This window comes from Staurois parvus, unplaced genomic scaffold (assembly GCF_062004578.1).
Source record: "Staurois parvus isolate SC_StPar_1 unplaced genomic scaffold, SC_StPar_1.0 ptg000498l, whole genome shotgun sequence".
Lineage (NCBI taxonomy): Eukaryota > Metazoa > Chordata > Amphibia > Anura > Ranidae > Staurois > Staurois parvus.
In genome coordinates, this window is record NW_028318294.1 from 7,683,129 (window position 1) to 7,827,307 (window position 144,179).

Genomic DNA, 144,179 nt, shown 5'->3' on the forward strand with positions numbered 1-144,179 from the left:
TCCTTAGACCTTGTGTTTTTAAATTAGTTAACTTTCATTAATTCAACTGACAATTCTTAAGAATAAATTGAATTTATATTTAAAGCTGAGGCACCAAGGCTTTAGACAGCAAGATTAAATTAATGTTTTAATGAGATTGCCCTAGTGATTATGAGCTATTAGTTATAATCACTGGTAGAGATTTACATACCAGTACCACATTTTCTATAGAAAAAAAGGCATCACACTAAAGTGAGCATTATAGACAATATGATGTGGCTTTGGTAGAGGTTTAACCTTTCATTTATGAACTACCCAGGGTCTGCATCATATAGTATCAGGCTTGCCTGCAGTCAGCTATCAGCACAGAATAACATTGTTTACTGACTTCAGAAATCATTAGCATAAGTTATAATTGGATTTCTTGCTACATTTTTCAACATGGAAAGGATCATATCTTGAACTGTTATGATAAGTTAAAATAATAGCATTGTTTCCACAAAAGAATACACATTTGTATTTATAACATTTTATTAAGTAATATAGGTATATCATTCAAGTAGTTTCAGTTAGACAAACATAATTCTGTAATAAAAAAATGTACTCTCCATGGATACAGCTTCAAAAATCTCAGCCACAGTGTAGTACGTTTTTCTGTTTTTTTAGGTTATATAAATGTAGAACACTCCTAGTATAGAGCAGATTGCTAGGTAAATTTAGCTTACCTCCTCTATAATCAGTGAAACAGGAGTTCATTGCTTAGGGCTGCTTAGTGTTTCACAGCCTGTTGTCCTGTTACTTGCCTATTTCTTCTAGAAGCTTCTAGAAGTATAGTAGGATGGAGAGCAGAACAGGCAGCCTGAATGAGAAACCAGAAAATCCCTGGGAATGTATGCCCAGAAGGTGGTGTGACAGTAGGCAGGTGAAATCACCTGGTTGCGTCCTGGATGGACGATATATTTGTCCGAGGTTCAGGCTTTATGGGGATTTGTCCCACTAGAGCAGTGTTTCTCAACTCCAGTCCTCATGGACCCCCAACAGGTCATGTTTTCAGGATTTTCATTATTTTGCACAGGTGATTTGATCTGTTTCACTGCCTTAGTAATTACCACAGCTGTTTCATCTGAGGGAAATCCTGAAAACATGACCTGTTGGGGGTCCATGAGGACTGGAGTTGAGAAACACTGCACTAGAGGGAAGTGCTGAGTCCTTCAGCACTGAGGTAATGAGCCCAGCTGAAGGTAGTGGGCTCATTAACACCTGTATAAAACTTCCCAGAGTGCTTAGGGAGTTGCTCCAACCTGGAACCAGATCTGTGCCTGAACTGTCTGGGGAACTGACCTCTTATCTGTGTGCAGAGAGATCAAAGCCTGTGTGGCTAGTCTCCAAGTACTAGCAACTAGGTATAGCAGCAGGCTGTACCTAGTGGGTAGCTAGGGAAAGCTGTTGTTGCAGTAAGTAGCCAAGTTGGCCAGGATTTATTTTGATGCTTCTTTTTGGTTTGCCATTTTTTTGTAAATATTGTAAATAAATTGCACCTGTTTGTTTTCACCTCCACCGTTGTTGTGCTGTGCCTGTCTTTTTGTGTTGTGCACCCATCCAGGGGGTGCTGAGCTAACCCCGTTACAGTGGGGACAGAGCTCATAAATAGCATGAGGCCTAGGCAGCAGTATGCATTGTTCCTGGGTCCAGTCTTGCAAGAGGAGACCCTTGTGCAGGTGCTCTGTTCCCTGGTACAGGATACTTGAGAAAGCTTTGACAGAGACATTGAGGTCTCAGCAAGGCTTAGCTGGGGCATCTACTCCTAGATTTGTGTCCAGGAATCAAGTTGGGTTAGGAGAAAAGTCACTGGAGAGAGTCAGAAGAAAGTTGATGGGAAAGAGTCCAACTCTCCTGTGGTGGTGTGAGTCTACATCTCCATCACTGGACAAGGCTTGGTGGATATTGGCAGGAGGCAACCGGTGATCCTGTGGCTAAGTGAGTAGATGATTCCCAATGCTAAATGGAAGTGACTGTGAGTTGCTTTTTTTTTTGAGGGAGTTTATGTCAACAGCAGCATTAGGAATCCTGTGGGACATTCAGTTTATGAAGTGCAGCCAGCAGTTGTGAAGTGCAGCCAGAAACTGAGGATTCCTCAGTTTGTTCATTTTGCAGTTTAACAAGGTGTTCCATGCTCCGTACCCCTAGCTACATTCATTGTTCCCAAAAACACCCTAAAAATAACCTCTAGACTGTTTTCTAAACCAGTGGAAGAATGAAGGAAATGCTGTGTGCATGGCTGTGTGTGCTCTGAATGGGGAAATAAGGCCAAATTCACCAGTGGCTCCTTGGGGGTGCTCTACACAAGTATTATAGCGTACCTAAACCCAAGAACAAAAATGAATATTTTGCAGCTTACCAGGCGTTGGATATGGTGGCTGTAATCTCTAATAGTTATGCAAAGGTCAATTTGTCTTGATGGGTGCATGTCAGTCTGGAGGACTTTGTGCTCCTAGACAGAAAACATTACATCTAAATACCACCCTACCCATACCCTTTGCTCCTCACAGGACCTCCTTCTATCTTGCTCCCTGGTCTCCTCCTCCCACGCACGACTGCAAGACTTCTCCAGGTCCTCCCCCATCCTCTGGAACTCACTATCCCAATCCATCAGACTGTCAGCTTCCCTCCTCACCTTCAGGCGCTCCCTCAAAACCCACCTCTTCAGGGAAGCCTACCCCACCCTCACCTAACAGCCGTTCCCCTTCATTCCTCCCACCACTCCATCCCCCACAGCCACTTCCTCTTGTACCACTACCCCCTCCCTCCTAGATTGTAAGCTCGAAAGAGTAGGGCCCTCTAACCCCTCGTGTGCTGTTTGTTGTTGCTGTACTGTTTCATGTATTGCCCCCCCTATTGTACAGCGCTGAGCAAACCCTTTGGCACTATATAAACTCGAGGTAATAATAATAATACATGCAAACTGCTCTAGGTATTAGCAGATGTGATGCAAAGCCTCCATTATTGAGAGAACTGAAATCCAATGAATGAAAGGGGTGGGCCAGAGACAGTTCAGCTGGGGAAGAAAAGGCTAGGTGATATCCATCAACCAGGAAAAGATATAGGCTCTATCTGACTTGCTGTCGCTTCTAATGCACATTGAAAGAAACTCAGTCTGCAGTGGAGTCAGAGTCAGTCTAGGTTCACACCTATGTGTTTTCCACTGTGTTTTGCAGAAATGCACAGCAGTCCATTTAACATGATTTCCTATGGGACAGGTTCGCATCTCCATGTTTTCACATGGTGCGTTTTTTGAAAAGGGTCAGGGACTTTTTTAAATGCAAAACATTGCGTCTTTGCATCTATAGACTTCAATGGAGACACTGCAGAAAAGCATGTAGTGTATTTTTGATTTTTTTTTACGTGTTTTGGATGCTTTTTGTGTTTTATTCTGCCCAGCAACAAGTTGAAAAAAAATGCATCAAAAATGCGTAAAAAACTAATGTGCAAAACCGCAAAATGCACCTCAAATAGCACTACAGAAACGGATCAAAAGCAAACTGCATAGGTGTGAACCTAGCCTAAGAGAGTAAGCACAAGTCCTTTCCCTGTGGCTCCTATCCCCTCCCCCCCATGGTTTAGCAGTCTTATGTGGTGGATGGTTCCTGATGTCATCAAGACATAGACCTGCTCTGGAAATGATGATGACAGGAACAGTCCACGGCTGGATCGTGGGGGAGCGCTGTTTGAAGCTGCAGTGGAGGATAGGGTTAGTATAAGCTTTCAGGTCGCCCTTGGACAAAACGAGCAGTTAACCAATGCAGCATGGGCACAGCCACACTGCATAGGAAAACTTTTTTTTGCCCAGAGTTAGGCTTTAAATAGTTTTTTCCCGAAATTCGGCTTTATTCATCATGATTTGTGCATGACTTGTTGGTATGGTAATACATCATGCTTCCCAAACCCAAACTAATATCCTGTCCTACCTGTTAACAACCTTTCACAACATGCTGAACGATTTATTTTGTACGAGACAATAAAATACTACAATCTTTGTACGTTAGTTGTATCTGTAAAACTCTCCATAAATATTCTTTACTGTAGATCATCCCAGCCTTTTCTGTGATGGTAAATAAATGTTACCTTAGTAAATAATTAACCAAGCCATCTATTTCACAGGCTTATCACTTCTATTAAAACCATAAATTAGTAATCTGCCAACCGCTGTAGTTAAAACAACTCTTGTGCCTAATTGCTGGCTCTTCGTATGCAAAGTCATGAGTCGCTTGTACTGTTTGCTGCAGGCTTCTCTTTATACTGGTGAAAAATCTCATAAATAACCATAGTCTTAAACATCAGAGAGGTGCTGAAAATTTTAACATCAATTATTGCCACTTCAGGACCCTTTGATAAATCCCTCCCAATAATAATGATAAATCTGTACTGTCTCATGGAACTAACTATAGAAAAAGGCCTTGTTTGTCTAAGGGTTCTATTTGCATGAATAATCTAGAAGAGTAATACGGTTTACATGATGGAAGTGGGATTTGATTGGCTGCTTGCAGAATAAAGGACTTGGTTTAGATTTTAGTAATTAAACAGCCAATAACCCTAACATAAAAAGACATAAAAGACATTGTAATACTGGCAAATACATATGTAAATGCATTCCTATGACAGAACATTGTTAAAAATTGCCATTGTTGTGTAAATGAATTTAGGCGTAAATTGTCTTAGTTTACCATAATATTGCAGGAGCACATCATAACAACCAACATTAATTGTAGGGTTATTATAAAGATTTTCATTTCAGTTACTTTGCTGATCTCTCCAGGACTAAGGAGGAGAATAAGTAAAGAACAAAAGAAAGTAAAGAACATCAGCATACTGGTGTGGTTTCAGAATAATTGTTTGTTGTGTTCAATAAAAAATTTCAATGCATTTCGAGGGTTAATGATGCCCCCTTGATCAGGGCTACAAAGATGGAAAACAATGATTACCTATCATACAAATACGGTCAACATCCAACTCTGTGCCACCATCCCCTCCCTCCTAGATTGTAAACTCGAAAGAGCAGGGCCCTCGATCCCCTCATGTTTTGCATTGTATTGTTATTGTTCTGTCCCCCATTGTAATGTACAGCTTTGAGCAAACTATTGGCGCTTTATAAATACTGTATAATAATAACTAACAATCTCAGGATGCTGACCAGGGGCGGACTGACAACTCATGGGGCCCCCGGGCAATAGGGGATCATGGGGCCCCTGTGTCCTTGCCCAAACTCAAAAAAGCCTATGAAAAAGGTACCAGGGGCATCTCATGGGGCCCCCTACTGACCTTGGGCCCTCGGGCAGTGCCCAAATTTCCAAATGGTCAGTCCGCCCCTGATGCTGACTCACTGTGACCAAAACTAAACCAGTAATGTCCTCAACGATTAAGACCACTGTGGGGGTGAAATGCGTCTGAGGGACCCCTCCTCTGGGTGCAGAGCAGAGCTGAAGACATCTTCCATTACTGGTTTAGTTTTTGTCACAGTGAGATGGCATCCTGTGTGCAGTTGGGTGCCGTTTTTTGTAGCATATTGTAGCCTGACAAGCTGTTTTATGAAATCTGCACAAGTTCATTACATGTTATGTTCACTGATATCTGTAATAGGATCGTTATAAGGCCCCACGTACACGGGGCACTTCTGAACGATGGAAACTGACTGCTAGAAAACGTAGGTTAAAAAACGGATGTTTAGCCGTGTTTGCATAATGCTTTTATGCCCGTTTATGTGCATTTGTGTTTAGAAGCGTTTTTTAAAGATAAGCACAGGATAATCTCCCAAATGCCCAGAATGCACTGAAAAGTGGTAAATTATTAATTATTTCAGACTGTATCAGAGTAATACAGAGAGTAGAAGCAGAGACAGCAATATGTGTTGACTTAATTAGGTGTGAGTTGCTAATTAACATTTCTTTTGTTTCCAAAGGTGGGAAAGGTGTCTGCTGGAATGAGTCATTAAGGTCACCTGGCAGGGGGTCTTCATGAGGAATTTGAGGTGTGAATGGTCATTAACATATCTTTTGTTTCCAAGGGTGGGAGAGGTCTGAGGTGTGAATTGGTCATTACAATGTGTGACAAGCTTGTGTTCAGTGTTTTGTCCATCTGAGTACCTTGAAAATGCTTTGCATGCATTTTTCATGATGAAAAAAGGCTCTGGACAGCATCGGGACCTGGAAGAGTTAATAAAAAATTTCAAACGCAAATGCATATAAACACGATTTGCCGTATTTACAAGCGTGTACAAGCGCTTTGCATTTGAAACGCTGATAAAATCGACTGCTGAATGCAAGTTTGGTGCGTTCAAAAAAATTACTGTACACTCAATTGCCTGTAAATGACTGTAAACGAAGATGTGTACATGGACACATAGGAAAACATTAGGGTGAGTTCAGGAGCTGCTGAAAAAAAACGCTGAACAGCTCCTAAACGTGAGTTTATCAGCTGCAGTGTACATGAGTCCTAATGATACTTTTTTTTTAACATAACAATCTTAATAAGTTTTATATTATTGAAGCTAAATTACAGGTATAGATATTTTTGCATAGTTACATTGTTCAAGCTTGGACCAATTTAAATATGCATGACCCATACCTTGTCCTGCGGAAGTTGGGAATCACCAAAGTAGACAATGTGATGGCGGCTAGATTCCACGATGGGCAGCTGCTCTGCTGATTAGTGAAAACTGGAGGTTGTTTGATCAGCAAACGTGCTATTCAGAGAACATCTTGCATTTTTCCAATGAATGCAAAGAGTTTTCTGATTGGATGAGGTATACTACAGTGATTTCCAGCTTCCACTAAGGGAACAGCCAGGTATGAATCATGCATACTTACATTGATCCAAGCCAGACCAATGTAACTATGGTAGACTATCCATACCTGGAATTCAACTTTAATTGTTCTTGACATAAGGAGTACCCAAGTAGTTCAATAATACATAAATAAGACATGGAAATTCGATTGTAAAACGTTTGATAAGAATGTAAGTTATTAAATGAAAAATATCATGATATATATGAAATGTTTTATTTAAAGAGATGGTTGAATTGTAGATTTCATATATGTTATTATATTTTTTTTATTCAATCATTTGTACCAGACATTTTACACACTCAAGCACAAATTATATGATCTGAGAACTTGAGAAATCAAAGGGTGATTCAACTTTTTAGTATCTACAAAAATGGAAATATCTTTTCTGTTAACCACTTCAATACCGGGCACTTTTACCCCCTTCCTGCCCAGGCCAATTTTCAGGTTTCAGCGCTCTCACACTTTGAATGACAATTCATGCAAGATTGTACCCAAACTAAAATGTTATCATTTTCTTCACACAACTAGAGCTTTCTTTTGGTGGTATTTAATCACCACTGGGGTTTTTATCTTTTGCTAAATTAACAAAAAAAGACAATTTGGAAGAAAAAACAAGTTTTTCTTTGTTTCTGTTACTAAAGTTTGCAAATAAATAATTGTTCTTCATAAATTTAGGCCAAGATGTATTCTGCTACATTTCTTTGGTGAAAATAACCCACATTAGTATTTATTATTTCGTCTGTAGGAAAGTTATAGAGTTTACAAACTATGGGATATATCTGAAAATTGATCAATTCTGAAGTACTGACAGCCAATCTAATTTCTTGAGGCCCAAAAATGTCAGAACAGTACAGATATCCCCCAAATGACCCCTTTTTGCAAAGTAGACAGTTCGATGTATTTCATAAGAGACATGGCGAGTTTTTTGAAGTTGTAATTTTTTTGTCATAATTTTTCAGAAAAAGAAGAAATTTAAAAAAAATGTTCCCAATTTTTTTTTACATTCTGTAAAACCAGTGCAGTACCAGTGCAGTACAGCATCAGCATATAACTGTTGTGGTAGTGATCAGGGACACTGACTGATGACAGAACGAAAAAAAAAAGATAATTTTCTTTCAATTTATAAACTTTTTTTTATTATTTTTAAATTTTTAAATTTAAATTTTTTTCTTTTTTAAATATTTTTTTCATATGACCAAAGTAGTACAATGTTACCATAGTAACATTGTACTACTTTGGGTAAGTGATCAGTTTTTTTTTTACACAATTTGATTGCTTATAGCAAAGAATTTCTTTGCTATAAGCAAGCATTCAACTGAATGAAATCGATTCATCAGCAGAATATTGCAGTCTTGTAACTTCTATCAGTGTACAAATGAGTGTCTGTTAATGTTTGTAGGAGGAGTTTTTGGAGGTGGCGACAGAATATACAAGGGCACGAAGTAGCACAGGTACCTTGTAGGAGATCCTGGCCAGAAGAACCTTGCAGCAGGCGGACTGATGAGCTGACCGATGCAAAGACACATAAGCAGGTGCAGAACCACGGGCAACAAGCAGGCAGGTGTAGGATACTTTGGCAGATGAGGAGGCATTGTAGCAGGCACAGAGCAGCAGGCAGCAAGCAGGCTGGCCAGCAGATGGATGCAGGATCTCGGGTGGTTAGACAAGCAAGAGTCAGTATCATCCAGGCAGCAGAGGTATAAAATAAGGACCAAAACAGAGTCAGAGCCAGGGCAGGATCACTATCAGGCAAGCATGGAAGGCACCAAAACAGCAGGCAGAAGGCAGGATCAGGTCACAAGCCAGAATCAGCAACAGGGTATCCGGGACAAGTAAGGTTCTACAGGATCAGGTCACAAATGATAGAAGCTGATAACCACTCAGCAATCCTTTGGTCACTAGCGTCTCTTTAAATAAGCAAGTAAACGCTAAGTTTTCATGCTTTCTCATGCTAACGCACATTCACATGTGCAAGGGCATGCACGTGAGTTAGGGCATGTCTAGATGTCACTCTAGAGTTTGTTATGAGCATGCACACATCTTCATGCATGACTGTGCATATGATTTTCCTGACACACCCGATGTCATTCAACCCTCTTCCTGTGAGACCAAAATGTCAAAACTCTGACGAATGCCTTGAATTAACAGGAGAATGCTGCAGGGTGTGGGGCCAAGCAATTCCGTGATAAAGCTCTCTACAGAGTTTAAAAAAAAATGTATAGTCCATAGAGCGCTCCTGCTGGATCCAGACCTCTGTAGCCACTAGGGGGGTACCAGAACGGAGACCAAGGATAGGGAAGCCAAACAGACACTGAGGAAGCTCTTCATAGACTTGGAAGGAAAGTTCTAGTGCACAAAGACATGGAAAAAAGGCGCCTCTACGTGTAGTATTGGCAGTTTATTAACATACAAAGATAATATTCCACTTAGGAAGTCAAAACATGACAGGCTCATCATAGTAAATTCGACCAATGTTCCTGGCGGTATGAGTTAAGGGCCGTCTGGCCATCCAGCGGCAGCGTGACCCATGGAATGCAGGGATGTCATAACTAAGATGGCTGTAGAACCTTGGGAGGAGTCATGGAACGCATATGTCGGAAGTGACGTAAGGTGGAGATGGTAATGTGTTTCGGAGCATGGTCAAAGGGCTCCTTTATTAGACCTAAGCCCCGAAGACTCACTGGCAGTTTTATGTCAGCAAAGAGGTCAGGAGAATGGGAGGGATGGGGCGGGTGGACAAGTAGGTTGCTCCTCGGTCCTAAAAACCTGTTACTGTTAACGCTATTTTGGAGCCCTTTGAGCATGCTCCGAAATGTGTCACCACCCCCACCTTACGTCACTTCCCACTTAAGTGTTCCACTACTCCTCCCGAGGTATTACAGCCATCATAGTTTTGACATCCCTCCGTTCCGCAGGTCACTCTGCCGTTGGACGGCCAAACTGCCCTTAACCCACACCACCAGGAAGAAACATCAGTCGAATTTACTATGATGAGCCTGTCATGTTTTGACTTCCTGCAAGTTGTATTTTATCTTTCTATGTTAATAAACTACCAATACTACACTTAGAGGCACCTTCTTTACATGTCTCTACAGAGTGGGAGTCTCTGACACCCCCACTCCCCCAAACTGTGTACCTATAACTGGCATTATAACAAAACCCCCCAAATAGTGCACTAATCAACAACACTGCTTAGGTAGAGAAAGTGCTGTTTATTGGTTCATTGTTGGGGTCATGGAGAGGTGTCAGACCTCAAAAGAGCTCAGGGTGCTGCTTTGTGTAAGAGACCAATTTTTCACATTTCTGCCATACAGACTGTTTAAACCCTTAATACAGCATTTATCAGTTAAATAAAGAATAAAAGAAGATCAGATTTATTTTGTTAAGTCTGGATGCATTACAATAATAAATCATGAGGGTTCAACTGGGCTTTAAATAATCTTAAATATATTGGAGCTTGGCACACTATTTATTGTAAGTTGTATCGGATATTTTACTGCCTTCAGATGCAACAAAAGTAATCTCTGTATCTGAAGCAATTGTTAAGAAAAGAAGGAAGGATCCGAGAGAAGAAAGGGAGGAAGGAAGGGAGGGAGGGAGGAAGGAAGGAAGGAAGGGAGGGAGGGAGGAAGGAAGGAAGGAAGGAAGGGAGGGAGGAAGGAAGGGAGAAAGGGAGGAAGGAAAGAAGGAAAGAAGGGAGGAAGGGAGGAAGGAAGGGAGGAAGGAAGGAAGGAAGGGAGGGAGGAAGGGATGGAGGAAGGCAGGAAGGAAGGAAGGAAGGAAGGAAGGGAGAAAGGGAGGGAGGGAGGAAGGAAGGAAGGGTGGAAGAGAGGAAGGAAGGGTGGAAGGAAGGAAGGAAGGAAGGAAGGGAGGGAGGAAGGAAGGAAGGAAGGAAGGAAGGGTGGAAGAGAGGAAGGAAGGAAGGAAGGAAGGAAGGGAGAAAGGGAGGAAGGAAGGAAGGAAGGAAGGGTGGGAGAGAGGAAGGAAGGAAGGAAGGAAAGAAGGAAGGAAGAGAGGAAGGAAGGAAGGGAGAAATGGAGGAAGGAAGGAAGGAAGGGAGGGAGGGAGGGAGGAAGGAAGGGATGAAAGAATAAAAGAAGGAAGGAAGGGAGGGAGAAAGGGAGAAAGGAAGGAAGGAAGGAGGGTAGGGATGAAGGAATGAAAGAAGGAAGGGAGGGAGACAGGAAGGAAGGAAGGAAGGAAGGAAGGAAGGAAGGAAAGAAGCTATATATTAAGGCTGGTGTAAAAGAGACGTGTTACAGTAATGTGAGCATTTTTAATATCAGATAACACACTACAACACATGTACCACCATGCATTTTGAACGGAATTCCAAAGCACTAAACAAACACACCTTCAACACACCTGCATTGCAGCACACTACAGTAAACAGTAATGCAATATCATGACTTGTTTCTAAATCACCTACAAAAGTGTAGATGCGTTTTTAGGTCTGGTGCGGTAGGTTGGTATCCCATTCAAATGAATGGGCTGCCTCAATGCACTACGTGTTAAAATAATACTAACCAAACCATTTAATTTAAGGATTCATTACCCCTTCTCTTCATGTATATTGTACGGATGATGCCACCTCATTTATTTTAATAAAAAAAAATATAAGTACCTCTTTCCATAATCAATATACAGCTGTCATGTGACCCAGCTCTTTCCCAACCCATCTGCAGGGAAAGATTGGCAGGAGGAACTTCTAGTCCTCTGCTGCTGGTTGCATGTTCAAAAAAAAAACAGACATCAAAATACAAAGCAAAAATACATAATTACCATCAAATAAATGTTTTAAATCATCATACAAATATGTATTTGAATGCAAATCTTTTATTTTTGTGCAAAAATTGGTGTGGGCTGTCTAGGGGAAGGCTCTGCTAATCACAGCCTGCTTCACGTTACTGCATCATGTGTCTAATTTTTGTATGTGCTTAGAAGTACAGGAAGGTGACGCCTCCATCAATCAACATGTAATATCCTACCCCACAGTGTTCAGCTGTTTAATAGGCATGCAGTAAGAGGGAAGGAGTGGCCTGTCATTTATCCATAGTGTATATGCCGACATGTATAACTGTATAGTCACATGAGATGCACAGATAAGAAAAATGAGAAAATTAACAGTTTAGAAGGGAGATGAAACTGGAGCATGCTCAGTAGATGTGGCACAAAATTTGGCTGTAGTGGGGACACAGATAAAGAGGGAGGGACAGTGAACAGCAGGCTCAACCAGTTTTTTAGTGACTGAGTATGAACAGCAAGTAATACAGCATGTACTGACAGTTATTAAAGATTTTAATTATCTAATTATACTTTAAAGTATATAATGCACTGCCTTGGACCACACAAGTACAAATGTACCCTAAAAGAAAAATTATTCTATTTGACACTGCTATCTAGGCGTGCTTTATTTACTATAAGTATACAAATAACCTTAGACAGAATATATACTGTATTGTAAGAATTGGGGATTTATGAACCTAAAGATTATCTGTTATATTTTTTTTCGTGTTTTGCTATCTCTTTAAAAGACATAGCAATTTAATCTTTTCATCCTGAAAACTCCACTCCAGCTACAAGCAAAGATCTGTCTGTTTCAGTGTCTAGTACAAACATAATATTACTCAGCGTTATCCTTTTATTTTTTTATTTATTTTTTTTTATGAAATGAGATGGATTAGTCAAGTCATCCATCTTCTGTCTTGTTCCTATAAATCAATTGCATTTCCTGAAAACGTGCTCTATTGTAATAAATGCCCTTCAAAACAGCAGAATGTCAGCAGCTGCCAGGCAGATAAAGATTGTTCTCTGCCAAATCCATGCAGTGACAAAAAACCTTTATGGCTGGGTGTAAACATGCTATAATTTAATATGTAATGTTTTATTTGATCAGTAGCTTTTCTATTGCAGCTGGGAGTCAGTGATATGGAGCTATGGAACAATGGCGAGCATCAGTTGCAGAAGACATCCTAAAGCATTGTTTGTGCTCTATCTATCTATCTATCTATCTATCTATCTATCTATCTGTCCATCCGTCCATCCGTCCATCCGTCTATCCGTCTATCTGTCTATCTGTCTATCTGTCTATCAGTCTATCAGTCTATCTGTCTATCTATCTATCTATCTATCTATCTATCTATCTATCTATCTATCTATCTATCTATCTGACCTTCCCATCAGTAGAATCTATCCATTGCAATGGTTGCTTTGGAGGTTATAATATGGTGAGAATATAATACATTTCTTACCATATAATAATGTAATAAGGTATGCAGAATCTTAAAGAAGAGGCAAAAGTAACTGTGAGATATTTAGTTTGCTTAAGTTAAATTTGTAATAAATTACTAGTTCTCTCCCTTTGTCATCCCTTGTTGCATCTCACTGCAGCGGACCTCCTGCAGGTTCTTTGCAGCTACGTATTTCTTGCTTACTACTATTCATGTGATCACTGATTGGCCAATCAGTGATCACATGGTCGGGACCTCACACAGAGGTCCTGTATAGCAATCGGTGTTCCGGTGCCGCGTGCTTCCAGGGAGCGCGCAAAGGCTAAAATGGTGGGCGCCGTTTATGAACGGCAACCCACTCCTGTACTGCTCCCATCCAGCCGTGTATATACACTGCAGGAGACCTCCTGCAGGTTCTTTGCAGCTACGTATTTCTTGCTTACTACTATTCATGTGATCACTGATTGGCCAATCAGTGATCACATGATAGGGACCTCACACAGAGGTCCCGTATAGCAATCGGTGTTCCGGTGCTGCCTGCTCCCAGGGAGCATGCAAAGGCTAAAATGGTGGGTTTATGAACGGCACCCCACTCCTGCACTGCTCCCATCCGGCCGTGTATATACATGGGCTAGACGGGAAGTGCTTAAGCCTTTAGAACCACTTTAAAAGTCAATTTTTAAAAAATACTAAGCTCTGGCTTTAGAGAGCAGATCCTACATGGTAAAGTATAAGGATAATTATTCAAAGAAGCAGATATTAGTCTCTCCTCTCCTCTCTTTTCTCTCCTCTCTTTTCTTTTCTTTTTTTCTTTTCTTTTCTCTTCTCTTTTCTTTTTTCTCTTCTCTCCACTTTCATTAAAAAATGGCATCCCCTAATACTTTAAAACTTTCAGTACAGAAGACAAACACTTCAGATATTGCACAGAACGTGATGATCTAGGTTATGGAACATGCCAACGTTTTATTTTAGAAGTGTTATTTCTGTTTTATCTTATAGGCTGCTAACTCGAATAGCTCTGTCAGCCAAGAGTGAAATACATGAGTAATACATTTGCAGTGTCTAGCTATTAAACTTGTTAGATTGTGGCTTAGTAGGAGGCAATGGCCACTGTGATCAGCTCCTGGGTTCTAAATCTTGGATAGGATCATTAGAGAAAATTGATGAAAACATTAGATTCATAGCGACTTTGGATAGGAAAGATTTCTATGCAGGCTCTCCATCTATTCACAGTATATTCTTTTGAAACGGAATCAGCCATGCTAGGACTTTTTTTACCCTGTCTCGTTTTTTTTATTTTATACTGTTTCCAAAACAATTAAATTATTGTAGTAATAATTGATACAGACATGTAATTAAAAAAATGAAAAAAAATATAAAGCTTTTTGAGATGATCATAAGCTGCATACCCCACCTGAAGGTGTCCCATCAGGTGTCCCAAGGGTGAAAGTTTTATCTTGAGAGGCACCCTCTAAGTGTGGCATGGGAAAAAAAATCTTACCTCTATTTTAATTCCTTCAGCTACTATAGCTTGCATGTGCAGCTTGTGTGTACAAAACCTGTGCATCTATGGTTTGAAAGGGCATGGCCTAATACAGGGTAGACAGGACGTTTCACCTTGAGTGGAAAACAGGGCTTGTCACCTTGAGTGGAAGGCAGATTTTGTCATCCTCAGTGGAAAGCAGGGCTTGTCACCATGAGTGGAAGGCAGAGCTTGTCATCTTCAGTGGAAAGCAGGGCTTGTCACCTTGAGTGAAAGGCAGGGTTTGGCACCTTGAGTGGAAAGACGGGCAAGTGACCTTGAGTGGAAAGCAGGGCATGTCACCTTGAGTGGAAGGCAGTTCATGACACCTTGAGTAGAAAGCAGTTCTTGACACCTTGGGTGGAAGGCATGGCTTGTCACCTTGAGTGGAAAGTAGGGCTTTTCACATTAAGTAGAAGGCAGTCCTTGTCACCTTGAATGGAAGGCAGTTCTTGTCACCCTGAGTGAAATGCAGGGCTTGACTTGAGTGGAAAGACTGGCAAGTCACCTTGAGTGGAAAGACTGGCATGTCACCTTGAGTGGAAAGCAGGGCTTGTCACCTTGAGTGGAAGGCAGTTCATGTCACCTTGAGTAGAAAGCAGGGCTTGTCACCTTAAGTGGAAGGCAGTTTATGACACCTTGAATAGAAGGCAGTTCTTGTCAGATTGAGTGGAAGGCAGGGATATTCACCTTGAGTGAAAAGCAGGGCTTGTCACTTTGACTGGAAGGTAGTACTTGTCACCTTGAGTGGAAAGTGATGTATTGTTGCAAGTAGGAGTAAGCTTAAGATTGATTCTAGAGCTGTGCCAGAGCTGTCAGGGAGGAGAACTGTTTACTAACAGTCCCCCCCCCCATCGGAGATCCTCGGCAATCCCTGGGCACCGGCGAGTGATCACCGGCCGGGACCAGAAGATTGACAGCCGTGGCCGTAAACGGAAATTATGTATACGTGATGGAAATTATGAATACATTATTACAATACAAATTATGTATACGTGATACGTGCGTGCCCCCTACCCAGGAATGCAAAATCACGTGTGTATATACGTGATTTTGCGCACAGCTGCCGCCCTGTAGCAGTATTTCTGCTATGGGGTGGAACCAGGGGCGTACTGACAACTCATGGGGCCTCTGGGCAATAGGGGATCATGGGACCCCTGTGTCCTTGCCCAAACTCAAAAAAGCCTATGAAAAAGGTACCAGGGGCATCTCATGGGGCCCCCTTCTGACCCCGGACCCTCGGGCAGTGCCCGAGTTTCCAAATGGTCAGTCCACCCCTGGGTGGAACTGAAGCAGTTAAGGTGGTAATTAAACTCACATAATGCCTTATCTGCATTAAGTTATCCCCAGAACCTGTGTAATTAATATGTGTTTGGGTTTAAAGGGATGAGGTGGCAACCCTAGTTCTAATACTTCTTTTTGCAGGGTGTCTGGTCTTGTCTCCACCCCTTCCTGTAGTTATTTGCAGGCATCCTGTAGTTGGTGGAGCTGTTGGCTCCCTTCCATAGCTCTGCTCTTGCTCTCTGCAAAGGCTAGGTGCAGCACAATGATGATATCAGAAACACACACAGATCAATAGAGCTATTCAAGATTGGCCTCTACTGCACATGGACACCCTGGATGCCAGCCATCACAATCCATCTCCACTCTTCCTAACAATATAATCTGTGTGCATAAAAAGGCCTTTACAAATCTGGACATTATCTTGTAAAAGTAGTAGTGACATCATCACTGTAAATAGGTAAAAATATCGGCCTCACTCCAATTAGCTCTTTTTAAATGATAGGGGAAGTCAAACCTTGTAAGCAAGCCAGGAATGGTAAAAAGCATCAAGGACGGTTTGTTTTGGGTTGGAGACATTACTATACGTCGTCAATTAGCTGTTAGTAAAAATAATGCTAATTGGAGTGCAGTTGATATTTTTTTACTATTTACAGTGATGATGTCACTACTACTTTTACAAGATAATATCCAGATTTGTAAAGGCTTTTGATGCATACAGATTAGATTTTTACTTTTTGGCTATTGAGCAATATATTTCTATAAACTTGTCTAAATCGGCCTGTCTCCTGCCTAAATTGTCCCTAGTATGTGAATGTATGAATGTGAGTTAGGGACCTTAGATTGTACACCCCTTGAGGGTTAGGGACTGATATGAATGTACAATATATATATATGTGTAAAGCGCTGCGTAAAATGACAGCGCTATATAAGTACCTGAAATAAATAATAAATAAATAATAAACTTATTGTGCCCAGAGTTCAGCTTACATACATATAGAAATTCTAAACCTTCTCTGTTCTATTCAAAACTGAAGAAAATGATATACCTGGAGTTGGACGAAGATAGTCCAAAAATGTCAATTTTCTTAACGTGACCCTGTCACTATAAAAAAATCTTAAAGCAAGCCATCCTGCAAAGATGGCATACTCATCTTTCCTCCTGTCCTTGCCATTGAACAACTCTCCTATCCACTGCTCTGAGAAATCCTCTAAAATCCAAAGGGAAGCTAAAACATTTGGAAATGTCAGTCTTCTGGTCCCAAGGAGAAAATGAGTATATTCTGTCTTTTTTTACAGACTTAATCCAAAGCTTTTTGTACATCATTAGGGCAAACTAAGACACCCCAAGTGTTTGCAGCCTCACAATTTTTAAACCTTATATAAAGTAAATACCTGACCGAATTATCTACGTGCTGGAATTTCAATGCCTGGTTTGTTTGTTCATTGAAAATTACCATAAGAAAAAAAAAAAAAGAAATGCGGTAAGGTAATGAAAGTGGGCAAGGAATTGTCCCCTGAAATTCTGGCTCGTGTTGCCTTTCCACACATCTGGCTCTGTGGACACCAGGTTAATTCAGAACCAGCAAGACTATAGAGAATTCATCATTAAGCAACAATATGAATGCATAAGTAGCAACACATAAAAAAAGACATACCTTTTTACGACTGCCTTCCAAGCAAAATTCAAACAATAGCTTAAAAATTTACTGCCAGCCTCAGAACATTGTCTGTTTTCAATGTATTTATTTTGAGAAAGGACTTTTAAATTTGAGTCTTGCGGTTTTGGTCTCTCTCAAAGGCTTTAGTAAACATAATTAAAATGTTTTGGCTGTCTCTCAGCTCAAGGCAATTGTAAAACTTTCAATCCCTTTATACGTTACCAATGAATTTATTTTGGGAAGCCAAGAATAAAATGCATTCTTGTCAGGAGCAAATGCTCTATTCAAGACCAATCAATCAAAGACAGGTAAATTAAAAAAGTGACAAATTATATAAAAAAGACTTTCTCGTAAATGTTCTTTGGTAATATTATTAGAGATGAGCGAATCGAACTAGGCGAACCGGAATTCGAGTCGAATTTCAGGAAATATTCGATTCGTGTCGAAACCGAAATTTTGCCTACTTCGGGTGCGCGAATCGAACATTTCCCGATCAGCCGGCAAAAGTGTCCCTGCAGTGAGCTCCGCTATTTCTGACAGTTCTCTGACAGAAGGAACACATGTTTAGCGGTTGAAACATTGTATCTATTAGTTTACATTTAGGATACAGATGTTTCAACCACTGTACATGTGAAGAAGTTGTGAGAGAACTGTCAGAAATAGAGGAACTCTGCACATACACTTTTTGCCGGCTTGGAATTATTCTTCTTTTCATCCTACTTCTTCTTCTTCTTCATCCTCAGAAGAAGAGGATGAGGATGAGGATGAAGAAGAAGAAGAAGAAGAAGAAGAAGAAGAAGAAGTAGGATGAAAAGAAGAATAATTCCAAGCCGGCAAAAAGTGTATGTGCAGAGTTCCTCTATTTCTGACAGTTCTCTCACAGCTTCTTCACATGTACAGCGGTTGAAACATCTGTATCCTAAATGGAAACTAATAGATACAATTTGTATCTATTAGTTTCCATTTAGGATACAGATATTTCAACCGCTGTACATGTGAAGAAGCTGTGAGAGAACTGTCAGAAATAGAGGAACTCTGCACATACACTTTTTGCCGGCTTGGAATTATTCTTCTTTTCATTCTTCTTCTTCTTCCTCATCCTCATCCTCATCCTCATCCTCTTCTTCTGAGGATGAGGATGAAGAAGAAGAAGAAGAAGAAGTAGGATGAAAAGAAGAATAATTCCAAGCCGGCAAAAAGTGTATGTGCAGAGTTCCTCTATTCTGCAGATACACTTAGAGGAGCTCTGCAGATACACTTAGAGGAGCTCTGCACATACACTTTTTGCCGGCTTGGAATTAATCTTATTTTCATCCTACTTCTTCTTCTTCTTCTTCTTCTTCTTCATCCTCATCCTCAGAAGAAGAAGAGGATGAGGATGAGGATGAAGAAGAAGAAGAAGAAGTAGGATGAAAATAAGAATAATTCCAAACCGGAAAAAAGTGTATGTGCAGAGCTCCTCTAAGTGTATCTGCAGAGCTCCTCTAAGTGTATCTGCAGAATAGAGGAACTCTGCACATACACTTTTTGCCGGAAACCGCTGTATGGAGTGAATGTCCCAAAACTGTCAGAAATAGACTATTTATGACAGTTCTGGGACATTCACTGCATACAGCTGTTTTAACCGCTGTATGGAGGGAATGTCATGGAACTGTCAGAAATAGACTATTAATGACAGTTCTGGGACTGTCCTTCAATGCAGCGGTTGAAACATTGTATGTATTTGTTTCCATAAATGGATCCATTTATGGAAACAAATACATACAATGTTTCAACCGCTGTATGGAAGGACAGTCCCACAACTGTCATTAATAGTCTATTTCTGACAGTTCCATGACATTCCCTCCATACAGCGGTTAAAACAGCTGTATGGAGTGAATGTCCCAGATCTATCAGAAATAGACTATTTATGACAGTTCTGGGACATTCACTGCATACAGCTGTTTTAACCGCTGTATGGAGGGAATGTCATGGAACTGTCAGAAATAGACTATTAATGACAGTTCTGGGACTGTCCTTCAATGCAGCGGTTGAAACATTGTATGTATTTGTTTCCATAAATGAATCCATTTATGGAAACAAATACATACAATGTTTCAACCGCTGCATGGAAGGACAGTCCCAGAACTGTCATTAATAGTCTATTTCTGACAGTTCCATGACATTCCCTCCATACAGCGGTTAAAACAGCTGTATGGAGTGAATGTCCCAGATCTATCAGAAATAGACTATTTATGACAGTTCTGGGACATTCACTGCATACAGCTGTTTTAACCGCTGTATGGAGGGAATGTCATGGAACTGTCAGAAATAGACTATTAATGACAGTTCTGGGACTGTCCTTCAATGCAGCGGTTGAAACATTGTATGTATTTGTTTCCATAAATGCATCCATTTATGGAAACAAATACATACAATGTTTCAACCGCTGCATGGAAGGACAGTCCCAGAACTGTCATTAATAGTCTATTTCTGACAGTTCCATGACATTCCCTCCATACAGCGGTTAAAACAGCTGTATGGAGTGAATGTCCCAGATCTATCAGAAATAGACTATTTATGACAGTTCTGGGACATTCACTGCATACAGCTGTTTTAACCGCTGTATGGAGGGAATGTCATGGAACTGTCAGAAATAGACTATTAATGACAGTTCTGGGACTGTCCTTCCATGCAGCGGTTGAAACATTGTATGTATTTGTTTCCATAAATGGATCCATTTATGGAAACAAATACATACAATGTTTCAACCGCTGTATGGAAGGACAGTCCCACAACTGTCATTAATAGTCTATTTCTGACAGTTCCATGACATTCCCTCCATACAGCGGTTAAAACAGCTGTATGGAGTGAATGTCCCAGATCTATCAGAAATAGACTATTTATGACAGTTCTGGGACATTCACTGCATACAGCTGTTTTAACCGCTGTATGGAGGGAATGTCATGGAACTGTCAGAAATAGACTATTAATGACAGTTCTGGGACTGTCCTTCAATGCAGCGGTTGAAACATTGTATGTATTTGTTTCCATAAATGGATCCATTTATGGAAACAAATACATACAATGTTTCAACCGCTGCATGGAAGGACAGTCCCAGAACTGTCATTAATAGTCTATTTCTGACAGTTCCATGACATTCCCTCCATACAGCGGTTAAAACAGCTGTATGGAGTGAATGTCCCAGATCTATCAGAAATAGACTATTTATGACAGTTCTGGGACATTCACTGCATACAGCTGTTTTAACCGCTGTATGGAGGGAATGTCATGGAACTGTCAGAAATAGACTATTAATGACAGTTCTGGGACTGTCCTTCAATGCAGCGGTTGAAACATTGTATGTATTTGTTTCCATAAATGCATCCATTTATGGAAACAAATACATACAATGTTTCAACCGCTGCATGGAAGGACAGTCCCAGAACTGTCATTAATAGTCTATTTCTGACAGTTCCATGACATTCCCTCCATACAGCGGTTAAAACAGCTGTATGGAGTGAATGTCCCAGATCTATCAGAAATAGACTATTTATGACAGTTCTGGGACATTCACTGCATACAGCTGTTTTAACCGCTGTATGGAGGGAATGTCATGGAACTGTCAGAAATAGACTATTAATGACAGTTCTGGGACTGTCCTTCCATGCAGCGGTTGAAACATTGTATGTATTTGTTTCCATAAATGGATCCATTTATGGAAACAAATACATACAATGTTTCAACCGCTGTATGGAAGGACAGTCCCACAACTGTCATTAATAGTCTATTTCTGACAGTTCCATGACATTCCCTCCATACAGCGGTTAAAACAGCTGTATGGAGTGAATGTCCCAGATCTATCAGAAATAGACTATTTATGACAGTTCTGGGACATTCACTGCATACAGCTGTTTTAACCGCTGTATGGAGGGAATGTCATGGAACTGTCAGAAATAGACTATTAATGACAGTTCTGGGACTGTCCTTCAATGCAGCGGTTGAAACATTGTATGTATTTGTTTCCATAAATGGATCCATTTATGGAAACAAATACATACAATGTTTCAACCGCTGCATGGAAGGACAGTCCCAGAACTGTCATTAATAGTCTATTTCTGACAGTTCCATGACATTCCCTCCATACAGCGGTTAAAACAGCTGTATGGAGTGAATGTCCCAGATCTATCAGAAATAGACTATTTATGACAGTTCTGGGACATTCACTGCATACAGCTGTTTTAACCGCTGTATGGAGGGAATGTCATGGAACTGTCAGAAATAGACTATTAATGACAGTTCTGGGACTGTCCTTCAATGCAGCGGTTGAAACATTGTATGTATTTGTTTCCATAAATGGATCCATTTATGGAAACAAATACATACAATGTTTCAACCGCTGCATGGAAGGACAGTCCCAGAACTGTCATTAATAGTCTATTTCTGACAGTTCTATGACATTCCCTCCATACAGCGGTTGAAACCGCTGTATGGAGTGAATGTCCCAGAACTGTCAGAAATAGACAGAAACTGTCACAGAACTGTCCTTCTTCTCATCCTTCTCCTTCTTCTCATCCTTCTTCTCATCCTTCTTCTCATCCTTCTCCTTCTTCTCATCCTTCTCCTTCTTCTCATCCTTCTCCTTCTGCTCATCCTTCTTCTCATCCTTCTCCTTCTTCTCATCCTTCTCCTTCTCCTTCTTCTCATCCTTCTCCTTCTCCTTCTTCTCATCCTTCTCCTTCTCATCCTTCTCCTTCTCCTTCTCATCCTTCTCCTTCTTCTCATCCTTCTCCTTCTTCTCATCCTTCTCCTTCTCCTTCTTCTCATCCTTCTCCTTCTCCTTCTCATCCTTCTCCTTCTTCTCATCCTTCTCCTTCTCCTCATCCTTTTTCTTCTCATCCTTCTCCTTCTCCTTCTTCTCATCCTTCTCCTTCTTCTCATCCTTCTCCTTCTTCTCATCCTTCTCCTTCTTCTCATCCTTCTCCTTCTTCTCCTTCTTCTCATCATTCTCCTTCTTCTCATCCTTCTCCTTCTTCTCATCCTTCTCATCCTTCTTCTCATCCTTCTTCTTCTCATCCTTCTCCTTCTTCTCATCCTTCTCCTTCTCCTTCTTCTCATCCTTCTCCTTCTTCTCATCCTTCTCCTTCTTCTCATCCTTCTCCTTCTCATCATTCTCCTTCTCCTTCTTCTCTTCCTTCTCCTTCTTCTCATCCTTCTCCTTCTTCTCATCCTTCTTCTTCTCATCCTTCTCCTCCTTCTTCTCATCCTTCTTCTCATCCTTCTTCTTCTCATCCTTCTCCTTCTTCTCATCCTTCTCCTTCTCCTTCTTCTCATCCTTCTCCTTCTTCTCATCCTTCTCCTTCTTCTCATCCTTCTCCTTCTTCTCATCCTTCTCCTTCTTCTCATCCTTCTCCTTCTCCTTCTTCTCTTCCTTCTCCTTCTTATCATCCTTCTCCTTCTTCTCATCATTCTCCTTCTTCTCATCCTTCTCCTTCTTCTCATCCTTCTTCTTCTCATCCTTTTCCTTCTTCTCATCCTTCTTCTTCTCATCCTTCTTCTTCTCATCCTTCTCCTTCTCATCCTTCTCTTTCTTCTCATCCTTCTCCTTCTCCTTCTTCTCATCCTTCTCCTTCTCATCCTTCTCTTTCTTCTCATCCTTCTCCTTCTCCTTCTTCTCATCCTTCTCCTTCTTCTCATCCTTCTCCTTCTCCTTCTTCTCATCCTTCTCCTTATTCTCAGCCTTCTTCTTCTCATCCTTCTCCTTCTCATCCTTCTCCTTCTCATCCTTCTCCTTCTTCTCATCCTTCGCCTTCTTCTCATCCTTCTCCTTCTTCTCATCCTTCTCCTTCTTCTCATCCTTCTCCTTCTCCTTCTTCTCATCCTTCTCCTTCTCCTCATCCTTTTTCTTCTCATCCTTCTCCTTCTCCTTCTTCTCATCCTTCTCCTTCTTCTCATCCTTCTCCTTCTTCTCATCCTTCTCCTTCTTCTCCTTCTTCTCATCATTCTCCTTCTTCTCATCCTTCTCCTTCTTCTCATCCTTCTCATCCTTCTTCTCATCCTTCTTCTTCTCATCCTTCTCCTTCTTCTCATCCTTCTCCTTCTCCTTCTTCTCATCCTTCTCCTTCTTCTCATCCTTCTCCTTCTTCTCATCCTTCTCCTTCTCATCCTTCTCCTTCTTCTCTTCCTTCTCCTTCTTCTCATCCTTCTCCTTCTTCTCATCCTTCTTCTTCTCATCCTTCTCCTCCTTCTTCTCATCCTTCTTCTCATCCTTCTTCTTCTCATCCTTCTCCTTCTTCTCATCCTTCTCCTTCTCCTTCTTCTCATCCTTCTCCTTCTTCTCATCCTTCTCCTTCTTCTCATCCTTCTCCTTCTTCTCATCCTTCTCCTTCTTCTCATCCTTCTCCTTCTCCTTCTTCTCTTCCTTCTCCTGCTTATCATCCTTCTCCTTCTTCTCATCATTCTCCTTCTTCTCATCCTTCTCCTTCTTCTCATCCTTCTTCTTCTCATCCTTTTCCTTCTTCTCATCCTTCTTCTTCTCATCCTTCTTCTTCTCATCCTTCTCCTTCTCATCCTTCTCTTTCTTCTCATCCTTCTCCTTCTCCTTCTTCTCATCCTTCTCCTTCTTCTCATCCTTCTCCTTCTCCTTCTTCTCATCCTTCTCCTTATTCTCAGCCTTCTTCTTCTCATCCTTCTCCTTCTCATCCTTCTCCTTCTCATCCTTCTCCTTCTTCTCATCCTTCTCCTTCTTCTCATCCTTCTCCTTCTCCTTCTTCTCATCCTTCTCCTTCTCCTTCTTCTCATCCTTCTCCTTCTCCTTCTTCTCATCCTTCTCCTTCTTCTCATCCTTCTCCTTCTTCTCATCCTTCTCCTTCTCCTTCTTCTCATCCTTCTCCTTCTCCTTCTTCTCATCCTTCTCCTTCTCCTTCTCCTTCCTCATCTCCAAGGGCATTTAAATTAAAGGTACAGTGTTCTGCACTAATTTAAAGGCTCTCTGAAGCCTAGAAACCCTTTAAATAAGTCATCTTCGTAGCGGAGAAATTCGCATCGAATCGAATTTCACACTGGAATTCGCCGAATCAGCCGAATCGAATTTTTCATTTCTTCGCTCATCTCTAAATATTATCATAGGTGAATCCACTAATAAAAAGGATTTTAATTATGATAGAAGTAAAAAGAACGATATGGCATTCATGGGTTGTTCACTAAGAAAATTGACTTTCCTAATCAATATTTATAGTAAAGGGGCAGCCCTATGAAAAGTGACATTTGGTGATTGGTTGGTCTACCTTAACTCAACTGGAGGCCCTGTTTGGGATTATAACTGGATTTATATCTGCCTACCGGTAGCCCAAAGGACATTACTTAAAAGAATTGACATCTTCAACAGAGCCATCCATATCAGACATTAAAAAGGGCTAAACAATCCTCCTTTACCGGGAAAAGCTAGAACTGGATCTCCATCAAACATTTCATCTCTAGATGGCAAGTATTTTTGGAACATACCCTACCCTTGCTGACCTCCTTATATTTCTCTGAAAGGTCCAACCTACTCAATGTTTCTAATGCAACAGTTGATCCAGTTTTTCCCTCCTTCCAGGTTTTATTGTCAAAGCTTACCTGAACAAGCTGAAGTTAGAAGCTGATTGGTTACCATGCACAGCTGCACCAGATTCTGAGTGCACCGGTATTTGTAAAGCTACCCCACAGTTACTATGTATAGTATTATGTTGTTTGTCAAGGTCACTTTACTTTGATGCTTCATCTTGTTAGACCTCTGTTTCCACATCACTGCTATGATGGTAAAAATAATACCTTTTGTGAAAACTCATAAAAAGTATTAAAAAAGTGATGTTTCAATTACATATGGAGTCTTGTGGGCTGAGTAACATTACATAACATTTTGCACATTATGGGGACACTGGTGAGATCTTGCTGCCATGATTTCTCTATTGGTTCCTTTTTACCTTGGGGTGCTCCCACTTTTATGTTTGTGCATTATGCATTTTCGGTAATATAAATGTAAAATATATAGAGAAGACTGAGAATCCCCTAATCCAACAGGAAAATGAGACCCTCCAATTCCAGTGAAAAGAGGGAGACTCTCTTAATTCCTTGGAAAAAAATGAGACCTTCTTAATATAATGGAAAAAATTCTGTATATTGCTGTATATGGTTTGCAAACCTGAGCACTCAAGTGACTCCGAGAACCAAAGATCTCATCAGAGACCCTTAGATAATTTAGAAACCATTTGGTACGTTCACTCATCAACATCTACCAAAAACTGATGTTTTGAGTGGACTGGCTCTTTTTAATGTGAAACAATTGGTAACTTTATAAATGTGTGTGAATATACTGTATTTCTGATATGTCAAAATACACTTAAAAAAAGTGCTACTTTTATCATAAAAATGCAGTCCATGAGCTTCAGCCAAGTGACTGTGCCTAGGCTGACAGTTCCAATCTTGAAAAATTAGAATATTGGTCTGCTGCAGACAGGAAGAAGCACTTCCTTAATCTCCACTTCCTCAGTGATCACAGTGACTGTAATTTATTAGTAAACTGAAAACAAGCATTAGGAGCTGAGCTGTGTATGGCAACATATAGTGTATACACACAGCCCAGAACAAAAAGACTAATGGACAGAGACCAAGGCACAACCAAGGTATTATGTTATCTAGGGGCCAGCTTCTTAATCCGGAAGGCAGTTGCCAATGCCCTGCATGGGCAAACAGATGTTCCCCTTAAAACATAACTAAACCTAAAACAAAATTTAAATGTAACACACTTTAGTGTACATAGTTTTTTTTGTATAGTTATAGGCTTGCTAGAAGCCTGGGTGTGAGTCAGCATGGAAGTGAGCTAGTGGGTTACTTCCAGATAAGGCTGTAGAGCTCTGCAGGTCAGTTCTCTGATGCCTCCCCCGGCTCTACAAAATTGGGGAGGTTTCTAGAAGCCAGTAGACAGGGGTAAGGAGGGGCTGATCTGTATACTTAGGGGAATCTGGCCAATCCCCAGGCAAGAGGCCTGGCATGGTGGCTAGGTCAGCCCTTAAAGATGGGAGAGCCTGATCAGCTGGGGAGTCGGGTGGAAATGGAGTAAGGAAGGTGTTGCTGGTGTGGTGCCTGTGAGGGGGCCCCAGAGGAGGGGGGTCTGCTTACAGGTTGGAAGCTGGAAAGAAGGACCTCCACTGTCCCACAGTCTTCTGGGGAAAGACAGACTGTTAGCAGGGAAGGAGCTAGCCCAGTCTAAGGCCTGAAAGCAGCTCCAACCTTTAAAGTTACAGGAATAGGACAGTGTGAGTACTTCTATACCCCCTGAGCCAAAAAAAGGAGAGAACAGTCAGGTGCAATACCCAACTAGTTCTCCCTTGGAATTCATTGCTGATGTGTTTCAGAATCCCTTGCTCTTTGATATTCTCAAGATAGCCAGGTGGATGAGGAGATTTTCATCTGGGGTCTAAGGGGGTTAATTTAAGGGGACCAAGTGCTCCTTGCAAAGGCTGTATGCTGATTCTTCAGAAGATAAGAGCCACTCCTGAAGGAGTAAAGAGCCTATAATCTGTTACTTTTTGTGCCTTTGCTGGATTTTTGTTCTATTTTGTGCCTAAGAAGCTGATCTCCAAGTTGTTTCAGTTCCATTGGGCATCCCACATACCCTTTGACCCTATCCAAGTTGTTAACCCCTAATAAAACAACAAAAACCAAGCTCATGAACTGTTTACTGACTGTGGATGAAAGTGTGGAAAAATTCATACCTGGCTGTGCAGCTCTTAGGGGGACCCAAAAACTCAGTGGTCCTCAAAAGAGTACCGCTACATAAATACATTGCAGAATACCAGTCCTTAAAATATGTCACTGCAGTAGTTTTAATTTGCAGTATTTTTTCATTATTTTCACCAGGTTATCCTGCAAATAACATACTTCCTGTCCTTGAGTGGCTGCACTCACTAACTCAACTGTGTCTGTAGAGGACGACATGGTTGCAACTCTAGATTTCAAAAAGATTGATGGTGGAACATGCTTTGACTCTTTTTCTCTTCATCAATTTTGTTGTGTCCTCAATAAAAACTGATGCTCATTATGGGGTACTGGCTTTTTCTATTTTTTGGATTTTTAAACAGGTCTTCCTGTTCGCATCTCCCTTACATTGAAGGTGATAGGATTAGTAGTTTACAGAAGGAAGATAACATTATTTGTTTGCTCAGCTCACAGAAAGTGACAGGGACACTACAGTTCTGGCAAGATCAACGGGTATTTTCTGTATTTATTGAAAATATTCTTGCCTTGAAAAAAAAAAAAATAATAATTCAGCCACCACATTCAAGGACTGGAAAGCCGCAATATATGAATTTCTTGTTCTTGGCTTTAGATGTCTTTTAAGTTTCTTCATTTCTTGACTATCTTTTCTAATAGGTCAACTATAGATGTGAACAGTGTACACTAGAAAAAAGTAACAAAATAGTGGAGTATTGATTTTTGGGACTCTTTCTAAATAGGCACTTTATATAGCTTTCAAAAACAAATTTGACCACTAAAAGATACTTATCACAACTGGTACTATCATATTTGTTAACAATGCTATCTTCTAAGTGTACATGTCTATGTTATTTGTTCAAACCCCTGGCTCTGTTTTGATTTTGGAGAATCAATAGGTTGTCAATGAAAAGATTCCAGCTATGTTGCCTTGACACAGTTCTGCCTGTGGTGTCTACAGAAACAAAAAGTGTGCCATAGACATCCCTTTCTAAATCCCCTATTGTCTATAGTAGATCAGTTCTTTTTGTATTATATAGTACACAAAGATTGTTGGTGGAGCATGCTTTAACTCTTTTTCTCTCCATCAATTTTGTTGTGTCCTCAATAAAAACTGATGCTCATTATGGGGTGCTGGCTTTTTCTATTTTTTGGATTTAAAACGGGTCTTCCTGTTTGCAGCTCCCTTACATTGAAGGTGATAGGATTAGTAGTTTACAGAAGAAAGATAACATTATTTGTTTGCTCGGCTCACAGAAAGTGACAGGGACACTACAGTTCTGGCAAGATCAACGGGTATTTTCTGTATTTATTGAAAATATTCCTATCTTGAAAAAAAAATTATAATAATTCACCACATTCAAGGATTGGAAAGCCGCAATATATGAATTTCTTGTTCTTGGCTTTAGATATCTTTTAAGTTTCTTCTTTTCTTGACTATCTTTTCTAATAGGTCAACTATGGATGTGAACAGTGTACACTAGAAAAAAGTAACAAAATAGTGGAGTATTGATTTTTGGGACTCTTTTTAAATAGGTACTTTATATAGCTTTCAAAAACAAATTTGACCACTAAAAGATACTTATCACAACTGGTACTATCATATTTGTTAACAATGCTATCTTCTAAGTGTACATGTCTATGTTATTTGTTAAAACCCCTGGCTCTGTTTTGATCTTGGAGAATCAATAGGTTGTCAATGAAAAGATTCCAGCTATGTTGCCTTGAAACAGTTCTGCCTGTGGTGTCTCCAGAAGCAAAAAGTGTGCCATAGGCATCCCTTTCTAAATCCCCTATTGTCTAGAATCATAGTAGATCAGTTCTTTTTGTATTATATAGTACAACAAATAAAACACATCATTCTCAGTAACCAAGGGAATAGCTGACCCTCAATAAGTGATCTGCAAAGCTTGTAACGAGACAAGCCTGAAAAGGATGTCTTGAATTATCTCCAGATTCTATGTACTGTACTTGTTTGCTTTTTTTTGATAGCATGGGGAAAGGCTGGAACCCACTAACATATTTTAATTAATGTTTCTGTAGCTACTGAGGAGATTCCCCCTTACTTTCAGTGTGGTCACCGTGTCAAGAAGTCAAATATCTCCAACATTGTCACAGACAGTAATAAGACATTATTTAGTATGCAAACCTTTTCTCCCCAAGGGAAATCTCTTCACTTCCTGTGTGCTTACAGGATGTGATGTGACATCTCCCAAAAACCCTTTAGTGAAGTTCAACATTTATGGGAGATCCAAGTCCACAGCACAACCTAAGGTTCTTATATCGGAGTTACAGTTTATTGGGGCTAACCATAGCTTTCTGATCTCTGTCCATTTGTTGTAAAAGTACAGGGTGGACCAGGACAACACTGGTTTAAGCTGGGTAGCATAGTAACATTTGATGATATCATGAAAGACTAAACCTCCTTGGGATTTAAGAGGTAGCAGGACAGTCCTTCGCTACACTGTGTCACTTCTTGTCTCCCCAAGTGAATTGAAGTAAATGTTGTTGGAATTTCTTAAAGAATAAGTTCACCTTTTGACCAGAAATAATAATTACACATTTTTCTGCAGGTAAAAAAATGTGTATTTATTATTTTTTTGTTGCAGGAGCTTGTAAAGCATTGCATCAGTGATCAGCAGATCGCTGGTGCCATGCAGGTCCCCTGCAGACTTGTCAGTATATATGCTGAACAAGATGTACGGGCAAGCAGATATACTGACAGGAAGATTCAATGAACTACCGCGGCGCTTCACAGAGCCAAGGTATTTCATTGAGAACTATAAGCCAATAGCCATTAAGGTTGTCGAGACTTGTAGTTCATTCGTTCACAGAACACTATGAATGAATGACGCAGCCATGTGCTCAGATCCCCGCACTGCCGCACTGTTTTGAAAAAGTGATAGCTAGTACGGGGAACTTCTCCCCATACTTCTGTCAAGGGGGGACGGTCGGGGCAGTGGGAAGTGGCTGCAGCTTCAGGAAAATGTTACGTTTCACACAAAAACGGGTGGATAATTTTAATTTTAATAATAATAAAGTAGTTTTGGCAAAATGGTAATTTTAACTAAAGCAATTTTACCCAAGCAGGAAATATGGAACAAAGACCAGTTGTCTAAAAGCTGTCCAAGCCTGTGAAAAAGATAAGGACAATTAGCTGTATAAAGAGTGCATGATGAGACCATTAAATTGATGCAAAAGTAATGAATATGGTCAGATTTTCAAGAGACACTATATGCAGAGCATAGGGACTCTATGGTTTGTGAAGTTAGCTTTATGGGTAGGGCTTCAAGTTTAGAGTCATTGACTTTATAGCCAGTGAAAGCCCCAAATTCAGCAATACAAGCCTGCATGGTCGAGAGAGTAGTTAGAGGCTGTGTGAGAGTTAGGTGTACTGTCAGTAGTCTGCGAAGAGTGACAATTTAAAGAATAAAAAAGCACTGTGAACAGTGGTGGTAAGTAGTTCAAAGTAGAAAAAAAATAACGGGAGACGGGGCTGCTCAGCCTTCCAAATTTCAAACAAAGAAGATGGAGCGTGGGGAAGTTTCACAGATACAGAATGTGCGGTATAAAGGGCTTGAGTAGCCTGTAGGAAGAGACCTATAATACCAATATACTAAAGCATCACAAAGAAGAAGGACCAGCCTAGGTGGTCAAATGCCTTTTGTGCCTCATGGCTAGGTACCACACCCTCCTCACCCCATCTATGGAGTATTTTAATCAAATCTAAAGTTCTAAGAGTATTGTCATCCACCTGCTGGAAGGGAAGGAAGCCTACCTGATCCTTATGGATCAGAGTTTGGGGGATGACTTTTTTTTAAAGGGCATGGAGTAACAAGGAAGAAAGTATTTAGGGTGAGTGAATGTTGGCTTTAAAGTGAAACTAAGCCCTTTTATTCTTTAGAGCCAAGGAAGCTGCTGTCTTAGCCTGTTTGTCAGGGTGCTGCACATGTGATCAGCTTTGACACCTGCTATTTGATAACTTGACAATTTGGTTGAGTGCACTAGCAGGGGTGGACTGACCATTTGGAAACTCGGGAACTGCCAGAGGGCCCGGGGTCAGTAAGGGACACCATGAGATGCCCCTGGTACATTTTTTATAGGCTTTTTTGAGTTTGGGCAAGGACACATGGGCCCCATGATCCCCTATTGCCCGGGGGCCCCATGAGTTGTCAGTCCACCCCTGAGCACTAGTATAATCTAGTTTGAATTTGACTGGAGCTCCAGGAAATGTTTTAGTACTGGCACTTTGATACATCAAACTTTCTGCAACGTACAAATGACAAGGAGACTACAGTAGGCATGGCTGGGAACACCTCATCTACATTACACATAGGTAATAGGTATAGGTAAGTCAATAAGGTCCCAAAGATACTAACAAAAAAAAGTGAGGTAAGTTGATTACAGCAATGTCTAGATGTAAGAAGCTGTGTTCCTTGTATGCATTTCAAAGACAAATCTTTAATTAGTTTCTGAAGTCTACCTTTAGCCAACTTACATATCCTTTTAAATCACTTTAGATGACCTACAATACAGTATGCTGCTAACATGAAACAATATTACACAGAAGTCAGAGGTAGCACAAATAAAACGAGCTTGAGAGTAGGCCACTTACAGTGAAGTTTAATTAAATTATACAATGACTTTAAGTAAATTACAGCCCGATATATAATAGAATCCATTCGGACGTACCCTTTGAGTGTTACATAAAGCTAATTTAATCTAATTCACATGCATCCCTTTTAAATCTTTATTGGTTTCACTAAGTATCAAAAACAACTTGCCTAGCATTGATAGTGTGGCAATGTAGCCCCATTAAAGGAATTAAAGACCTATTTAAGGTTAAACACATTGCATTAGAGTAGATACTGTTCTTGGGTTAAAGAAGCATTCTGAGGAAGCTGGTTATTAACTAATTTCCATTTGGTCCGGTTAAATGTAAAATTAACACACAGTCATTGTAAATGTCTCCTCGACAGTCACATGCGCTAATCAATTAGACACAATCTATTTTGGAATCTGTCATTTTAGCCTTTCGGCATTTCATTAAAAGGCAAAATTTGAATGTACACTCGATTCATATGAAACTTCAACCTCCCTAGAATTAATTATTAGTAAATTAGTAAAATAAACAAAGATTTTGTTTCAAAAAAATGTTTAAGGTGAGTGCTTTCTTGGCATGGCATTCAAAACATACATCTGGTGCTTACTCCAAAAATTGTCACTGTCTGAAAGTTGACACATTATCCTTCCATAAAGTTGAACTCCAGACTAATATAAACTACACAAATGAACGAAGCTCTGTATTCATTAATATGTAACACCTTTGCTGTACTGTCAGCTGCCGGATGTTACAACCAACACAAGATGGCAGTGTCCTGTAAATTTGGTGGCAATCTGCAGAGCAGCCCCATAGACCCTGTATGCTGAATCGCAGGACTTTGCTGGGCAGCAGTGTATTACCCAGAAGTGCTGACATGTGGGTGGGGGCAGATATATACAGAAGCCTGGGAGACTGGACAGGAAGTCAGAGGGGAGAGAGCTGGAGAGAGGAAGTAGAGAGAAAGTGGTGCTGACCGGACCAGGTTGCAGAGCTAGGGAGAAGAGAGGAAGGAGGAGCAGTGACCAGATGGAATGCTGCATGTGAGGCTGGAGAACCCATGGTGGCCCCCCATCTGCCGAGAAAGAGAGACCGCCAGGCCTTGCTGGAAGCCACCGATAGGGTGAGAGAGTCCCATACACCAGTTAAGCAAGAGAACACTGACATTCTCACATGCACACAGTTGTGGACATTGCATTCAGTTAACATGTGTTGCGGTTTAGTTCCCATGGCCTCTACTGTTGAACACATTTACAGTACAGTTTAATAATCAGAGCTGACCATAGTGCAAGCCTCCTGCAGGCCAGACCACATCAATGCTTCTTGAACTATAGACCTATCCTCCTAAAGGAACTCCCACCATTGCCATTGTTCACCACTTTCCAGAGTGGAGATGCCCTTTTGCCAACAAGTCCATATGCCAGTTTAACACTTTAATTTGCCTAAAAGCTACTCTTTTCCCAGTGCATCAAAGAAGACAACATGTAAGTCAAGTGTCATTTAAAGGGAAAGTCCTTGTTCTTTCTTCAACTTCCCCTTTGTGTAAATCCTGTCAGGAACTATCATCTACAGTCCTGCTTATTTGTGCACCAACTGGGCCCCAGCGAGCACGCAAAAGAGTCCTCACTGAACTTAAGGGACATTGACTACCTTGATCAAAGAGCTCTTCCTCAGTTTCAAACCTTGCTGTTAAACTCTGATGGCCCAAAATGAGCCAGTCTCATTGTTGCTAGTTCTTATTTCTCACTGGGGTTGCTACCTCCTCAGGTCAGAGGCATTGGTTTAATTCCTGCTAACATTGATTGAGCTTCTGCTACATGTGTTACCTCTTTGCTTAGAATTTCTAAGAGTAATTATTGCCATTCCAAGTATCAATACCAGTCTATACTGTTCAACCAAGTTTACATTGAAGTTTAATATAAACCTCATATCAGATTACTGTGTGTGAGTTTATTTTCTGGTGTTAATTTAATCTGGTCATAGGAACCTTGTGGTGTCAGAATGACAGGGAGCCTGAAAATAACCCAGTGACTCCTAAGGAAGTAGTGCTACGAATCCATACTTGTGTGTGGTTTACTTTGTGATAAGACTGGTGAAAGGGAGAAGCACCAATCAGTTGTGCTCCAGTAAAAATGCATGCTGATAGCAGTAAAGAGCGGAGTAACCAAGAGATGACTGCATCAATGTGCTGCTCCTCTCAATGTCCAGTCACAGGCTGGGAGAGGCATTAGACTTAAAAGTGTTATGTAACTGCATCTGGCAAAAATCAGGTTTTCTGCTCTGTCAGGTAGGACAGTGTTTTGCGGCAGAGCTGTGTAGACCTCAGGGCCATATGGACAGGAATACAAATCCTTTTGCAGGTAAAAAAGTTCTTATAAATGTATTTCATCTTTGTTTTTAGCTATTTACCTGGGGTTCAGCTTTAACTATATGTGTATTTTAAACTTAGACCTGGATAGGATAGTACATTCTTATTAAGTCAATGATGTCATATAGGGGATGCCCCTACTGTTTATTGGTCTGCATCTCCTGTCACCATTTTCATGTAGTACAGCCGTAGGTTTTACTACAATGGCACCTATCCAGTTTCTAACCCATGGCAATTTCAGAATGCTTAAAAAAAACTACACAGTGTGGGGTTGATTTACTAAGGCAAACAGGCTGTCCACTTTGCAAAAGAAGTTGCAAATTCCCTTTGCAAGGGAATTTTCCTCTGAGCTTAGTGAATGTGGTGAAATTTCACTATGCAGTGAATCCCTAATTATAAGCCCATACTAGGAAAATAATAAAAAAAAACCCTATTTGTCGCACATGATTGGATGATGGAAGTTTGGTTCATTCACTAACTTTTAGGGAAATTGCCTTGCAAAGTGCGCAGTCTAATTAGTCTCAATACTAAATCAACCCCTCCAAATTCACACAGCACACATTCCCTGTCATCCTGTACATGTCAAGATTGTCTCCAGATTTTACCTAGATTCCACCTGCACGCTCTAGCCAAAATTTGGTTGCCATCTTGAAATGCATCAAGGCCACTAAATAATGCATTTCTGGATCACTTGTTGCCATGCTGGTGTCAATACAGCCTGTTGATTTTACCGCAGTTGTATTTGCTTAATTCATATAGCCTCTGGCCTCCATCTTGAAATGTACCACGTTAAATGAGACTTAACATGCTTTACTGTATGTGCAGCTTGTGCTTGCTGTTACCAGGTAAAAAGCATTGTGCGTGGCGTTAATTTGGGAAGGGATATTTGCAACTCTCTATTTCTTTTTTCTGATTTATACAGATTAATTCAACTACGCAGTCTGTTTCTCCCTCATCTCTGTTGTTCCATCCTTCCTTTGTTCAAATACTCCAGTGAAGACACAGGAACTGCCATCATCTGCTCATTATTATATTTATATATATGAATGTATAGTTAAAAAGTTAAAGTCCATTCTTTGTCTTCTGCTGGTTTAATGTTTACTATCTCTAAGAAAACTGCCGTTTCAGCTTTTGATGGCAGCAGATCACAGGACTAATGTCAGGGCAGGGGCGGACTGACAACTCATGGGGCCCCCCGGGCAATAGGGGATCATGGGGCCCCTGTGTCCTTGCCCAAACTCAAAAAAGCCTATGAAAAAGGTACCAGGGGCATCTCATGGGGCCCCCTACTGACCTCGGGCCCTCGGGCAGTGCCCGAGTTTCCAAATGGTCAGTCCACCCCTGTGTCAGGGCATTGGTCACATGGTCACTGCCCATGGAGAACTCCAGCATTTAGGCAGAACTACTGAATGTCCATCTTTTCCAGAATTCCACAGTCCTATGTCTCCTTAGAAGAGAACACTTGACTAATGCTGATTTCAGCTGTCATAGATGGATCTTTTTTTCTTCATTCAGCCAGTGTTCTAAACAATAAAACAAAGTAGATTTTTCCATTCAGATAATCAAAGTGGATAGAAAAATCCTCTGGGGACTCTCTATCAGAATACACTGATCAGCTGCTGCAGCCCATTGGCCGCAGCTGCTCATAAGGAAAATTTCTCCAACAAGCCTGTTCAGCAGAAATTGATCTCTAGACTTCTGTTGAGCAGGAGCAGCCACACATGGATTTAAAATCGACCAGTCCCTACTTGTGAGTGGCGCTACCCGTTTCATCCACTACTCACTCTATGGGGCAAACCCAGCAAACAGAGCTCACACAGGTTGACTCAATGACCATGAGTACCAATGAGGGCCTTTGTAGGGCCCTTACATGCCTGCCTAACATGGGACCAAACTACAGAACCCATTCACCATGCTTCCGGTCTTCCTTGACAACCAAATGTCTCTGTCCAGGGGATACCAGATACTTCAGGCCTGAAAATTTCTTGGGGCTCCAGGATAGCGCCACTGTTTGTCTATCCACCACTCACCCCTAGCTAGACCAAGTTTGTGTTATTGTTGGTTAGACTGGGATTCTTCTTTACCAAGTGGGAGATGCTAAGGGATACTCTAGGCCTGAAGCTTAGCCTAGCAGGGTGCTATCTCAACATGCAGCAGCGAGGTTACTGGAATCCACTTCTGACACATGAAGCAGCTAGAGGCTCAGTCCAAAGAAGTTTTATTGTATCAGTCGCAGTTCCAATAAAGCATCAAACATTCTCCCAAGTCTCAATGCATCAATAGATCCTTCATCCAAATATACAGTATATATAGCAAGTCTGCGTGAATATGATGGTGTACCTCTGTGTCCAGCTCCAAGGGAAACTCTCCAAAAGGATTCAGCAAAGATCAATCTCTAGATAGTGCTCTCTCCATAGTTCCTCTCTTTCCCACAGCCACCAAATACCTTGAGGTAAACCCTACCCCAGGTATTTAAGGGATCCTGCCCGAAAGAAAATGAAGTTATTCTCCTTCCTGGAAGGATTCTTAAAAGAGAAATATACTTAAGTGGGCCACCAATTGGATATGCTGAACCAGCCTAATTTCAGTTTGTCTATGGCCAGCTTTATTATGAGAAGAAGTTCGTTACAAAGGTCTTGAGAACGCCCGATGGGAGGGGCGAAACGCGTTGACGCATTTCCGATTCATTTGCCTTACGTCTGACGTCACTTCCAGTGAGTGGAACGCACGCCGAGCGGTGCGTTCCAGCGGCCATTTTGCGGGATTTATGCTGGTTCTCTGTTGTTCCTCTGCTCCATCTGGCTACATTGGTGTGGGAACCCTGGAGTATGTTGGCTGGTTTTGATCATCAGGCTGTCATGGGTTTAATAAATGTGCCTTTTACAAGCTATTGAAATGTGAGTGGCCTGGATTCTGTTCGTTATGGTATAAGATTGATCTGGCAATATTACACTATGTAAGTTTTTTTCTCTTTGATGATACGGTGGAGCAAACTAGGGAGCCACGGTGAGGACCTGAAAGAGAATCTTATCTTGGAGAGGCTATCACTGAGCTGATGAAAAGAGCGTATAGGATTCCCCATAAAATCCTAAAGGCTTTTCATTCACCAAAATCTGGTGAGTGCATTTGATTTTGGTGTGCACGGGTGAAAAGTGGAAGGCTAGAAAAATTATTTGGAGTTCGTATTTCTCACCACAAGGGACTTTTTATGGTGTCCTTTTCTTGAAAATTTTTTCTGATACAGATATGCACATATTGATATGGGACATTTATATTTTGTGATTTATTAATACTTGATTTTATGTCTATTTTGCGCTGTTTATTTATATATATGCTGAACCAGCCTAATTTCAGTTTGTCTATGGCCAGCTTTATTATGAGAAGAAGTTTGTTACAAAGGCAATGCCTAAAAATCATTAGGAAAGGAGAAATGTGAGGTTAAAGGTATGTTTTAGTAATACACTTCTAGATTTTCTGAATTAAAGTACATATCATTAATACACGGTGACTTCAAAAACCTGAAAGCCTATCAATTAACAGAGCAAACTTTATTTATTTGACCCATTATTACAACACCAACCCCACTCCCTCTTAAATCTCACTATCCATCAAACAGAGAAAATACTACCATCAACACTAAATCCTCTTTTTAAGTTTTCATTGATCCTCGCCTCAGAACAAGATTATCAAAATGGTCTTACATTGAGATAATGCCAGGGGGATTTGGATTAATCCCAACTATTCATTTTAGATTACATCTAAAGGTTTTTTGGGGGTCTTATATCAAGAGATATTGATAACATCATAAAAAACTAATGTCATTCTTTAATTAAAAAAGTAATCACTTTTGTTATTGCTTAGAGGTAAAACAGAAAAACAATCACAGGTTTAATTCCAGTAGCTGAAATGTGTCAAGTAAAGCATAACTTTAATTCCCTATTCACTGTTATCCTGTTAAAGATATTACATTTCATTTAGTCATAGTCATATTTATTGTCAGATTTGTACAAAACACTCAACCCATCTGCAATGGATGGATGAATCACTATCAATATGTGAAAATATACAATCACAAATATAGAAGCGCTGCCCTGTGCAAACCTCTATTATATACAAATCAAAATAAAACATATAATAATATCTCAGAAAAGTCCTTTGTGACTAGTGCAAAAAATCATAATATTATCTTCCAGATTGTGCACGTATGTTATCCATAAAAATCATGCAATTCATGCCCTGTGCTCCCCGCCAGTGGTCCCCCACACTCGCCGACTTCTGGGGACTCTTATAATTAAACACGAGTCTAAATCTCTTAGGTAGAACAGATCCCTGATTCAGCTGAGTCTTGTAGTCCTCCTTCGTCCGGCTGTACTTGTCGCCAGATATTATTTCTATGCGACAATTAGCAACGTGGGATGCTCATATAACGAATGAAGAAAGGGGGCCACATAGTGTAATTCCATTTACTTTAACCACTTCTGCTACAGGGCAGCACGGTTGCACAAAATCACATACATTCGCGGCCTCGGCTGTCAATCACCGGGCCCCAGACGGTGATTCCCCGCCTGCACCCGGCGATCTCCAAGTATCACCGATGAGGGAGAGACCTGTATGTAAACAATACAGATTTCTCCCATGTCAGCTCCTGCACACTGGTTTGTATGGCTTTGCATAGCAGAGCCATACAAAGCAGTGTGCTTACAGTGTACGGCTCACACAGCCCACATAGTAAAACAGCACACAGTTAACCCATTGATCGCCCCAGATAGTAACCCCTTCCTGCCCAATGTCATTAGTACAGTGACAGTGCTTTTTATTAGCACTGATCACTGTATTGATGTCACTGTGGATGTCAGTGACAGCTAGTCAATTCCCCCTCAGTGTCAGAATGCCCGCCGCAGTCCCGCTATAAGTCGCCGATTGCCCCCATTACCATTTTTTAAAAAAATTCCAGTATATATACCGTCATTTGTAGACGTTATAACTTTCACATAAACCAATCAATTTACACGTATTGGGATTTTTTTAGCAAAGACATGTAGCAGAATACATTCTGGCCTAAATTTATGATGACATTTTATTTTTTATTTTTTTTTACTCGACATGTTTAATAGCAACAAGTCAAAAATAGTGTTTTATTTACCACCGAATGGAAGCTCTATTTGTGGGAAAAAAGGGACTTAAATTTCATTTGGGTGCAGAGTTGCATGACCGCACAATTGTAAGTTAAATTAATGCAGCGCCGTATCGCAAAAAAAATGGCCTGGTCAGGAAGGGGGGTAAATCCTCTGGAGGTCAAGTGGTTAAAACCGAAATGAAAAGAAATGTATTGCACTCACATTAACCCAATGTAAGCAAGCATAAAAACGCAGAAACAGGATGTAACACACTGGCGGGGAGCACAGCGCATGAATTGCATGATTTTTATGGATAGCACAATCTGGAAGATAATATTTTGATTTTTTGCACTAGTCACAAAGGACTTTTTTGAGATATCATTGTATGTTTTTAATTTGATTTTTATATAATAGAGGTTTGCACATACGCTCATACGTTTGTGATTACATACTGGTGAGCGTCAGTACCCCTAATAGGAGCTGCAGCCAATTTATGACTTATTTGTGATTTATTGGATTTTTTTTGTAGTTAACACGGGTGTAAGATCACAGAAAAAGGTATAATGTTTAGCGCAGGGTAAAGCAATCCTAATTAATATGTGTAAATAGCCGTGGATGAACAAAATGGCTGCGCTAAAGATATTGGCAAAGAATTCTGAAAAATGTTCATTGGTGGCATATTGAAAGATGATGGATTGGCATCGCCTGTGTTAAATGTGTTTCAAACCTAATAGGGTAAAGGGTATACACAAGTACTTTGTCATTATTTTGTTTACCTCTTAGCTTCTATGATACCAGAGCTTATTCTAAAATACGAAGAGCAAAGTGCAGTACAAATAGAAGCCAATCAACATTTATCTTTTTGAGATCTGATTTTGGTAAAACAACCCTAAATTGGTTGTTATGGATTACTGCACTTTTCACTTTACGCTGTGTTATTTAAAGCTGAACTCTAGATGTAATGCACAAACGAAATATAGTACATATATGGGAGTTGTTTGCTTGCCAAAGAGTTTCTATATCTGTCCATCCAGTCCAGAGAATTACACAGCTCCTCTTTAAAGTACAACGAGGTGGATGGCATTACTTATAGGTAAATGACAAACCCACACCCCCTGAGTGCAGCCTACCTGGTAAAAGACACTACTACACTATTTATATAATTATTTTTTTTTTAGGGATGCAGGGTTCACTTAATGGGGAAGTGGGGCAACACAAGGGGAAGCAAAGCCCAGAGTTTGGTTTTAAAGTGTATGTATAGCCGAAACATTTTTTGACAAGTGGCAAAATTATTTTTTTTTCTGCCTATTTACACTTGGGGAGTTTTACCTACACTTCCTGGATGCCTTACAGGAAGCAAGGAGATGTCTCGGGGGTTCTAATTTTTCATTCTTCTATCCAAAACCCCCAAAACATTTGGCATACACTTTATAATTGTTGCATTTTTAAATTGTACAGGACTCCAGCTTTAATTAGCTAGTTCATATTCAGAAAACATGATAACTATTTTTTTTTTCAAACTGAAGAAATAAATACATTTCTTCAATTCTTCAAAAACCCATTGCATTACTAGGTAAACTTTTTTGTAGGCTGCCTCTTTTTTGTCTATTATTTTTCTAACATTCTTAGAAGTGAGATGCAGGATAATGCCTGGTAAATTTTATGTTCTGAGCTTATTGATCACACTCTATCATTTCTAAAAAGCTGAAAATTTTACCTTTTCAGAATGGACTGATGCTGAATTCAAGCCAGTACTCCTCCTGTGTCCACTAAAAAGACTCCAATTACCCACTGTGCTAATTACCTGGCACGGGAAATTGCAGATAATATAGCAAATAACAAGCCCCTGATCAGTAATCAGCATGGACTACAATGTATCATGCAACATATTGTGCGGGATGTTCGGCACTCAACATTCTATGAGTATTTTATTGTAGAATATAAACGCGAAAAAATGTTGAATTCTCTGATTATGCTTGTGTCCATTTGTATATGTACCATACATAAGTATTATGTATTAAAAATGTAGTAATTCCAGCTTACTATTCCTTAGATGTGATGACCGTGTGTGTTCTTTTTTCCTTTTTTTTGTGCTAGAGTGACAATGCTTACACACATGGAGTATCTATACTCAGTGTCGATTGGTATTAAAGCTTACACAGGGCTGTTGACTCTCATGTGACAGTATCATGCCTGGCAATTGGCCGTTTAGGTCAAGCTGTACAACATGGGAGGAGGTCGCATGTTCCTCATACTCAGAAGTACTGGGTATTTGTTCTTTGTTCTTCCAGACTTTACCTGGGGAGGAGGCAGTGCTGAAAAGCTTCGCCTCCCAGTTCTGCTGCTTAGGGAGGCCCTGTGCTGAAAGAGGAACCTGATCCTAGGGTCTAGAGAATTTATGCTGTCTTGTTGGAGGGTACATCCAGAAGGTGAGAAGCAGCAAGATGGCTGTCTGTGAGGAGCATTTTGGCAAGAGGCACCACTACTGAAGAGTGTCCTGGAGACCTTTGTACAACCTGCTGCAGGAAGCTCTGACTGATCATCCTTTCTATCAATAATGATTGACAGTCTTGGCTTAAAGGTCCATAGCCTGTATTGACTGTTTCTACTAAAGGAGTCTGGATCTTTTTTGCCTATTTTTGGGTATCCTGTTCCTTAATCCTCTCTCCTGCATTTATTGTGCCCTAATAAACTCTCTGAAATGTACTAAATTCAGTTTGCCACACAATTTTTCAAAGATTCCATCCTGAGGTTTGAAATGCAAGACCACCAAGCCACATGGAGGTCCTCTTCACCTAGCCAAGTCAACCTTCTAATGTTCCATTGATGCTCACAAATTGACTAGACACTTCCTCTCTTTCCATGTGGCAATGCTAGAGTCTGATGATCTGATTTGATTTTTAAAGGTTCACCTTCCCTGACTTCTGGCCTAAAGTTGACTATAGATGGAGCAAGTCGAATGAACATTCTCTGGTTAACTGGCCAAGATTCGATCTATGTATGAGCAAGCTGGTTTTACTGAAGTCGATCCTTCGACTGACTTCAGTAGAACTAGCCTGTCAGATTTTTTGCATGCTATTACGGCTTGTTTGCTTAGTTTTCTGGTTCATTTAGCTGATATGTGAAGAAAACTTTAACAAAAAGTGCACAAAACCTTCAAATTTACTTTTATCAAAGGAAAACACTCAGTGACGCCAGCTGATTCTAAATGATTGTTTGGTTAGCCATTTAAAAAGTTACTTCACCTTTACAGAAAACTGCATATGCAGGTAACGGGCATTTGTAGATAGAAAAAAACTGTACAACTCTGACTAAAGATGAAAAATGGCCTATGCCATTTCCATGGGTTTTGGGAGGATTGAAGCTCAGAACTACGCTGCTTGCTGTTTGGAGGTCTGGTGAGTACCTTGTGTTTATGATGGCAATTAACATTGCTAATGACTCGGCTTAGGAAGTACTGATCCTTTATCTGTGGCTGCATGAAAGACCTTGGTTATGATTAGAGATGAGCGAATTATTCAAAAATTCAATTCGGCTGATTCGCCGAATTTGCGGGAGAAATTCGATTTGATGCGAATTTATTCGCTGCGAATTTAACTAATTAAAAGGGTTTCTAGGCTTCAGAGAGCCTTTATATTAGTGCAGAACACTGTACCTTTAATTTAAATGCCCTTGGAGTCTGCTGGGGAAGAGAAATAATACTGACAGTCAGTATGACATGCAGATGAGTGCCGTCGATCTTAGAATCACCGCACACTTCACTCATTTGGGCAGTCACGGGGCACGACGAAGAAGAAGAAGAAGAAGAAGAAGAATGAAAAGAAGAAGAAGAAGAATGAAAAGAAGAAGAAGAAGAATGAAAAGAAGAATGAAAAGAAGAAGAAGAAGAATGAAAAGAAGAAGAAGAATGAAAAGAAGAATGAAAAGAAGAAGAAGAATGAAAAGAAGAATGAAAAAAAAAATGAGAAGAATGAAAAGAAGAAGAAGAATGAAAAGAAGAATGAAAAGAAGAAGAAGAATGAAAAGAAGAAAGAGAAGAATGAAAAGAAGAATGAAAAGAAGAAGAAGAATGAAAAGAAGAATGAGAAGAAGAATGAGAAGAATGAGAAGAAGAATGAGAAGAATGAGAAGAAGAATGAGAAGAATGAAAAGAAGAATGAGAAGAATGAAAAGAAGAATGAAAAGAAGAAGAAGAAGAAGAATGAAAAGAAGAAGAATGAAAAGAAGAATGAAAAGAAGAAGAAGAAGAATGAAAAGAAGAAGAAGAAGAATGAAAAGAAGAATGAAAAGAAGAAGAAGAATGAAAAGAAGAAGAAGAAGAATGAAAAGAAGAATGAAAAGAAGAATGAACTATATTACTATATCAGTCTCTAATGGATGCTGGAGAGTTAAACCCCCTAACACCTGCTGTGCCCATTATGAGGGGTTCCCACCATCCCTGTGCTGAGGTTCTTGGTATGCACACCTGCTGTGCCCATTATGAGGGGTTCCCACCATCCCTGTGCTGAGGTTCCAGGTCTGCACACCTGCTGCACCCATTATGAGAAGTTCCCACCATCCCTGTGCTGAGTTCCTGGGTCTGTACACCTGCTCTGCCCATTAGGAGGAGTTCCCACCATCCCTGTGCTAAATTCCTGGGTCTGTACACCTGCTGTTCCCATTATGAGGGGTTTCTACCATCCCTGTGCTGAGGTCCCAGGTCTGCACACCTGCTGCGCCCATTATGAGGGGTTCCCACCATCCCTGTGCTGAGGTTCTGGGTATGCACACCTGCTGTGCCCATTATGAGGGGTTCCCACCATCCCTGTGCTGAGGTTCCAGGTCTGCACACCTGCTGCGCCCATTATGAGAAGTTCCCACCATCCCTGTGCTGAGTTTCTGGGTCTGTACACCTGCTCTGCCCATTAGGAGGAGTTCCCACCACCCCTGTGCTAAATTCCTGGGTCTGTACACCTGCTGTTCCCATTATGAGGGGTTTCTACCATCCCTGTGCTGAGGTCCCAGGTCTGCACACCTGCTGCGCCCATTACTAGGGGTTCCCACCATCCCTGTGCTGAGGTTCTGGGTATGCACACCTGCTGTGCCCATTATGAGGGGTTCCTACCATCCATGTGCTGAGATTCCGGGTCTGCCCACCTGCTTTACCCATTATTAGGGGTTCCCACTGTCCCTGTGTTGAATTCCTGGGTCTGTATGTACACCTGCTGTGTCCATTGTGAGGGATTCCCACCATTCCTGCACTGAGTACCTGAGTCTGTACACCTGCCAAAAGAAAGTTTCAGGATTTTGAAGGAGCAAAATACAGTAATACTGGAACAAAAATGAGCTGCGTGGTGGAGTTGCCAGAAGAAGAAGAAAAGAAGAAGAAGAAGAATGAAAAGAAGAATGAAAAGAAGAAGAATGAAAAGAAGAAGAAGAAGAATGAAAAGAAGAATGAAAAGAAGAAGAAGAAGAATGAAAAGAAGAAGAAGAAGAATGAAAAGAAGAATGAAAAGAAGAAGAAGAATGAAAAGAAGAAGAATGAAAAGAAGAATGAGAAGAATGAAAAGAAGAATGAAACAAAGAAGAAGAATGAAAAGAAGAATGAGAAGAAGAATGAAAAGAAGAATGAGAAGAAGAATGAGAAGAATGAAAAGAAGAATGAGAAGAATGAAAAGAAGAATGAAAAGAAGAAGAATGAAAAGAAGCAGAAGAATGAAAAGAAGAATGAAAAGAAGAAGAAGAAGAATGAAAAGAAGAAGAAGAATGAAAAGAAGAATGAAAAGAAGAATGAGAAGAATGAAAAGAAGAAGAAGAAGAATGAAAAGAAGAAGAAGAAGAATGAAAAGAAGAATGAGAAGAATGAAAAGAAGAAGAAGAAGAATGAAAAGAAGAAGAAGAATGAAAAGAAGAAGAATGAAAAGAAGAATAAGAAGAATGAAAATAAGAATGAAAAGAAGAAGAAGAATGAAAAGAAGAATGAGAAGAAGAATGAAAAGAAGAATGAGAAGAAGAAGTAGAAGAATGAAAAGAAGAAGAAGAATGAAAAGAAGAAGAAGAATGAAAAGAAGAATGAAAAGAAGAAGAAGAATGAAAAGAAGAATGAAAAGAAGAATGAGAAGAATGAAAAAAAGAAGAAGAAGGAGAAGGATGAGAAGAAGAAGAAGGATGAGAAGAAGAAGAAGGATGAGAAGAAGGAGAAGGATGAGAAGAAGAAGAAGAATGAAAAGAAGAATGAAAAGAAGAAGAAGAAGAATGAAAAGAAGAAGAAGAAGAAGAATGAAAAGAAGAATGAAAAGAAGAAGAAGAAGAATGAAAAGAAGAAGAAGAAGAATGAAAAGAAGAATGAGAAGAATGAAAAGAAGAAGAAGAAGAATGAAAAGAAGAATGAAAAGAAGAAGAAGAATGAAAAGAAGAAGAATGAAAAGAAGAATGAGAAGAATGAAAAGAAGAATGAAACGAAGAAGAAGAATGAAAAGAAGAATGAGAAGAAGAATGAAAAAAAGAATGAGAAGAAGAATGAGAAGAATGAAAAGAAGAATGAAAAGAAGAAGAAGAAGAATGAAAAGAAGAAGAAGAATGAAAAGAAGAATGAAAAGAAGAAGAAGAAGAATGAAAAGAAGAAGAAGAAGAAGAAGAATGAAAAGAAGAATGAAAAGAAGAATGAGAAGAATGAAAAGAAGAAGAAGAAGAATGAAAAGAAGAATGAAAAGAAGAAGAATGAAAAGAAGAAGAAGAAGAATGAAAAGAAGAATGAGAAGAATGAAAAGAAGAAGAAAAAGAATGAAAAGAAGAAGAAGAATGAAAAGAAGAAGAAGAAGAATGAAAAGAAGAATGAGAAGAATGAAAATAAGAATAAAAAGAAGAAGAAGAATGAAAAGAAGAATGAGAAGAAGAAGAATGAAAAGAAGAAGAAGAATGAAAAGAAGAATGAAAAGAAGAAGAATGAAAAGAAGAAGAAGAAGAATGAAAAGAAGAATGAAAAGAAGAATGAGAAGAATGAAAAGAAGAAGAAGAAGAATGAAAAGAAGAAGAAGAAGAATGAAAAGAAGAATGAGAAGAATGAAAAGAAGAAGAAGAAGAATGAAAAGAAGAATGAAAAGAAGAAGAAGAATGAAAAGAAGAAGAAGAAAAAGAATGAAAAGAAGAATGAGAAGAATGAAAAGAAGAATGAAAAGAAGAAGAAGAATGAAAAGAAGAATGAGAAGAATGAAAAGAAGAATGAAAAGAAGAAGAAGAATGAAAAGAAGAATGAAAAGAAGAAGAATGAAAAGAAGAAGAAGAAGAATGAAAAGAAGAATGAGAAGAATGAAAAGAAGAAGAAGAAGAATGAAAAGAAGAATGAAAAGAAGAAGAAGAAGAATGAAAAGAAGAATGAAAAGAAGAAGAAGAAGGAAAAGAAGAATGAAAAGAAGAAGAAAAATGAAAAGAAGAATGAAAAGAAGAATGAGAAGAATGAAAAGAAGAAGAAGAATGAAAAGAAGAATGAGAAGAAGAATGAGAAGAATGAAAAGAAGAATGAGAAGAATGAAAAGAAGAATGAAAAGAAGAAGAAGAATGAAAAGAAGAAGAAGAATGAAAAGAAGAATGAAAAGAAGAAGAAGAAGAATGAAAAGAAGAAGAAGAATGAAAAGAAGAATGAAAAGAAGAAGAAGAAGAATGAAAAGAAGAAGAAGAAGAATGAAAAGAATAATGAAAAGAAGAATGAGAAGAATGAAAAGAAGAAGAAGAAGAATGAAAAGAAGAATGAAAAGAAGAAGAAGAAGAATGAAAAGAAGAAGAAGAAGAATGAAAAGAAGAAGAAGAAAAATGAAAAGAAGAAGAAGAAAAATGAAAAGAAGAATGAAAAGAAGAAGAGGAAGAATGAAAAGAAGAATGAAAAGAAGAAGAAGAAGAATGAAAAGAAGAAGAATGAAGAATGAAAAGAAGAATGAAAAGAAGAAGAAGAATGAAAAGAAGAAGAAGAAGAATGAAAAGAAGAAGAAGAAGAAGAATGAAAAGAAGAATGAAAAGAAGAAGAATGAAAAGAAGAATGAGAAGAAGAATGAAAAGAAGAATGAAAAGAAGAAGAGGAAGAATGAAAAGAAGAAGAAGAAGAATGAAAAGAAGAATGAGAAGAATGAAAAGAAGAAGAAGAATGAAAAAAAGAATGAAAAGAAGAAGAAGAATGAAAAGAAGAATGAAAAGAAGAAGAAGAATGAAAAGAAGAAGAAGAATGAAAAGAAGAATGAAAAGAAGAAGAAGAATGAAAAGAAGAATGAAAAGAAGAAGAAGAAGAATGAAAAGAAGAAGAAGAAGAATGAAAAGAAGAATGAAAAGAAAAAGAATGAAAAGAAGAAGAAGAAGAATGAAAAGAAGAATGAAAAGAAGAAGAAGAATGAAAAGAAGAAGAAGGAGAATGAAAAGAAGAATGAAAAGAAGAAGAAGAAGAATGAAAAGAAGAAGAATGAAAAGAAGAATGAGAAGAATGAAAAGAAGAATGAAACGAAGAAGAAGAATGAAAAGAAGAATGAGAAGAAGAATGAAAAGAAGAATGAGAAGAAGAATGAGAAGAATGAAAAGAAGAATGAGAAGAATGAAAAGAAGAATGAAAAGAAGAAAAAGAAGAATGAAAAGAAGAAGAAGAATGAAAAGAAGAATGAAAAGAAGAAGAAGAAGAAGAATGAAAAGAAGAATGAAAAGAAGAATGAGAAGAATGAAAAGAAGAAGAAGAATTTTGAAAAGAAGAATGAAAAGAAGAAGAAGAAGAATGAAAAGAAGAAGAAGAAGAAGAAGAATGAAAAGAAGAATGAGAAGAATGAAAAGAAGAAGAAGAAGAATGAAAAGAAGAATGAAAAGAAGAAGAAGAATGAAAAGAAGAAGAAGAAGAATGAAAAGAAGAATGAGAAAAATGAAAATAAGAATGAAAAGAAGAAGAAGAATGAAAAGAAGAATGAGAAGAAGAATGAGAAGAATGAGAAGAAGAATGAGAAGAATGAGAAGAAGAATGAGAAGAATGAAAAGAAGAATGAAAAGAAGAAGTAGAAGAATGAAAAGAAGAAGAAGAATGAAAAGAAGAATGAAAAGAAGAAGAAGAAGAAGAAGAATGAAAAGAAGAAGAAGAATGAAAAGAAGAATGAAAAGAAGAATGAGAAGAATGAAAAGAAGAATGAAGAAGAAGAATGAAAAGAAGAATGAAAAGAAGAATGAAAAGAAGAAGAAGAAGAAGAATGAAAAGAAGAAGAAGAAGAATGAAAAGAAGAATGAAAAGAAGAAGAAGAATGAAAAGAAGAAGAATGAAAAGAAGAATGAGAAGAAGAATGAGAAGAAGAATGAGAAGAATGAGAAGAAGAATGAGAAGAATGAAAAGAAGAATGAAAAGAAGAAGTAGAAGAATGAAAAGAAGCAGAAGAATGAAAAGAAGAATGACAAGAAGAAGAAGAAGAATGAAAAGAAGAAGAAGAAGAATGAAAAGAAGAAGAAGAAGAATGAAAAGAAGAATGAAAAGAAGAATAAGAAGAATGAAAAGAAGAAGAAGAAGAATGAAAAGAAGAATGAAAAGAAGAAGAAGAAGAATGAAAAGAAGAATGAGAAGAATGAAAAGAAGAAGAAGAAGAATGAAAAGAAGAATGAAAAGAAGAAGAAGAATGAAAAGAAGAAGAAGAAAAAGAATGAAAAGAAGAATGAGAAGAATGAAAAGAAGAATGAAGAGAAGAAGATGAATGAAAAGAAGAATGAAAAGAAGAATGAGAAGAAGAATGAGAAGAATGAAAAGAAGAATGAGATGAATGAAAAGAAGAAGAAGAAGAATGAAAAGAAGAAGAAGAATGAAAAGAAGAATTAAAAGAAGAAGAATGAAAAGAAGAAGAAGAAGAATGAAAAGAAGAATGAAAAGAAGAATGAAAAGAAGAAGAATGAAAAGAAGAATGAAAAGAAGAAGAAGAAGAATGAAAAGAAGAAGAAGAAGAATGAAAAGAAGAATGAGAAGAATGAAAAGAAGAAGAAGAATGAAAAGAAGAATGAAAAGAAGAAGAAGAATGAAAAGAAGAATGAAAAGAAGAATGAGAAGAATGAAAAGAAGAATGAAAAGAAGAAGAATGAAAAGAAGAATGAGAAGAAGAATGAAAAGAAGAATGAGAAGAAGAATGAGAAGAATAAAAAGAAGAATGAAAAGAAGAAGAAGAAGAATGAAAAGAAGAAGAAGAATGAAAAGAAGAATGAAAAGAAGAAGAAGAAGAATGAAAAGAAGAAGAAGAATGAAAAGAAGAATGAAAAGAAGAAGAAGAAGAAGAAGAATGAAAAGAAGAAAAAGAAGAATGAAAAGAAGAATGAAAAGAAGAATGAGAAGAATGAAAAGAAGAAGAATGAAAAGAAGAATGAAAAGAAGAAGAAGAAGAATGAAAAGAAGAAGAAGAAGAATGAAAAGAAGAATAGGAAGAATGAAAAGAAGAATGAAAAGAAGAAGAAGAAGAATGAAAAGAAGAAGAAGAAGAATGAAAAGAAGAATGAAAAGAAGAAGAAGAATGAAAAGAAGAAGAAGAAGAATGAAAAGAAGAATGAGAAGAATGAAAAGAAGAATGAAAAGAAGAAGAATGAGAAGAAGAATGAAAAGAAGAATGAAAAGAAGAAGAAGAAGAATGAAAAGAAGAAGCAGAAGAATGAAAAGAAGAAGAAGAATGAAAAGAAGAATGAAAAGAAGAAGAAGAAGAATGAAAAGAAGAAGAAGAAGAATGAAAAGAAGAAGAAGAAGAATGAAAAGAAGAATGAAAAGAAGAAGAAGAAGAATGAAAAGAAGAAGAAGAAAATGAAAAGAAGAATGAAAAGAAGAAGAAGAATGGAAAGAAGAAGAAGAAGAATGAAAAGAAGAAGAAGAAGAATGAAAAGAAGAATGAGAAGAATGAAAAGAAGAAGAAGAATGAAAAGAAGAAGAAGAAGAATGAAAAGAAGAATGAGATGAATGAAAAGAAGAATGAAAAGAAGAAGAAGAAGAATGAAAAGAAGAAGAAGAAGAATGAAAAGAAGAAGAATGAGAAGAAGAATGGGAAGAAGAATGAAAAGAAGAATGAAAAGAAGAATGAGAAGAATGAAAAGAAGAAGTATTCCAGTACAGCAAAAAGTGTATCTGCAGAGAGCTCCGCTATTTCTGACAGTTCTCTGACAGTTCCTTCACATTTACAGTGGTTGAAACATTGTATCTGTTTCCGAATAAAAACATCTGTATCCTAAATGGAAACAAATAGATACAATGTTTCAACCGCTGTAAATGTGAAGGAACTGTCAGAGAACTGTCAGAAATAGCGGAGCTCTCTGCAGGGACACTTTTTGCCGGCTGATCGGGAAAAATCCGATTCGCGCACCCGAAGTTGGCTAATATTCGGATTCGGCACGAATTGAATTTTTCCTGAAATTCGAAACGAATTCCACTTAGCCTGGTTCGATTCGCTCATCTCTAGTTATGATATTTAGGTTTTCATTCTAGCAGTATACTCTATAGGCACTCCTTCCAAATTGTGTATACTATTGTCTGAGTTGTATCATCTGTTTGGTATATACACTTAAGAATCAGAACTAGAATAATATATTCAGATGTGGCACATTTTTCGATTGGATGTATATTTAGTTTTATACATGACATTTTAACAAATTTTCTGTAATATAAAATTGTTGGATTTTATCATATATTTGTACGTCTGTATCTCCTAGTCAGTCCCACTGAATTTTCTTTGTCTTTGATATGTGGTAATTGGGATGGTGCCCATTTGGAGGTAATATGTAATAGCTCACTTCATACATTTAATTTAATGTACAAATTTAAGTTGAATAATGTCCTTGCTATAGGCATAGGCCATTTACGTACATCATGAAGCCTGACTGGAATACTCATAGAACATTGCTAGGATGCTGCTAAGTGAACCCTAGCTATTGCTGCTCCCTTCCACCATCACAAGAGTGAGCTTTTTTCCCCTTATTCAATAATATCTAATTATATATATATATATATATATATATATATATAAATATATATGCCATTTGTCCCGTTGTGGAGAAATTCCTTTCACTTTCTGTCCCAAAAACACAACAGAAAGTCAGAGGAAAGACTCACCAAACTAAGGATAAATCTACTGTAAGACTGTTGTCTTGAGAACAGGTGTCTGCATTGGCAGATTTCTCCTCACTTCCTGTTCCAGTGACAACAGTAACATTTTGGATGTCCCTATCACCGGCTGGAGTCAGGCTCAGAGGCCTGTAGCTATAGCAGTAGTGCAGCACCCACCAACTGGCTGGATAAGTACAGAAGCAGGTCACCTTGGTGGATGACACAGGCTCAACTGAGGTGCGGAGCTTAAGCACTAACCAGTGTTCACCAGAACACCCGATGGTGGAAGTGGGTTTTTCTGTGTGTTAATACCAGGTTGTGGTCCCCAGGATTGCCCCACCAGGAGCTGAGCAAGCCGGAGACCAGTGTGACACTGGTAGGGATAAGCAGATGTGTAGTCAGTAAACAAGCCAAAGGTCAGTAACAAGCTGTCAGGGATCGCCGCGGCGCTGGACCCGGCGCAAGCGCAGTGCACCATCTCGTACGGGGATGCAGGCGCTGGGTCCTGGCCGGCCGTGCCAATGGAGCTCGCGCATGCGCACTAGGGTCCACGGGTGCGCGCCTGGCACCAATGAAAGCGCAGGGTGCGGTATTTAAATCCCCCCGAGCTGTCACTGGTTGCCATTTGGTCTCTCTGTGTTCCTGAACCTGTGTACTCGTGATTCTGATAGTTGCTGACCCAGATTGTCCCTGACTGTGCTGTATTCTCCTGCTCTGACCCCTGCCTTGTCTGACCTCTCTTCTGGATGCCCCCTATAGGATCTGCTCTGCTGTTGCTGACCTGGCGTGTGACCCGACCATTCTCTGCCTGCTGCTTTGTACCGCACCGACCCCACGGCTCCCGACTCGGCTTGTTTGACCCTGCACTCGCTCATCCATCCATCCCATTGGGGTCTCCCGGCCTCCTCACATCAGGCTCTCACCCTGCGGGAGCCTCTGGTAGACTCCTCTACCACTGGTGGGTGTACCCAGTAGCTGCGACCTGGTCCCGGGACGCTCCAAGTCCATCCCCACCATCAGGGGCTCTGGTGAACAAGTGACCCGGGACTTAGACTCCGCGCTCTGGGGAAACCTGACCAGTGGATTGCTAGAGGTGCCGCCAGGTGGTCCCTCACACAAGCAGTTGCAGGTTGGGATTAAGCAGAAGTGTAGTCAAGGAAGAAGCCAAGGGTCGGTAACGAGTGGTAGCAAAGATGTGGATGGCAGCAGGAGTGAAAAGAGTGAAATATTGGCTGCTGGAGAGAGCACAATAATCTGACAAATAGGAAGTGCAAAGGTATGACTTAAATAGGAAGTTCATGGGAGGAGCAAGGCGTTCAAAGTTCAACAGAAACAAGGCACGATGCAGGATTGTCCGATGGATCAGATAGGGTGCTGAAGAGCATCTCAGGTAGTTCAGCAAGAAGAAACATCACCAGACACAGCAGAGGTCCTGAGTTCAGATCCAGGTCCTAAAAACCCCAATGCTTTCATTCATGGATACAGTAGCCTGCAGGATAGCAATAAAAATCTTTGAGCTTCCCCATACTCTTTCTAGAACTTAAAAAAAGTTGTTTTGTCTTTAGATACACTTTAAATGGAATTAAAATATTGTATTCTATTACTTTTTTTTTTTTTTTTTTGCTGATAGGGAGCAGATAAACAATCAAAGGGCTTTAGACATCGGGCGTTATTTTAATGAAAGCAGCCTCTCATTGTGCATAATAACGTTTCAGTTCATAAAATGTTAACTTAGTTTGCTCACTATTTGACTGCTTATTTAACCGACTGCCGATGTTAAGTGGGAGTTCTGGTAATCAGAAGGTCAAACACTTTCACCTTTGGAAATTAAATGAACACAGAGCAATATTAATCAGTGCTGAAGTCATTGTGTTAGGAAAAACTCGATGTACTTCAAGCATTTTAACAATATTTGAAGTAAAAAAATAACAGAAAGGTTAATCAAATTCTGTCTGTGAGTGGAAATCCAACACAGCCCTCTTATCACTTATATGCTGAAATGCCTGTTATATCCTATGAAAAAGACAACGGTTGTGAACTTTAAAAAATGGTTAAAAGACAAAATTATTTTAAAGTAATTGGAATTAATTTATATATATATATATATATATATATATATATATATAAGTTAGGGCCATATATATTTGGACACAGGAACAATAATAGTTTTCTTCATGTATTTACCAAAACATATTGAAGCTATAGTTATATAATGGATATGGGCTGAAAGTGCACACTCTCTGGTTTAATTTGAGGGTATGTACATCCAAATTGGTTGAAGGGTTTAAGAATTACAGATCTTAAGAGTAGACATCCCCCCTTTTTCAAGGGATCAAAAGTAACTGGACAATTGAATATAATCATAAATAAAATGTTAATTTTTAATATTTTGTTGAGAATCCTTTACTGGCAATGACTGCCTGAAGTATGGAACCCGTGGATATTACCAAAGACTGGGTTTCCTCCTTTCTGATGCTTTGCCAGGCTCTAACTGCAGCTGTCTTCAGTTGTTCTTTGTTTGTGGGTCTTTCTGCCTTTAGTTTTTTCTTCAGCAAGTGAAATGCATGCTCAGTTGGGTTGAGATTAGGTGCTTGACTCGGCCATTGCAGAATATTCCACCTTTTTTCCTTTAAAAGCTGTATATGGACCTAAAAAAAAGTATTAAGTATTTGTTGCCAAAAGTATTGGGACACCCCTCCAAATCAATGGATTCAGGTGTTTCAATCACCTCCATGGCCATGAAAAATCAAGCACCTAGGCATGCAGGCTGCTTCTACAAACATTTGCAAAAGAATGGGTCACTCTCAGGAGCTCAGTGAATTCAAGCCTGGTACTGGCTACCCGTGCAATAAGTAAATTTGTGAAATTTCCTTGCTACTAAATATTCCATGGTCAACTGTCAGTGGTATTATAACAAAGTGGAAGCAACTGGGAACAACATCAACTAAGCCACAAAGTGGTAGGCCACATAAAATGACAGAGCAGGGTCAGCGCATACTGAAGTGCACAATGCTCAGAAGTCGCCACAGTCAGTAGCTAAAGACCTCCAAATTTCATGTGGCCTTCAGATTAGCACAACAACAGCGCGTAGAGAGCTTCATGAAATGGGTTTCCATGGCCGAGCAGCTGCATCCAAGCCTTATTTCACCAAGTGCAATGCAAAGTGTCGGATGCAGTGGTGTAAAGCACTCTAGAGCAGTGGAGAAGTGTTCTCTGGTGTGATGAATCACGCTTCTCTGTCTTACAATCTGATGGAAACGTCTGGGTTTGGCAGTTGCCAGGATTACGGTACTTGCCTGACTGCATTGTGCCAAGTGTAAAGTTTGGTGGAAGGGGGATTATGCTGTGAGGTTGTTTTTCAGGGGTTGGGCTTGGTCCCTTAGTTCCAGTGAAGGAAGCTGTTAAGGCATCAGCATACCAAGAAGGCGTTTTGGGCAGTTTCATGCTCCCGAATTTGTGGGAACAGTTTGGGGATGGTCCAATTCCGACATGACTACGCACCAGTGCATCAAGCAAGGTCCATAAAAACATGGATACGAGAGTTTGGGGTGAAAGAACTTAACTGGACTGCATAGAGTCCTGACCTCAACCCGATAGAACATCTTTGGGATGAATTAGAGAGGAAACTGCGAGCCAGGTCTTCTCATCCGACATCAGTGCCTGACCTCATAAATGTGCTTCTGGAAGAATTGTCAAACATTGCCATAGACACATTACTAAACCTTGTGGACAGCCTTCCCAGAAGAGTTGAAACTGTTATAGCTGCAAAGGGTGGGCCAACTCAATATTGAACCCTACGGACTAAGACAGGGATGCCATTAAAGTTCATGTGTGTGTAAAGACAGGCATCCCAATACTTTTTGCAATATAGTGTATATATATATATATATATATATATATATATATATGCATACTGTTTGCTGTGTGCTTATTTTTACACAGTGATATTTAGAGATCAGTATTGAGTTATTAAAGGCAAATAGGTTGCTTTGTAATAAGGTGAAGCTCTGCTGACTTCCATCATCTAAGCATGTGCAAGCAAAAATATGGTTTTAAGGCCGATGATGAAGAGGTGAGGGAAGGAGAGTGGAGGGTCGTCCCTCCTTACCCTGCACTCCTCCACACCCACTCTTGACCCTCCTTCTCTTTCCTTACTCCTCCCTTCACAGACACCCAATCCCTCCCCTTCCTTCTTCACTCCCTTTTTTTTTCTTTCTCTCTTTTCCTCTTGGAGAGTTGCTGGAAAGTGCTGAGCTGGAACAGTAACATGTTTCAAAGCAACCCTTGCAAGGTTGCTTTTAAACATGTTTCTGTTCTAGCTCCATCACTCTCCCGGGACACAAGGTGGTATCTAAACCTGAGCTTTGACTTCCGCCATTAGCTTCAGCTTCCCAGTGACAGCAGCTTCCAGTTCATACTCCTTCTCTGCTCCCTTGCTGGTGGCCAGGGCAAGGCTTCCTGGTTGCCTTTCCATCCATTCTAACCCTAGAGGCATCCTGACTGTCATGCTTAACCTTAATTTTAATCATGTGATAGCATTTTACATGTTTTATATAAAATTGCTTTAACATGCTACATTATTGCAGTTGCGCTTCTCCTCTTATCCCCCTTACTTTTTTGTAATAAAGAGATTTATATTGCAATTTACCCCTAGTGTATTTTGCTTGAATTTATTTTTGCTGGTTTAAGCAACACGGGGAGAGATTAAATGCTATCTTCTCTGGGGCCTTTCCTAGGGAATTTCTTTCTACAACTAGAATTGTAGCCCAACTCCACCCAGAACTTTATTTTGGACTGAGCAAGAAAGGAATAGAGATTGTGTTGGGTATGCAATGCCCTATCTGTTTATTTTAGAGAGATTTCTACAGTTAAGGCACATACTAAAATAAAAAGAAGGGTAAGAACTTCTGACAATCTTTTTATTGCTGTCTATGCCTTCCTGTCCTAAAGACACTCCTCATTCTCCGCAATGAGATTTACAGACAGAAAAAAAAACAATCATTTTAACTATTCATCATTCGATTCAAAATGAAAGGCTGTAGATGTATATATTTTGTGCACCATGAAGTAAAAACTTTTATAAGCCAGCTTCATTTTTTTTCTGTCAGAAATGCCTCAAGCAATCATTGCTACATTGCTCATGTAAGTTGATGGTGCCAACTCAAAATTTTGGCCCATTAATTCTTCTCAATACCAATCCAAAAATACAGTACATGCAGAGTTAGTTGCCTCTGACTCCTATATTTTAAGCCTGAATCAATTCAAAACAATCAAGCCCCTGATGCAACCAGACTAATCCTTAACTTTATGCTGAAACACATATAATGCCTTCTCTGCTTCTGGCCGTAGACTCAGAGAAGGCATTTAATAGAATTCATTGGTGTTATCTTTACCAAGTTTTACAGAAATCTGGATTCTCTGGCAACATCCTCTCAGTTATATTGCCTCTGTATTTGTAGTACTATCCCCGGGGAGCTGCTTGGTAATTTGGGGTCTCTCTGTTCTTTTCCTCGACTCTGTGAACAACCTCAGCCCCATTGACACACCAGGTTAAACAAGTAGAATTGGTAATACTGCTTAGAGCACAAACATAAATTATCTGCACACAACTACATTTCAGTATCAGGAAGTAGATATCAGACTGACTAGCAGAAACACGGGTTAAGGTAAATGACAGTATGCTCATAAATGAGCAAATGGAAAACTCAGTCAATGACAATTCACTAGACAATAATGATCATTAGCTTATAAGAGTTTGGCGTAGAGTTCTATAGAGTAGAATTGATCTAAAACTGGTAACCTATAAATCTGCATAAAGCATAGATAACATTAACTGCCATGGTAAATTGTGCTATGACCCAGGTCTGACTGCAGACGTACCCCTTTCTATGGGCAGCAAGTGAAATCCTAATAGAGAAGCTGTCTAAAGAGACAGTCTGTGGCCATAGTTCTTCAGCAAGTAAGCATTGGGGCCCAATCCGTACAGTGGTGCACATAAGTACAGTCCCAGTAAAGTCTGCATGCAGTGGTAAAGGCAAGTGTCCAGTCCCTATGTGCTCAATCTCTACTAGCAGCAACAGGTCAGTGACAGCAATTCCCTCTCACCAGTCCCAGTGATACAGGTACAATGGTCCCATTTTCAGACATCCTCTGAATTTACCTAAAGTGGCCCTGACCTTCAGCCCACAAGTCTACAGTAATCCAGTCTTTCTGCAGCAGAAGACTGGATCCCACCAGTAGCTTAGTCCTCAGCCTTTGTTCACTCAGATTTACTTTCTCTGATCCCCAGCACACAGGACCCAATCTCTGGTGCAGGCTGTTAGCTTGTGTCAGGTGGACGCACATACAGATAGGCAGATGTGCTCACTCCAGTCTTCTTGCAGACAGGAGAATGTTCCAGCCCAGGAAATACAGCTCTTTCTCCTACTTATCACTGTCTCCTTTCGGGAATTGTAGTCCAATGGTCCATAGGATTCCACAGCATAGCTCCCATTCTGAACCTCAATTCCCACAGTCCAATGCAGCCAGCATACAAGTTTCTGAGCTCCTCTGGCTTGTCTGTTCAACCTACTGGTGGCAGGCAGACAGTGTTACTAGATTCAGCATGAACAGTTCATTGAGGGCATTGAGAGCAGCTGCAGCATAGTGTCCTAACTTGCTGTCTCTAGCCAAGTATCTGGCTACATAATAATTCCCTTCAGTGTTGGTACACACTTTTAATATATTATCTAAACCCACCCAGGATGTTCTCTTTTCCCCTTAATCTTTGATCCTATGATGAAGCCCCTCACAGAGATCATAAGCAACAATCCCCAGAAAAAGCTTTTCTAATTAAATTACAGACCCTATAAGATTGATTTATTAGCAGATGATGTACTGCTAATTCTCACTGATCCAGCCGATACCCTGGCGTATATAATGTACTGAAATTGTTTAGTTCTATTTCATATACAAAACTAATGATACAAAATCCTGTATTTAGCAGACCAAAAACCAAATAAAACCGATAACGCTCAAATGTCCCAATCTGTTATTCCAGCCGACTGACCGCAACGTGCAACAAAATGGCACTACGGCCACACACTGTTTCAGCACATAGCAAACTTATCTTAGTAAAAAATGTCTTCAGCTTGGTCTCCTACCCATTGGGGATACCCACTCTAACATGTTTTGCCCAGTAGGGGCTTAATCGTAGCCAGAAAACCTTGAGTTAAAAAGCATTATAAACCATAAAGAGCAAGTGTCCAGAATTTTCTGGCAACCTTAAAAGATGGTTTGTATTATAGCACCACCTATCTAGGAGAGATTGAACATGCAGCCTAAGACAAACTAACCAAATTAAAGTTGTGTTAAATCCCAAAAATGTAATATATTGCTGCTTAGGTTTTTTTTAGGCTTTTTTTAACCTCTGTTTTAACTTAATGATCTGGCCGGTAACACAACTCCCGTATTAGACTGCCCCCATTCTGGATGACTGAGCATAGAGGGCACCTTTGGTCACCAGCATTGTCAGTCTGGGGAACCGTTAGATGTACTATCAGATTTAGAAACACTAACAAATTAACACTAAATTCCTGCTTACACTTTATAATCTGTTACAGCAAATGGTTGTGTTCCTTTTAGGATAAAGGTTTTACATAAATAAATAAATGCTGATTATTGTAAGCACCCGTCATTGGTAAACAATTTCTCTCATCCCTGTAAACTGATAGATCTGGAAGACAGCTTGTTCTGTTTTAATGTTTTTATTGAAAATTAACATGCGAATAGGCAACTACACAGCTAAAGGCTCTTGATGGCCATGCAAACAGATCTCGCAGCACAGGCTAGACACAGAAATTACATAAAAGTATTATACATTAGCAACATGTAAAGTAGGTGTAGCAAGTCCAAATATCCCAATCCACCCCTGAACTGGAAGTACTAGGATAGGTCAACAGCAGGAACAAAGGGATTTTAAGTGCTGATTCTGTGGGAGCAGTCCATATGCGCCAGAGCCCAAGGTCTGCTCACCTATATATCAGGTATAAGAACAGGGTGCTACACAATGTGTCTTTAAATCATAATATGACATCAAGCCATCAAAGGGCGAACTGAGGAAAAAAAGATAGAAGAGTAGAAGAAATACTGTTGTTACTGTTGCTAAGACATAGTCTGTAGGTAACTAATCCATGGGTTCTAGACTCGCTCAAACCTAATAGAGGTATCACATAGGATGCTGGCCATTTTCTTGTTGATCATGATCCACGAAAGTGTACATTTTATCAATGCCAAGTCCACCACCGAAGTCTTCCAGGCAGTTGCGATTGCAATTTTGGCTGCCAGGAACATGAAACAGAGGCTAAGAGGATCTGGAAACTCCAGTTATGGGTTCATTAAGCAGCACGATTCTGGGGTGTTTAATCGTGGTCACTGTAAAGATGAGGGAATGAACTCATATCAGTCCCACTTGCTAACATCTTTGGAAACAAAGTGATGAGGAACCAGGGTACATTCTTGACAATCTGTCTGGGACCAAATACCAATGAGAAAGGACCTTATAGCCTGCATCTATGGGGAAGACATTCATAATGCCTTTATGTATTCTAAGAGTCCAGTATCTTCAGTCCTCCTCTCCTACCTCCTTGTTTATGTCCCTTTTCCAGCAAGCATATACGGTAGTTTACTTGAAGTGGAAACAACAATTTATATAGACTTGATATGCCCCCCTTCTGAACCTTGCCACAGAAAAATCTGCTTTCAAAAGCTGTCCGTGTGGTAATGTCAACAGTATTCCATTGTAAGGAGTGAATAAAATGGAGAATTTGCTCCAGGCAGTAAAGTTCAGTGTCGGGCAACCAAAACTGTTGTGAAAAATATGTATTGGGGTGTATCCCCCTATGATCCAGAAAATGCCCCACTCGATATAGGTCTTTATTTATCCACCAATGGAATTTCCATCAGCAAAGACCTGGGGGAAACTCTAGGTTGCCAAATAATGGCGCTACAGGGGAGTGGGTGGAGTGAAATGCAGCCAGTTTGTGGGAAGAATCCCTTAGATGTGGTGAGTGGGAATCCCACATTAAAAGATCGATAGGGAGAGGCACACAAGCCTGTGCCTCCAAGGCACTCTGGTCGATAAGAAGTGGCTTATATTTTGGACAATTGGGTTATCTGAGCCTACCTATAATATTTCCTGAGGTCCAGGACCCTCAGCCCACAGGAGTCTCGTAAAGTATATAGTGTAAGACATATGTTTAGTTTGAGACATGTGGCTTCTATTTTCTTCTGAAGATAGATTTGCGGGTTCTGTTTATGTTAGCTTGTTCTTTTTGAAAAACAACAAACTTACTGGCCAGATAAAAATAAAGCAAAAAATGCCTAAAAAAGAAAGCTAATGCAGCCCTCACGTCTAATGTTGTACTCTGTATGATGTTGTACTCTGTGACTCCTAGTGCCCCAAATAAAGTGCAGTAATTTGTTCGGGAACCTATAAAGGTTAGTGGCCGGAACTGCTATGGGTAGGGTATGAAAAAATAGAGGAATTTGGATAGCAATATCATTTTAACTGTAGCAATCCTACCCATTCAGGACAGGGAAGCAAAAGATGACCACAGTTCAACATCCCACAGTAAATGTGCAAAAAGGTGTGGGTAATTTGCCTTAAAAAGTATTGCTATGGAGGTCAGCTTATTCCTAGGTAATGCAAGGAACTTGTCTGCCAAATAAATCTATATTGGTCTTTAAGATTCTGAAAAGTGTCCCCACGTAAGTTGATGTTGAGGGCCTCAGACTTCTCCCAGTTCATGGCCAAACCAGAAATATTCTGAAATAGAGCCAAAAGATCAATGAGAGATGGGAGAGAGATGTTTGGTGAAGTAAGAAAGAGTAGTAAATCGTTGGCAAGCAGAGCGCATTTATGTTGTTTATACCCACTGGCTACACCTAAGATGTCAGGGTGGATCTGGATGGCTACAGCCAGAGTCTCAAAGGTGATAATAAATAAAAGAGGAGATAGAGGGCCAACTTGACGGGTGCAGGATGCTATAAAGATAGGATTGGAGAGGTATCCCCTCAGCCAAATTTGCCTCAAAGGATTACTACATAGTGTGTAGAGGAAAGTTAGGAATTTGGGGCCGAAGCGCCACCTTGAAAGAATCCGAAATAAGTACTCCCATGAGATGCTGTCAAATGCTTTCTGGATGTCCAATGGGAGCAGCATGCCTCTTCGTGAGCTGCCTCAATCCCAGGAAGACTGTAAAGTAGAGATGGGATCAACAGTTCTCATTATATGATCCGAAGCTTGCCTATCAGTCACAAACCCAACCTAATCCTTGTGGATATAAGTTGCGACAAAGCTATTTAGCCGGGTAGCGTAACTTTTTGGCAAGTCTGTGTTTATCAAAGATATGGGCCTGTAATTAGATGCATTACTGAGGTCTTTGTTAGGTTTGTGAATGAGGCTGATAAAGGCTCTATTGGAATCTACTTCCATTGGATCACTCTTTTGGAGAATGTTAAAGTAAGTCACTAAGTATGGAACAAGGAGAGAAGCAAATTTCTTATAGTACAGAGATGTGAAGCCATCAGGTCAAGGTGTCTTATCCAGCTCCAACTTCAAATTTCACTGTCCGGGGCCTCCCTATGTGAGTCTGATAGGGTTGGTAATGAAAGATGAGCTACAAAATTGTCAAAATCCTCTTGAGTAGCAGTGTGCATGTTGGTGTATAGATTCTGATAACAGGTGTGTCATTCTTTAAGCACAGTTATGGGATTCTGATTCAGTGAGCTGTCCATTGTTCTAAGTTTAGGGATTGAGGTCAATGGTCAGTAGTAGTCTGGGAGTCAGTTTTCATGCCAACAGTTTTCTTGGTCGGTCGGAATATTGATAAAATTTGGCATAAGATCACCCAAAGTGTTTCTCTGATTTGGTAGTAAGACATATGTTTAGTTTGAGACATGTGGCTTCTATTTTCTTTTGAAGATAGATTTGCGGGTTCTGTTTATTTTAGCTTGTTCTTTTTGAAAAACAACAAACTTACTGGCCAGATAAAAATAAAGCAAAAAATGCTTAAAAAAGAAAGCTAATGCAGCCCTCACATCTAAGAATTTGTAAGCGGCAATCAGGGGCGGACTGAAAACTCATGGGGCCCTCGGGCAATAGGGGATCATAGGGCCCCTGTGTCCTTGCCCAAATTCAAAAAAGCCTATGAAAAAGGTACCAGGGGCATCTGATGGGGCCCCCTACTGACCCCGGGCCCTCGGGCAGTGCCCGAGTTTCCAAATGGTCAGTCCGCCCCTGGCGGCAATATAATTAATGCTTGCTTTTGGGATTAATACTGTTTTAAAAGAAGAACGATCTACAAAATGCTGGGGACCAATCCACTGCTAATACAAGTACTAGCATATAGAGGCACACTGTAAGCCATGGAACGGTTACCCATTTTTTAGTTTGGCAAATGTAATGTAGTATGTAAGATACAGCATTCAATTCAATTTGCCAGGGAAATTAGTCTCTTTTAAGATACAAATCTTACCGAAAGCCCTTTATCTTTTTCTGCACTCATTATATATGTATTCATTCTTCTTTTTTTACTATGTTTAACACTATGCTTCAGTCCTATATATGGCACCACTGGAAAGCCAGATGTTCCTGATCCTACTTGATTTGACTCAGATGTGCTGGGGTTATAAAATAAGTTGACCTAAAAGACTATTACTAAGAAGTGTTGCTAGAGCAATTACAAAATTGGGTTAAACCATCTCAGTGGAAAGTATGATGTGAAATCGATATAGACTTGTACAGAATGGCATAGACTGGACAGTGGATTGTTATGCTGAATCTAAACTTAAACCATTTTTTCCTTTGACACTACTTAATCTACCTTACCAGGAATATTTTTGTTACCTGCAGATATGCCACTGTCTTTAACACTATGACCAACTGTCTATAACAATACATTGGAAGGCAATTTTTTCAGCGCCCCTGTAATCCAAAGGAATCCCAATCTTTTATAATTTTTTCAAAACAAGCTAGTTTTTGGTAAAACTGCCCCCTTTGTACAAGGAGAGGAATACTGTATCTTGGAATTACATATACTACTTCTCAATAGATTAGTGCCCTCAAGGCAAATTATGCAATTGCCTACGGGGGGTTCTTTACTGAAACTGCATGGTACAAAATTGGGTGCAGCTCTGCATAGAAACCAATCAGCTTCCAGATTTTATTGTCAAAGCTTAACCGAACAAGCTAAAGTTAGAAGTTGATAGGCTACCATGCACAGCTGCACTAGATTTTGAGTGCTATAGTTTTAGTAAATCTCTTCAGATGTGTCATTTTCTGGGAATCATCACAAAAAGTTCCATTACAATGGCATTTGACATCTCACTGTTTATTTAAAATTTCCTCTTCCTACTCTTCCCTATGTTTTATGCTGATCAGAATGCAGGCAAGTAGATAACTTGTTTAACATCTTATGGTCCTGTAAAGGTTTCAGAAGCTTTTAGAGATCTATTTTTCAAACTATCTCAGCAATAATGTTTTTTCTATATCTTGATCCAGGTCTAGCTTTGTTGAGTGTGTGTATACATTCTATATCCCAACCATTTTGTATTATACTCATCTACATTTTACTAGCCAATAGATTTATTATAGGTAGACATTGGAAAAATCCAAATACCCCTCGTGTCTGAGATGGTTTGAACTTTACAAATCCACTATGAGAGAACACTAGCTCTCATTGACGGAAAACTTACCCTATCTGATCAGTCCTGAAGTATTGGACCTCCTGGTCATGAAATATTGCCTTGACTTGATTTGTGGTTCTAGTATTTGTATCCTCTCATGGCCTCACTGTTTGTTTAACCTTACTATTTACCTTTACCTATTTCCTTTGGCACTCTACACCTGAACTCTTTTTCTTGTTCTGGTTTATAAAGTATGCTTCAAACTTTTCTCTCAAATGGCTGAATTTTTAATGCTGCATTTGACACTGTATGAGAATGACTGACCTCTGTACCTAACTCACTCAGACTGATTGTAACCTCATGTACTGTGCTGTACAACTGCTATTAATGTGTCTCCATGTCCTTGTTCTGTTCTGTAAAATTGCAAACTGCTATATATTTTTTTTTTAAAAGACCTTTATATGCCAGCTTGTAAACATCAGATTTGAAACTTTGTGATGTATGTATATTGAAAAACATTTTGAAAAATTATAATATAGATTTAGGTAAAAGCTAAACTATTACTCTTTTGAAATGGCTATGCTGGGTATAATGCAAATTAGGTTGACTGTAGAAATAAAATAGCTTGCAAGACAAAATGGAAAGGCCTACTTTCATAGAAGTTTAAAAGCAAATAAAATTTTCCTTTAAATACTTACATGAGCATAGGCATTATATTTGTATTCTGTTCCATTTGTGTAGAGCTTTGTTCAATGCTTTGCCAGTAGAATTAGCTACTATTGTACTCAATGAATCAAAATCAGGCCCACTGTCTACAAAAAACTCAAAGGATAAATATGCAAATTCCAGGATAAGGTCAGAGTTGGTTGGCTCTCTTAAGCTGGCCATACCTGGATCGAAATTCGGCCAGTTCAGCAGGGAATGAACAAATTTTGATCTATGGATGCACAGGCCAGTTGTGCACAAGTCAATGAATAGCCTTTTGGAAATGTGTCTCTTAATCAGCTCCAGAGAGTACACCTGGGTTTGAACTTTTTGGCTGATCAATAAAGATGAGAGGACAAGGCAAGTTAGTGCTACCAGTGATCAAAAATGGGCCCAATTATTAGTATTGGTAAATTGGTAACAAGTGGTCAAGAAGATGATTTACCCATGCACTGTTTATTAAGAAATATGCATAGCGGTCTCATCCTCAATCGTAATGTGCGAGGGCCTCCCAAGTTCCTAGTTGATGTCTTCAGGGAACATGTTGGGAACCTTTGAGGAATCAGATTCTAAGGCTGCATAGAGTTATGAGGTGAGTTCATTATTTCTTTCTTGAGCTCCAGTTAATGAGAGATTCTCACCTCATAACCTTCTACAGTTTAAAAACTGAGATCCCCAAGGGGGGGAGGGGGCTGCCAAAAATAAATAAGTGTATTCCAGCCTTAACTTGTGTGAGTTTATGCCCATAGATGTGTAGACTGGTGGCTCTATGAACAGTCATGTAGTGCTGGGCCCTACTCTAGTCCTCAGGGACTGACCTATCAGAGGCAAGTATTGCAACAAAAGAGGGCCTTTGGGGGGGGCAAGGTAATGTATTTGTAGTGGTACCCCCAAAAGAGCAGCTGACTGATGATGATTGAATGTAGTAAAAACACAGTTACTGCACATTTCCTAATAACAGCAGCACAAATGATGATAACCAAGGTTCTGTTCCTGACTATCCAAATGAAACAAACACCAGCGCTCTAATCTTCATGCTTCACATATAAAACGGTAACTGTCACTTGGTGAGGTGCAGCCCTCTAAAGATGGGGGAGTCTTGATACTAGCAAAAGAAAAACACAAAAGGGCGCACTCTCTGTGTGCATTACCGTAGTTACAAATGAATTTATTAAAACAATGACAAATGGATACTCACAAAATGATGTAAAAAAACAAACATGAAGCCAAATGGGTCAATGTTACACAACTGGAGTCCTGTGATGATGATGCCCGGTGGGAAAAGCTGACACGTTTCGGAAGTTGAACTCCCTTTTTCAAATCTAAGATGATAGAGAATGCCCAAGCCACATATATAGGGAGAATAACTGACTGAAATCATCACCACACCCCCTCCATGGAAAATAGCCCCACTGCTGGGTCCTAAAGCTATTTGCTGCATGTGTCACTTCCATGAAATAAATGAATGGAAATAAATGATGCTTGAATGAAGCATTAAACATCACCCGGATAAGCGAACAGTCTTTTACTCATGAGGCTACCGAAAAGCTGCCCAGACTTAGCTTCCTGTTACCTTCTAGTAAAGTGTTAATAGACTGGATCCCCAAAAGGGAAGTCTCAGGGGTGTCTCTGAAGTTGCAGGTATACTCTCCCCTGATCAGCATCCAAGCCTTAAGAGACAGGTGGTGAATCTCCTAGGCCAAGTGTGTAGGGTAGTTCACCCATGCTTCGTGGCCCAGAAGCATAGGCAGTCCAGCAGCAACTCCTTAAGCCTCAGCCTGAGGCAAGGAGCAAGCACATGGCCTCCCCAAATATTTATATCCTCCCCCATCATGCCCCAGTGGCCTGAACCTCCTACTGGAATGGCTGGGGGAAATATGAATATTCAAAAATCAATATGGTGGGAAAACCTCATGCTATAGCCAGTGCTGCTAGTGACACCTGCTGACAGCACTAAGAAACTTCAACCTCACTGAGCTTAGGGAGAAACCAAGTGAACAACTATACAAATCAAAAACTGGGCTGACTACCACCCAACCAAAAACTAAAATTTCCTATCACTACATATTAATTGCTAATTCATAGTTTGTTAGGTCTGTCTTCGTTCATTAAGAAGCAATATGGTGGTGGTTTTTTTGTTCCACTTCAAAAATCAGTGAATTATGGTGGTATAAATTTTTTATGTAAGGCTTTCTCACTTTTGTTGGTGATTTTAAAATTTACAATTAACATTTAAAAAATGTCTTGGATACCAATTTATAATCAAAAATGATTACCTGTTGTATCAAACGCAACACTACTAACTTTATCTCAACTCCAAAAACAGACGCCACTCTATCCATTAAGCATAACACAGCTGCATAGATGGTTCGCTAAGTGTTTATTTGTTGAACATATTGATCATTTCAGGCCATATCTAGGCTCATTGTTCTTCGCCTTACACAATACAGCAGCTTGTCTTTCTGAAAACATTCAGGCTATTGAAGATTTGAACTACAATCCTATCCTTTGAAGGCTATCATAATGTGGGCAGCTTGGCATCCATCAGGAAGAGAGGCAGAGAGTTAAAAAAAAAAAAAAAACAGATCATACTATCAAAATGGGAGCTTATTGAATTTGCTACGAAGATCTTTAGAAAAGGAATTTTATTTTGTTCTGCACGTTTCATGCTCTAATACCTAATCACATGTGCTGTCTTATTTTACACAATGAAAAGGCTTTTTAGAAAGGATAATTCGACTAAATCCATTTCTAGGTGACAAAAATCAGGCGCTCTCCTTTTGAAAGCTGTTTTGCATATATAATGTGGTGATTTAAGTATAGTTTATTGCTGTCATGGAGGTGCCGACTAGATCTTTGCTGCAAGTCGCTGATAAAACGCTATTTTGAAGTCGGCCTGTCACAATGGTACTTATATCCGTCTTAATATACCTGAGGGATGCAAATCCAAATTAACCTATTACCTCAATTTTTCAACAATAATAAGGTGAAAATGAATATGCAGCAGTTGTAAGAGATAAAACATGATACAAAAGAATAGACGGGAAAAAAATCACACAGAAAGTTGAGTGGATACAATGATTAAAGGATTTCTCACTTGGCAGTCTATTGCAAGTTGAATGGAGAGAGTTTGAAATTATTTCTTTTTTTTCACTGTCTGCAGCGTAATTTAGCAAAAAGTAGAAAGAACATGTTACGACTATAAATTGTGTTCTTGAAGGCAGAATATTTGACAATAATTTAAGGGATCGCTCCTTCTTTCTGGTAAAGTTGGTGTTATTATAGTGTTACTTTATGTCTTTTTAGGTCCTAAAATGACCTTCTGTACTCCATGGGATATGTTTGAGTAGGAGCATGCACTACCATACAGATAATAAACACTGCTTAGTAAGTTAAAAATACATTAAAAATAAAAAAAAACCTTAGAGCATAGAGTAGCATAGAGTGGCTTCTGGGTCTTGGAGCTCCTGGCGCCCAGGGGCGGACTGACCATTTGGAAACTCGGGCACTGCCCGAGGGCCCGGGGTCAGTAGGGGGGTCCCATGAGATGCCCCTGGTAAATTTTTCATAGGCTTTTTTGAGTTTGGGCATGGACACAGGGGCCCGATGATCCCTTATTGCCCAGGGGCCCCATGAGTTGTCAGTCCCCTGCTAGCACCTATTTGGTCTGTGAAGCTTCCCTGTTGCTTGGGGTCTATTCCCCCTCTTTCCTTCCATTCTCTCCACTTCCCCTTTATGATTCTTCCATGCAGCACCACTCCACACATATATGGTGTGAACCATGGCTTTTCAATTTGACACATTTTTGGGGCTGACTTACTTAAAGTGGAGAGTGCACAATCTGGTGCATCTGTGCAAAGAAACTATAACTTCTAGTTTTTATTTCAAAGATTAATTGAACAAGCTGAATTTAGAAGCTGGTTGGCTACCATGCACAGCTGCACCAGATTTTGCACTCTCCAATTGTGGTAAATTAACCTCAATGTGGTTGATGTCAATGGCTTGAAGTAGAACTATAGGCAAGAGGTTTTTTTTACATTTTGGATAGAGTAGGGGGGGTTATAACACCTATCGGTTTATTGTTTGCCACCTGTGGGTGGGGAGATTTACCTTCACTTTCTGTCCCATAGCCAAAACAGGAAGTGAAAGAAAATCATCGCAAATTAAGAGAATTCCTTGGGGATCTCCAGATCGCCAGAACTAGTGTCCCCGTTAGACAATTTCCCCTCTTACTTTTCTGGGGACAACCCAAAATCAGGGGTTTTCTTTACTTTCACTTTCAATAATAATTGTAAACAGAACAAATAGAGAGGATGAATCTTCCTAATCGAGGCACAGACAACAGTAAAAAAAATAACAGGTGTTGTAATCAATCTCCACTGTGTCCAAAACTAAAAAAAAAAGGTTTGCTTTAGTTATAATTTGATTTGAATGTTTTTATTCTTAGAACCCTGTTCTGCTGAAGAAGCTCCTCTGTACGAAATGCATTGAAAAGATAGATGCCCACCCACCAATGAGCAATCTGTATTTTAGAAGATTTTGTCACATGTGAGATGTATTTTTATTGCATACTATTATGCTCTGGGTGTTGGCAGGTTATATGCAGGGTAGTTCTTATATACAGTATGTGTGGCTGTGCAGTGTAATGACTTTGCACAATAAATGGATTGATTTTTAAAGAATTGGTTTACTTTTTTTTCCATAAAAGTGAGTAGCACCTGTGAAGTCCCATATCTTTTTATCACTGATTTTTGGCACTAGGCAGCACAGTGGCTAAATAGTTAGCACTTCCACCTAGCAGTACTAGGGTCCTTGGTTTGAATCCCAACCACAGTGCCTGGAGTTTGCATGTTCTCCCTATGCCTGCGTGGGTTTCCTCCGGGTACTCTGGTTTCCTTCCACACTCCAAAGACATGCTGGTAGGTAAATTGGTTCCTGTCTAAATTGGCCCTAGTATGGGTATATATGAATGTGAGTTAGGAACCTTAGATTGTACGCCCCTTGACGGTTAGGGACTGATGTGAATGTACAATATATATGTAAAGTGCTGTGTAAATTGATGGCGCTATCTGAATTGACGGCATACCTTAAAAAAATAATAACTAAACAGATAGAAAAGAGATACAGTAGGAGCTCCGAATGTAATAATATATCATTAAATTTAATCTTCAAATGCAAGCAGTATAGGTAGACAAGTTTGACCTGGTATTAGCCACTTGCAATCCCTGTACAGCAGAGATCAGATTTGAGTAGAAGAAGCAGCACGAGGAGCTAATCAGATGTGCTACAGTGCTCATGTGCTAACAAGAAACATGCTGATAGGAAGAGAGAGATGAGCTCAACAGTATGCTGATTCAATACAACTTAATTACAGCAGAAAAAAAGGTCATCTGTCCTACCAGACAGGGCAGTGTTGTGTGGCGAAGTTGTGTAAATAACAGGACTGGATGGACAGAAGTTAGAAGTTCTAATGGGGCCCTTCTAGGTGCCTGCTCAGCAACTATGGGTTGATTTGCTTTGTGCCAGCTACCAAAGGTTTGCTTTAAAGAAAACGTGTATGGTTTGTACACAAACCTGGTCATTGGAAAGATTATTTTTTACCTTGATTTATTTCAGAAATAAGGGCAAAAAAAAGTCATGAGTACTAGAGATGAGCGAATTATTCAAAAATTCGATTCGGCTGATTCGCCGAATTTGCGGAAAAAATTTGCTTCGAGGCGAATATATTCGCTGCGAATTTAACTTATAAAAAGGGTGTTTCTAGGCTTCAGAGAGCCTTTATATTAGTGCAGAACACTGTACCTTTAATTTAAATGCCCTTGGAGTCTGCTGGGGAAGAGAACTAATACTGTCAGTCAGTATGACATGCAGATGAGTGCCGTCGATCTTAGAATCACTGCACACTTCACTCATTTGGGCAGTCACGGAGCCACAGTGTGGCGGTGGAGGCAGCAGCAATGGGAGGCCATACAGCACCCTATGACAAAATGGAACCCACCAGCAGTGTGAGGAGACCTGAAAGTGGCACATGGCAGAGTGTGGCGATGGAGACAGCAGCAATGGGAGGCCGTACAGGGACCCATGACACACTCTGGACCTGGAAGCAGCATGAGGAGGCGGTACAGGGGCCCATGACAGATTACGGGCCTGGCAGCAGCAGTGGGCGGGCGGTGGATGCAGCAGTATTCGGAAGCCATACACAGGCCTCGGTTAAAAAGCGGAAGCCGTCAGCAGCGTGAGCAGACGACAGAGACACATGGCGCAGGGTGGCGGTGGATGCAGCAGTATTCGGAAGCCAAACACAGGCCTCGGTTAAAAAGCGGAAGCCATCAGCAGCGTGAGCAGACGACAGAGGCACATGGCGCAGGGTGGCGGTGGAGGCAGCAGCAATGGAAGGCCATACAGCACCCTATCACAAAATGGAACCCACCAACAGTGTAAGGAGACCTGAAAGTGGCACATGGCGCAGGGTGGCGGTGGAGGCAGCAGTATTCGGAAGCCATACACAGGCCTAGGTTAAAAAGCGGAAGCCGTCAGCAGCGTGAGCAGACGACAGAGACACATGGCGCAGGGTGGCGGTGGAGGGAGCAGTATTCGGAAGCCATACACGGGCCTAGGTTAAAAAGCGGAAGCCATCAGCAGCGTGAGCAGACGACAGAGACACATGGCGCAGAGTGGCGGTGGATGCAGCAGTATTCGGAAGCCAAACGCAGGCCTCGGTTAAAAAGCGGAAGCCGTCAGCAGCGTGAGCAGACGACAGAGGCACATGGCGCAGGGTGGCGGTGGAGACAACAGAATTCGGAAGCCATACATAGGCCTAGGTTAAAAAGCGGAAGCCGTCAGCAGCGTGAGCAGACGACAGAGACACATGGCGCAGGGTGGCGGTGGATGCAGCAGTATTCGGAAGCCAAACACAGTCCTCGGTTAAAAAGCGGAAGCCGTCAGCAGCGTGAGCAGACGACAGAGGCACATGGCGCAGGGTGGCGGTGGAGGCAGCAGCAATGGAAGGTCATACAGCACCCTATCACAAAATAGTCGTCGACTATCAAGAGTCCAATGGCAGAGTGGCGGAGCAGAAGCAGCTTCAATTGAAGGCCATACACAGGCCTAGGTTTAAAAGTCCCTCACAGTTAATTCCAATAACGAACTCTACTCCTCCGTGCAATCTACTTACGAGACCCTGGGCAGGTCTGGGTCCAATTTGTGGTAGAGACTGGTTTTGTTCAGCCATGCTTGAGCGAGTAATAACAGGTCTGTGCTGCCCTTTGGTGTCTGGCTTAATGCGCACAACACTGAACGTCCCAGCGTTTGTCAACGATTTGCCGTTAAGTGATGCAAACCCGCTGAACCACGTTCATGAGGAGCCGGTACAGGGGGCCATGAATCAGTATGGACCTGGCAGCAGCGTGAGCAGACGACAGGGGCACATGGCGCAGGGTGGCGGTGTAGGCAGCATTATTCTGAAGCCATACAAAGGCCTAAGTTAAAAAGCGGAAGCCGTCAGCAGCGTGAGCAGACGACAGAGACACATGGCGCAGGGTGGCGGTGGATGCAGCAGTATTCGGAAGCCAAACACAGTCCTCGGTTAAAAAGCGGAAGCCGTCAGCAGCGTGAGCAGACGACAGAGGCACATGGCGCAGGGTGGCGGTGGAGGCAGCAGCAATGGAAGGCCATACAGCACCCTATCACAAAATGGAACCCACCAACAGTGTAAGGAGACCTGAAAGTGGCACATGGCAGAGTCTGGCGATGAAGTCAGCAGCAATGGGAGGCCGTACAGGGACCCATGACACACTCTGGGCCTGGCAGCAGCAAGAGGAGGCGGTACAGGGGCCCATGGCAGAGTGGCAAAGCGTAAGCAGCTTAAATTGAAGGCCATACAGAGGCCTATGTTAAAAATAATAACATGTTTGGGGCATGATTCATGGCGGATTTAGTCAGTTGTGTCAGGAACTGGTGGTTTGAAATCCAGACTAATCCACGCCTGATTCATTTTCACAAACGTGAGTCTCTCCACACTTTGGGTGGACAGTCGTGTCCTCCGCAGAGTTACAATACCTCCTGCCACACTAAACACGCGCTCCGATGCCACGCTACTGGCCGGGCATGACAGCCTTTCAAGGGCAAATTCAGCTAGTTGGGGCCAAAGGTCAAGTTTCGTTGCCCAGTAGTCAAGGGGATTGTCTACCTCGGTTGGCAGGGTGCTGTCCAAGTAGGCCCGAGCCTGTTGTTTGAGGTCCTGCTCCAGGTCCACCTGATGCTGCTGCTGCTGCGGCTGGTTAGTAGTTTCCTCACTGCGCTGGTGAAGAAAGCTACTCATCATCGACTGCAGACTGAGGCAGTCGCTGCTGGTGGAGCTGCCACTGCTCCTACCACCCCACCCCTCCCCTGCTGCCATGGCAGCGGAACGCGAGCGCACAGGGCCCACAGTGTCTGAGGATGGACGTTGGCGCAGAAAGGCAGAGACCAACTGACTACATAGGTGGTTTTTATAGTACTTTATTTTGGCCTCCCTCTCAGCAGGTGTGAAAAAGGCCACCATTTTTGAACGGTAGCGAGGGTCCAACAAGGTGGACAGCCAAAAGTCATCCCTCTGTCTGATGGTTATTATTCGGCTGTCGCTACGCAAGCAACCGAGCATGCTATGGGCCATTTGTGCCAAGGAATGCGAGGGACTCCCTGCCTCTATCTCCAGAGCATACTGCCACGGTGCGTCTGGGTCCTCTGTCTCCTCCTCCGCCTCTACCAGATGCTCCTGCTCCTCCACTCCTGTCCGCTGAGTGGAAAAACCACCCATTTCACTCAATAATTCCTGAGCACCAATGTCCTCCTCTACCTCCTCCTCTTCTTCCTGTCCTGCCCCCACAGGGGTCATGTGGCGTTGAGATCTGTGCGCCACGTCTACCGCACCCTGACCAGCCATTGTTAACAGCATTTGTTCCAGGACGTGCAACAGAGGAATGACGTCGTTCATCCCATAGTCCTGCCGACTCACGAATAGCGTGGCCTCCTCAAAGGGCCTGAGCAAGCGGCAGGTGTCACGCATGAGCTGCCAATGGCTGACATCTAAGTTACACAGGGGAGTACCTTTATCCGCTTGTAACATCAGGAAATCGGTGATGGCCTTTCGCTGTTCGTAAAGGCGGTCTAACATATGTAGGGTTGAATTACACCTTGTTGCACCGTCGCAGATCAGGCGATGCTGTGGAATTCCGTTCTGCCGCTGCAGCTCAAGGAGGGTGTGCTTTGCGGTGTAGGAATGGCTGAAATGCATGCAAAGTTTACGTGACATTTTAAGGATGTCTTGCAGTGGGATGGTGGATTTTAGGAACCGCTTGACAACCAGATTGAACACGTGAGCCATGCATGGCGCATGGCACAACCTTCCTTGACGCAGAGCAGACACCATGTTCTTTCCATTGTCGGTCAACATGGTTCCGATTTTCAGTTTGCGCAGAGACAGCCATCTGTCAATTTCTCTGTTCATTACACTCAGAAGTTCCTCCCCTGTGTGACTACGTTCGCCAAGGCATACCAGGTGCAGCACAGCGTGACACCGTTGCGCCCTGCACATGTGATATGCCGGTCGGGTAATGGGACTTGGCACGGGGGTGGCGGCTGAGGACACGGCGGAAGAAGAGGTGGTAGAGGCGGACATCTTTGCTGGACCAAGGACGTGCAAACGTGGAGGCAAAAGTGGCGTGACCTGTCCAAGTTGCTGGTGCGGCTGTGCCGGCACCACGTTCACCCAGTGGGCCGTAAATGACATGTAGGCCCTGATTCACTAAGATGTGAGTGTAATAGCAGAGACTGACCATTCAGGCAGACTCCGGTCAATCAATCAGTGGTCTGACCAGCGTCTAGCAAGCTCATTAACGAGCGTCTACTGACTACTTTGCCATTAGTGAATGAGGTATCCTGTCTGGCACATTTTTAGGTGCAATACCGGATATATTCGCTAGATGGCGCACAAGCGCGGGCTTTATTAACATTGGCGTCTTTCTGATAGAAAATTCTAATACAGCTGTACTATTACATTCTGAAAATTCTCTTTTGCTATTTTTTTTTGGCTGTTTCTCCAAATGATCAGGAAAGTATTGCATTTACTAATGAATGTCATACATTTTATTTTCAAATTTTTCACACTTATATCTCAAATAATTTATATACTTCTAATTTCCCAATATAGTTATATATCTTCATTCTCTTTAATCACATAACTATTCTATGTTAAAGACAAGTGCAGCGCTATAAATGCATGTGATCAATAATGAACGCATGTAAAAACCAAAAAGTGCAAAGAATTGCAATAATGATGTAAACTGGTAAATCGTGCTAAAATAAGTTCATAGAATCATTCCTGAATAATGGAATGTCCTTCGTGTGAGAGTACCAACTCAGAGAGTGCCTATGAATGGCACGTGTGGTCTCTCCGTGACGGACAGTAGTGCATGAACTCGTGAAAGGTAAACCACCCTTGGGACTGGTCTACACTCACCAGAAAAAAAGTATTAATGTGCATGGGTTATACACATCGCACATCTGGGGGTGCAGCGGTATGCTGGCAGCTATGGGTTAGTCATCCAGCTCCATCCATCCATCCATCAGGGTGGGTGCCCAAATGGTCCTGGGGAGGAATTAGCTCAGCCACAGGAGCCAGAAAGGTGCTCAATAGTGTAGTAGACTGTCACAGGGGTGGATGACCTTTCACGAGTTCATGCACTACTGTTCGTGGTTATATTTATCTTGTGTAATACCATTTTACTAGTCTATATCATTTGACCAGCGCTCGCTTTATCATTTTTAAACAATGTAACTATTCTACATTATAGCTCAAACTGTGTTTCCCACAGTGGTTTAGTGGTTAGAGCTCAGAACTTACAGCACTTGGGTCATGGGTTCTAATCCCAGTCTTGGCAACATCCCAAAAAAATGGAGATCAATTTTCTGGGTTGTGGCAGGAATATTGATCAATCAATTATGATTTTGCCTAGTGACTAGAAAGTGGATGAATGTTACTTGCGTACTGTTCTTCTGCCAATTAGGTCATGTGCAAGGTTCATGCCGTGTATATTTCATTGCAACTTTTTTCTCTTTTAAATCTGTCTCCTTATACAACTTGACCCCCTCCCCCACCCCATCATCACCTGTCCCATATGCAAATCTATGGATCACCGCCCCACTCTTTAACTATCTATTTACTGATCAAGTGAATGTGTCTCATTTTCTATCAGCTACAGTTCAGATCTCACATTATTATACAATTGCTGATTGTATCTCACCACTAGTCTGATTGAATTCACAATTCCTGGTCAGTCCTGTTCCCTGACCTCTAATAACCTTTAGGGCCAGTTCACACTACATGTGTTTCAGTTGCTTTTTCAGCATCACAAACGCACAGAAAGAAGGTTATATGGTTGTCAATGTCATAGTTCACATCAGCGCTTGCATTTTCAATGCATTGCAGGTGCTGTAAACAAAGTTGACCACGCTGCATTGTTTCTGCACAGAACTGTACTGGAACACATTGAAACGTCCTTGAATGTACTAAAACGCACATGTCCCTAACTACATTGAATACAAAGAAAATAGAAAAAAATAAGTGGAAGGGATACAAAAATGCAATGTAAACATGTCCAAAACGCATCCAAAATGTACTGGAACACACTAAACATGCATGCCAAAAGGGCATGAAAAAAACCCATCAGGAACACATCTAGACTGTTTCTATAGTGTGAACCAGCCCTTAGGACTTGTTCACACCATTGGTGGTGCAGAAACGCATGCAAGAACACACATTTTCCAGCACAGCAAAGAAATGCAATGCCCTATGTAGATGTGCGCAGGTACCATGATGAAAACGTTGTTGCACCTACACACGTCTATTAAAAACAGCCCCATTCACAGCCACAAATACGCATGGCACCACACTACTGTGCGGTTAGGTGCGACACACTTGGAAAATAACATAAAAATAAGCCAACATGGCTAAAACATATCTTGAAAATATGGGGACTCTGATATCCGGCGACAGTCCGTTCACGAACGAGAAGCAATTCTGCACCCTAAAACCAACATAGAGGAAAGGGATGGTCAAATTGCTGTGCTGCTTCCAAACCACCTCTGGCATGCCAGGGTCATTATGCAGGTCCTCGATGCCAGTTCTTGCCTGCGGCCACAAAATATCCACTGGCCACAAGTGAAGGTGAGTGGAGGACGTGAAGGTGGATTTCTACCAGCTTCAACCGCAAGCAGTACCACTCCTGAAAAATGAGAGCAAATAATCATTGACACGTCATCATGACAGTCAATTCTCAGTGCAGGCTATCTAGAGTGTCTTTCCTTTTTAACCATTTCAAGAGTTTAAGGAAACATTCTTGGAGCATCTACTGTGTTTGGAAAGGCCAAAGGTCCCCCCCTCCCCCAGGCACACTAATGCTTATGCAGGCCATAGACGGGGAGAAAAACAGCCGATTTTTCTTTTAAAAAATGAAAAATCGGTTGTTCAAGCGGCCGACGTTACCAGCAATGGTAAAAAAAAAATCGGCCGATTTTCATCCCGTCTACAGCCGGCAAAAAGTGTCCCTGCAGAGAGCTCCGCTATTTCTTTGACAGTTCTTTGACATTTATAGCGGTTGCAACAATGTATTTGTATCCATTTCGGATACAGATGTTTTTATTCGGAAACAAATAGATACAATGTTGCAACCGCTGTAAATGTCAAGGAACTGTCAAAGAAATAGCGGAGCTCTCTGCAGGGACACTTTTTGCCATACTGGAATTCCTCTCATTTTTCATCCTTCTTCTTCCTCTTCTTCTTCCTCTTCTTCTTCATCATCATCCTCTTCTTCCTCTTCATCATCTTCTTCTTCTTCTTCATCATCATCCTCTTCTTCATCATCATCATCCTCTTCTTCTTTTTCTTCTTTTTGTCTTCCTCTTGCAGGTCACTGCTCATGTGCAGATTTTTTATCAGTAAAAAAATCGGCCGATTTGCCCATCATTGCCGCGAAAATCGGCCGATCGGCAAATTCGGCCGTTTTTTTCCAACTTTACCGAAAAAAAAAAATCTGCCAAAATACCGAAAAACGGCCGAACAAATAGCCCACTAACGATCCGAAAATCGGCCGATTTTATTTTCGGCCGAAAAATCGGCCGATTTTCGACCCATCTATGGCCTGCATAAGATATGGTGTGGCCCTAGGGTCAATGTGTGTTTAGAATACTTCCAAAATGCACATACAAAAACACTACATCCAAATGCATGTTGCATTTCTATAGCATGTTAAACAGAAGAAAAATGCACTTACATAATGTTAACATGCGCAAGTAAAAATAGACAAAATCCACATCCTTTTATTCTGGCTTCACATACATGCATTGTGGTCTAACACCGCACTCCTGGGCAAATCACATGCAATTTGTGTGCGTTGCAATTAGAGACAAACATTTTGCACACCTCAAATTGCACCGCATCCGGGCCAAAAATGTGCAGGACCCTTTTTCAGGGTATGCACATGGGTGTGAATAGGCATGCCATTCAATTTGGCAAATCGCAATACGCTTTGTGTACCAATATTGGTGTGTTGGTAACTTCACCTAGAAAGCCGCAGCAGGTGGCATGAAGGGGTTGCGGTTGTGATGCGGTGCAGCGCTTGCACAGAAAACACTGCAAATTTCACATCGCATCTGTGTGACACCAGAATGTGCCAATATGTGGCTTGACAAAGCACAGTGGTCAGTGCAGATTATTTTCAATCCATGTTTTTTTACACTTTTCATTCACTGGTTTAACTCAGGTGATCGTTAATCACAATTATCTCCGGAGATCACATGCAGCCCCTCAACCATCTACACATATCTCTGGAAATCTATACAGATCTCCTTGAAAAAATGTCTCCTCTCCTCTTCGGAAAACAATTGTCCTCCACCTCATAAACAGGGGGACAGAGAAGACTTCTCCTTGATAACTAAAATCAGATGAATTATCTGTGCTTAATAAACATACACCAATACTGCAAATGCATTGTACTGTCCAAGGCATTGCACACGAACGCATTGCACACTAGAAATGTCAAATGCGTTAGTGTGTACAGTGCATGAGTGTAAAATGCTTTAGTGCACACTGCAGTGTACAACGCATTGCACACTGTAATACACTGTACAATGTAATACCGTGTACACCCACACATTGTAGACTGTAATGCACTGTACTCTGTCATGCAGGATGGAGCAACGCATTGCACACTGTGATACCGTGTACACCCACACATTGTAGACTGTAATGCACTGTACACTGTCATGCAGGCTGGAGCTACGCATTGCACACTGTGATACGCTGTCCACTGTCATGCAGAATCCAGCAACGCATTGCACACTGTAATACCATGTACACCAACACATTGTAGAATGTAATGCATTATACGCAGTATACATGTCCAGATATTCAAAGATTAGCCATGAAGGCCTAGCTGGTTACCTATTTGGCGACCGCAGATAGCCGAATAACGCTACACTGCATCCAGGCAGCTCTGGGAGGGTGTCATATGACATCCTGCCAGAACGCGCTCTCCGTGATTGCTGTGTCCTAAGGACACAGCTGATCACGTGATGTGGTAAAGACCAATCACAGCGGCTTTTTACCATGTGATCAGCCATGTCCAATGACACGCTGATCACCGGGAAATGCATTTGCCGGGTCTTGGCTGCACTTTCATCACGCTGTCAGAATGTGTGGAAAGTACTGCCGAGAACCAGCAGTTATCAAAGCAGGGGTCGGCCCCGATGATCAGTGCCCACCAGTGCCACCCAACAGTTCCGCCCACCTGTGGCCAGCAGTGCCGCCTCATCAACGCACATCAGTGTTGCTAAATTACCAGTTTACCAAATGTTATAATATAAACAGCCTTTTATTCATTATGAGCTATTTTGTGGTTTATCGAGCAAAAAGTAAAACTCACAGCAGCAAGTCAATACCACCCAAAGAAAGCTCTATTTGTCTGAAAAAACTGATACAAATTTAAGATGGGTACAATGTGGCATGACCGCACAATTGTCATTCAAAGGGTAACAGTGCAGAAAGATGAAAATTGGCCAGGACAGGAAGGGGGTAGGAGTACCCAGTAGGCAAGTGGTTAATATAATTGACCCATCAATACCCAGGAGCTAATGTACAGATAAGTAGCATGTGCACCAAGTGAGATTCTGCTAGGCCCCACCCACAAAATTACAATTACTTGTCCCTCACATGTTATAAACATATTTGCAATGGCCACAGTTACTTTACATATAAGGATCATCTCCTCAGTTGAGAACTGTGCTCTCGCCATGTCCAAATGCCAATAAAGTTATCAAAATTTTCAACCAACACAAAACCTCCAACCACTTGTCATCCACTTACACTCCCCACAACCACTTCCGGGTGCGTGCGCACGTGATGACGGACTTCCAGGAGGATAGCTGCTCGTGCGCCATGGGGGACACCTGTTTGGCGTTTATTTGTGCACGATCGCGCATATCTATGCACGATCGCTCATTTCTATGCACGGCTATGATAGCTTTCGCGAATGTGTGTTTTAGTGATTTTTTTTCTTTTTAAACCTTGGCTAATATATCTTTGTTGCCAAAGGCCAAAAATCAACATACAGTGGGGACTATTTTATTACTGTAAATCAAATTGTAGAAAACCTGGAGCTGGCTGCACAGTGAATGTGACATATTCATTAGTACATAATATTGTGGTGCAAGCAGGTTTTTTATTTTTTTGTTTGGTTTGGAAAAAGCCAGTTTGCACCCACTTGCATATTCACGCTCTTACAAGCCACATTTGAGCAGATTATATAAGTATACAAAGTAACTATTAAGGTTGTTCATATATTGAACATAAAATAAACACAAAAACATCGGTGAAACATTTATTGATCAAATATATCTTCATTTATTTGGTCAGCAGGAACAAGTAGGTACAGTCAATATCTTGGTGAGTCACAAAAATAGGATTGATGTGGCAAAAATAAAACACTCCTGCTCATAAGAGCTTACAATCTAAAGATACTTCTAATGAACTGTGTGTGCTCAGGTTATAGCAGGAAACAAAGGGGAAGATGAATCAAGTAACATTTTCGTGCACATAAGGTTTACTTACACAATCATTTAGTATAAAGATCCATTCACAAAAAAAGTCTACACATCAAAATATAAAGAAAACAAGACATATGTGAAAAACCCCTCCCACCTCTACAAACCCCCTACACATACATTTGTCAGCAGGTTTGTAAGAAAAATGCATTTGAGTCTAAATAAGCAAGCAAAATTAAAACAAGAGCAGATTTTAAACAAAACGATTGACATGTGTGAGGCTTTCAATGCAAAGAGAAAAAACACAATCATTGTGCAATAACACACAAACACACTTTACAAGGCCAAAAATATGCAAACATTTCCAGCCCACTTCCAAACACAGCCTGAGTGGTGTCTGGGGCAATTCAGCACAAAATCTCTTCCTCCCCCAAACCACTACAAGCAAGGACTTAGTCACAAACCACCCGGCCTAGTAACAGGCCAAATCACTCCCTACTGCACATCTTTATATAAACTAGGTTGTATTTGGAGCGTGCCAAACAAGGCCCCACACCCAATGAAGCCACACCCACCACTGACCTTAGTTTGGTCAGTGAAAGTGTTTTCACCTGATGAATCCGCTTCCTACCTGCATTAACCCTTGGTATACAGGCCCCACAAATCAGAAAGATATATACAGTGAAATGTACGTGTGCAGCATACAACAGAACATTGAGCAGGGATGTGAAAGGGAACCCCAATTGGAACCTTTATTGCTACTATGGTCACAATTCCCTCCAGATTCTCGCATGAGTTAAGACAGTCACATGACCACATCTTGTATGCAATACTGAAAATGACAAATCGATTTGACTAGTATGGTGAATTTCCCATCAATTGGTAAAACACTCCAGAAATCAAACATCACCAAACATTACACTCTGGGCAAAGCTGATTTACAAATCATGCAACTTACAGTAAAGTTGACCATTTCAATGCAATTTTCAAGACATCTGACACAGATCTCTATGCAAATTGCCACTAAAGTAGTACATGTACTACTATAGAAATCAGTGTTTGAAACGCACCCATGTGGTCGCTCTAATAGCAGACAATAGGGTGCGACTTTGCAGACGATTTACAGCTTGCATGTTGTGCAAATCACATGCCAAGTCCCACTCAATGAGCACGCTATTGGAGCGTTCATATTGTTGTGGTTCAAACTTGGTAGGAGCCGCAAGTAATAATAGAGTAATGAATACACTACTTTTCATGCAATTTGCTGAGAGATCGATGTCGAATGTCTTGCAAATTGCACTTGAAATCACCATGTACCCCGACTTTGAAATCATGCAACTTCTATGCAAGTCACATGATGTGACTGTGGTGTCAATAACACCACTTAGAAATCTGCTTTAATGTGACCGGGTAGCCCCCAGTAACATTGTTTGCGATTGCCATGCAATTGGCATGACAGGCGACTTGCAAATCGTAGACCAAGTCGCATCCTATTGGCCACTGTAGGCTCTGTTCACATCCAATTGGATTGTGAACTCGTGCAACTTCACTGTAAGTTGGACAATTGCCGCATCGGATTAGATGTGACAGTGGTGTTGGCCCCCAGTAACATTGGGTGCAATTTGCCATGCAAAGAGCAAGCTGCTGGCCATGCCAATCACATGACAAGTCACATCCAGGGTGTGCATTTTCAGGTGCGATTTGTGCATTGACATCGTACCTGATATTGGATATAATGAATGTGAGTGTATTAACATACACCATTTGTTGCAGCGAGAGTTCAAAGGTATTTGAGAATTGTGGCCATTTATTAGCAATTTAACATCTAGACTCAAATAGAAATCGCAATGCTACACACAATTGAAAACACAACTAGTTAGTAATTCTCTAGAAAACACATTAAAATTGGCAACTTAAAGAGTAATTTTCAATTGCATATAGTGTGAGCGAAGCAGGAAAATCAACAAAGGAAATAAATCTTTGAAGGCGTGCGGTACCTGCCTGCTGGGATAAGGGTCTGCTATGCATTTGGGGGAAAAATGCACGCCAGGATTTGTGACAAGTTTGATGTGTGGATTCACCAACCAAGTCTTTTCTCTCTCTTTATCACTCTTCTGAATGTCTCTCTTTATCACTCTTCAGTATGTATCTCTTGCTCACTCTTCTTTGTCTCACTGGCTCGCTCTTCTCTCTCGCTCACTCTTCTGAATGTCTCTCTTTATCACTCTTCATATGTATCTCTCGCTCACTCTTCTTCGTCTCACTCTTCTCTCTCTCTGTCAGCTCTTTGCTTGCCAAATCCTTCACAAAAGTGGGTGGAGTGTAAACCATCATTATCAAATCTATTAGTGATTCAGGCCCTTATCTTATCCCATTGTATGACATTCACATAAGGTGCAGCTTTGAAGGTGTTTCAACAGACAAGGCCTCATTCTAATTCACATTTTAGGGATCATTTAGACAGAAAGCAAAGATGTTGCCAGAATATGTATGTGAAGACAGCCACACACGGAGATCATGCTACTACCTCGCCGGGGTTGGGATTCAAACCGACAACCCTAGAGTTATGAGGCAGTAGTGCTAACCACTAATCCACGGAGCTACATTGCTAACCCAGCCTGTATTTCTGTGCTGTGAATCAATCCTAGGTCCCTGGGCATGGTCAGTATAACTAGCCAGATATCTCCAATGTGACACAAATGTTGTGCTATGTTGCCAATTCAGATGTATGTTGGTTCTATGTATCCCAATACAAAGGATTGCAATACTAATACAGGCGTACCTCGGTTTACCAACGCCTCAGGGAACGTCATATTTGGGGTACAAATGTCAAACCATTTCAGTTAATTGGTCTGTTTACAAATGTTTGAATAATTTGGTATGGGCATGTGGCCTGGTATGGTTCAGGAGGGGGGGAGGCACTCGCTCGTCGTCGTCCCCCCCTTTCCTGACCTGCCGGGCTGCATGCTCGGATAAGTATGTGTTATGGATTTAGGGGGGTACCCCATGCTGTTTTTTATTTAATTTCAGCGTGGAGTTACCCCTTAACATCCATACGAGACCCGAAGGGCTTAGTATGGATGGGAGGGGGGACCCCACGCCAGTTATTTAAAGAACTGTTTATAAATCACTGCAATACTTTGACATTCAACTGTCAGTGGGGAAATCCGCCGACAGCTGAAACATGAGCGCTGCATTGGTTTTCATTACTAAAATGCTGCATGAGTTGATAACATAACTCATGCGGGATTGTAGGAGCGACAGCCATGAGTTAATGTTTCATCTGTCAGCGGGGTTCCCCACTGACAGCTGAATGTAAAATAATTCCCTTTATTGCATAAATAATTAAAAAAAAAGCGTGGGGTCCCCCCTCCCATCTGTACCAAGCCCTTCGGATCTGGTATGGATATTAAGGGGGAACTCCACGCTGGAATTAAAAAAAAAAGCCAGCGTGGGTCCCCCTCAATATCCATACCAGACCCTTATCCGAGCATGCAGCCCGGCAGGTCAGGAAAGGGGGGGGGCGAGCGAGCGCCCCCCCCCCTCCTGAACCATACCAGGCCACATGCCCTCAACATGGGGGGGGTGCTTTGGGGCAGGGGGGCTCCCCCCCCCCCAAAGCACCTTGTCCCCATGTTGATGAGGACAAGGGCCTCTTCCCCACAACCCTGGCCGGTGGTTGTGGGGGTCTGCGGGCGGGGGGCTTATCAGAATCTGGAAGCCCCCTTTAACAAGGGGGCCCCCAGATCCCGGTCCCCCCCCCTACGTGAATGATTCCGCGGTACACGGTCCGCAGACTCATTCACAAAAAAACTAAGTGTGGTGTAAAAAAAACACAGTACAGGGTCTTTGACAAGTCCTTTATTAAAACAATGTCCCCCGAAGTAGATCCAACGTCAATCGCGGCGGCGGCGACCCGAAAAAAGGAAAAAAAAAAAAAAGGTTCCGCTCCCGTCCAAGGCTTCCAGCCTAGTGAAGAAAAGCCTAGCTGACAGTTCTTATATAGGTATGGGCGGGGCCAGCCGGGGACATCATCCCAGTGACCCGCCCCATGTCACATGCTTGCTGTTCCCGGCTGGCCCCGCCCCATACCTATATAAGAACTGTCAGCTAGGCTTTTCTTCACTAGGCTGGAAGCCTCGGACGGGAGCGGAACCTTTTTTTTTTTTTTCCTTTTTTCGGGTCGCCGCCGGCGCCGCGATTGACGTTGGATCTACTTCGGGGGACATTGTTTTAATAAAGGACTTGTCAAAGACCCTGTACTGTGTTTTTTTTACACCACACTTTTTTTTTTTGTGAAGGAGTCTGCGGGAGCATCTACCGCAGACTCCTTCACGTAGGGGGGGGGGCCGGGATCTGGGGGCCCCCTTGTTAAAGGGGGCTTCCAGATTCTGATAAGCCCCCCGCCCGCAGACCCCCACAACCACCGGCCAGGGTTGTGGGGAAGAGGCCCTTGTCCTCATCAACATGGGGACAAGGTGCTTTGGGGGGGGGAGCCCCTCTGCCCCAAAGCACCCCCCCATGTTGAGGGCATGTGGCCTGGTATGGTTCAGGAGGGGGGGGGGGTGCTCGCTCGTCCCCCCCCCCCTTCCCTGACCTGCCGGGCTGCATGCTCGGATAAGGGTCTGGTATGGATATTGAGGGGGACCCACGCTGTTTTTTTTTTTAATTTTCGACGTGGAGTTCCCCCTTAATATCCATACCAGATCCGAAGGGCTTGGTACAGATGGGAGGGAAGACCCCACGCTGTTTTTTATTATTATTTATGCTATAAAGGGAATTATTTTACATTCAGCTGTCAGTGGGGAACCCCGCTGACAGCTGAAACATTAACACATGGCTGTCGCTTCTAAAATCCCGCATGAGTTATGTTATCAACTCATGCGGCGTTTTAGTAGTGAAAACCAATGCAGCGCTCATGTTTCAGCTGTCGGCGGAGTTCCCCACTGACAGTTGAATGTCAAAGTATTGCGGGGAATTAGAAACTGTTTTTTAAATAACTGGCGTGGGGTCCCCCCTCCCATCTGTACCAAGCCCTTCGGATCTGGTATGGATATTAAGGGGGAACTCCACGCTGGAATTAAAAAAAAAACCAGCGTGGGTCCCCCTCAATATCCATACCAGACCCTTATCCGAGCATGCAGCCCGGCAGGTCAGGAAAGGGGGGGGACGAGCGAGCGCCCCCCCCCTCCTGAACCATACCAGGTCACATGCCCTCAACATGGGGGGGGTGCTTTGGGGCAGGGGGGCTCCCCCCCCCCAAAGCACCTTGTCCCCATGTTGATGAGGACAAGGGCCTCTTCCCCACAACCCTGGCCGGTGGTTGTGGGGGTCTGCGGGCGGGGGGCTTATCAGAATCTGGAAGCCCCCTTTAACAAGGGGGCCCCCAGATCCCGGCCCCCCCCCTACGTGAAGGAGTCTGCGGTAGATGCTCCCGCAGACTCCTTCACAAAAAAAAAGTGTGGTGTAAAAAAAACACAGTACAGGGTCTTTGACAAGTCCTTTATTAAAACAATGTCCCCCGAAGTAGATCCAACGTCAATCGCGGCGCCGGCGGCGACCCGAAAAAAGGAAAAAAAAAAAAAGGTTCCGCTCCCGTCCAAGGCTTCCAGCCTAGTGAAGAAAAGCCTAGCTGACAGTTCTTATATAGGTATGGGGCGGGGCCAGCCGGGAACAGCAAGCATGTGACATGGGGCGGGTCACTGGGATGATGTCCCCGGCTGGCCCCGCCCATACCTATATAAGAACTGTCAGCTAGGCTTTTCTTCACTAGGCTGGAAGCCTTGGACGGGAGCGGAACCTTTTTTTTTTTTTTCCTTTTTTCGGGTCGCCGCCGCCGCGATTGACGTTGGATCTACTTCGGGGGACATTGTTTTAATAAAGGACTTGTCAAAGACCCTGTACTGTGTTTTTTTTACACCACACTTAGTTTTTTTGTGAATGAGTCTGCGGACCGTGTACCGCGGAATCATTCACGTAGGGGGGGGGGGACCGGGATCTGGGGGCCCCCTTGTTAAAGGGGGCTTCCAGATTCTGATAAGCCCCCCGCCCGCAGACCCCCACAACCACCGGCCAGGGTTGTGGGGAAGAGGCCCTTGTCCTCATCAACATGGGGACAAGGTGCTTTGGGGGGGGGGAGCCCCCCTGCCCCAAAGCACCCCCCCATGTTGAGGGCATGTGGCCTGGTATGGTTCAGGAGGGGGGGGTGCTCGCTCGTCCCCCCCCTTTCCTGACCTGCCGGGCTGCATGCTCGGATAAGGGTCTGGTATGGATATTGAGGGGGACCCACGCTGGTTTTTTTTTTAAATTTCAGCATGGAGTTCCCCCTTAATATCCATACCAGACCTGAAGGGCTTGGTATGGATGAGAGGGGGGACCCACGCTGTTTTTTTTTTTTTTTTTTTATTGCGGACCTTTATTTTTACATTCAGCTTTCAAAAAAAATAATATCTAGACCTTCAAAATAAGTAAAATCATAACAGAAATAATTATAAAGGATAAGAAACAAAAATATAATCACTAAAACGAAGGAAATCTAATTAGATTACATGAAGATATGCTTAGTGCTGTTTATTAAACACAGTAGTCGCGACCGAGTGCCGGCTGTCAGAGGAATCCACAATCAGATTCACTATTAGTCAGTGGCTAAAAAGCAAACGCCCATGGCAGAGGACTAAAAGGTGTTCTGCACATGCTCAGTTCTATCTGCCAAAGACACTGCACGGGCATCTAGATTTTTACTGTGTCGATTTCCTTGAAAAAAACGATTTTTAACACATTCTTAATTTTTTTGGAAATAGCAGATATTGTTTAAAGTGAAGTCCTGATATTTGGCAAAGCAAATTTCTAAGTGAACATGTCTCTACAGTGATTTTTCATGGTGTTAGACGTGCTTCTTAGCAAGTCTGCTTTTGTGAGTCTGATTCCGGGCGTGTGTCTTTTTGTGAATTAGATTGGGCGTCTGCTTATGGGCTCTGCTCAATAGTGAATTAGGTTGCAGGGTAAAAAATGGACGGACGCCCATGAAAATTGGGCTTAAGCCCATAAATATGCGCCCACGCCCAATAGTGAATCAGGGCCGTACTGTCCCTGACCGTAGTTACAGCTCCACACGTCGGCGCTGCCGTGCACTTTGGCAGAGACCGACATGCTCAAAGACTGGCCCACCATCTCTTCTACATGTGAATGCAGGGCTGGCACTGCCTTTTTGGCGAAGAAATGCCGGCTTGGCACTCTCCACCGCGGCTCGGCACAAGCCATCATTTCTCGGAAAGGTGCTGAGTCCACCACTTGGAAAGGGAGGGACTGCAGCACCAGCAACTTGGACAGGAGGACGTTCAGCTTCTGCACCGTCGGGTGCATGCTCGCAAATTGTTGTCTCTTGGAAACGGATTCCAAGAAAGACTGCTGACGGAATCCGTGAAGAGGAGTAGCAGGAGAAGGAGCATCTGAATGAGCGGAAGATGCCAACGAGCGACAACTCCCCTCAGCAGAGGTGTTGGAGCCTTGACTGGCTGATAGAGGGCGATTGACGTCGGGTGACGGAGCAAGTAACGGAGCGGGTGATGGAGCGGGGGCTGGGGCAGGCAGAACCGCCGTATCTTTATCACGGTTTTCCCAGGCCACCGAATGGCGACGCTGCATATGCTGACGCAACGCTGTAGTCCCAACATGGGCCCCCTGGCCACGCTTGACTTTCTGGCCACATAGTCGACATACGGCTACGTTTACTTCCTCGGGCGGCTTGACAAAAAATTGCCACACCGCCGAGTAGGAAACTTTGCCCCCGCTACTCCTCACTGGCTGACTGCTACTTCCTCCGTGCACACCAGCACCACTACTGGCCGTGGTGGTAGGCTGCAGTGGAGCTGGTGCTCTACTCCATGGCCGTTTGCCTCCACTGACACTGCTGCGACCCTGCTGCCTCCTGGGCAACCCACCGACTGTTTTGCTCGCTGCCAAGCTGCCACCCTCTTCTCCTGATGATGCGGAAGCAATAGCCTGATGACGACGAGGCTGCCAAGTGCGATCAGCCTCATCATCATCAATTAGGGTCTCCGCCTCACTACTAGCCCCCTCGGCTGCGTGTGGGTCAGGAGACAGACCTGTCTCTAGACCGGCTACCGAGCCACTCTCCTCGCCAGTACTTCTTCGCCTGGCTGCTGAAGAGGCGGATGTCTCCCCCCGTTCCTGACCGCCCTCTGTTAGCTCTTCCTCACTGTACAGTGGGGCTGAGCCCACAGCATGCGATACTTCGCTTGGTGAGGGAACACCAAAGGACAGGGGCAGGTAGAGGAGACGTGATTTCAGTGGGCTTGCTCCCGGGCCATGCCAACTAACGGTTGTGTCTGACGTACCCACCGACCGTTGGCTGTAGGTGTCAGAGGTGACCTGGGAAGAGGAAGACGACCGAGTCAACCAATCGATGACGGCAGGGTTGTCGGTGGAGACACGACCGCTGGATGACACCGGGAGCACTGGCCTCTGGCTGCGACTAGTGCTGCCTCGACCCCTTCCTCTGCTGCCACGTCTGCTCGCTTATGAAACATTGCCTCCTCTGCCACTCCTCTGCGTGTTGTCTGACATACTCTTTAATTCAATAAGCACCCCAAACATAAAACAGGATTTAACTCTTTGAACGTACAATAGTGGTTGTGAAGCAGAAAGTAACGATTCTGTGTCCCTGAGTAACAATTCTGTGTTCCTGAGTAATGATTCTGTGTCCCTGAGTAACAATTCTGTGTCCCTGAGTAACGATTCTGTGTCCCTCAGTAATGATTCTGTGTCCCTGAGTAACAATTCTGTGTCCCTGAGTAACGATTCTGTGTCCCTGAGTAACGATTCTGTGTCCCTGAGTAACGATTCTGTGTCCCTGAGTAACAATTCTGTGTCTGTCCCTGAGTAACGATTCTGTGTCCCTGAGCAACGATTCTGTGTCCCTGAGTAACAATTCTGTGTCCCTGAGTAACGATTCTGTGTCTGTCCCTGAGTAACGATTCTGTGTCCCTGAGTAACAATTCTGTGTCCCTGAGTAACGATTCTGTGTCCCTGAGTAACAATTCTGTGTCCCTGAGTAACGATTCTGTGTCCCTGAGTAACGATTCTGTGTCCCTGAGTAACGATTCTGTGTCCCTGAGTAAAAATTCTGTGTCCCTGAGTAACGATTCTGTGTCCCTGAGTAACAATTCTGTGTCCCTGAGTAATGATTCTGTGTCCCTGAGTAACAATTCTGTGTCCCTGAGTAACAATTCTGTGTCTGTCCCTGAGTAACGATTCTGTGTCCCTGAGTAACAATTCTGTGTCCCTGAGTAACAATTCTGTGTCCCTGAGTAACGATTCTGTGTCCCTGAGTAACGATTCTGTGTCCCTGAGTAACGATTCTGTGGCCCTAAAGTCTAAGATGGCCGCGATTTATAACTCCACCATTACACAGTGCTGGCTGGCTGGCTGCTGATTGGCTAATGCGATCACATGTCATGAATGAATGCATTATGGGTCAGCGCGCCTTGTCTGCGCGCCTTCCCAGAGATCCCCGCTCCGTCGCAACACATGTCGCCGCCATTTTTGGGAAAATTCGATTCAAATCGAATTTTTCCTAATCTTCGAAACGAATTCCACTTCGTCATGTTCGATTCGCTCATCTCTAATGAGTACCTTTGATTCTTGAATTTTTTTGCAAAGAAAAGCAGGCAGGCACTTGAATGCTCACGTAGGAATTGAATTACTAAAGGCAAATAGACTGTTCATTTTGCAACGGAAGTTGCACTCTGCAAGAGAATTTTCACCAGAACGTAGTGAACAGGGGCGGACTGACAACTCATGGGGCCCCTGGGCAATAGGGGATGATGGGGCCCCTGTGTCCTTGCCCAAACTCAAAAAAGCCTATGAAAAAGGTACCAGGGGCATCTCATGGGGCCCCCTACTGACCCCAGGCCCTCGGGCAGTGCCCGAGTTTCGAAATGGTCAGTCCGCCCCTGGTAGTGAATGTGGTGAAGCTCTGCTGACATCCAAAATCCAGTCAACAGCATGCAAAAAAAATCTTTTTTTTTCCTTGCATGTGATTGACAATTCTTTGCAAAGTTAAATTCCACCTCATTTATTGAGCTCAGGATAACATTGCTTTACAAAGTGCAACTTCCCTTTGCTCAGCGAACAGTCTATTTACCATTAGTAAATTAACTTGTTACTTTATTTACAGATTGCCCCTTTTCCCTGAAAATCCAAATTTGTGATCCAGATCCTAATTATGCTGTGGCTCACTCTTTGCTGCTTTCCTCAGTTCCCTATTGGCAAATGAGGCTGCCCATCACGCACTGCTAATAGGCTGCCAATAAGAGCAAGATGGGATAGACATCTGCTTGATTGTGAAATTCCTGGTCACAGTTTGCTTAGTAAACTATTTTTCATGGACACTTAAAATAAAAATGTAAACTCTGACATTTAAATTCTCTTATTTGCTTCATTTTGGTCTGTTAAATATATTAATGAAAGCATTTTGTTACATCTCTTTAAAAAATGTAAACAGTTTCTAATGATTTTGCCAGAAATTGTGTCAGCTGATAAATCCCCATTCTCTCTTCTTGTGCTGCATTTTAAATCCCATTTCCAGGCAAAAAAAAGTTTTCCTATGCAGTGGAGCTGTGCTCGTTTTTGTCTAGGGGAGAGGAGAAAGGAATTTACTTACTTATCCTCCAAGCATAAGACTGGTTAGGCACCCCTATGCTCTAGCGGTCTTGAGTTGTGGACTGTTCCTGATGTCATGAAGCCCAGAGCAGGCTCATTAGACCAGGAACAGTCCACTCCTGGACCGTGGGGGAGCGCCATTTTCCAGTGGAACAAAGGATCGGTTGAGTATAAACTTTCTCCTTACTCCAAGACAAAAAGAGCAGTTGACCTGTGCAGTGTGGGCACAGCCCAACTGCATGGTAAAACTTTTTTTTTTTTTGGCTGGAGATGGGCTTTAAGGCTTTATGCACATTTGGGGCTTTTGTAAACACTTTTCTCCTAGCCGCAGAAAAGCAGCTTCAAAAATGTACTTAAGCTGCATTTTTGTTTTTAGATGTGCCAAGTACTTGGGCATTTGTTCATTTCATTGGCCAGAATATTACGTTATTATGGCCATTGAATTGAACTAACAATGCTCAAGAGCTAAACTCCCCCGGTGCTTAGGCTTGTTTAGACACTTTACACGCATTTAGATGCTTTGGGTATTTTTTATACCCAAAAATTCCTCGCCTAAATGCAAAATTGGGTGCCTTGAGATTCTGCCCCAAAATGTCCCTGCTTCTAAATTCCTATATATGCCTATATGTGCATGGACACATAGGCTAACACAGAGGGGCAATTGAGGGCAGTAAAAAAAAAAAGTCAAATGCCTGTAAAAAAGGCCTTTGACGGCTGCAGTGTGCATGAGACCTATCAGTTATATTGTTCTGAAAACTGTAGGATGTTGATGCTATGTACAAGAGGACAGGGGGAGTTTCAAGTAGTCCTGTCCTGTGTCTGTTGTCCTAATGCAGTATAGTGAGTGTTGTCAACCTAGTACAGGGAGTGTATTACTGGCAGGATCACAAGATGAGAATAAAAAAAAAAAACAGAAAAAGAAAACTAAATAAGCCACCACATCTACGGACTGGTATGTTGCAATATATTGTAAATGTGTTTTTGTGTTAGATACGGTTTGAGGTAACTGTATGCCGGTGCATACAGTGTGAACAAAAACTCCTATGTAAGCAAGTCAAACCAATATAAGCAACGCACCAACAAAGACAATAGCTCTGTCAGGAATTATCTGCTTCCTTGGTAATACAGGTACGCATTCTTTCATTAACCTTAAATACTCAAAAAGGTGAGGAAACAGCAACCGCTCCAGTAGAGGATCTATGAACCTGAAATAAAGGGCCTATGTGAATTACATGGAAGCACAATTATTGTACATCATTAGCAATGCATATTATTTCTGTTTGGTGACAGTTTAATTGTACTGGGTAATAAACTTGTGATTAAATGAATCTGATTAATAACCCATAAAAACCCCAGTGACTAAGCACACTTGCTGGGGTAATACTTTGTACAACATTTCCAAAGGCGTCAAATTCCGCCACAATTAGTAAATCCCATTTCTGAGTACAAATGATAATGTTTTATATATTATATGGTAACTAGTTTTAATGACATAGAACATATGTTGCATTTTCATTGAAAGGTTCAACCCAATAGAGCATATGTAGCATATTTTGCAGTTGGACTAGTTCAAGGAATATGGCGTAGTAGCGCATATTTTCATACTGGCATCCATCTTGTGCATCTGATTGATAAAGGCTAGAGGAAAAGATTAAATTAGCAGTCAGCCTGACTACTGCCTGAATTCTGTTAGCTGCCTAAACACAGCACAGTATACAGAAATAGCACCGTTCACTCCATTGCACTCAGTGAAGGAAAGTGGAAAAATAGGGCTAGACCCGTAAGGTTATCTCACTGGTGTTGCTATCTTAACATATTAATGGCGATGTAAGTGAACTGGTTCATGGGTAGGTAGCTTCTACATCCCAGAGGATCTCCACGGTCTCTATCTCCACGATCTCTTTGGCTTGTAGTATAATGTAACAAGAATGGAAATAAAAGCACCACACCACTACTAAGATGCCCAGACACAACTTTATTCCAATAAAGTCAGCAGTACAATCCAAAAAGTATCCAATGCACTTTGAGAGTTCAAGAAAACTTCTTTCATCAGGGCTTGATTGAAACGAAGTGAACGGACTAGAAGTGAACTGGACCTTGTTAATTTTCGAGTGTGATTGCAAGCACAGGCCTTGTCAGCAGCTGGTTTGGTGACCAAAGGATGCTCTTTGACCCCTAAAACACTTTGAATACTTTTTGGATGGTCCAAAACGTATCCAATGCATTTTGGGGGTTCAAGAAAACTTCTTTCATCAGGGCTTGCTTGAAACGAAGTAAACGGACTAGAAGTGAACTGGATCTTGTTGATTTTCAAGTGTGATTGCAAGCACAGGCCTTGTCAACAGCTGGTTTGGTGATCAAAGGATGCTCTTTGACCCCTAAAACACTTTGAATACTTTTTGGATGGTCCCTCTGACTTTTATTGGAATAAAGTTGTATTTGGATATCCTACCAGTGGTGTGGCGCTTCATATTTCATTTTTTTTTACATTACATATTGCACTGAGGACAAACATCCATCACTTCTCATACAATCTCAGAGCTCCCAGATCTGCACATCCTGGCCAACAGTCTTCATTTTCCCTCATCTATGATAAGAAGCTTCACCCAATCCTTGTACGTCATTTCCCTGTTTCACTTATTAGTGGCTTTGTTCACACTAACCTCTGTAATGAGAAAGGATGTGAGTGAGGCTACTTCTCACCTCCAGATTTTCTCCTTAAATATAGGTATGGGACAGTTAAATAGGACTTTAGAGAATTTGCTTCCCTGTCAGTCCTGCTTTTTTAAAGAGAACATTGAAGAGATAGATCTGGTGTTTGACATTGCTGTTTTCTCCTTCTGAAAATTCTAGCTGCCTTGCTGTCATGGCAATCTATTAAATACAAAACTTTTAAACCTCTGTATCACATACCTGGTGATGACGGGAATGTTGTGGAGGCCTCACTTGCACCTCCTGCCCAACACTCCTGAAGGTGGAGACAGAGAGTGAAAGGGCACGGAGTGGCACAAGTGCTAGAGTAGCTGACTGGCAAAGTTAGGTGGATGAAGCTGAGAGCCGCAGTCCTCAGGATAAGATGCTGAAGCAGTTTTGCACCAGAGCAGGAGAGGGTAGCAGAGCCGATATGCAGGCAGAGACCAGATACAGCTGGGTAAGAGACAGCAGACAGAGCAAGTTCAGAAAGCAGGCCAAAGTTGGTAACAGCCTGGCAACACAATACACAATCTGAAAACAAAGAGAAGTCCAGTAAACAGGCCGAGGTCAGAGTGATCTGAGGTTAAGGTTGGAGGAAAGGTGAAGTCCAGGGGAAAGCCGTGTGATACACAGGTAAGCAGGTTTTGTTGATCAGGTCTCAGGAATAAAGGTACAAGCTGAAAAACATTCAGCAACTGCAAATAACAACAGACCAGTTTAAATAGGCCAATGGGTGCCAAGTGCGTACACTAATTGTATGCGCGCTTGTGTGTACATGCACAAATGTAAGCATGACTAACTGGAATAGTACATCTAGCATTGCTTCTTAGAAGTATGAACATGTGTCCAATTCACAAATATGAGCATAAGCCACACTGGTTTTCTGTTGTTGGGAATTCGGCTTGCCTTACGCTCTGAAATGGAACATGTATGCAGATCAGAAGTCCTGATTGCATGCTTGCTCATTGAACCTGAGAACCATCAGGATGGTAGACCAGAATTAAGAAGGAGATCAACAAAGGCAGTCTCTGTAATCCTGACAGCTCAGGTTTCCTTAGGTAATGAAAGACATTCTGTGAAGAACCATTCACATGTCTAAAATCCTAGGCCTTGGTCTTCTGATCGTTGCTGCTGGGGAGGATCAGAGTTCAGCAGGCCAATTAGCTGATCCTCCTCTTCATTTGAGATGCCATGATCAAGGTCTAGGTTTATGAACCTACAGAAGCTGATGGGAGTACCAGTAGGTGGTAAACCTGATTGCACCTCTTGCACTTAGCCATATGATGAAGAAGTTGTATCAAAACTCTATACCCTGAAGCCAAATGCAGTTTCAATATTGTAAAATAAGCCCTGAGCTAAAAAATGGACAAGCCAATAAAGAAAGTAACAAGCATAACAAAGGGCTATTATAATACAGACTGCACTGTAATGCTAAATTCAATTTATATGCGTTTTGTCTATAAATAGTATGTAAAGGTGCAGAATAATTATAACCCTGCATTCAAAATGTTAACCATGACAGGATATTTGTCATGGTGACCACGCAAAGCAATGTGTACTTTGGCCTAGTTTGAACAGTCTTTATTGTTATATTTTTGACAGCTGTGGCAAACTCATCATTAAGCAATAAGCAGGCAATGCATAGAAATGGAATATTTTAGAGATAGTTTTGCTGGCATAATTTGCATAAGTGAATTCTCAACACTTGTTTTCATTTTTAAAAATGATTTACATATGTATGTACTATGCAAATAAGCATATGCATACAGGGACAATGATCAATAATTAATCTACACTTTTTTAAATAATCTATTAACATCCATAGCACTCAATAGTAAGTTTTTGGACCACATGGAGAGTTAGAGCTCAACAGAATGGCTATAGATATCACCTATAGGCATAGGCCTAATTATAAATATATATACTGTTAAAAAAAAAAAAAAAAAATATATATATATATATATATATATATATATATTTAATCTCACAGAAGTGAGTACACCCCTCACATTTTTGTAAATATTTTAACATTTTTGTTCATGTGACAACACTGAAGAAATGGCACTTTGCTACAATAAAACTAGTGAGTGTACAGCTTGTATAACATGTAAATTTGCTGTCCCCTCAAAATAACTCAACATACAGCCATTAATGTCTAAACCGCTGGCAACAAAAGTGAGTACACCCCTAAGTGAAAATTTCCTAATTGGGCCCAAAGTGTCATTATCTTGTGTGGCCACCATTATTTTCCAACACTGCCTTAACCCTCTTGGGCATGGAGTTCACCAGAGCTTCACAGGTTGCTACTGTAGTCCTCTTCCACTCCTCCATGACGACATCACGGAGCTGGTGGATGTTAGAGACATTGTGCTCCTCCACCTTCCATTTGAGGATGCCCCACAGATGTTCAATAGAGTTTAGGTCTGGAGACATGCTTGGCCAGTCCATCACCTTTAACCTCAGCTTCTTTAGCAAGGTAGTGGTCGTCTTGGAGGTGCATTTGGGGTCATTATCATGTTGGAATACTGCCCTGCGGCCCAGTTTCCGAAGGGAGGGGATCATGTTCTGCTTCAGTATGTCACAGCACATTTTGGCATTCATGGTTCCCTCAATGAAGTGCCGGCAGCACTCATGCAGCCCCAGGCCATGACATTCCCACCACCATGCTTGACTGTAGGCAAGACACACCTGTCTTTGTACTCCTCACCTGGTTGCTGCCGCACATGCTTGACACCATCTGAACCAAATAAGTTAATCTTGGTCTCATCAGACCACAGGATATGGTTCCAGTAATCCATAACCCTAGTCTGCTTGTCTTCATCAAACTGTTTGCGGGCTTTCTTGTGCATCATCTTTAGAAGAGGCTTCCTTCTGGGATGACAGCCAAGCAGACCAATTTGATGCAGTGTGCAGCATATGGTCAGAGTGCTGACAGGCTGACCCCCACCCCCACCCCTTCAACCTCTGCAGCAATGCTGGCAGCACTCATATGTCTATTTCTCAAAGAAAACCTCTGGATATTATGCTGAGCACGTGCACTCAATTTCTTTGGTCAACGATGCCGAGGTCTGTTGTGAGTTGAACCTGTCCTGTTAAACCGCTGTATGTTCTTGGCCACCATGCTGCAGCTCAGTTTCAGGGTCTTGGCAATCTTCCTATAGCCTAGGCCATCTTTATGTAGAGCAACAATTCTTTTTTTCAGATCCTCAGAGAGTTTTTTGTCATGAGGTGCCATGTTGAACTTCCAGTGACCAGTATGAGAGAGTGAGAGCGATATCACCAAATTTAACACACCTGCTCCCTATTCACACCTGAGACCTTGTAACACTAATGAGTCACATGACACTGGCGAGGGAAAATGGCTAATTGGACCCATTTTCACTTAGGGGTGAACTCACTTTTTTTGCCAGTGGTTTAGACATTAATGGCTGTGTGTTGAGTTATTTTGAGGGGACAGCACATTTACACTGTTATACAAGCTGTACACTCACTAGTTTACATTGCAGCAAAGTGCCATTTCTTCAGTGTTGTCACATGAAAAAAAAAGATAAAATATTTACAAAAATGTGAGGGGTGTACTCACTTCTGTGAGATACTGTAATTTAATATATATACACACAGTATATACAGTACTATGCAAATGTTTTAGGCAGGTGTGTGAAAATCTCCAGCGCAAAAAGTACCTTAGTCATCACAGTAATCGCAAGGTAGAGAACCGCTCAGATTGACTCTGTACACTTTTTCTGTGAACGGAGCTGTCTGATCATGGCTTGTTTCACAGCCATTACCAGGTTATCGGCCCACCCAAGGGTTGTTTCTTCTCTGCCATTCAAAAAGCATCTCCAATTCAAGTACCAGAATAAGGGGTAGAATCAGGCTGTTTATTGTTTACTTGAGTGTCATTGTTTACAGAGATCACATCTAAAACAATCCTGGCTGTATGTGGGCATCTTTACCTGTAGACTAATGGACCCGATCTTGATGTTTTTGCTAATTGAAAGATAAATGTTCCATTGTCAAAAAGTCTTCAGCTATAGTTTAGTACAACTAAAGCTGACCATTGGTTTTACAGGGCAGCTGATCTCTAGAATCTAGGACTCTAAATATCTAGACAAACTTGGTTAATCTTAATATTTGAATATATAGGGGAAGGATTAGAGCCCCGTTGATCCCTCTTAGTTTGATATTATTATTATTATACAGGATTTATATAGAGCCAACAGTTTGCTCAGTGCTTTACAATATAACGGGAGACATTACAGCAACAATACAGTTCAATACAAGAGAGATAGGAGGGCCCTGCTCCTTGGAGCTTACAATCTAAGAGATATATTATTTGTTTACTTTGTTTAGAGCAAACTGTGGTCTATATGGTCTTTTTTGTAGAAGCTGCCTAGACTCTTCTAAAGTGCTTTTTTTGTGGAAACCCCCAAAAAACTTATTGGCACCCTCTCCTCCTCTCCTGGGCTTGTAAACCCCCTTGGAATAGCAATAACATTAATTAACAATAAATCTAAATAAGCACAAAATAATAAAATACTATTAAAATAAGAATAACTCTACGGCTACCCTTAATAGTTTACTTTAAGTTGAGGACCTGTAAAGGTTTTTGATGCATTGCCTCTGGATCATATTGGGTATCATAGTTTGTTGCCTTGTCATGGGCACACGCAGTTTTGAGTCTTGACATATTTGGTGTCCATTTACTCGACTCTGCCTTATCCTTTATATTTTACAGAAAATTTGGGGATTTTATAGTTTCTTAAAAAATTATCACAAATATGTAACAAAAAAAAATTCCAATTGCCTCCATTGTACTTTACTGTATTTAAAAAATATAAAGTGTTTTGGATGTTTAGGTGATCTGCAGGCTTAAATGTGCTTTTAAACTTATATGAAAAAATAAATAAATATATATATATATATATATATATATATATATATATATATATATCCAACAGTGATCAAGTGATTCTGTAACCTGTGAAATAATATATACTCATATGCAGATAATTAATTAATTAATATATGAAATATATTTTTTCCGACCCATCCAGTCGTCATCTCAAGTGTTAGAATTTGTCTAGTGATAATTGTTATGTTTCAAAGCACACTGAGAATGTCATACAAATTCATTCAGCTGGTCTGACAATTTGTATCCCTTTATGGAGAGGACAAGGGAGATAAAATTAGCTACATGCCTGTCTAATTTCAAAAGGTCCATCAAACATAAATACATGAAGCCATTAATATACAAGGAATGGTTTGCAGTGTACTCTTTTAAATGAAAGCACATCAGTTCATCTTATCTCAGTCTCTGATATTTTCAACACATTTATTCTATTTATTACAGATATTTATATAGTGAAATAAATCATTCAAAAAATGATGATAGTATAGGAGTTAATATAATTTTTTGTGCCTGTGTGAACGCTTACGACATCCACACTGTAATATTTTTATATAGACCCCAAGTGTATTTTTAAAAGCAACTAGTATATGTATTTGAACCTGACTGACTTGGTATTTGCCTCTTGCAATTCCCTGTACAAAAGAACTCAGACTGGGAGAGGGAGAAGTAGCACAGGGATCCTATCAGTTTGCTTTAACTGCTTCCACGCCGCCCTATTACAGAAACACTAGGGGAAACCCTACCCGTGCTGCCATTCATGGCCTCGGCTGTCAATCATTGGGTCCCGGGCGGCGATTCCCCGCTGGCATCCGGCGATCACCGAGTATTACAGTTGGGGTAGAGACCTGTGTATAAACAACACAGATCTCTCATTGCTTACTGCGTTGTACAGAGCAGTGTGCTTACAGTGTAAAGCACACACACTGCACCCAGTAAAAAAAAAAAAAAAAAAGCACACAGTTAACCCTTTGATCGCCCCACGTTAACCCTTTCCTGCCCAGTGCCATTAATACAGTGTCAGTGCTTTTTATTAGCACTGATCACTGTATTGGTGTCACTGGGCATGTCAGTGACACCAAGTCAGTTCCCCCCAGTGTCAAAATGACCGGCACAGTGCTGCTATAAGTCACTGATTGCCGCCATTACTAGTAAAAAAACAAACAAACAAAAACATTCCAGTATCTATTTCGCCATTTTGTAAATGCTATAACTTTCTCATAAACCAATTAATTTACACGTATTGTGATTTTTTTAAGCAAAGAGATGGAGCAGAATACATTTTGGCCTAAATTTATAACAATATCAGATTTTTATAAAATGTTTCCTGGACATGTTTAATAGAAAAAAGTCAAAAATATAATTTTTTTTTTCAAAATTGCTGGTCTTTTTTTTACACACAGGTGATCAAATACCACTGAAGGAAAGCTCTATTTATAGGAAAAAAGGCCTTAAATTTAATTTGGGTGCAGAGCTGCATGACCGCGCAAGTAACACAGTGCCTTTCACAGTAGCACTCCTCCTGGCTCTCTCCTGCACACTCCTGGCACTGTACCACTCCTCCTGACTCTCTCCTTCACACTCCTGTCACAGTAGCACTCTTCCTCCCGGCTCTCTCCTTCACACTCCTGTCACTATAGCACTTCTCCTGACTCTCTCCTGCACACTCCTGTCTCTGTAGCACTCCTCCTCCTGGCTCTCTCCTGCACACTCCTGTCACTGTAGCATTCCTCCTCCAGACTCTCTCCTGCACACTCCTGTCACTGTAGCATTCCTCCTCCCGGCTCTCTCCTGCATACTCCTGTCACTGTAGCACTCCTCCTGACTCTCTCCTGCACACTCCTGTCACTGTAGCATTCCTCCTCCCGGCTCTCTCCTGCACACTCCTGTCACTGTAGCACTCCTCCTGACTCTCTCCTGCACACTCCTGTCACTGTAGCATTCCTCCTCCTGGCTCTCTCCTGCACACTCCTGTCACTGTAGCACTCCTCCAGACTCTCTCCTGCACACTCCTGTCACTGTAGCATTCCTCCTCCCGGCTCTCTCCTGCACACTCCTGTCACTGTAGCACTCCTCCTGACTCTCTCCTGCACACTCCTGTCACTGTAGCATTCCTCCTTCTGGCTCTCTCCTGCACACTCCTGTCACTGTAGCACTCCTCCTCCTGGCTCTCTCCTGCACACTGCTGTCACTGTAGCACTCCTCCTCCTGGCTCTCTCCTGCACACTGCTGTCACTGTAGCACTCCTCCTCTTGGCTCTCTCCTGCACACTGCTGTCACTGTAGCACTCCTCCTCCTGGCTCTCTCCTGCACACTCCTGTCACAGTAGCATTCCTCCTCCTGGCTCTCTCCTTCACGCTGCTATCACTGTAGCATTCCTCCTCCTGGCTCTCTCCTGCACACTCCTGTCACAGTAGCATTCCTTCTCCTGGCTCTCTCCTTCACACTCCTATCAGTGTAGCATTCCTCCTCCTGACTCTCTCCTGCACACTCCTGTCACTGTAGCACTCCTCCTGACTCTCTCCTGCACACTCCTGGCACTGTAGCACTCCTAACTCTCTCCTGCACACTCCTGTCACTGTAGCACTCCTCCTCTTGGCTCTTTCCTGCACACTCCTGTCACTGTAGCACTCCTCCTCTTGGCTCTCTCCTGCACACTCCTGGCACTGTAGCACTCCTCCTCTTGGCTCTCTCCTGCACACTCCTGTCACTGTAGCACTCCTCCTCTTGGCTCTCTCCTGCACACTCCTGTCACTGTAGCACTCCTCCTCTTAGCTCTCTCCTGCACACTCCTGTCACTGTAGCACTCCTCCTCTTGGCTCTCTCCTGCACACTCCTGTCACTGTAGCACTCCTCCTCTTGGCTCTCTCCTGCACACTCCTGTCACTGTAGCACTCCTCCTCCTGGCTCTCTCCTTCACACTCCTGCCACTGTAGCACTCCTCCTCCCGACTCTCTCCTGCACACTCCTGTCACAGTAGTACTCCTCCTCCTGGCTCAGTATATTAGTATTGTTAGGTGGTTTGAGCAGAAATGAGCACACAGAAGGTAGGATCTGCTAGACAGTGTAATCACTATGCCAAAGTAACTTAGATTAGAGTCCTGTGCCACTAGACTGGAATCAACTCATAAATCAGTAAAGTCAGCAATAGGCTGTGCTATAAACATTAAAGCGATACTAAAGTTTTGTTTTTTTTTTTCTTAAATAACAAACATGTTATACTTACCTTCTCTGTGGAGTGATTTTGAGCAGAGCAGCCCGGATCCTCTTTTTCTCGGGTCGCCTGCCGACGCTCCTGGCCCCTCCCTCTTGTTGAGTGCCCCCATAGCAAGCAGCTTGCATGGGGGCACTCGAGCAGGCATGCTCCCGACCTGCGGCTCTGCATGTCCATTCACACACAGAGCTGTGGCTTGGCCCCACCCCTTTGCTCTCCTGATTGGCTCACTGGCTGTGATTGACAGTAGCGAGAGCCAATGGCTCCCACTACTGCCTCAGCCAATCAGGAGAAAGTGGACATTGCTGGATCAAGATGGGGCTCAGGTAAGTGTTAGGGGGTTGGGGTGATTGCTACACACAGACATTTTTTCACCTTCATACATAGAATGCATGAAGGTAAAAACCTTGAGCTTTTAGAACCAATTGAACTGTAGTGTGGATAAGAATATTGTAACTGGTTTGAAGTGCACTCTAAGAGAATGGCTAGTATATGAACCAGTGTCTCCTGAGAGGTACACTATATTGCCAAAAGTATTGGGAGGTCTGCCTTTACAAGCACATGTACTTTAATGGCATCCCAGTCTAAGTCTGTAGGGTTCAATACTGAGTTGGCCCACCCTTTGCAGCTATAACAGCTTCAACTCTTTTGGGAAGGCTGTTCACAAGGTTTAGGAGTGTGTCTATGGGAATGTTTGACCATTCTTCCAGAAGTGCATTTGTAAGGTCAAGCACTGATGTCGGACGAGAAGGCCTGGCTCTCAGTCTCTGCTCTAATTCATCCCAAAGGTGTTCTATCGTTTTCAGGTCAGGACCAGGCAAGTTCCTCCACCCCAAACTCGATCATCCATGTCTTTATGGACCTTGCTTTGTGCACTGGGGCGCTGTCATGTTGGAACAGGAAGGGACCATCCCCAAACTGTTCCCACAAAGTTGCGAGCATGAAATTGTCCAAAATGTCTTGTTATGCTGATGTCTTAAGAGTTCCCTTCACTGGAACTAAGGAGCCAAACCCAAACATTGTAAAACAACCCCACACCATAATCCCCCCTTCACCAAACTTTACACTTGGAACAATGCAGTCAGGCAAGTACCATTCTCCTGGCAACAGCCAAACCCAGACATGTCCATCTGATTGCCAGACAGATAAGCGTGATTCATCACTCCAGACAACATGTCTCCACTGCTCTAGAGTCCAGTGGTCACGTGCTTTAAACCACTGCATCCAAAGCTTTACATTTCACTTGATGCTGTAAGGCTTGGATGCAGCTGCTTGGCCATGGAAACCCATTCCACTAATCTCTCTATGTACTGTTGTGCTAATCTGAAGGCCACACAAAGTTTGGAGGTCTTTAGCTATTGACTCTGCATACAGTTGACGACTTCTGCGCACTGTGTGCTTCAGCATGCACTGACCCTGCTCAGTCATTTTACGTGACCTACCACATCGTGGCTGAGCTGCTGTTGTTCCAGTTGCTTCCACTTTGTTATAATACCACTAACAGTTGTCTGTGGGATATTTAGTAGCAAGGAAATTTCACATATGAACTTATTCTACAGGTGGCAAACTATCACGGTACCACTGAGCTCTTGAGCGTGACCAATTCTTTCACAAATGTTAGTAGAAGCAGTCTGCATGCCTAGGTGTTTGATTTTATATACCTGTGGCCATGGAGGTGATTGAAACATCTGAATCAAATGATTTGGAGGGATGTCCCAATAATTTGGCAATATAGTGTAATTCCTAGCATATGTAATAGTTAAAGGTCTCTGTGTAGCATAACTCTTCAACTGTCTAGTGTTGGGGCTCCGTTGTACTGTTGGTGCACGTGAAAATAGTCCCATCAAGCCTGCAGGCAGCAATAAAGCTACTAGATGGCTGTGTGGTAAGTTCCAAAAGGGCTCAGTCTCTCTAGCAGCAGATAGTAAATACCCATAGCAACATCTCACCAGTTCCAGCAATATTGGAGCTCACTATCTGGTCACACACAGAGATTAGTCCATTCTCTGCTTAGCACCCAGGTGACTCTGGCTGTCAGCACACCTGAATTTAGTACTCCAGACCCTGCTTGGGACCGCTGATATGCAGCAGTGATGGTGCACATTTGGCAGTGATGTCCTTTCTCTGGCCTACCACATAGCAAGAGAAGCTATGTCCTGTGCAGCCCTGGAAAATGCAGCTCGTTCCCCTCCTTCTGTCAAGCTCCTCTCAGGGGAACGTAGTTCAAAAACTTTTGATTACACAGTAGAGTCTTTCCTTGGGACTACAGTTTCCAAAGTGCAGTGCTTCCTAACTCTTCCTGCTCAGCAGCTCCCTCCTCTTGCTGATATATCCATTAACCGGTTCTGCACCACAGGACAGAAGATACAGAGAGCAGCTACAGCCAGTGTTTCACTCTCATTCTTAGTCAAGCACCTGGCTACAGTATAGGAAATTAAAAGATAACAATAAAAGAAGTTCATATATACTTATATACCAGCAATGACTGCTATAATAATATTAGGTTGGCTACCTATGGGATTTTAAAAGGAGACTGGGAAATATATAGAAACATTTAAAACTGAATATCTCATTTTAACAATTTACATTTAAAATTTAATGTAAATGTAATGTCCCCAGGGGCGGACTGACAACGCATGGGGCCCCCGGGCAATAGGGGATCATGGGGCCCCTGTGTCCTTGCCCAAACTCAAAAAAGCCTATGAAAAAGGTACCAGGGGCATCTCATGGGGCTCCCTACTGACCCCGGGCCCTAGGGCAGTGCCCGAGTTTCCAAATGGTCAGTCCGCCCCTGAATGTCCCATTTCAAAAAGTTCAGTTACACCATTGTCATTTTTGCTTGGTTATCTGTTTTCTAGCATCGCGTCGACCAGTAAAATGACAGGGCCACTTTATTGTTATAGTTTCTTCCGAATACTTTAGAATCTGTGATAAACTTAAATGATTATAAAGCAATTATTTTGGACAAACACATTATACAACTTGGTTTTCTCAGTTGTGTTAAGGTCTAATCTGTTATGACACTTACATTTTAATCTGGCATAGATTCATATCGCTTTCAAGAAAACGCTATTCCTGCAAGAAAATTGTTTTTCACGTCGAGAGTCCTACCTTGTAATTTAGTTGCAGAGTCTGCTTGAGCTGTTTGTTCCTCTCGAATTGCAAAAATGCGAGTCTGGACGGGCTTGGGTGCTTTCAATGCTTGCTTTTCCCAGCTTAGTCTAATAAAACGTATGTATTGTATTATTCCTGCATAAAATGCTTTTGCATGGTAAGAGGCAATTGAACCTGGAGGTTTCGAACTCAAGAAGAGAAAATGTATAGGAGCGCAATCTGCCATAAATTTGTTTGGAGGACACACTAAAGAATGAACTTATTAACTAGCATAATGGATTGTTTCTGGAAGAGCATTGGTAGTGCTCAGAATATATTGCTATTTTTATATGTGCGTGGCCCCGGACCGAAGCAATAAAGATTTCAGTGGTATACAAATTATAAATCATTATTTGGAACTTCTAGGAGCATGCTCTTTTTTTTCCAAATATATGTACATTAATGTAAGTGCTTAGTAGATATGCCAGATGGAAAGGTTAATATGTGTATATATGTAAAGGATAAATGAAAAGAATAGATTTAAATGGAGACTAGAGTTGTCTCAAAGTTTTGATCTTTTAGTAAAGATAAAAAAGTGAAATGCATATGGTTGGTAGCTGACCTTCCAGGCTGTTCTGTTCTCACTACACGTTTCCCCATGTAAACCCTCCTGTTCTGCAATAAGTCAGACTGAATGTAATCTTGAAGCTTTATTAACAAAACAGTGTGGGTGAAACTATTAGAAATAACAGATGAGAAATACATACAATTAATGTAATGCACATACAAACAACACAATGAATAATTAGGCTATAGATGGCGATAAGTGATTCTCACCAGCGATGCTACCTTTAAGGGATGCAAGTCCTAATCCAACAGGTGCTCTGATAGCTGGCTCCTTCTCTCCCAGTTTCTAAGATGGAGTCTGAGCTCCCAGGATGCATCTCTTTCCTTTTAGAAGTGTGGGACTTTTTATTAACTCGTAACTCTTATCTAAACAGTCTGTAGTTTCTGTAAAACAGTACATTTATAACCAGCTCAATCTTCTGGTTAAATTTGATATTGTAGGCATAATAATTGCCCCTGCTAAAGGCAAAACATGGGTGTTTCTGTTTTTTTTAACCAGTGTAACTGTAGCCAGGGCAGTGGATAAGGGGGTACCACCAATCCTCCTGTACAGGGTCCTGGACAGCAGGGGGACCCAGGCAGCTGGGTCATGTGGGGATGGAGGGTGATTGACATGGCAGAGGGGGACAGGGGCAGAAAATACTGGAATCGATCCCCTGTATGGTTCTCCCTGCAGCAGTTGAAAGATGGTCTTTTCTCCTCTTCCTCCCTGAGACTTTTGGCTGCTTCAAAGAGAACCATACAGGGGATCGGTTAACATAATTGCCCCTCCCTCTCCACTGCACCCACCACCCTCCCTATGCTCCATACATTTCCCTCTGCTGCCCAGGCCCCCCTGTGAGCCCCCCACCTCCGCAGTGCTGCCGACTTTCCTCCTCTACTTCCCAGCGGTAGCTGCAAGCACGGACCCTTCAGGATGGAGAGTGGTGGAAAGGTATGGTAAATATGTCACATATACCAGCCCCCTTCCTTTCCTGAATGAACACAATGAGTGATCAGTACCGATCATTCACTGTGCTTATTCATAAATGAAGCATAGTACACTGGGGTTTTCTTTTGGGGGGAGGGGGGTTGCTCTTCTTAGGTTGGCTGTATGGGGCCCCGTGGTTTATGACAGCAGCCCTGACTGTAGCACATTGGTCTATTTCAGCACTTTGCTGGTAATGTGTTGACGTGGGAACCTCTTAAAGTGTACAATAACCAAATGAATCAAATGTAATATAAGATATATGAAGTTTAGGTATGGACATTTTTCTATAATTACATTGGTTTGACTTGGACCAATGCAAGTATATATGTGGCATACCTTGCAGATCCCCTGGAATCTGAAAATTAGAGTAGTAGGCACCACAGTGATCTCCACTAGCTTCTGTATCCAGTGCCATGCAGCTACTTTGCTACTTAGTGAACACAGGAGGTAACTTGCTTGCCACCTAGACCATTCAGAGAGCACTTTGCATTTTCTCACTGAATGCAAAGTGTTCTCTGATTGGATGAGAGGGAGAGGCAAGATGGTGAACAATCTGACTTTGTTAGGGTCACACTACAGACTCTTATACACTGGTGGCCTGTGTGTGTGTGTGTGTATGTGGGGCAGTAAAAACAGGTGGCTACCAGGGGCGGACTGACCATTTGGAAACCCGGGCGCTGCCCGAGGGCACGGGGTCAGTAGGGGGCCCCATGAGATGCCCCTGGTACCTTTTTCATAGGCTTTTTTGAGTTTGGGCAAGAACACAGGGGCCCCATGATCCCCTATTGCCCGGGGGCCCCATGAGTTGTCAGCCCGCCCCTGGTGGCTACTTGTTACTTCCCCCCGAATTCTGTTATGAAACCAATACAGCTGATTCTCAAGCAGCTAATGCTCCTGTACATGTTCCAGCATAGAGATGAGCTTGGGCCAGTAGCCAACATGCACTGACATCTGTGTGTGCCAGAACGCATGAGTGCGCACGTCCACATACATTGGCCCACGCCCAATCCCAGAAATGGCTCCAAGCTGCCTATTTAACTACTTCAATACTGGTTGCTTTCACCCCTTCCTGCCCAGGCCAATTTTCAGATTTCATCACTGTCACGCTTTGAATGACAATTGTGCGGTCGTGCAACACTGTACCCATATTACATTTTTATAATTTTTTCTCACAAATAGAAATTTCTTTTGTGGTGTTTAATCATCACTTTTTGCTAAATAAATGAAAAAAGACAGAAAATTAAATAAAAATAATACAAATGTTTCTTTATCTACTGGACCTTGCTCTGCCTGCTTCCCTGGTACTTACTTCAACCTGCTGCCTGACTACGCTTCCTTCTGCCTTACTGTGTATGATCCTGGGTCACCGTGACTATGTGTCTATCAATGGCAGTCCTCTGATACTAAGCTATTGACAGCTGTGCTTCTGAGTCTTGCACCTCAGTCACCCAATCATGGTTGCTCTGACCAGAGCTGCAAGAAAAGCCCTCCTGCCCAATGTATGTGACACCTGACAGGGCCATACACATGCCATAGCTGCAATGCTTTGCACCATCTGTCAAACTTGGCCATTGATATCGTTGGGGGCCACACTGCAACTGTGAGCCAAATGCTTGTCTTGCAGTTGTGGCACAGCCCTAAACTGTAAAATTTCCTTTTGCTGCAGTACCATCTCTTGAACACTTGTTACACCACCCTCTGAAAAACAATCCACCACGGATTGCTTTTCAGAGGGTGGTAAGCATTAGTAAAGGGCCAAACCCCCTATGTTTGGTTTGCGGTCGAACATTTGACCCTAACGTAGTTCGACCATGCACTTTGAACAGAGGGGGTAATTCACTAAGTGGTATCTTACCACATTTGAGTGTGCCACAAAGCTACTAAAAACATTCTTTAATGTTTCAGCTGTCAGCAGGGCTCCCCTCTGACAGCTGCATGTAAAAAGAATTTCCAGCATTGCCTGGCAATTAAAATTTTTTAAAAAAGAACACATGGTGTCCCCCCACCCATACCAAGCCCTTCGGGACTGGTATGGATTTTGAGAGGAACCCCCATGCTAACATTTTAACCTCCCTGGCGGTATGATTATTTCAGATTTTTGGTGCTGAAAGCGGTACCATTATTTTGCATGGAAATATGTAGTTTTTTTATTGTAGGCTGTAATATTTAGGAATAACTCACTGAAATCTGTCCGAACAAGAGTCTATTAAACATCCCGGGTATGATAAAATTTGAAACACGAAATCATAAATTATAATTTAATAAATAATCATAAAAAATAATAATATAATAATAATACATTTTTTTTTTTTCCAAAAAGAAAGCCTTTATTAAGAAAGAACATAATGGTACAAAAGACATGTACAGGGTGCCTAAGCGAAACAGCAGGCACAACCTACAGCGATACAGCAGTAACTCAAACAAGAAAATACAGATAATGATAATGCAATAATACAAAACCCGACTACAATAAGGTTATGCTTGCAACAAACCGGAGCCAATATAGTATAGTATGGGGTGTAATTGCATCTTATAATATCCCCTGCGCTCGTGCTTTGCCAAGCAGGGCTGTAGCGATAGGAAGAGTGATCATGGCATCTGAACGTAGGAATTGGACAAAAAACTTATGGCAAGGTGGAGAGTTACAAAATCGGCACATATTGCGGTAGGAGCCGTTGATGGAGGTGGGGAGAGTGATAGGATGGCATGTCTAGTGTTCCAGGTAGCATAGCAAAGCGAGAGGCGAGAAGAAAAGAGAAAGGAGAAAAGAGAGAAAGGGAAATAGAGAGAAAAGTGATAGAAACAGAAAGAGGGGGATGGAGGTGGAAGGTGAAGAAAAAAAAAAAAAAAAAAAAAAAAATTTGCAAAATAAATTAATGGGGGGGGGGGAAACATATGGGGTGAGTAATGACAGCAATATCTGGGGTTACTCATGCATGGGGATAGGAGTTAAGCTAACGCCAGAGTCGCGTGGGAAGGGATACATTGTCGAAAAGAGTCTCAGTGCCTATCACAAAAACTACTGTAAAGAAGTAACAGCAGCAGGAAAGCCGGACCAAGTCAGACCTGATGGTCCATAAGAGACCTGTACGTAGGAGTAGTTGTGAAGTAGATCCAGCAGGCCCAAATGTGGGAAAATTTAGTGGGAGTGTCAAGGGCCGACGCAATTAGTTCCTCCATGTCTGCCATTTTACCCACACGGACAAGCCAATCACGAACAGAGGGGGGGCGAGAAGAGCCCCAAAGGACGGGAAGGCAGAGTCTGGCCGCGTTGACCATGTGCATGGCCAAAGATCTATGATATTGTCTCTCCGGAAGGGAGGAATGATGGAGGAGAAACTGGGCCGGAGACAGATCCAGAGGTACGGTCGTCACCGATACTACAATCCTATGGACCTCTTTCCAAAACGGTTGAATGCTCGAACAGGACCACCAGATGTGTAAAAATGATCCGTCCGCAGCCCCACACCTCCAACAGGTATTGGGATAAGAAGGATTGAAATGAGAAATTCGTGAAGGGGTGCGATACCACCTCGACACCAATTTGTAGCCGTTTTCCTGCGTCGAGACATTAAGGGAGCATTTATGAGAATATTTGAATACACGTGCCCAGTCGGAATCCGCCAAATTATCATCCAAATCTCTATTCCAGGCCTGACAGGAGGGCAGGGAGTTATAGGCCCTATTCTCAATTAAGAGAGGGTAAATTTCTGAAATCAAATGCTTACGCGGTTCTCCTTTCGAGCAAATATCCTCAAAAGGGGTAAGAGGGCGGGTCCAATCACGGAAAGGTTTATGCGAGAGCAGATAATGCCGTATTTGCAAATAAACCCAGAGAGGAAAATCGCGGGTACCCAAGCTGTCACGTAGTTCGTGTAGTGATTTCATCTTGCCTTCGTGGAGAAAGTGTTTGGCCAAAATTTGATCATGCGGCCAATGTTCAGATAGAAAGTTCTTGTGCATTCCAGGGGGGAAGTCAGGGTTGAGTCGGATGGAAGTGAGACAATTCGGAGACGCAGAAATAGATGCTGAATTGCAGGTATAGCGGAAGGCTTTCAGGGTAGGACCTACCAAAGGATGACTAAGAAGGACCTGAGGCGTATGCTTCAGCGGCAGCCAAGGGATCGAAATCAGGGGTGCGGACGAGAAGGCGTGTTCTAGTTGCACCCAGTCTTTAGAAGCAGAGTGGACATGCCAATCCACTACACGGCAGAGCTGGCACGCCAAATAGTAACGGTGAAGGTCAGGAAGGCTAATACCACCACTAAGTTTAGGGAGAATCAGTTGGGAATAAGCAATGCGCGGGCGTTTATGGTTCCATAGGAATAGAGAACAGAGCCTCCTACAGGATGTGAAGAAGGCAAGCGGTATGTGGATGGGCAGAGTTTGAAAGAGGTAGAGAAGGCGAGGAAGGATGTTCATTTTAATTATCGCAGCTCTTCCGAACCACGAAAAGCAAGGACGGTGCCATTTATTCAGATCCCCTTGGAGAGAACGAAGAGTGGGTAAAAAGTTCTTAGCATATAAATCGTCAGGGTTGCGGGTAAGCTGCACACCTAAATAAGAAAGTGAGTCCCCTTCCCAATGAAACGGGAAACGCGACTCACAATCAGAAACTACTTCCGAAGGCAAGGTGATGTTGAGAGCGAAAGACTTGGAAAAGTTAATCTTAAAGTTCGACAAATAACGAAAAAATGCAAAGTCCTTTAGTAAATTTGGCAGAGTAATATGCGGTTCGGCAAGGAAAAGAAGAATATCGTCCGCGTAAGCCGCAAGCTTATATTCCTTATCCGAGACCGCAATTCCTTTGATGTCGGGGTTAGAGCGCAACTTCCGTAGAAGGGGCTCCAAGGAAAGGACGAACAAGAGTGGAGAAAGGGGGCAACCCTGACGCGTACCGTTGCCCAAAGGAAAAGAGTTTGACAAATGGCCATTGACCCGGACACGCGCAGTAGGGCCTGAATACAGGGTCATTATAAAATTGAGCATCTTCTCACCCAGACCCAATTGCACCAAAGACTCCTGCAGATAGTCCCAGGCGATCCTATCAAAGGCCTTCTCCGCATCCAGGGAAAGGAAGAAACCGGGAAAGTTAGATTTACAGAGCCAATGTTGGAGGTTGAGGGCCTTAATGGTATTATCCCTGGCCTCCCTACCCGGGATAAATCCAACTTGGTCCAAATGGATCAAGGAGGGGAGCAGAGGAAGAAGTCGATTGGCAAGGATTTTCGCAAAGATTTTAATGTCCACATTCAGCAGGGAGATGGGTCTATAATTAGAAACCTGTGTGGCATCTTTGTCACCTTTAGGAATAACTGTGATATGGGCTTCCAGAAGGCGATTTTGAGGTGGAGGGTCTTGAGAGAAAGTGTTGAATGCCGATAGGAAAGGGGTACCCAGGATGTCAAGGAAAGATTTGTAATAGGCCGCCGAAAAGCCGTCCGGGCCCGGACTCTTACCCGGTTTCATCCGTTGCAAAGCACACTGCACCTCATTCAGTGTCAGGTCTGTTTCCAACGATGCAGCCAAGTCCTCCGAGAGGGCCGCCGGGCCGTGACAGCGGAGAAACTCGGAAATCAGGGAGGCCCTGGAATTGTCAGTGGGCAGAGGGGGATGTTCCGGAGGGAGATTATATAAGGAAGTGTAAAATTGTTCGAAGTGGGTGGCAATGTCAGGGTTAGATGTGGCCATAGTGCCATCAGAACCCCTAATTCTGTGCACCGTCATGCTGGATCTTTGTTCACGGAGAGCTCTGGCGAGAAACTTCCCACTCTTATTAGCAAATTCATAATACAGCTTTTGTGAAAGAATGAATCGTTTCTTAACCACCCTACCCAGTTCAGTAAGAAGTTGTGAGCGTAGACTCGTTAGTTCAGATAAGGTCGACGCGGCCAGAGACCGTTTATGCGCCCTCTCCAAGGAGTGTATCCTGCCCGTGAGGAATTTCAAATGTTCTTGTCGATCTCTTTTGCGCTCTGCCGCCGCTGCAATGAGGAAGCCACGGATAACACACTTGTGGGCTTCCCACAGCGTAAGGGGGGAGATATCAGGAGAGGAATTTAGGGAAAAATATTCCATCAGATTGGAGCGTATCTCCTGTAAAATAGCGGGATCTGCAAGAAGGGAAGCATCCAGGCGCCAAAATTTCGAGCGAATGAACACATCAGGGAACCGCAAGATCATGGTGATGGGGTGATGGTCTGAAAGAACCATAGGTTCTATCGAAGCAGCATGGAGGAGTGGGAGATCCGATTGCGACAGGAAAAAATAATCTATCCTGGAGTATTTATTATGGGGAGCAGAGTAAAATGTGTAGTCTTTCACCGAAGGGTGAAGGGTTCTCCAGGAGTCATGCAATTGTAGATGTTGTAGTTGTGTGCGTATTTGCTTAAGGGCCTTGAACGGCAGAAAGGAGCTACCTGAAGAGGAGTCTAACAGCGGGCTAAGTGGGACATTCAAGTCGCCCCCTAAAATCAACATTCCGGATTGGAATCCAGCCAGGGCGGTGGTAATTGAGCGCATGAAAGAAACCTGCTTGGTGTTAGGAGCATATACATTGGCCAGTGTAACAGGTCGCTTAGCACAAAAACCCTTTACAAACAAGTATCTGCCTTCCGGATCAACAAGGGAGTCCGACACTGAGAAAGGACAATGTTTAGCGAATAAGATGGCAACACCCTTTGATTTGGCTAGAGGGTTAGCAGCATGGATAACTGTAGGGAAATGGAAATTGAAAAGTTTGGGTATAGAATCCTGGCGAAAGTGCGTCTCTTGGAGAAAGACCACATCCACTTTTTGCTTACGCACGTAGGAGAGCAACATGGAACGCTTCTCGGGCACGTTCAGGCCCTTGGCATTGAGTGAAAGGCATTTCAAGGACAATGATCCTGAGACTGAGGTGGAGGCCGACATGGTAACCCGTCAGTAAAATGCACTAGGGATGAGGGGAAAGGGAAGGGAAAAAAAAAAAAAAAAAAAAAAAAGGGGGGGGGGGGAGAATAAGAAGAAAAAGTGGAAAAACTAAACGGCTTGGGGAAGAGACCCGCTGTTCCCTATGAGAAGAAAAGAAAAAAAAAAAAAAAGGAGGGGGGAAGATAACTAGAAAAGAAAGTAAGCAGGAGGTGGAAAGAGAAAGAGAAGAAAGAGAAGCAAGAAATGGAAACAAACTATATAGTAAAACGCGCCGTATAGACGATCAGTAGGAGCTCACAGAGCCCACTGTGTGGGGAACGAGGAGGACGCCGAACCGAGAAGAAACGCCACCGCCGGCCGGTGGTCACGCCAAAATATGGAATCAGGTGAGAAAATATGTGAAGAGGCGGGAGGAGGTCGGTAGTGACAGAAGGTTTAGGAGGTTCTAGAAAAAACGCGCGTAGGAAGGGTCGCATACCAACTCCATGAGGTGGCAAAGTGTAAGTCAAGTGTGGGGCACTAAAGCGCAGGCTGGCACACGAATAAATTCGGAGAGGCATAAATCAGGTCAAGAAACCGTCTCCACGCTGTCCAAGCCCGAGTGTCTGGTTAACTCCAGAACCCATATATAAGGGAAGGGTTGGAGAATGTGGAGACGGTCGCAAGGCCCAAAACGAGGGAAGACAAATGTAGAAGAGTGTAGGGCCAAGACGAGTATTGCAAGCATCTCCTTAACAAAAAACAAAGTTATCAACGGGTTAGCAGAGGCAAAACAAACGAAAATCAGGCATTAACAATGAGAAACACAATGGAACCCCACATGGTTAGCAAATACAGACTAAACATCCCAGGGTCAACACCAGTGAAGCCGATACTAAACAAAACAATGATCCTATACTGCAAATGTTTATAAGTAATATAATCAATGCCCCCATCATCACAAAAGGGACGAGCATCACCTCCCCACAACCGCACGGCCACTAAGATCCTTAGAGCAAAGGGGAAATGAACCTCAAGGGGACCCCGCCCAAGCTATTATCCCTAGAAGCCGCTTGACAGCAAGAGCAGGAAACAGGAATAACCCAATGAGAAGAAGGCAAGGCCAGGCGGGACAACCCTATAGGAAGCAGGGAAGGGGATGCTCAGTCATCCAACCACAGGGAAGAAGCTTTAACCCCAGGAACCACCCCACAAACTCCCCCCACCACACCCAACCACAAACCCACCCCCCATCCCGCCACCCGCCCACCTCCACAGACCCAAATACAGTGCATAAAATACTCAGCCCTCTTGCGCCAGCACTGAAGAAATCAACTGGGCATAGCCGATCACAGAACGCCAGGGAGAGGCTGAGTTCAGCTGGGAGCTTCTTCAAAGATAACAGAGCGTCAGACGTTGAGGCATGATGAGGACCCTTGGGTACGAAGAGGATGCGGCAAAAGGTGGGCGGACAATCCGGAAGCTGACCAATAAGGCGGATACTTGAGCGAACAGTTCACTGGGCGGGTTCCAGGTGAGGAGGGGACAGAAGTTCAGCTGGGGGATCCAGGGAGCCAAATCTCAGCAGTAGCGGGCGAGCAAGAAATCCACACCGGAGCAACCGATTATCACTCGCAGCAGGTTCTAGAACCAATGAGGCAGGGGTACAGTGGAGACACCCGCAGGGCGTCTTTCCCTTAGTGGGTGCTGGTCAGAGTCCAGAGGCATAGATTCCCCAAAGAGCTAAAAAATGACGTGTCAACTGGGAAGGGGGTCCAGCGCAAAACAGGTTGTGAGAGAGGAGGCATTCGGAGTTCCTTAGGGAAGGCCATGGGAACAACAGAAGAAATATAATGAACCACAGGCAGCTGAAAAAAATTACACAGAAGTGGCCCGATGGAAGGGGAGCGGGAGCCGTTTAAGGCTCGTGCCGTTGCTTTCTGTGCGCGGGGGAGGCCGATGGGCTAGAAGCGGCCACCGCGCCTCCAATGGGAGGTCTTGGAGGAGTCGAAGGGACAGTCCGTCTTCTACGAAGGGAGTGGCCCTGCCAGTCCATTGCACCATCTGCTGAATCTGGGGTCAGTGTCGGAAGCCCTCTCAGAGACCCCTGCCAATCAGGCAGGTCGATCAATGGGATATTCAGTGACGAGCAAAAAGATGGTAGATCTTCCGGTATTCGCAAGTCATATGTGTGGTCGCCAACCCGAGCTGAAAGGCAAAACGGAAATCTCCATCTGTATAGAATATTATGGGAACGGAGCGACTCCAGTAGTGGCCTCAAAGCGCGCCTTTGTTGTAGGGTCATGCTGGATAAATCCTGGTACAGTTGTATATCCGCTCCTTCGTATGACAGATGCCTTCTGATCCTAGCGCATCGAAGTATATCTTCCTTGAGCGGGAAGTTAACAATGCAGCAAATGATATCTCTGGGTGGATCCACATCGCTCCCCCTGGGCCGACTTGCTCTGTGTGCACGCTCGATCTCAATAGGGGTCGCCGGCGGGCGACCCAGAAGGTCGTTAAAGATGGTTGTCACCGCCTTAGGTATATCAGGGTTTTCCACGGATTCTGGTACACCGCGGAGTCTAATGTTATGTCTACGGCCACGGTTATCCAAGTCTTCAATCTGCCTGTAGAACTCTCTGATAGTCGCAGTGTGGGCCCCTGACTGTCTCTGTAAGTGGAGTATAGCATTCTTGTTGCTACTGGAGACCGTTTCTACCTGAGCCAGTCTTGAGCCCATTGCGCGGATGTCTTCCCTTAAATCATGTAGGGCAGTGGTCAGGGTAGTAGCCAGAGATGCCTTTATATCAGTGGCCACAGCATGTAAATCTTTTAGGGACAAGGACTGTGTGGCAGGAGAGAGATCATGCTGTGGCACTGTGTCATTTCCAGCCTGCATAGCCATGCAGGAAGAGCAGCCTGTGTCAGAGGCTGAGGCTGAGGCTGCAGAGGGAGGGGGAGAGGGGGATTGAGAGAGAGAGGGAGGTGGCTGCGGCCCTGCTCTCTGAGCCTGGGAGCTAAAGAGCTCCTTAATGTGTCTCCCAGCTGGCTTGTGGCCCCTTGGGGATCGCGATCGGGTGCCGGAGAGCGTCCGGTCGTGTTTCCCCATGATGAGAGGGGACTATCTTACCCCTCCCAACCGCGCTGTCTGGCAAACCGATCCGGCCGGCGGGAGCTCCTGTACTATGCGGCCATTCCGCTCGGCGCCAAGCCACGCCCCCCATAATAATACATTTAATTCAATAATATAATCAAACCAAAAACACTGAAATTTGAAATATAGCGCCAAGTTCGCACATCACTGAGCAAAGTCGCAAAATCGTTTTCAGTGTCTGATGACGAATTTCCCCACGAATCATTATTAGAGATGAGCGAATCGAAGTAGGCGAAGTGGAATTCGAGTCGAATATTGGAAAATTTTCGATTCGCGCCGAATCCGAAAAATAGCCTACTTCGGATGGTGGCGGACATGTGCGGCGACGGAGCGGGGATGTTTGGGAAGGCGCGCAGACAAGGCGCGCTGACCCATAATGCATTCCTTAATGACATGTGATCGCATTAGCCAATCAGCAGCCAGGCAGCCAGCACTGTGTAATGGTCGAGCTATAAATAGCGGCCATTTTAGAATTCTTCATTTGCCTCCAGTCATTCAAGAGAGGCAGACCGCTCTGTATTAGGGACAGAGTTAGGGCCACAGAAACGTTATTTGGGGACAGAGAAACGTTACTTAGGGACAGAGAAGCATTACTCAGGGACACAGAATTGTTAATGAGGGCCACAGAATCGTTATTTAGGGCCAAAGAAACGCTAGTTAGGGCCACAGAATTGTTACTCAGGGACAGACAGAATTGTTACTGAGTGCCAGAGAATTGTTACTTAGGGCCACAGAAACGTTAGGGCCACAGAATTGTTACTCAGGGACAGACACAGAATTGTTACTGAGGGCCACAGAACTGTTACTTAGGGCCACAGAAACGTTAGTTAGGGCCACAGAATTGTTACTCAGGGACAGACACAGAATTGTTACTGAGGGCCACAGAATTGTTACTTAGGGCCACAGAAACGTTACTCAGGGACACAGAATTGTTACTGAGGGCCACAGAACTGTTACTTAGGGCCACAGAAACGTTAGTTAGGGCCACAGAATTGTTACTCAGGGACAGACAGAATTGTTACTGAGTGCCAGAGAATTGTTACTTAGGGCCACAGAAACGTTAGTTAGGGCCACAGAATTGTTACTCAGGGACAGACACAGAATTGTTACTGAGGGCCACAGAACTGTTACTTAGGGCCACAGAAACGTTAGTTAGGGCCACAGAATTGTTACTCAGGGACAGACACAGAATTGTTACTCAGGGACACAGAATTGTTACTGAGGGCCACAGATCCGTTACTTAGGGCCACAGAAACGTTACTCAGGGACACAGAATTGTTACTGAGGGCCACATAACCGTTACTTAGGGCCACATAATTGTTACTCAGGGACAGACACAGAATTGTTACTGAGGGACACAGAATTGTTACTGAGGGCCACAACCGTTACTTAGGGCCACAGAATTGTTACTCAGGGACACAGAATTGTTACTGAGGGCCACAGAACCGTTACTTAGGGCCACATAATTGTTACTCAGGGACACAGAATTGTTACTGAGGGCCACAGAACCGTTACTTAGGGCCACAGAATTGTTACTCGGACAGACACAGAATTGTTACTCAGGGACACCGAATTGTTACTGAGGGCCACAGAACCGTTACTTAGGGCCACAGAAACGTTAATCAGGGACACAGAATTGTTACTGAGGGCCACATAACCGTTACTTAGGGCCACATAATTGTTACTCAGGGACAGACACAGAATTGTTACTGAGGGACACAGAATTGTTACTGAGGGCCACAACCGTTACTTAGGGCCACAGAATTGTTACTCAGGGACACAGAATTGTTACTGAGGGCCACAGAACCGTTACTTAGGGCCACAGAATTGTTACTCAGGGACACAGAATTGTTACTGAGGGCCACAGAACTGTTACTTAGGGCCACAGAATTGTTACTCGGACAGACACAGAATTGTTACTCAGGGACACAGAATTGTTACTGAGGGCCACAGAACCGTTACTTAGGGCCACAGAATTGTTACTCAGGGACACAGAATTGTTACTGAGGGCCACAGAACCGTTACTTAGGGCCACAGAATTGTTACTCAGGGACAGACACAGAATTGTTACTGAGGGACACAGAATTGTTACTGAGGGCCACAGAACCGTTACTTAGGGCCACAGAAACGTTAATCAGGGACACAGAATTGTTACTGAGGGCCACAGAACCGTTACTTAGGGCCACATAAAAGTTAATCAGGGACACAGAATTGTTACTGAGGGCAACAGAACCGTTACTTAGGCCACAGAAACGTTAGTTAGGGCCACAGAATTGTTACTCAGGGACAGACACAGAATTGTTACTCAGGGACACAGAATTGTTACTGAGGGCCACAGAACCGTTACTTAGGGCCACAGAAACGTTACTCAGGGACACAGAATTGTTACTGAGGGCCACATAACCGTTACTTAGGGCCACATAATTGTTACTCAGGGACAGACACAGAATTGTTACTGAGGGACACAGAATTGTTACTGAGGGCCACAACCGTTACTTAGGGCCACAGAATTGTTACTGAGGGACACAGAATTGTTACTGAGGGCCACAGAACCGTTACTTAGGGCCACAGAATTGTTACTCAGGGACACAGAATTGTTACTGAGTGCCACAGAACCGTTACTTAGGGCCACAGAATTGTTACTCGGACAGACACAGAATTGTTACTCAGGGACACCGAATTGTTACTGAGGGCCACAGAACCGTTACTTAGGGCCACAGAAACGTTACTCAGGGACACAGAATTGTTACTGAGGGCCACATAACCGTTACTTAGGGCCACATAATTGTTACTCAGGGACAGACACAGAATTGTTACTGAGGGACACAGAATTGTTACTGAGGGCCACAACCGTTACTTAGGGCCACAGAATTGTTACTCAGGGACACAGAATTGTTACTGAGGGCCACAGAACCATTACTTAGGGCCACAGAATTGTTACTCAGGGACACAGAATTGTTACTGAGGGCCACAGAACTGTTACTTAGGGCCACAGAATTGTTACTCGGACAGACACAGAATTGTTACTCAGGCACACAGAATTGTTACTGAGGGCCACAGAACCGTTACTTAGGGCCACAGAATTGTTACTCAGGGACACAGAATTGTTACTGAGGGCCACAGAACCGTTACTTAGGGCCACAGAATTGTTACTCGGGGACAGACACAGAATTGTTACTGAGGGACACAGAATTGTTACTGAGGGCCACAGAACCGTTACTTAGGGCCACAGAAACGTTAATCAGGGACACAGAATTGTTACTGAGGGCCACAGAACCGTTACTTAGGGCCACATAAAAGTTAATCAGGGACACAGAATTGTTACTGAGGGCAACAGAACCGTTACTTAGGCCACAGAATTGTTACTCAGGGACAGACACAGAATTGTTTCTTGAGGGACACAGAATTGTTACTGAGGGCCACAGAACCGTTACTTAGGGCCACAGAAACGTTAATCAGGGACAGACACAGAATTGTTACTGAGGGACACAGAAATGTTACTGAGGGCCACAGAACCGTTACTTAGGGCCACAGAATTGTTACTCAGGGACACAGAATTGTTACTGAGGGTCACAGAACCGTTACTTAGGGCCACAGAAATGTTAATCAGGGACACAGAATTGTTACTGAGGGCCACAGAACCGTTACTTAGGGCCACGTAAACGTTAATCAGGGACAGACACAGAATTGTTACTGAGGGCCACAGAATTGTTACTGAGGGCCACAGAACCGTTACTTAGGGCCACAGAATTGTTACTCAGGGACACAGAATTGTTACTGAGGGCCACAGAACCGTTACTTAGGGCCACAGAATTGTTACTCAGGGACACAGAATTGTTACTGAGGGCCACAGAACTGTTACTTAGGGCCACAGAATTGTTACTCGGACAGACACAGAATTGTTACTCAGGGACACAGAATTGTTACTGAGGGCCACAGAACCGTTACTTAGGGCCACATAAACGTTAATCAGGGACACAGAATTGTTACTGAGGGCCACAGAACCGTTACTTAGGGCCACAGAATTGTTACTCAGGGACAGACACAGAATTGTTACTGAGGGACACAGAATTGTTACTGAGGGCCACAGAATCGTTACTTAGGGCCACAGAAACGTTAATCAGGGACACAGAATTGTTACTGAGGGCCACAGAACCGTTACTTAGGGCCACATAAAAGTTAATCAGGGACACAGAATTGTTACTGAGGGCCACATAACCGTTACTTAAGGCCACATAATTGTTACTCAGGGACAGACACAGAATTGTTACTGAGGGACACAGAATTGTTACTGAGGGCCACAACCGTTACTTAGGGCAACAGAATTGTTACTCAGGGACACAAAATTGTTACTGAGGGCCACAGAACCGTTACTTAGGGCCACAGAATTGTTACTCAGGGACACAGAATTGTTACTGAGGGCCACAGAACTGTTACTTAGGGCCACAGAATTGTTACTCGGACAGACACAGAATTGTTACTCAGGGACACAGAATTGTTACTGAGGGCCACAGAACCGTTACTTAGGGCCACAGAATTGTTGCTCAGGGACACAGAATTGTTACTGAGGGCCACAGAACCGTTACTTAGGGCCACAGAATTGTTACTGAGGGCCACAGAACCGTTACTTAGGGCCACAGAATTGTTACTCAGGGACACAGAATTGTTACTGAGGGCCACAGAACCGTTACTTAGGGCCACAGAATTGTTACTCAGGGACAGACACAGAATTGTTACTGAGGGCCACAGAACCGTTACTTAGGGCCACAGAAACGTTAATCAGGGACACAGAATTCTTACTGAGGGCCACAGAACCGTTACTTAGGGCCACAGAATTGTTACTCAGGGACAGACACAGAATTGTTACTGAGGGACACAGAATTGTTACTGAGGGCCACAAAACCGTTACTTAGGGCCACAGAAACGTTAATCAGGGCCACAGAATTGTTACTGAGGGCCACAGAACCGTTACTTAGGGCCACATAAAAGTTAATCAGGGACACAGAATTGTTACTGAGGGCAACAGAACCATTACTTAGGGCCACAGAATTGTTACTCAGGGACAGACACAGAATTGTTTCTTGAGGGACACAGAATTGTTACTGAGGGCCACAGAACCGTTACTTAGGGCCACAGAAACGTTAATCAGGGACACAGAATTGTTACTGAGGGCCACAGAACCGTTACTTAGGGCCACAGAATTGTTACTCAGGGACAGACACAGAATTGTTACTGAGGGACACAGAATTGTTACTGAGGGCCACAGAATCGTTACTTAGGGCCACAGAAACGTTAATCAGGGACACAGAATTGTTACTGAGGGCCACAGAACCGTTACTTAGGGCCACATAAAAGTTAATCAGGGACACAGAATTGTTACTGAGGGCCACATAACCGTTACTTAGGGCCACATAATTGTTACTCAGGGACAGACACAGAATTGTTACTGAGGGACACAGAATTGTTACTGAGGGCCACAACCGTTACTTAGGGCCACAGAATTGTTACTCAGGGACACAGAATTGTTACTGAGGGCCACAGAACTGTTACTTAGGGCCACAGAATTGTTACTCGGACAGACACAGAATTGTTACTCAGGGACACAGAATTGTTACTGAGGGCAACAGAACCGTTACTTAGGGCCACAGAATTGTTACTCAGGGACACAGAATTGTTACTGAGGGCCACAGAACCGTTACTTAGGGCCACAGAATTGTTACTCAGGGACACAGAATTGTTACTGAGGGCCACAGAACCGTTACTTAGGGCCACAGAATTGTTACTGAGGGCCACAGAACCGTTACTTAGTGCCACAGAATTGTTACTCAGGGACACAGAATTGTTACTGAGGGCCACAGAACCGTTACTTAGGGCCACAGAATTGTTACTCAGGGACAGACACAGAATTGTTACTGAGGGCCACAGAACCGTTACTTAGGGCCACAGAAACGTTAATCAGGGACACAGAATTGTTACTGAGGGCAACAGAACCGTTACTTAGGGCCACAGAATTGTTACTCAGGGACAGACACAGAATTGTTACTGAGGGACACAGAATTGTTACTGAGGGCCACAGAACCGTTACTTAGGGCCACAGAAACGTTAATCAGGGACACAGAATTGTTACTGAGGGCCACAGAACCGTTACTTAGGGCCACATAAAAGTTAATCAGGGACACAGAATTGTTACTGAGGGCAACAGAACCATTACTTAGGGCCACAGAATTGTTACTCAGGGACAGACACAGAATTGTTTCTTGAGGGACACAGAATTGTTACTGAGGGCCACAGAACCGTTACTTAGGGCCACAGAAACGTTAATCAGGGACACAGAATTGTTACTGAGGGCCACAGAACCGTTACTTAGGGCCACGTAAACGTTAATCAGGGACAGACACAGAATTGTTACTGAGGGACACAGAATTGTTACTGAGGGCCACAGAACCATTACTTAGGGCCACAGAATTGTTACTCAGGGACACAGAATTGTTACTGAGGGCCACAGAACCGTTACTTAGGGCCACAGAAACGTTAATCAGGGACACAGAATTGTTACTGAGGGCCACAGAACCGTTACTTAGGGCCACGTAAACGTTAATCAGGGACAGACACAGAATTGTTACTGAGGGACACAGAATTGTTACTGAGGGCCACAGAACCGTTACTTAGGGCCACAGAATTGTTACTCAGGGGCACAGAATTGTTACTGAGAGCCACAGAACTGTTACTTAGGGCCACAGAATTGTTACTCGGACAGACACAGAATTGTTACTCAGGGACACAGAATTGTTACTGAGGGCCACAGAACCGTTACTTAGGGCCACAGAAACGTTAAACAGGGACACAGAATTGTTACTGAGGGCCACAGAACCGTTACTTAGGGCCACAGAATTGTTACTCAGGGACAGACACAGAATTGTTACTGAGGGACACAGAATTGTTACTGAGGGCCACAGAACTGTTACTTAGGGCCACAGAAACGTTAATCAGGGACACAGAATTGTTACTGAGGGCCACAGAACCGTTACTTAGGGCCACATAAAAGTTTATCAGGGACACAGAATTGTTACTGAGGGCCACAGAACCGTTACTTAGGGCCACAGAATTGTTACTCAGGGACAGACACAGAATTGTTTCTTGAGGGACACAGAATTGTTACTGAGGGCCACAGAACCATTACTTAGGGCCACAGAAACGTTAATCAGGGACACAGAATTGTTACTGAGGGCCACAGAACTGTTACTTAGGGCCACGTAAACGTTAATCAGGGACAGACATAGAATTGTTACTGAGGGACACAGAATTGTTACTGAGGGCCACAGAACCGTTACTTAGGGCCACAGTATTGTTACTCAGGGACACAGAATTGTTACTGAGGGCCACAGAACCGTTACTTAGGGCCACAGAATTGTTACTCAGGGACACAGAATTGTTACTGAGGGCCACAGAACTGTTACTTAGGGCCACAGAATTGTTACTCGGACAGACACAGAATTGTTACTGAGGGACACAGAATTGTTACTGAGGGCCACAGAACCGTTACTTAGGGCCACATAAACGTTAATCAGGGACACAGAATTGTTACTGAGGGCCACAGAACCGTTACTTAGGGCCACATAAACGTTAATCAGGGACACAGAATTGTTACTGAGGGCCACAGAACCGTTACTTAGGGCCACAGAATTGTTACTCACGGACAGACACAGAATTGTTACTGAGGGACACAGAATTGTTACTGAGGGCCACAGAACCGTTACTTAGGGCTACAGAATTGTTACTCAGGGACAGACACATAATTGTTACTCAGGGACAGACGCAGAATTGTTACTGAGGGACACAGAATTGTAACTGAGGGACACAGAATTGTTACTCAGGGACACAGAATCGTTGAATTAAAGAGTATGTCAGACAACATGCAGAGGAGGCAATGTTTTAGGAGCGAGCAGACGTGGCAGCAGAGGAAGGGGTCGAGGCAGCACTATTCGCAGCCAGAGGCCAGTGCTCCCGGTGTCATCAAGTGGTCGTGTCTCCACCGACAACCCTGCCGTCATCGATTGGTTGGCTCGGTCGTCTTCCTCTTCCCAGGTCACCTCTGACACCTACAGCCAACGGTCGGTGGGTACGTCAGACACAACCGTTAGTTGGCATGGCCCGGGAGCAAGCCCACTGAAATCACATGTCCTCTACCTGCCCCTGTCCTTTGGTGTTCCCTCACCAAGCGAAGTATCGCATGCTGTGGGCTCAGCCCCACTGTACAGTGAGGAAGAGCTAACAGAGGGCGGTCAGGAACGGGGGGAGACATCAGCCTTTTCAGCAGCCAGGCGAAGAAGTAGTGGCGAGGAGAGTGGCTCGGTAGCCGGTCTAGAGACAGGTCTGTCTCCTGACCCAGACGCAGCCGAGGGGGCTAGTAGTGAGGCGGAGACCCTACTTGATGATGAGGAGGTTGATCGCACTTGGCAGCCTCGTCGTCATCAGGCAATTTCTTCCGCATCATCAGGAGAAGAGGGTGGCAGCTTGGCAGCGAGCGAAACAGTCGGTGGGTTGCCCAGGAGACAGCAGGGTCGCAGCAGTGTCAGTGGAGCCAAACGGCCACGGAGTAGAGCACCAGCTCCACTGCAGCCTACCACCACGGCCAGTAGTGGTGCCGGTGTGCACGGAGGAAGCAGCAGTCAGCCAGTGAGGAGTATCGGGGGCAAAGTTTCCTACTCGGCGGTGTGGCAATTTTTCGTCAATCCGCCCGAGGAAGTAAACGTAGCCATATGTCGACTATGTGGCCAGAAAGTCAAGCGTGGCCAGGGGGCCCATGTTGGGACTACAGCGTTGTGGCAGCATATGCAGCGTCGCCATTTGGTGGCCTGGGAAAACCGTGATAAAGATACGGCGGTTCTTCCCGCCCCATCACCCGCTCCGTTACTTGCTCCGTCACCCGACGTCAATCGCCCTCCATCAGCCAGTCAAGGCTCCAACACCTCTGCTGAGGGGAGTTGTCGCTCGTTGGCATCTTCCGCTCGTTCAGATGCTCCTTCTCCTGCTACTCCTCTTCACGGATTCCGTCAGCAGTCTTTCTTGGAATCCGTTTCCAAGAGACAACAGTTTGCGAGCACGCACCCGACGGTGCAAAAGCTGAACGTCCTCCTGTCCAAGTTGCTGGTGCTGCAGTCCCTCCCTTTCCAAGTGGTGGACTCAGCACCTTTCCGAGAAATGATGGCTTGTGCCGCGCCGCGGTGGAGAGTGCCAAGCCATCATTTCTTCGCCAAAAAGGCAGTGCCAGCCCTGCATTCACATGTAGAAGACATGGTGGGCCAGTCTTTGAGCATGTCGGTTTCTGCCAAAGTGCACGGCAGCGCCGACGTGTGGAGCTGTAACTACGGTCAGGGACAGTACATGTCATTTACGGCCCACTGGGTGAACGTGGTGCCGTCACAGCCGCACCAGCAACTTGGACAGGTCACGCCGCTTTTGCCTCCACGTTTGCACGTCCTTGGTCCACAAAAGATGTCCGCCTCTACCACCTCTTCTTCCGCCGTGTCCTCAGCCGCCACCCCCGTGCCAAGTCCCATTACCCGACCGGCATATCACATGTGCAGGGCGCAACGGTGTCACGCTGTTCTGCACCTGGTATGCCTTGGCGAACGTAGTCACACAGGGGAGGAACTTCTCAGTGTAATGAACAGAGAAATCGACAGATGGCTGTCTCCGCGCAAACTGAAAATCGGAACCATGTTGACCGACAACGGAAAGAACATGGTGTCTGCTCTGCGTCAAGGAAGGTTGTGCCATGCGCCATGCATGGCTCACGTGTTCAATCTGGTTGTCAAGCGGTTCCTAAAATCCACCATCCCACTGCAAGACATCCTTAAAATGTCACGTAAACTTTGCATGCATTTCAGCCATTCCTACACCGCAAAGCACACCCTCCTTGAGCTGCAGCGGCAGAACGGAATTCCACATCATCGCCTGATCTGCAACGTTGCAACAAGGTGGAATTCAACCCTACACATGTTAGACCGCCTTTACGAGCAGCGAAAGGCCATCACTGATTTCCTGATGTTACAAGCGGATAAAGGTACTCCCCTGTGTAACTTCGATGTCAGCCATTGGCAGCTCATGCGTGACACCTGCCGCTTGCTCAGGCCCTTTGAGGAGGCCACGCTATTCGTGAGTCGGCAGGACTATGGGATGAACGACGTCATTCCTCTGTTGCACGTCCTTGAACAAATGCTGTTAACAATGGCTGGTCAGGGTGCGGTAGACGTGGCGCACAGATCTCAACGCCACATGACCCCAGTGGGGGCAGGACAGGAAGAAGAGGAGGAGGTAGAGGAGGACATTTGTGCTCAGGAATTATTGAGTGAAATGGGTGGTTTTTCCACTCAGCGGACAGGAGTGGAGGAGCAGGAGCATCTGGTAGAGGAGGAGGAGACAGAGGACCCAGACGGACCGTGGCAATATGCTGTGGAGATGGAGGCAGGGAGTCCCTCGCATTCCTTGGCACAAATGGCCCATAGCATGCTCGGTTGCTTGCGTAGCGACAGCCGAATAATAACCATCAGACAGAGGGATGACTTTTGGCTGTCCACCTTGTTGGACCCTCGCTACCATTCAAAAATGGTGGCCTTTTTCACACCTGCTGAGAGGGAGGCCAAAATAACGTACTATAAAAACCACCTATGTAGTCAGTTGGTCTCTGCCTTTGTGCGCCAACGTCAATCCTCAGACACTGTGGGCCCTGTGCGCTCGTGTTCCGCTGCCATGGCAGCAGGGGAGGGGTGGGGTGGTAGGAGCAGTGGCAGCTCCACCAGCAGCGGCTGCCTCAGTCTGCAGTCGATGATGAGTAGCTTTCTTCACCAGCGCAGTGAGGAAACTACTAACCAGCCGCAGCAGCAGCAGCATCAGGTGGACCTGGAGCAGGACCTCAAACAACAGGCTTGGGCCTACTTGGACAGCACCCTGCCAACCGAGGTAGACAATCCCCTTGACTACTGGGCAACGAAACTTGACCTTTGGCCCCAACTAGCTGAATTTGCCCTTGAAAGGCTGTCATGCCCTGCCAGTAGCGTGGCATCGGAGCGTGTGTTTAGTGCGGCAGGAGGTATTGTAACTCCGCGGAGGACACGACTGTCCACCCAAAGTGTGGAGAGACTCACGTTTGTGAAAATGAATCAGGCGTGGATTAGTCTGGATTTCAAACCACCAGTTCCTGACACAACTGACTAAATCCGCCATGAATCATGCCTCAAACATGTGCCACTTTCAGGTCTCCTCACACACTGCTGGTGTGTTCCATTTTTTGTCATAGGGTGCTGGCAGATTACGGGCCTCCCATAGCTGCTGCCAGGCTCCTAATCTGCCATGGGCCCCTATACCGCCTCCTCATGCTGCTGCCAGGTCCACAGTCTCTTATGCCATGTGCCACTTTCAGGTCTCCTCACACTGCTGGTGTGTTGAATTTTTTGACATAGGGTGCTGGCAGATTACGGGCCTCCCATAGCTGCTGCCAGGCCCCTAATCTGCCATGGGCCCCTATATACCGCCTCCTCATGCTGCTGCCAGGTCCAGAGTCTCTCATGGGTCCCTGTACGGCCTCCCATTGCTGCTGTCTCCATCGCCACACTCTGCCATGTGCCACTTTCAGGTCTCCTCACACACTGCTGGTGTGTTCAATTTTTTGACATAGGGTGCTGGCAGATTACGGGCCTCCCATAGCTGCTGCCAGGCCCCTGATCTGCCATGGGCCCCTACACCGCCTCCTCATGCTGCTGCCAGGTCCACAGTCTCTCATGCCATGTGCCACTTTCAGGTCTCCTCACACTGCTGGTGTGTTGAATTTTTTGACATAGGGTGCTGGCAGATTACGGGCCTCCCATAGCTGCTGCCAGGCCCCTAATCTGCCATGGGCCCCTATATACCGCCTCCTCATGCTGCTGCCAGGTCCAGAGTCTCTCATGGGTCCCTGTACGGCCTCCCATTGCTGCTGTCTCCATCGCCACACTCCGCCATGTGCCACTTTCAGGTCTCCTCACACACTGCTGGTGTGTTCTATTTTTTGACATAGGGTGCTGGCAGATTACGGGCCTCCCATAGCTGCTGCCAGGCCCCTGATCTGCCATGGGCCCCTATACCGCCTCCTCATGCTGCTGCCAAGTCCAGAGTCTCTCATGGGTCCCTGTACGGCCTCCCATTGCTGCTCTCTCCATCGCCACACTCTGCCATGTGCCACTTTCAGGTCTCCTCACACTGCTGGTGTGTTCAATTTTTTGACATAGGGTGCTGGCAGATTACGGGCCTCCCATAGCTGCTGCCAGGCCCCTAATCTGCCATGGGCCCCTATACCGCCTCCTCATGCTGCTGCCAAGTCCAGAGTCTCTCATGGGTCCCTGTACGGCCTCCCATTGCTGCTGTCTCCATCGCCACACTCTGCCATGTGCCACTTTCAGGTCTCCTCACACTGCTGGTGTGTTCAATTTTTTGACATAGGGTGCTGGCAGATTACGGGCCTCCCATAGCTGCTGCCAGGCCCCTGATCTGCCATGGGCCCCTATATACCGCCTCCTCATGCTGCTGCCAGGTCCAGAGTCTCTCATGGGTCCCTGTACGGCCTCCCATTGCTGCTGTCTCCATCGCCACACTCTGCCATGTGCCACTTTCAGGTCTCCTCACACACTGCTGGTGTGTTCTATTTTTTGACATAGGGTGCTGGCAGATTAGGGGCCTCCCATAGCTGCTGCCAGGCCCCTAATCTGCCATGGGCCCCTATATACCGCCTCCTCATGCTGCTGCCAGGTCCAGAGTCTCTCATGGGTCCCTCTACGGCCTCCCATTGCTGCTGTCTCCATCGCCACACTCTGCCATGTGCCACTGTCATGTCTTCTCACACACTGCTGGTGTATTGAATTTTTTGACATAGGGTGCTGGCAGATTACGGGCCTCCCATAGCTGCTGCCAGGCCCCTGATCTGCCATGGGCCCCTATACCGCCTCCTCATGCTGCTGCCAGGTCCACAGTCTCTCATGCCATGTGCCACTTTCAGGTCTCCTCACACTGCTGGTGTGTTGAATTTTTTGACATAGGATGCTGGCAGATTACGGGCCTCCCATAGCTGCTGCCAGGCCCCTAATCTGCCATGGGCCCCTATATACCGCCTCCTCATGCTGCTGCCAGGTCCAGAGTCTCTCATGGGTCCCTGTACGGCCTCCCATTGCTGCTGTCTCCATCGCCACACTCTGCCATGTGCCACTTTCAGGTCTCCTCACACACTGCTGGTGTGTTCTATTTTTTGACATAGGGTGCTGGCAGATTACGGGCCTCCCATAGCTGCTGCCAGGCCCCTAATCTGCCATGGGCCCCTATATACCGCCTCCTCATGCTGCTGCCAGGTCCAGAGTCTCTCATGGGTCCCTGTACGGCCTCCCATTGCTGCTGTCTCCATCGCCACACTCTGCCATGTGCCACTTTCAGGTCTCCTCACACACTGCTGGTGTGTTGAATTTTTTGACATAGGGTGCTGGCAGATTACGGGCCTCCCATAGCTGCTGCCAGGCCCCTGATCTGCCATGGGCCCCTATACCGCCTCCTCATGCTGCTGCCAGGTCCACAGTCTCTCATGCCATGTGCCACTTTCAGGTCTCCTCACACTGCTGGTGTGTTGAATTTTTGACATAGGGTGCTGGCAGATTACGGGCCTCCCATAGCTGCTGCCAGGCCCCTAATCTGCCATGGGCCCCTATATACCGCCTCCTCATGCTGCTGCCAGGTCCAGAGTCTCTCATGGGTCCCTGTACGGCCTCCCATTGCTGCTGTCTCCATCGCCACACTCTGCCATGTGCCACTTTCAGGTCTCCTCACACACTGCTGGTGTGTTCTATTTTTTGACATAGGGTGCTGGCAGATTAGGGGCCTCCCATAGCTGCTGCCAGGCCCCTAATCTGCCATGGGCCCCTATATACCGCCTCCTCATGCTGCTGCCAGGTCCAGAGTCTCTCATGGGTCCCTGTACGGCCTCCCATTGCTGCTGTCTCCATCGCCACACTCTGCCATGTGCCACTTTCAGGTCTCCTCACACACTGCTGGTGTGTTCCATTTTTTGACATAGGGTGCTGGCAGATTACGGGCCTCCCATAGCTGCTGCCAGGCCCCTAATCTGCCATGGGCCCCTATATACCGCCTCCTCATGCTGCTGCCAGGTCCAGAGTCTCTCATGGGTCCCTGTACGGCCTCCCATTGCTGCTGTCTCCATCGCCACACTCTGCCATGTGCCACTTTCAGGTCTCCTCACACACTGCTGGTGTGTTCTATTTTTTGACATAGGGTGCTGGCAGATTACGGGCCTCCCATAGCTGCTGCCAGGCCCCTAATCTGCCATGGGCCCCTATACCGCCTCCTCATGCTGCTGCCAAGTCCAGAGTCTCTCATGGGTCCCTGTACGGCCTCCCATTGCTGCTGTCTCCATCGCCACACTCTGCCATGTGCCACTTTCAGGTCTCCTCACACTGCTGGTGTGTTCAATTTTTTTGACATAGGGTGCTGGCAGATTACGGGCCTCCCATAGCTGCTGCCAGGCCCCTAATCTGCCATGGGCCCCTATACCGCCTCCTCATGCTGCTGCCAAGTCCAGAGTCTCTCATGGGTCCCTGTACAGCCTCCCATTGCTGCTGTCTCCATCGCCACACTCTGCCATGTGCCACTTTCAGGTCTCCTCACACTGCTGGTGTGTTGAATTTTTTGACATAGGGTGCTGGCAGATTACGGGCCTCCCATAGCTGCTGCCAGGCCCCTAATCTGCCATGTGCCCCTATATACCGCCTCCTCATGCTGCTGCCAGGTCCAGAGTCTCTCATGGGTCCCTGTACGGCCTCCCATTGCTGCTGTCTCCATCGCCACACTCTGCCATGTGCCACTTTCAGGTCTCCTCACACACTGCTGGTGTGTTCTATTTTTTGACATAGGGTGCTGGCAGATTACGGGCCTCCCATAGCTGCTGCCAGGCCCCTAATCTGCCATGGGCCCCTATATACCGCCTCCTCATGCTGCTGCCAGGTCCAGAGTCTCTCATGGGTCCCTGTACGGCCTCCCATTGCTGCTGTCTCCATCGCCACACTCTGCCATGTGCCACTTTCAGGTCTCCTCACACACTGCTGGTGTGTTGAATTTTTTTGACATAGTGTGCTGGCAGATTACGGGCCTCCCATTGCTGCTGCCAGGCCCGTAATCTGCCATGGGCCCCCGTACCGACTCCTCATGCTGTGACGTTGCAACAAGGTGGAATTCAACCCTACATATGTTAGACCGCCTTTACGAACAGCAAAATGCCATCACGGATTTCCTGATGTTAAAAGCGGATAAAGGTACTCCCTGTGTAACTTAGATGTCAGCCATTGGCAGCTCATGCGTGACACCTGCGCTTACTTAGGCCCTTTGAGGAGGCCACGCTATTCGTGAGTCGGCAGGACTATGGGATGAACGACGTCATTCCTCTGTTGCACGTCCTGGAACAAATGCTGTTAATAATGGCTGGTCAGGGTGCGGTAGACGTGGCGCACAGATCTCAACGCCACATGACCCCTGTGGGGGCAGGACAGGAAGAAGAGGAGGAGGTAGAGGAGGACATTGGTGCTCAGGAATTATTGAGTGAAATGGGTGGTTTTTCCACTCAGCGGACAGGAGTGGAGGAGCAGGAGCATCTGGTAGAGGAGGAGGAAGAGGAGACAGAGGACCCAGACGCACCGTGGCAGTATGCTGTGGAGATGGAGGCAGGGAGTCCCTCGCATTCCTTGGCACAAATGGCCCATAGCATGCTCGCTTGCTTGCGTACCGACAGCCGAATAATAACCATCAGACAGAGGGATGACTTTTGGCTGTCCACCTTGTTGGACCTTCGCTACCGTTCCAAAATGGTGGCCTTTTTCACACCTGCTGAGAGGGAGGCCAAAATAACGTACTATAAAAACCACCTATGTAGTCAGCTGGTCTCTGCCTGTCTGCGCCAACGTCCATCCTCAGACACTGTGGGCCCTGTGCACTCGCGTTACGCTGCCATGGCAGCAGGGGAGGGGTGGGGTGGTAGGAGCAGTGGCAGCTCCACCAGCAGCAGCTGCCTCAGTCTGCAGTCGATGATGAGTAGCTTTCTTCACCAGCGCAGTGAGGAAACTAATAACCAGCCGCAGCAGCAGCAGCAGCAGCATCAGGTGGACCTGGAGCAGGACCTCAAACAACAGGCTTAGGCCTACTTGGACAGCACCCTGCCAACCGAGGTAGACAATCCCCTTGACTACTGGGCAACGAAACTTGACCTTTGGCCCCAACTAGCTGAATTTGCCCTTGAAAGGCTGTCATGCCCGGCCAGTAACGTGGCATCGGAGCGCGTGTTTAGTGCGGCAGGAGGTATTGCAACTCCGCGGAGGACACGACTGTCCACCCAAAGTGTGGAGAGACTCACGTTTGTGAAAATGAATCAGGCGTGGATTAGTCTGGATTTCAAACCACCAGTTCCTGACACAACTGACTAAATCCGCCATGAATCATGCCCCAAACATGTGCCACTTTCAGGTCTCCTCACACTGCTGGTGTGTTCCATTTTTTGTCATAGGGTGCTGGCAGATTACGGGCCTCCCATAGCTGCTGCCAGGCCCCTAATCTGCCATGGGCCCCTATACCGCCTCCTCATGCTGCTGCCAAGTCCAGAGTCTCTCATGGGTCCCTGTACGGCCTCCCATTGCTGCTGTCTCCATCGCCACACTCTGCCATGTGCCACTTTCAGGTCTCCTCACACTGCTGGTGTGTTCAATTTTTTGACATAGGGTGCTGGCAGATTACGGGCCTCCCATAGCTGCTGCCAGGCCCCTAATCTGCCATGGGCCCCTATACCGCCTCCTCATGCTGCTGCCAAGTCCAGAGTCTCTCATGGGTCCCTGTACAGCCTCCCATTGCTGCTGTCTCCATCGCCACACTCTGCCATGTGCCACTTTCAGGTCTCCTCACACTGCTGGTGTGTTCAATTTTTTGACATAGGGTGCTGGCAGAATACGGGCCTCCCATAGCTGCTGCCAGGCCCCTAATCTGCCATGGGCCCCTATACCGCCTCCTCATGCTGCTGCCAAGTCCAGAGTCTGTCATGGGTCCCTGTACGGCCTCCCATTGCTGCTGTCTCCATCGCCACACTCTGCCATGTGCCACTTTCAGGTCTCCTCACACTGCTGGTGTGTTGAATTTTTTGACATAGGGTGCTGGCAGATTACGGGCCTCCCATAGCTGCTGCCAGGCCCCTAATCTGCCATGGGCCCCTATACCGCCTCCTCATGCTGCTGCCAGGTCCAGAGTCTCTCATGGGTCCCTGTACGGCCTCCCATTGCTGCTGTCTCCATCGCCACACTCTGCCATGTGCCACTTTCAGGTCTCCTCACACACTGCTGGTGTGTTGAATTTTTTGTCATAGGGTGCTGGCAGATTTCGGGCCTCCTATAGCTGCTGCCAGGCCCCTAATCTGCCATGGGCTCCTATACCGCCTCCTCATGCTGCTGCCAGGTCCAGAGTCGCTCATGGGTCCCTGTACGGCCTCCCATTGCTGCTGTCTCCATCGCCACACTCTGCCATGTGCCACTTTCAGGTCTTCTCACACACTGCTGGTGTGTTCCATTTTTTGTCATAGGGTGCTGACAGATTACGGGCCTCCCATTGCTGCTGCCAGGCCTGTAATCTGCCATGGGCCCCCGTACCGCCTGGTCACGCTGCTGCTGGGTCCACAGTGTGACATGGGTCCCTGTACCGCCTCCCATTGCTCCCACTCTGCCATGTGCCACTTTGAGGTCTCCTCACACTCCTGCTGTTTTCCATTTTGTCATAGGTTGCTGGCAGATTACAGGCCTCCCATAGGTGCTGCCAGGCCCCAAATCTGCCATGGGCCCCCGTACCGCCTCGTCACGCTGCTGCTGGGTCCACAGTGTGACATGGGTCCCTGTACCCCCTCCCATTGCTCCCACTCTGCCATGTGCCACTTTGAGGTCTCCTCACACTCCTGCTGGTTTCCATTTTGTCATAGGTTGCTGTATGGCCTCCCATTGCTGCTGCCTCCACCGCCACACTGTGGCTCCAAACACTGGTTTTGGCCCCGTGACTGGCCAAATGAGTGAAGTGTGCGGTGATTCTAAGATCGACGGCACTCATCTGCATGTCATACTGACTGACAGTATTATTTCTCTTCCCCAGCAGACTCCAAGGGCATTTAAATTAAAGGTACAGTGTTCTGCACTAATATTAAGTCTCTCTGAAGCCTAGAAACACCCTTTTTTAAGTTAAATTCACAGCGAATATATTCGACTCGAATCGAATACTGTCCACGAATTCGCCGAATCAGTCGAATCGAATTTTTGAATTCTTCGCTCATCTCTAATCATTATCACTCAATTCTGCAAGTGGTTCTGATTTACTATCACTGTTCTCTAGTCGGTCTAAACCCGCTTTTGACCTAAAGGGACGCTTTTTGGACGCCATGGACTTTTCTCAGTTTCCAGGCAGAAAGAACAGACATAATGCAGGCAGGGCACAGGACAAAGCACTCGGGACAAAATGTATGTGAAATGGGTTGAAACAGCAATGTTTTACTATGTAAAATGTGTTTGAAAAAAAATGACATTTTTTAAAATTTTCAAATTTCCCGCCGGCGGCGGCGTCCGTACGTCCCGACGTCACAGGGACTGGAACACGGAAGCCGGATGCCGGCATCAGCCGGAGGAGATGGCCGGGGATGCTGCAGGGGACACATCGTGGGAGCGAAGGACAAGGTAAGCTCTGCAGAGACTCCCTATGCAGCGCTGCATGGTAAGCCCGAGTGTAGCTCAGGGTTACCGCTTTTGGTACTGACATTTTACCCCGAGCTACACTCGGGAATACCGCCAGGGAGGTTAAAAAAAAATGACATGGGGGCCCCCTTCAAAATCCATACCAGACCCTTATCCCAGCATGCAACCTGGCAGGTCAGGAAAGGGGGGAATGGGCCAGCACCCCCCCCCCTCCTGAGCCATACCAGGCCACATGCCCTCAACATGGGGGGGGAGTGCTTTCCAACGCATTTTGTCAACATGTTGATGGGGACAAGGGCCTCTTCCCCACAACCTTGACCGGTGGTTGTGGGAGTCTGTGGGTGGGGGCTTATCGGAATCTGGAAGCTTCCTTTAATAAGGGATCAGATCCCATCCCCCCCAGTGAATGCGTAGATATAGTGTAGTCTAAAAAATGACACTAGACAGTCTTCAACAAGTCCTTTTTTCAAAACAAAAAATATAAAAATGTCCCCCCAAAGTAGATCCAACGTCAATCACGATGCCCGCCCCCATGGCTGACCCGAAAAAAAATGCTTTGCTCTCTTTGCTGGCTCTTGCTGTCTAACAGCTGAGCCGGAATGACAGTTCTTAAATACTGTGATGATGTCACAAGGGGGAGGGGTCATCCCGCCCCTTGTGACATCATCATACGCTGTGATTGGCCAAGGTATTGCACCTGACCTGTGGTCAAGTGCATTGCTTTGGCCAATCACAATGCACTGTCAGGGTGCAGTGCATTGTGGGGCGCGGCGGGCGAACATGCAGCTGAACGCCCTTACAGTTGTGTGTTGACGAACATCTGGCCCAACACTAGTAAGCATTAGCACCTTTCTGGAAGTGCCCCAAAACTAGTCATTGTGCTCATTTGAGAGTAGAGAAGAATGTGCACCTAGAGTTATAGAAAGTGTAAATCTGGCTCTAACTGGAAGGCAATTCCTGATTTATAAAGAACATCTTCAAAGAATCTTTCACATGTCTAGTATATCATATATATCACCACATAAATCATACTTAATTAATCTAACTCCATTAGTGAAATACAAAAGACTGCAAGTCAATCATTATAAATTCTGAGATTGTCCTTTAATAAAAATGCTTCTGGAAACAGGTTCGACGAAAAGAGGTTCTGGGTGCATGAACAACTAAAAGAAGAAAAATGTAAGCTGTAGCCAAGAAGATCATATTTTAAAAATAGATCTATATCTCCTTTGTTGAAATTGTTTTTCAAAACTGTTTTTAAAACAGAAGCTTTACTTGGCAAAGAACATGAAATAAAACCATTTTTGAAGTATGGAAAGGCTTTACTGAAGTGGTTGTTAACCTCAGACATGAAATGTGAACAAAGCATATCCCTCTACAGTGTGTACTTGTCTCAGTCCAGAGCACTAAGTGTAATTTGTGTACGCTGCCTCATTGCTCTGCTATCAACATGAGTTACTTCTCATGATTTTTCCTGACATCAAGAGAAAAATGGTGACAAGGGAGGGCACAGCCTGTGATTGACAGCCTCAGCTCTGTTCCTGTGTGCTGTGTGAAGGGGGTGTGTCCCTTCCCTCCAATCAGCTATCAGAGCTCTCCTCAATGATGTAACTTTAGCTCCCTGCCCCCTGCTTTTCAGAGCTGAGAAATTAAATATAAATTCTGTTCTTTGAATGGATGTAGGGGAAGGCTGTAGATCAGCCTTTTTCAGACAGGGTGCCCAGGCAAAATTGCCCAAAACTTGTATACAAGCCAGTGGGTGGAACAAGCCTGCTTGTTAGTTACACAAAGCCACAGGTTTTCATTGTGTATCATTACAGCCTTCTTGCTGCTGCTATCCTGACAACCAATGACATCATCCACTGATAAGAAGGATGTTGGTTGCCAGCAAAGCATTCTTGTTTGACCCCCACCCCCCCATCTCCGTCAGTGCTGTGGTCACATTACTTCAGTTATGGAGAAAAACTGAGGGAAAAGAGAAACACTGGAATACTAGTCAGTACCAGTGTGCAAAAGTGTATTTGCTTTGGAAGGAAAAATCACCTCTAATGTTGGGTGTCCTAGGTATGAGGATGTTACTGAATTATATAAAACTATTAGAATAGTTTTTTTTACATTTTAGAATGGGGTGCCTCAAGACTGTTCATAATATTAAAGGTTGCCTTGACTGAAAAAAGGTTGAGAAACATCGATATAGATAAACAGGTACAACTTATGTTAGAGGATTTGGACCATTTCTGTGGCCAATCACTTCACTGGGTATATGTAAGGGTTTACAACCGCTTTACTATGAGAAACCCACTAACTGAACAAAAACAGGTCCACTGGCAAAGCTAACTAGTGGCTCCCTTGACAGTAGAAAATAATGAATTTAACAATCATACATAGTCTTTTTATGTTCTTAAAGCAGAATTCCAACCAGAAATACCAATATAAAATGAATTGTCCATTAAAAGATAAAAAAAAAATGTTTGCTGCAATATTCAGCTTTAATTATTATTATTATACAGTATTTATAAGGGTCAATAGTTCGCTCAGCGCTGTACATTACAAAGGGGGACAGAACATGTGACAGAACAATACCAATACAATGCAAAACATGAGGGGATCGAGGGCCCTGCTCTTTCGAGCTTACAATCTAGGAATTCCAGAGTGCAATACTTTCCCCCTGCAATACTTTTATCTGTAGCTAGATGTTCTCAGTCTGATGGCCATTGTAACGGAACCGACCCAGTCTGTGCTTGGATACTTCCGTTAGAATACTGATTCCCTGTCTGAGCACCGACCACAGACACCACAGATTTGATTTAAGCCAGAAAATAGACTATTTTATTTGAACACAGATACAAGATATAGACACTCAAGGGACAAATCCCCCCTCCCTGCATAATGACACAGGGCGGGGCAAACTAGTAACAAGAGACACACAGGTATTCAACCTTCACTCCAGCAGACAGTCCCATCAGGAGGGAGGGCTGCTGGAGACACCCCCACTAAGCTAATACACATACATCCCATAATAGTTTGCTCCCAAGCAAGACAAACAATAGAACAATGGGATGCAACCATGTAACACCAAACAATCCACAACCCCCCCACCCCACCTATCTCCTAGACATGTTTACACAACATTAGGACAGATCACCCTGTACCCCTAACAGGCACAGGGTGACTTACACATAAGAGGGATATGGAAAGCTGAGACTGGGGGCTCCCCACCTCTCCAAAGTGAGCTGGGTTCCATGGACCCCCCACCCAAATTGACTCCCGTCACAGACATCATCATCATTCATCCACTTTCTCTGAGCCCATGCCTGGACCCACCCCAGCCTGTCACTGGACAGTGAAAGGAGAAGTAGCACAGTAAGGAGCTTATCTTACTGTCACAGCGCTGCCTTCTGCTATCAGCATGCTGTACTGATTTGCTCTTTGTTCTGCTTCTCCCTCCTCCTCCCTGAGCTCTGCTGTACAGGGATTGCAAGAGGCTGATACCAGGTCAAAATCAGGTACCTACACTACTTGCAATGAAAAAATACTTTTACCAAAGTATTAATAGTTACAGTGCAGCAGTTTATCTGACTAATGTTCAGCTTTAACCGCTTCCCGACCGCCCTATAGCAGAAATACTGGTACAGGGCGGCAGCTGTGCACAAAATCGCGTATATACATGTGATTTTGTATCTCTGAGTAGGGGGCGCGCGTGAAGCGTGCACGCCCTATTTGCGCCGCCATTCACGGCCACAGCTGTCAATCACTGGGTCCCAGCCAGTAATTACTCACTGGCGCCCAGTGATTGCCGAGGATGTCCGACGGCTGGGAGAACTGTTAGTAAACAAAACAGTTCTTCTCCCCATCAGCTCCTGCACACTGCTTTGAATGGCTGTGCACAGCACAGCCATGCAAAGCAGTATGCTTACAGCACCAACACAGGACACAAAGAAAAATGGCACACAGCCCACAATTAACCCTTTGATCGCCCCACATGTTAACCCCTTCCTGCCCAGTGTCATTAGTACAGTGTCAGTGCTTTTTATTAGTACTGATCACTGTATTGGTGTCACTGGGGATGTCACTGACACCAAGTCAGTTCCCCCCCAGTGTCAGAATGCCCACCTCAGTCCTGCTGATCGCCGCCATTACTAGTAAGAATTTAAAAAAAAAATCCCAATATATATACACCGCAATTTGTAAATACTATAACTTTCATGTAAACCAATTAATTTACACCTATTGGGATTTTTTTTTAGCAAAGACATGTCGCAGACTACATTTTGGCCAAAATTTATGACAAAATTTGATTTGTACATATTTTTTACTGAATATGTTTAATAGCAAAAAGTTAAAAATATAGTTTTTTTCTCAAAATTGTCGGTCTTTTTTTATAGTACAAAAAATAAAAAAGGCAGAGGTGATCAAATACCACCAAAAGAAAGCTCTATTCGTGGGGGAAAAAAGGACATAAATTTTATTTGGTTTCAGCGTTGCATGACCGCGCAATTGTCAGTTAAAGTAACGCAGCACCGGAACGCAAAAAATGGCCTGGTCAGGAAGGGGGGTGAATCTTTTGGAGGGTTAAAATGGAATCTTTTCTTGTTCACAAAACAAACTGCAAAAAATAAATCAGGGAAAAAGCAAAATTGAAATAAAAATATAGTCAATAGATGGACCTACTGTATATGATGTTTATTGTGTCTTTTGTATATGGCATTACAAATAATGACAGTACTGTCTGAAAAACATAATTCTAATACAGCATCCGTTTTGTTCGCTTTAAAATGCTTGCATCTGTCTGCATCCCATTTGGTATAGCAATGTAAAATACACTTTATTAAATCAATTTTGTCAGGGGGAAATAAAAATCTGAATAAATCTAAGAGAACAAGTATACTCACCTTTCCTGCCTCCTCTTCACGTCAGATCTGCAGATTCTGTCATTGTTTTCTGCATTTAACTCTAAAGGCTTGCTCACATAACTTTAGTCTCTTTAAAGCGATCCAGGTTTGGATTGCTCTTCAGAGAGCACTTGACAGGCAGTGAGAAGGTGCTGCATCACCTGCTCACAGGCTGCTTTAATCCCTTGAACCCAACAGCCACAACCAGGGGTGGACTGACCATTTGGAAACTAGGGCACTGCCCGAGGGCCCGGGGTCAGTAGGGGGCCCCATGAGATGCCCCTGGTACCTTTTTCATAGGCTTTTTTGAGTTTGGGCAAGGACACAGGGGCCCCATGATCCCCTATTGCCCGGGGGCCCCATGAGTTGTCAGTCCGCCCCTGGCCACAACCATGTACATTGCAGATGATTGTGGGTGCTATCGAAGTGGCCCCATTCACTTGAGTCCCGTTCGGCAGGCGCCAAGTCTTCCACAAGTGACAGGAGGAATAATTTTTATTGTGACACCAAAGCAAAGCATTAGGGCATGTGTAGACCCCTGGCCACTGCGTTTTCAACTAAAAGGGGAGCAGTTGGGGGGTGATAAAAACATGGCCAAACCACAGGGTTTTACTGTCTCTCAGCAGCAAGCCTTTAAAGTGATACTAAGGGCTCGTTCACACTTGACTGTTTTACCAACGCTTGCTAAACGCCCCTATAGCGAATAATGAAGTTTAAATGGTGTTACCGCTCCACAAACGCCCCGCAACCGCGCACCATAGACTAGAATAGGAGGCTTCAACACCTCCTGACTCGATCAGAGGCGTCCGTTTTGCCGCGACGCGACTTGACGCTAACGCGTAGAACAGCACCATGTGCTGCAATGTGCAGAATTGTTCGAGGAGTTTGGGAAGCGATAAAAACGCTTCCCAAACGCGTCTCTGCCGCCTGCACACTACGCTAGTGTGAACGTAGCCTTAAGCCAGGAGCCTTCATTCACTATAACTGGTCTCCCACAGTACACAGGACAAGGCAATTCAATTATTTCAGTAAAAATAAACTGCTAAAGTACTTTTCTCATCAGAAGTATATAGCAGTCTTGTGACTTCTGTCTGTGTCCAACTGAGCAGTAGTTAATATTGTAGGAGGAGTTTTCATTCTCCCCTGATTGTCCTATGAGGCTGCATGATCCCTGACCCTCTGTCTGGTCTGGTCTGATCACATACACCCTCCCAAAGAAAAATAAAAAACTTGCATTACACACTAATTTGTGCATGTGCAGAGTGTCTTTTTGAGCTCTGTACTGTATCAGGAGATAAAATGGGGACAGTAGAAGAAGGGGAGGATCAGAGAAGTCAGGATCAAACAGCCTTTTTACAGAATGAGCATAACAAGCATGCTTTACTGCATATACAGACTGATTTTACTGTTGTAGGTTTAGTAACACTTTAAAGGAGTGTGAGATTCCTTTGTCCAACAACACAATGTGTAATTCTTACCTTCAACGTTTACATTCCTGCTGAGTCCCATAGTAATGCAGGGGTCAGAGAAAGAAACCACAGCATGGCATGGAAGACTACCCAAAATGCTAATTGCATTGGCACTTACATCCCAAAAACATACCATCACCAGGGATCACAGTTCAGGGTCAATACTCAAAAGTCCCCAGGACAGCTGCACACCTTCCAGTTTCTTCTGGCTACCATGCACAGCTGCACCCAATTTTGCACCCTCCAGTTTTAGTAAATCAAACCCTATTTGTATTGTATCAAAGAACTATAAAGCACATGCTGTATTTCTATAGTGTTTACTTGTCTCTCTACAGAGCACTAAGTGTCATTTCTCTCTGCTGTCTAGTTCCACTGTTATCAGCATGAGTCATGTCTGACAAGTTTTCATAACACCAAGAGCTAGAAAGGTGACAGGGGAGGGCTCTACAGGGTGTAGCCTGTGACTGACAGCCTTAACTCTGTTCCTGTGTGCTGTGTGAAGGAGGGGTGTGTCACTTCCATCCAATCAGCTCTCAGAGCTCTTGTACAGTGTGTAACTGTAGCTCCCCACCCCCTGCTTTGTGAGTCTGTGAATATTCCTTTTAATCTCTGAGGTTACAAGGATGTACAGGACAAATGACAGCAGATAAACAGGTACACCTTATGTAGGAGGATTTGTTTCACCTCTGTGTATCACCTGAGGTCAGTCACTTCACTGGGTATAGGTAAGGGTTTACAACCCCTTTAATGCCTTTTGGTTGACTTTTATATTTGTAACTGTCTGTAATAAATATTTATAAAAATGTAAATACTGCGCTAATATATGAAAAAAATTTGTAATAAATGAAGTGAAATAAACTAAAAAGCAGCAACAGGGCTATGAGATGTACTTCACAGTTCCAAACATTAAATATGCTTCTGTTGCACTAATAACAAGCAGTGCTGAAATAAAAAAAGAATATATAATGCATAAATATAAAACAAAACATTCATTAGCCACAGTGTAAAAAAAATAAAAAATAAAGTCCAAACTCATGAAAGTTTGATAGTGTGTCCACCATACATTTATTATAGGTACTTATATAGCGCCGTCAATTTACACAGCGCTTTACATATATATTGTACATTCACATCAGTCCCTAACCCTCAAGGGGGGTACAATCTAAGGTCCCTAACCTACATTCATACATACTGGGGCCAATTTAGACAGGATCCAATTAACCTACCAGCATGTCTTTGGATGTGTGGAAGGAAACTGAAGTACCTGGAGGAAACCCACGCAGGCACAAGGAGAACATGCAAACTCCAGACAGATGATGCGGTGGGTGGGATTTGAACCAGTGACCCTAATACTGCCAGGCAGAAGTGCTAACCATTTAGCCACTGTGCTGCCCACAATGAAAAGGAATACAAATCTTCAAAAGCACGGAATATACTCCATGTAATGAAGTGTTGTGTCACCCAGAAAAACACCAAGGTGATCCCACCACCTGAATAGTATTGCACTTACCAAAAGGTTTTGACTCTCTTAACCATAGAAGTCAAAACACGCATGTGTACCACGAACTCCACTCCACTTCCATCAACATCCAACCTCATGTATGGACCAACTTGATGAGTGAAGGACCCAGTGAAAAATTATTCCATAAGATCTTTATCCTTCCATGGACACTCGCAGGTGACGTCATCTGGGGCCCCAAGTTGGGGAGATATCACGATGATAAATTATGCAACTTGATAGAATGTCCATGTGTCTGTTCAAATGTCACCATATACTAATATACAGTATATATCTCCTTACCTGTTCCTTCTCAGTCCTACAATTAGCCTTGTGGTTGAAGTGCATCAGAGGAGGAGGCCCCACAAGGAAACCCTGTGTTCATGTTGTCCATATCAATAAAGTTACCAGTGTTTGAATTTTTTTCTGAGTGCAGTCCATTTCTTCCTTTGGATT